The sequence below is a fragment of the Carassius carassius genome, chromosome 40, assembly GCF_963082965.1.
Source record: "Carassius carassius chromosome 40, fCarCar2.1, whole genome shotgun sequence".
Classification (NCBI taxonomy): domain Eukaryota; kingdom Metazoa; phylum Chordata; class Actinopteri; order Cypriniformes; family Cyprinidae; genus Carassius; species Carassius carassius.
The window spans coordinates 515,871-640,000 of record NC_081794.1 but is presented as its reverse complement, the minus strand read 5'-3'; the positions used below and the strand labels follow the sequence as shown (position 1 = coordinate 640,000).

Genomic DNA, 124,130 nt, shown 5'->3' with positions numbered 1-124,130 from the left:
TACCGTAGTATTTTGTAATATATCTGTGTTATTGTATTATTGAGATTTAATCGGTTATTAATTACATATAATTTAGATGGTTAGCATATAAGAAAATGTGACACTTCAGTGTGTGCTGTTATTTCATTTTTATCTTTTCAACACTAGATGAACTAAAAACATTTCCACTTATCTCTCTGTGGCAGTGAGTGAAAAAACAAAATGTGTTTTACCTGCATTTTGAATTTTGTACTTCATTGCATCATGTTTTAGAGTTAACAGTAAAATTACATAGACTTTAATGTATTTATTCATTTATGTTTACAGTGTTATAATATTGTTGTTATTGTTTATTATTATTCCTAGGTCAACTTTTCAGTGCGTTTTTTAATGCATTTAAAATCTGTTGTTTCACAGTGTCAATATTAGATTTTTTATTAGAAGTTAAAGTAGCACATAAACTAAATTGTCATATGATGTAACTTTTAAAAGCAATCATTATTTCGGGTCGTCAAACTGAAATAACTTGAATCAATCAGTTGATCTGTTCAGTAAAACACTTCTCGGTAGGCTCTCTGCTCCAGCATGCGCCCTCTGGAGGAGAAACTCTTTATGACTTACTGTCAGTGTTTGCCAACAAGGCTCCTGAAAGACGAATCATTTCCGCGATCCGGTTCTTTTGAACAGTTCGTTTTAATGAACCGGTTCAAATAGTTGATTCACAATTCTTACTTCATGACGTCTTTACGTCCTTGCTGCAGCTCGTTTTCCAAATGTTATATATCATTGAAACGATATTGTACTTATTCAGTTATATTTAGGCGTAAAATACAGAAATGTATAAATACAAATATTCAGTATTCAAGACCTCTTTAATTTTACAGCAAAATGTACTTTTATGAGCTTTACTTAAAATGATCTAAAGTGTATGTAAAACGCTTTTATTTTACGTATTTATATTTATGACCAGATTTCACAACCATACATGGTTTTGTTGACTGAACTATATGCAGTCTTTAAGAATCTTTGTATGGAATGATATTGCGGACATTATTCAAAAGGCATTGCAAATTGTATTTGCAATTGCGTTTTCAATTTGTGGACGCATAAAATGTGACATAATCCAAACGCAAATGCAAATCGCGCATTACCATTTTCATTTTCGATTAAGTGAACACAGACGTTCTTTATTTTTTGTTTATCCTACTAACTTCAGCCGCTGATTTCGGACTTGCATCCTCAGTAGTTCAGACTTTGTGCATTCGACTCGGGAGTGTGATGTCTGCGAGGACGCAGGTCCGGTAATTCTGCAAACAGCAGCGTACTTGATAACATGTCAGCTCGCCTTGACTACTGCAATTTTCCTCACTGTATGATCGCCCGTTTGGCGGCTGAAGTTAGTAGGATAAACAAAAAAATAAAGAACGTCTGTGTTGGCCCGGGTTTCGAACACGCGCTAAAAGATGGTATGCCATTAGAGATGACAGTCACTAACCACTGAGCTACCAAGCTACACTAAATCAGCCACAGATCTGTGACCATCTTAACGTGTGGTCTGTGTTTACCTATTATGAAAATAAACAGCAGAACACTGACTACATTTTATGGTTCATGATATTAAAGAATTTCATAACGTCTCAGACAACTGTACATTTGTGGCTACTGTGGCTTAATTATAAACACTATCGTTAACTTATATTTACCCTAGTAAAAACATGTTACATTTTAGTACGATCGTCACTTCCCAATGCAAACACGCCCAATAAAATGGCCCCACCCCTGTCACTTGATTGACAGGTTTCCGTGTAGACGTTGGAAATTCAAATGCAAAAGGTATTGCGATTCCATTTGAGTTTTGGCAGTTTACATGCACAGTGCAGAGAGAGTGAAAAGGCAAATGTGGTAATTAATATTGATATTTAAATATGACAGGCTCATAGCTCGTAAGATATGGGAAACACAATTGCAAACGGATTTTGCATTTCCATTTTAAATTTGGCAGACACTGTGCGTTAAAACGGTAATGCGCGATTTGCATTTGCGTTTGGATTATGTCACATTTTATGCGTCCACAAATTGAAAACGCAATTGCAAATACAATTTGCAATGCCTTTTGAATAATGTCCGCAATATCATTCCATACCATAGTCTTTAAGAATCTTTGAGTAAGAAACCTACAAAAATATATTTCAAATTGCATTAAATTGTACAATGTTCAACATCTCCATCTGAAAGAAAAAAATGAAGTTTAGAACAAAAGTGTAATTTGTAAAATGTTTGCATCTTTTACGCTCTGGAGTTCGAAGACGAATCGCTCTTCTGATCCATTCAAAGGAATCGACTCAAAAGAACGATTCGTTCACGAACCCTAGGAAGAAGGTGATCCGGAGCCATGGCTGATGTAACCAGCAAAACAGCACTGAGGTTTTTCTCTCAGCTCGGAGCTTTTATTCTGACTCGGTTCAGCTTCTGAACTGCTACAGTATGTTGATGCTGTTCACGGTTCGAACAAATAAACACGTGACATGCAACAATGTAACAAATCCCATTCATACTCGAGCGCTTGTGTTTAAACTGCATTCGTGCATCAGCATGCTCAAAGTGATTATAACGAAGTCTCATTTAAAGAAGTGGTAAAGAAGCTGGCCAAATCTAGAATGCAGCTGATTAGGGTTGCCAACCGTTCCGTATAATACGGAATCGTCCCGTATTTAAGACATCAAAGCAGTGTTCCGTATTAAACCAATACGGAACGCAGTTTGTCCCGTATTGGCTACATGTAGATTTGGGAGGCTTTTAAAATGTGCAATTTGTAATTTCTGTGCAACTCAAGGTATATACAGTTACTGAATTAAATTATAATGAACACACAACAAGTAAATTAGATGTGTATGTGTGCTGAGCGCGCAGTCTGTGCACGGCATGCTCACGTGAGAGTGAGAGCTCTCTGTCATTGGTTGTTGCTACGTTACCTGAATCATCAAGGCTGGCTGCGAAGTGACAGTGGCGGGATATTTAACTTCAAAGTGAGTAACGATGGCAACTCTTACTAGTCCACCTTGTAAAAGGAAAAAACGTTTGCAGAAATATAAAACAAAAATGGGAGAATGAGAACGCATGGCTTAGTCCGGGGAAATATCTATCAAGCAAACTGTAAACTATGCAGGAGAGATTTTTCCATAAGCCATGGCGGTGTTTGCGACGTCAAACAACACGCGTCCACAGATACCCATAAACGGAACGATCGACAGCAAAGGGCCCAGGGAGCAATTTCAAGTTTCTTCATGTCACCTGCATCTTCACCAGAGGCTGATATGGTAAGCTACTGTTTTAAATGTCAAAAAGTATCCCAAATCTCTCAGATAATTATGTATAGACATCATACATCTCTTGTGCTCAACCAGGCTTAATTTATTTGATCCAAAATACAGCAAAAACCGTAATTTTGTAAAATATTTTTTCAATTTGAAAATTTTGAAAGTTTTTTATTTGAATAAATGTTTATTCTGTTTGAAGATCTTTTCACATAATCCTTCAGAAATCATTCTAATATTCTGATTTGCTGCACAAGACACATTCATTAGCCTATTATTATTATCATCAAATGTTGAAAACAGTTGTGTACAATTTGTTTAAGGATTATTTGATTAATATTAAGTTCAAAAGAACAGCATTTATTTGAAATAGAAAGCTTTTTTAAAAGTAAAATAATAAATTGAATGAATGTATGCCATGTACATTAAGTACTTTCAATATTATTGGTAAGGTGATGGGCTTACACATACTGTTGCTGTATGACTGAAATCATGACAGTTGTTCACTTTTACGATATTAACTGTGATCTTGATCCTCATCTTTGCATTTTTTATGTTTAGGTTACTGCAGCTGAGTTGGCCCATGTTTACCACACTGTAAAGCACAATATGAGCTACGTCAGTGCTGACTGCGCTAACAAATTACTGCATTGGACAGTCAGTGATTCAAACATAGTGAAGAAGATGTCCTGTGGACGTACAAAAGCTGAGACCATTGTCAAAAACATTCTTGCCCCTAAGTCAGTTTCTGAAGTGGTTAATATTTTGAAGGGCTCAAAACCTATCCCATTTTCCATACAAACAGATGCATCTAACAAGGGCAATCAAAAAATGTTTCCTCTGTCTATTCAGTATTTCACTCCTGAGAGTGGAGTAACACAAAAAATGATTGATTTTGTGGAGAATCCTAATGAGTCTGCTGCTGGTATTGTCGCATGTATAGAGAACAGTCTTGAACAACTGTCCCTTACTCTGGATCAAGTGTCTGCATTTAGTGCAGACAATACAAATGTGAATTATGGTGTTCACAACTCAGTTTACACAAAGTTGAAGAAGAAAAACAGCTACCTCCTAACAGGCAACTGTCATGCCCACATTGTCCACAATACAGTAAAACATGCACTGGATGAGTTTTCAGTGGATGTAGAGAACATTGTTCTCAAAATCTATGCATTCTTCTCAAGCTCTGCAAAAAGAAGAGAAAAACTTAAAGAATTTTGTGAGTTTTGTGATGTTGAGTTCCGTGAGTTTTTGCGTCATGTTGTGACCAGATGGCTATCCCTGAACCCTGCGATCACTCGCCTAATGCAAAACTGGACTGCTCTTAAGTCGTACTTAATTAGCCTTGGAGATGACTGTCCAAGACACCTGAGGATTTTGCTGAACCTCAACATGGATGCAGAAGAGCTGCAAGAGGAAGGAGATGTTGTTGAGGTTTATCTTCTCTTTTGCAATAATATTCTGCCAACTCCATTTTGGTGAAGCTGAGAGAACAAGACCAGTGGCAGCATTCAGACACAGCTAAAAAGTGGATGACAGTGCTTCAAGCAGCAGATCTTCCAAACATACTGGCTTTAGTCTCATTTGTCCTTAGCATTCCATCATCCACAGGCTATGTGGAGAGGATATCCTCCATAATGAAAAACAAGTGGTGTGACTCAAGAAACAGATGCTCTGTTGAACTCATGAAATGCGAGCTGCTTATCACCATGAACTTCAACAAACCATGTTATGAATTTTACAAAACTGTACTTCATGACAAATAAATCCTTGCTGCTGTGAGAAGTGAGAAAAAGTACTCATGGAAAAAAAATGAGTAGGTTTTGAGAACAAAAAAAGAAGAAAAATACCAAAATCATACCTTTTTTGCACTTTAATCAGTTGAATTCTTGCACATTTGTTTGTACCATTCATAACAATATAAACCATGAAATTATGGTTCTATACATTTACTGTAACTTTTCTACATACATGTCTAAATTTAATCAGTTGCTGTGTTTATAAAAAAGTTGAGCTTATCAAAGCCAATTACATGCACATTAACTTTATAAAAATCTATTGTCATGTTAAAAATGACAATTAAAAATAAACATGCACTTAAAAGAATAATCTGCTCCTCAATTTTTTTTTGTACTAGTGGTATTGCTCAGGCATTTTAATATTACGTTTTAAGTCTGATTAGATTTAAATTGTACATAAATTGCTTAAGATAATATTTTAACTCAATTAAAAAAAATACTTTTTATACACAGTTAAGTAGCATATGTGTATAAAAAGTCTCTTTTTTTTAATGGTTAAAATATGAGCTTAAGAAATTTATCTGCAATTTAAATACTGAAATTTAAATTCTGATACTGAAATTACACAAACTATGTGATAAATTACTCATATTTTGAGTGTCCCTTATAATGTTCCTTATTTTCCTACAAAGAACCAAGATCGTCCCTTATTTTCCTTTGCTGAAGTTGGCAACCCTACAGCTGATACCCATAGTCAGATTTTCCAGGAGTGTTTTCCAGTTGGCTTTTGGATGTACACTTAAAAAAAAGTTCTGTGACCAGCATACGTTTGTGATCCACACAAACAAAACTTTTATGAATTGTTAAGCCTAAATACAGTCGCTAGAAAGCTAATTCTAGAAATAAATAAACTACACAATGGTCACATGATTTCAACGTCCCACCATTCAGCTTCACACAGCTTTCCTCCGAAAAATTTTAACACGAGCAAACAGTGTTGGGTAAAGTAACTTTTAAAGGTAATGCACTAATGCAATATTGTGCTACTCCCTTAAAACAGTAACGAATTAAGTTAGCTACTTTATATGGAAAGTACTTTAGATTTGAGTGTCTGAATAATTTCTGGTCCCGTATTCTACTGTATGAAGAATGTTTGGGTATAATTAGTCACAGTTTACTTTATTTTGCTCTCCTCACTTACATAAATGTGTTTTAGTGTCCTGCGCCAAACAGATATCTGGTGTCTGAATGATTTCTGGTTTGACTGTAGATAAGTACTAAATAATCTGCACAAATGAAGACCTGTTGTGTAAAATAAGACTCTGTTGCCTATAGCTGTTGACTTTTGTTGACTCCTTTCTTCATTTGCCAGACTCCCAAGGCATAGGATAATTTCCTTATTTTTCCAGGTTGATCTTTTGATTTTGCTTGCGTTCTGCCATGACCAGAGCCGCCACCACAGTGACCATCACGGTTCCTGTAATGACCAGGACAGTGTCCGTTTCTGCCACACACAGCTGACTGTGCATCAAACCCAGGGACGCTCCGGACAGCAAGAGCGGAGAATGGCACGTGATGTTCATGTAATCATCCACATGGAGATGCCTGACGTGGAGAATCTTACTAAAGACACGATGTAACTCGCAGTCGCATGTCCAGGGGTTCTCCGACATCTGCAGATGTGTGCTGGCCGTCTGAGGGTTTAAGAACGTCTTAAACTTCAGGCTTCTCAACTGGTTGGCTTCTAAGTTCAGAATGGTGAGGGTTTGTAAGGGGGCCAGAGCTTCGGTTTCAATCTTGGAGATATTGTTGTGGTTCAAGAGAAGAACTCCCAGACCCTGTTGCATGCTGAGCAGGCCTCTTTGCACGACTGTGAGCTGATTCCAGGCGAGGTTAAGGAGCTTTAGCATGGAGAGGCCGCCAAATGCACCAGCTTCGATAACCTGAACGTGGTTGTGACTGAGATCCAACCTCTCCAGACTTTCTAGGTCCTCCAAGGAGTGGGACTCGAGGCGTTGCAGAGCATTGTGGGAAAGCTTGAGATCTTTAAGAGCGGCCAAGCCTTGAGAGAAATCTGGAGGAAGGACACGGAGCTCGTTGCAAGCCAGGTCCAACTTTCCCAGGAAGGTCAGAGAGGAAAGAGCCTGGAACACAAACAGGACACAAAGATAGAAGTAGAGGAATATGTATATTTTCAGAATCAGAATCAGAAAGAGCTTTATTGCCAAGTATGCTTGCGCATACAAGGAATTTGTTTTAGTGACATAAGCTTCCAGTACACAGAGACAACAACACACAGACAAAAAAAAAAATAATTTGTTCACATTTGAAGAGATAGTTCCCTTAGTTCAGCAATCGTTCATTCAACCTGATGTTGTTCCAACCTCGCGTGACTTACTTCTGAGGAACACAAACCATGATGTTTCAAAGATGTTTCAAATGTTTTTATCCGTACAATGAAAGTCATCAGGATGCAAACCAACATTAGACACTTTCATTGAGTGGACAAAATCTCAAATGTGATCCTGGAGCACAAAAACGTAAGTCGAACAGGTATATTTGTAGCAATAACCAAAATTACACATTTCTCTTTTATGCCAAAAATCATTAGGATATTAAGTAAAGATCATGTTCCATGAAAATATTTTGTAAATTTTCTACCATAAATATATCAAAACTTAATGTTTGATTAGTAATATGCATTGCTAAGAACTTCATCTGAACAACTTTAAAGATGATTTTCTCAATATTTAGGTTTTTTTGCTCCCTCAGATTCCAGATTTACAAATAGTTGTATCTCAGACAAATATTGTCCTCCGAACAAACCACACATCAATGGAGAGATGATTTAGAACCAAGTTGAACCTTATGACTGGTCTTGTGCTCCAAGCTCACAATTTTTTTTTTTTTAATATCTTGTTTTGGTGGTCCATAAAAGAACCAGACAAGAACTATGTTGGGTTCCATTTTTCTTAACGTGAAGAACATTTTTCCAATAAAATAAACTTTTTGCACAATGTAAAGACTACACTCTTAAAAATAAAAGGTTCTTAAAATGTTTCCTTCATGGCATTACTGAGAAATCCCCCTTTTGAGACATTTATTTTTAAGAGTGTATAGAAAAAGGCTCTTTAGAATAAAAAAAACAATACTAAGAAAAAACAATGGTTCTTTTAGCAACTGTTCAGGAAAAGGTTGTTTAAAGGTTCAGTAGACTTGTTGCTTTAAATGAATGGTTGTAGTCATGGTGTAAAGAACAGAAACTGCTATTTGTTAATAACTGGAATCTTTTCTGGGAGCGTCCTAGGCTGTTTCGCGCTGATGGATTACACCCCAGCAGAGTCGGAGCGGAGCTGCTCTCTGACAACATCTCCAGGACACTTCGCTCCCTGTGACTAGTAAGACAATTCTCTAATAACTATTATGATGACTTTTGTTCCACCCGCTTAAATGATAAAAGTACTTGTGCTGTCAAATCTATTAAGACTGTGTCTGTTCCCCGAATAGTGAGGTCAAAATATAATGTAGGATCTAGAAAAAATCTTAGAAAAATGTAAAGTAAATGAACAAAAACAATTTTTAAAGTTTGGGCTCATAAATATTAGATCACTCACACCCAAAGCAGTTATTGTAAATGAAATGATCACAGAAAATAGTTTTGATGTACTCTGCTTGACTGAAACCTGGCTAAAACCAAATGATTATTTTGGTCTAAATGAGTCTACTCCACCGAACTACTGTTATAAGCATGAGCCCCGTCAGACTGGTCAATAATATATAGTGATATTCTCAATGTTACCCAGAAAACAGGATACAGGTTTAACTCTTTTGAAATACTTCTGCTAAATGTTACACTGTCAGACATGCAAAAGAAGTCTAATGTATCTCTTGCTCTGGCTACTGTGTATAGACCACCAGGGCCGTATACAGAATTCCTAAAAGAATTTGCAGATTTCCTCTCAGACCTTCTAGTTACAGTTGATAAGGCGCTAATCATGGGAGATTTTAATATTCACGTTGATAATGCAAATGATACATTAGGACTTGCGTTTACTGACCTAATAAACTCCTTTGGAGTCAAGCAAAATGTCACCGTGCCCACTCATCGTTTTAATCATACACTAGATCTAATTATATCGCATGGAATCGATCTTACTGCTATAGATATTGTACCCCAATGTGATGATATTACAGACCATTTCCTTGTATCGTGCATGCTGCGTATAACTGATATTAACTATATGTCTCAGCGTTACCGTCTGGGCAGAACTATTGTTCCAGCCACCAAAGAAAGATTCGCAAATAACCTGCCTGATCTATCTCAACTGCTATTTTTACCCAAAAATACACATGAATTAGACGAAATTACTGACAACATGGGCACTATTTTCTCTAATACATTAGAAGCTGTTGCCCCCATCAAATTGAAAAAGGTTAGAGAAAAACGTACTGTGCCATGGTATAACAGTAATACTCACTCTCTCAAGAAAGTAACTCGTAGTCTTGAACGCAAATGGAGAGAAACTAACTTGGAAGTTTTTAAAATTGCATGGAAAAACAGTATGTCCAGCTATAGACAGGCTCTAAAAACTGCTAGGGCAGAGCATATACACAAACTCATAGAAAATAACCAAAACAATCCAAGGTTTTTATTTAGCACAGTGGCTAAATTAACAAATTACCAGACGCCACCTGATTCAAATATTCCACCAACGTTAAATAGTAGTGACTTTATGAATTTCTTCACTGATAAAATAGATAACATTAGAAATACAATAGCAAATGTAGATTCTACAGCGTCTAACACTTCAGTTTAATCCATCGCACCCAAAGATAAACTGCAGTGCTTTACAAATATAGGACAGGAAGAGCTAAATAAACTTATCACTGTATCTAAACCAACAACATGTTTATTAGATCCTGTACCCACTAAATTACTAAAAGAGCTGTTACCTGTAGCCGAAGAACCGCTTCTCAATATCATTAACTCGTCGTTATCTTTAGGTCACGTCCCAAAACCATTCAAGCTGGCGGTTATCAAGCCTCTTATTAAGAAACCAAAACTAGATCCTAGTGAACTGGCAAATTATAGGCCTATTTCAAATCTTCCATTTATGTCTAAAATTTTAGAAAAAGTTGTGTCTGCTCAATTGAGCACCTTCCTGCACAAAAATGATCTGTATGAAGAATTTCAGTCAGGTTTTAGGCCCCAGCATAGCACAGAAACTGCACTTGTTAAAATTACAAATGACCTGCTCCTTGCGTCAGATCAAGGCTGCATCTCATTTCTAGTCTTACTTGATCTTAGTGCTGCGTTCGACACCATAGATCATGACATACTCATAGATCAATTACAAAACTATACAGGTATTCAAGGGCAGGCTCTAAGATGGTTTAGATCCTACCTGTCCGATCGCTACCATTTTGTTTATTTAAATGGGGTGTCATCTCATTTATCATCAGTAAAATATGGAGTGCCACAAGGATCCGTCCTAGGTCCCCTTCTATTTTCAATATACATGTTGCCCCTTGGTAATATTATTAGAAAATACGGAATTAGCTTCCACTGTTATGCTGATGATACTCAGCTATATATCTCAACGAGACCAGATGAAACTTCCCAATTATCTAAGCTAACAGAGTGTGTTAAAAATGTAAAAGATTGGATGACAAACAATTTTCTCCAATTAAATTCGGATAAGACAGAGATATTAATTATTGGACCAAAAAACACCACACAGAATCTTGTAGATTACAATCTGCAACTAGACGGATGTACTGTTACTTCCTCTACAGTCAGAAATCTGGGTGTTATATTGGACAGCAATTTTGTCTTTTGAAAATCATATTTCCAATGTTACAAAAACCGCATTCTTCCATCTTAGAAACATTGCCAAGCTACGAAACATGTTATCTGTTTCTGATGCAGAAAAGCTAGTTCATGCATTCATGACCTCTAGACTGGACTATTGTAATGCACTTCTAGGTGGTTGTCCTGCTTCGTCAATAAACAAGCTACAGGTAGTCCAAAATGCAGCAGCTAGAGTCCTTACCAGGTCAAGAAAATATGATCATATTACCCCAATTTTACAGTCTCTGCACTGGCTACCTATTAAGTTCCGTATCAGTTACAAATTATCATTACTTACCTATAAGGCCCTAAATGGTTTAGCTCCTGCGTACCTAACTAGCCTTCTACCACGTTACAACCCATCACGCTCCCTAAGGTCACAAAACGCTGGACTTTTGGTAGTTCCTAGGATAGCAAAGTCCACTAAAGGAGGTAGAGCTTTTTCACATTTGGCTCCCAAACTCTGGAATAGCCTTCCTGATAATGTTCGGGGTTCAGACACACTCTCTCTGTTTAAATCTAGATTAAAAACGCATCTCTTTCGCCAAGCATTCGAATAATGTATCTCTTAAATTGTGAGTGTAGTTGCATCTGCATTTTTATTCTTTAGCTTGGGTTAAACTAATTTTACTCTGTTGGATCAGCAGCTATGCTAATGATGTCTCTATTAGTTTCTCTGTTTCTGCTGGGATCTTCATCCCGTGGTAACTAGGATTTACACAAGCTCCAGTCTGGATCCAGAACACCTGAGAAGAGATGATGCTGACCCTCAGAGGACCCCAGATGATGCTAACCTTGAATCAACAAACACAACTAACAATTATTGCTACATGTGTGACTGCATCATATAATTACTATTAATTAATAATATTGATAGTTCATCATCTAGCTGACTACGTCTTGTATTATTATTTTTTTTATTTTTCTAAAATCCTGTCAAACGTGCATAAACTACTAGCTACTACTAAATATTGTAGAAACATAATTTTCTGTAAAGTTGCTTTGTAACGATTTGTATTGTAAAAAGCGCTATACAAATAAACTTGAATTGAAAAAAAATTGAATTGTTTGGGAAACTGAAATGGTGGTTCCATGTCATTGCTATACAGAATAATCATAATTTGGAACCTTTATTTCTTTTAAGAGAAGAACAATTTGTCCACTACAAAATAACCATTTGTATAGAATGATAAGGGTTGCTCTTGAAGCCATTGATATATTTGTTTTTAAGAGTGTAGATAGAAACATGAATTTGCAAAAACAAGTAAATCTGAGTGTACCCTGGAGCGCAGCAGCTGTATGTGGCTCTGTGAGAGCAGGAGCACCCGGAGAGCCCATGTCCCAGTGAAGGAGCCGCTCCTCAGATCCGACAGATCATTCCCACTGAGGTCCAGGAGCCACGTGCCGTGTGGAATACTGTGGGGAACGTGTGTGAACCCTCGGGATCCACAGTCCACCAGTTCAGACGCATTGTAACACAAACACTGATGAGGGCAGAGCTTTGAGCTCCCCACCACGACGCAGAGCATCAACAGATCAGAATCTCCATCCAGAAAGAGACAGAAATGGCTGGAGATGTTTCAGATTAACCAGCACACTCGCCTTGCTCATCCTCAGCGCAGAATCATCACGTCCAGCTGAAAGAAGTAGATTCTGCTGGTATATTTGGTGCATTTTCAAACAGCTTGCGGTCTGAGATCTACAAGGATTTGTGGCTTGGCATGAGAAGTCAAATTATATAAAAAGCTCAAATCCTTTAATCCATTTATCATTTTACACAGAATAAGAGTTAATCGCTTTAGTTAGTTTCTTCCTGGACAGATGTGCATAGCTCTGTAATACAAATAATTTATTGTAGTTACCACGGTCTTCATGGTTGAGCAGAAACATGATTCATATGTCCTCTGAAAACTGAACTAGCTTGGTTCTTGCTTCAGTAAAGAGAAACAGCGCTAACGCTCGAGATTCTTCACCTGGATGGTGCAACCCTGTATTCAAGTCTCTGAGACACAGACTTGATTTATCCTCGAAGCACACGCATCCCTCACGAAACAAGAGCACTTGGAACATGATGAATATTTGAGTGAACGCTCCATCAGTTTAGAAGCAGGACGTGTAGTCTTACAGCTCTCAATAGAAACCTTAAGGAGCACCTTGCACGGTTAAATCTTTAACGTGTACTATGGTTTGTCTAGAGATGGAAACGGGTGCCAGCGGTGTGTGTTAGTTACAGTAATAATCTGACCTGAAGCTTTAATTATTCATGAACAATCAAGACCTTTTGATGCTGCCAGAACACAGTCAAGGGAAGCCAAACCCTTCATAGTTCCTGGCAGTGAAAACACATGTGTGTAATTAACCCAAGTCTGCAGCTAGACAGGTTTTAGATTTGTGAACCAGGCACTTACAATCACTCTTCTCTTATGATTTCTAAAAAACATGACACTAGAGAATAAATGCTTGCTTTTGGCACTGAATCTAATCTACACTGCCTAGTATATAAAGATATTAAGGGCGATTTCTAAGAGCACACAATCAGTATTCGCAATGCTTCAAAGTTGGAAAACACAAACCAGAAACTGAGATGCAAAGATATGTTCTCTCAAGTACATAGATCTCTATTTAAGGAGGTTTACTGAGGAAGCTATTTTTTATTTTATTTTTTCACTGCACGTAATGCCATGACTTTAACAGAGTCTGGTCTGATTTAACATTTTGAAAGTATTTAGTTTGTGGAAGAGCCGATGAGCTCAGCAAACACGGTTCAGTTATTCTGAAAATAAAACGGCAGATGACTTCACTTCTGGTTCATATTTCACTTTAGATCTGAACAGCCAAGATACGCTGTTAAACTGTGAACGCAGAACAGATGCACGGCGTGTTCAATAGAAAACTGCATAAGAGATTTTCTGGAAACAGCCGATGCTGTATTAATTCCCATTAGAAGTTCACCCAGTGTGTTTCGTGCTATTTGATTATATTTGTTAAAGCAATTAAACCCAACATTTTCCAACCCCTTTTTGCAAGCAGTGTTCAAAGATTGTGAAAAAGCAACTGAAAGTACAATATTACAGTCAGAATTTTTGTTACTTTTATTTTAGAAAATGTCCTTTGTAACGCGTGGCATCATAAGTCACATTTCTTTTAAAATACAGAAAAGACAGACAATCGTAGAACATAAACAGCCAAAAGAAGAAGAAAAAATCATAAAAAGTAAAAGCTAACAAGCTTTTCTGACTGATTTGTTTTCTTTTTTTTTTGACAAAAATGGAATAGAAGGCGAAGGAGGGATGTAAGAGGAGATGAAACGCAGGAGGAAGAAGGGGATAAGACACTGTACGTTAGTCAAAGAAACTATGGAGGATGGGGGTTTAAATTATCTTCATAAAGTCTAATTTAGAATGAACTCTTTTCACTCTTGTGTTTTTCTCTTAAAACATTTTTCCTTTTTTTTTTTTGCTTTTTTGTTTGAATGTGTTTGAGTTGGTGTTCCCTGCGCGAGGCCCTGGTGCCTCCACCCTCGGAGCGCCGCAGAGGTGGAGAAGAGCGCTGGCCCCCAGCAGCTCTCGGGCCCTCGGTGCCCTCCCCAGAGCAGACACACACCCCACTCACGAGGATAGAGACGAGTCCTTCTGTGTGTGCTGGCCTTGTGTGCGCTGAACACACTTCTGGCTCTCCACATCTTTCAGATGTTTCTCCACCTGGAGCAGAGAGACAAGACACTCAGAGTTAGTCATCCATTGATACAGCAGCACAGCACTATTCAGAAACAATCCATATGGATTCATCAAAATGAACTAAAGCAAGCATGGTCAACCTAGCTTCAAACTTTGAGACTGAATGTAAAAATAACTGCTGCCTTTTCTTTTAATATTGTCGATGTTGTAAAGCCTACAGATGGCGCTGGAAGAGATGAATTAAAGTAAGCCATTACTGAAATGAAAGGTTGCATGATACTCACAATTTTGCGTACATGACTGAGAGCACTTCCCTCTTTTCCTCTGCAGTTCTCCACCTGATACGGTGGAGAGATTACCACATCATCCATAACAATGATGTTCTTCTCCTGCCACTTACAGTCTTTGATGCTGGAAAACAACATCTCAATGATCAAATCAAGACACAAACACACGTTATATGCTTGAACGTTCAGGCTTAACTTATCCCGGTTACGAAGAATGTAGAAGAAAACAAGATCCAGGCCACAGATCTCACATGCTGTTGATCGTAACCCTGATGTATTCAATGCATTCTTACGTTTTGTGTATGGTCTGGAATAACTGCTGGCCCTCGGCTGACACCCCAGCACTGATTGCATAGGCTTGGGACAGCTTGTCTTCCTTTTCTGTCCTCGCACGACTGGCCAGCTGCGGAAACCAGACGTGTCAGAGCGATCATGATGTGTTATTAACCATCACATGTTCATCTGAAGAAGATATCATGCACTGAATCTTCACCCACAGAAAACATCACAGTGCTTTAACTCAAGCACAACTGATGAGTTTAACAGTAAATGCTGAAACTAACAAAAGCTGAAGTAGTATTGTTTATTCCTTCATGTTATCCAAAGTAGTTAACTAATGAACTTTATTGTAGTGTGCTACTAATATTTGATACACTAAAAATTCTACAACACTTTTCAATTTAAAAAAAATCATCATTTTGACTTAACACCATTGTGTTAGGGGAACACTGCATTGCATTTCATCTCAACTCAATATTTTCAACGAAGTAGACCAAAAATTACTTTTGATGCTTGATCTCTTTTCTTTGGTAAGTGAAGTTAATAATTCTTTACAACCAATTGACTTGATTCATTAGAGTACATAAATGATTTTACTTGTGTAACTAGGCACAGCGCTGGATAGAGGGAGTAAGTGTTATTGTATGCAGTGTTTTAGGATTCGTTCATGTTTAATGCTCTCTTATGTTTGTATTTGAGTGTTTCTGGTATGTTAGCGTTTGGGGCTTGGGTTGAGGACCTGCTATCACGAGTTAAACATTATTAATAATAATTTTGACATATTTGCTCATGCCACGGATAGAACTAAACCATCTTATGGCTAACGCCTCAAGTTAACTAAATCAAATGTATCCTTTTTTGTGAGTGCGTTTAGAAGGACTTCTGCCTTAAATGTTACTTTCCATTTACAGGATGTTGTCTGAGTTCAGCAGGCATAAAAAAGTTAAAACTTGTCATAAATGTATCAAATTGAGTTTATTATATATTGGGATTCCAAAAATGTATTGAATGGAAGTCCTGCCCTCAATTAAATTGAGTTCATCCAATTATTTTTTTGAGTGTATAAATTCAGTCCAATTTTATTGTTTTACTTTCAGTAAAAAGAAATCATTCAAATGGAGTTAAATTGAAGTCTTTTAATAGTTTACTTAATATAACAAATAATCATTACAAAATCCATTTTTGGTTTCGGTTTTCAGCCCAGAATTTTGATTTCGTTGCATCCCTTATATTATGTGAAAACAACACAGTATTAATATGATAAACAGAACGACATACAATAATCCTCACATGTGGACGGCTCTACTGATGAACAAACTGTGAGGCAATGCTGGTGTCTGGACCGTACAAGCTTATAAACCAATGCAAAATTTACAATTACATGTTTTCCATGATAGAGAACAAGACGTGGCTAATGACGACATTAGTCAGGAAAAAAAAACCATACTTTGCAGCAAGCAACTGAAACTAAACTCCTTGCGTGGTACAGTTACACTGATAAAGGGATGCACGATATATATTAGTCACCAGTATCTGCCCATAAACGCTCTTTATACTGTTCTTGTCAAACCAATAAGAAAATTTGGCTGATTAAAGCCGATAAATAATGCATCAAATTTCCCTCAGAGACACTTCAGATTCACACTGATGGTTTTTAATTTCCTGAAATATGATTGGAATCACTTCGAAAAGGAAAATAATACAGTTAAGTGTGATGAAGATGGGCAAGTCTGTCACAAAGGCTACATCAAATTGTGTTGAGAACATAGGGCTGGGTGATATATCGAATATTAGCGATACTATCGGAATAATTTTGACGACGATGTACAATTTGAATATATCGGGAATATCGAATATTTCAAATTCAAGCATACTTTCCCAAAAGAACGCGCCGAATGTCCAAAAAAGGAACCTGTAACTGCTGACTGCTCTACGCATCTCTACTACGAGAGCTGTAATGATAGCGGTTGCCAGATAACAAGAGTTTAAATCTCCCAATCAGAGCTTCACTGTTACAAGGATACATTTTCTGCCTGATGTTTGCTTATTTTAAGCAATCTGGCAACCATGCGCACATGCTCACTCCTCATTGCGGAAGAGCCGCTGACGATAATCTGAAACAAAACACTAACAAGCTGGAATTGTGCGATCTAATGAAAGCGTCGTTCAGCCGGTCTGTGTTCTGTCGTGTGATCGCAAAATAAATGCACTTACTCGACCGCTGATGTTTGAATAGAGAAACATAGGCTATGGCCATTTGGAATTACTATTGGGGAATTTCACTGATATGTTTACCAGTTTCCATATTATAGACAGAGAGAATGCAAAAGTCTTTGGTATTCATTTATATATATTTATATATAAGAACTAGCTATGTGCTTCAGCAACTAGCTCCCCATCTAAGAGGGTTTTTAGTGTCAGTAGGAACATAGTTTCATGCCACAGAGCTTCTCTTAAAACCACAGACAGTTGACAGACTTGTGCTCTTAGCTTAAAAACTTGTTAAAAAATTAAAATAAAATACTTATCCCAGTTGCACAGTTTAAATTGTGAATTGCATGCACTAAAAAGAAGAATGCACTTTCTGTAACTGTTACTTAATTTGCACTGCTTCAGTTACATATAGGCCTACATGTATTCATTAATAAAAAGCAGTAAGTGATCTCTTGGTCTAGATTTTTTAACTGCTTAAATTAGCTGTTTAATCTAAATGTTTTTTTTTTAATGGGCAAAAGAAAATCATGTTTTATTTTTTATTATTTAAATGAAAACATATCGAGATATATATCGAATATCGTAAAAAATGACAATATCGAGATATTTTTTTTTGTATATCGCCCAGCCCTATGAGAACATTACTGTAAAATAGCTTATTGGGGTTTCACAGCAACACTGAACGTGGCTCATTTATCCAGCATTTACAGGAACAAACAAGAACACCATCACTGTGTGCACCACACCAAAACAGATCCGCTTGGTTTGATATGATACACGATTCACCAAGTGTGAGAGTTTGGAGCCCACCATGCATTTTACTTTCACGTTACCGTTCTTCTTTTGTTGTTGTTGGAAATAAATATTCCTGTAAATTCTCATTGCTGTATGGAAGCATATGGGTAGCGATATTCAATTTGGAATGTAATATGCAAAATGACAATGCAATATGTAAAATGGCAATGCATTTCTGTATTTACATTTACATTTTCCAATACATTTGTGCAACGTTTGGTGCAAAATGAAAATGAAAATTAAATTACATAATTTTCATTTGGCATTTCATACACCAGTTTTAATATGTAAAATGAATACTAATTTTAACGCTTTATAAGTTGCAAAATTAAAATGAAAATGTATTACAGAAATTATTAGATATGTATAACATGTTCAAGCAAAAACTGTGGCAAAATTATAATTTAAATGCTATTTTTCTTAAATGCGTTAACACTCACAGTCAAGACACTTAATGATTGCATTTTCATTCAGTGTCCTGCAATGAATGTAGCAAAATTCAATGTGCACATTGAAAATGCATTCCGAGCCGATCACGTGTCCGTCCCCTCCCAACATGTCAATCACTGCCTGAACAAGGATGAGGCTTGCAGAAGGTCAGAGACTCAAATCTCAAGAAGAGGATTCAAGTTAGAGAACATGGACAAGACAGTTGGTCCGTGTACGTTTTGATCATTTTGGTTTATGGCTTTAATATTTCATTCGCACTTGTGGGCGGAGCTGAAACGCTGCTTTCATCTGATTGGTCGACCTTCAGCTCGGTCTTTTCATTCTTTCAGGCAGAATAAGAGTCAGTGCGAGTGAAGCACTGTAATGTCTGAAACCACCGCTCACTGTTAATTAGCATAATATCTGAATCAGATGTAGCTGGGCACATAATTCGTGCTGCTGAGACCTGCAAATTATTTCTAGGTTATAGTATTGTATGAATATTGTCCCACTGATAAATACAGTGCAAATAGTTCTGTCTCTTTGGAAAAAAGTGAAGTGGAAATAAAAATCAATAATCGACTGAACAGTTCCATGTCTGTAACATTTACCACTCTCATCTTTTAAGTCATAAGGCACTAGGTATATGTGTGTGACATTAATACATAATTGTAAAAATGTATATTGTTACATTTCTAAATAAAAATAGTAAAATTAGCTCTGTGCTGCTCAGTGCTCCTGTAGCCTACCCCAGAGCGCCCTCTCGCGGCTGGAGCCGGTAATGTTTTCTCTTGGTTCTGAATAAATGCGACTTATATATGTTTTTTTCCTCGTCATGACGTGTTTTTGAACTGATACAGCTTATACCGAAAAATACGGGTAACATCATTATTATTATTTATTATGAGAGTAATTGACAAAGACTAGAACTTTAATGTTTCACCAAATTCAGCTCAGATCTTCAGACTCGTCTGACTCGTGTTGCTGTATAACTGGCCAGACTTACCTTCCCAAGAAATCCTATTTAATTTTATTTCATAAATTTAACTATATTTATTTCACTTCACTGTTATCCAAGGAGACAACTATTTGCACTGTTTTTATCAGTGGGACAATATTCATACAATACTACAACCTAGAAATAATTTGCAGGTCGCAGCAGCACGAATTATGTGCCCAGCTACATCCGATTCAGATATTATGCTAATTAACAGTGAGCGGTGGTTTCAGACATTACAGTGCTTCACTCGCACTGACTCTTATTCTGCCTGAAAGAATGAAAAGACCGAGCTGAAGGTGGAGCGATTCGACCAATCAGATGAAAGCAGTGTTTCAGCTCCGCCCACAAGTGCGAATGAAATATTGAAGCCATAAACCAAAATGATCAAAACGTACACGGACCAACGGTCTTGTCCATGTTCTCTAACTTGAATCCTCTTCTTGAGATTTGAGTCTCTGACCTTCTGCAAGCCTCATCCTTGTTCAGGCAGTGATTGACATGTTGGGAGGGGACGGACACGTGATCGGCTCGGAATGCATTTTCAATGTGCACATTGAATTTTGCTACATTCATTGCGGGACACTGAATGAAAATGCAATCGTTAAGTGTCTTGACTGTGAGTGTTAACGCATTTAAGAAAAATAGCATTTAAATTATAATTTTGCCACAGTTTTTGCTTGAACATGTTAGACATATCTAATCATTTCTATAATACATTTTCATTTTAATTTTGCAACTTATAAAGCGTTAAAATTAGTATTCATTTTACATATTAAAAATGGTGTATGAAATGGCAAATGAAAATTATGTAATTTAATTTTCATTTTCATTTTGTACCAAACGTTGCACAAATGTATTGGAAAATGTAAATGTAAATACAGAAATGCATTGCCATTTTACATATTGCATTGTCATTTTGCATATTACATTCCAAATTGAATATCGCTACCCATGTGCTTCCATATTGCTGGTCAAATACATACGTTTCATAATATCAGTCTCTCTTTTTCTGAGTCTTTGTTTCAAAAATGTAATGTTTTTGCACTAATGCCAGACTTATTGTCAAGAATGAGCTCGTCTTTTGGTTTGCATCCAAATAAAAGGAAGAGGAAGTCAAGTTAAGGCCCATTCACAACACTATCTTGAAGTCTAACTACATTAGCATCCGTTCACACCAACAGATGAGTGTATCTGAAGCTCAGACGGCTTCTGATTGGCCGACAGCGACTGATTGTGAAGATCTTACCTTGCTAATATTCAAGGATGCTAGAGGAGGCGGAGTCTCGGAGCGGTCATTAATAACATCCACATCTGAAACATAGGCTAGGTTAACCAGGATGACATCACTGAGGTGGGGCTTAGCGCTGGAGGAAGGGCATTCTGGGAAGACAAGGGTTAAGGAGAAACCAAACCAAGACTTCCAGAGAAGATTATTAAAAATAAAATCAAGCTGAATCCTGGTTTGGGAGTGAGTTTTACTAATCATGGCCAGCAGGTGCTAGCACACCTGTGTCACACAGCAAACACATACGGGTTTTAAGACCCAGATATATAAATGAGCAAAGAGGCAATCGAGAAACTGAAACTAACAAAACCGACAGGAGTAATTAGCTGAGTGGGTGTACAAAACAGAAGATGAGGGAAAAAGTGACAGGCTGAACACGTCAAAGCAGCAAAGGTCACACTGATATACACACACGTGTGATTTATAGAGAGATGAAATCTGATGAAGATCAACTGCAGACGAGTTCATTCATCACCACAAACACTCCAGAACTCACTCACACACACACACACACACACACACACACACACACACACTTCACTAAACAGAGTGTCTTTTTTTATGCACATTGATCATCTTCATCACATCTTCATGATCAAAACATACTGAAACCCCTTCACACACAATCTACCACAGGCCTCAATTATATACTTCTATAAAAGTAGAACACCTTTTACTGCAATTGTAAAAAAGTCCACTTTGCTGTGAAATCATTTTTTTTTTTTTTTTTTTTTTTAAATAAACCCAAGAGTAAATTAACATTTAATATAATGGTTTATACTTTTCAGAAATCATGTTACAATGTATCAAATATGATCATCAGGCTTCTAAGGAATGTTTATTATATATATATATATATATATATATATATATATATATATATATATATATATAACATGCATGGCATTTTAAAACGCCTGTCGATTAATGTCAGCTATAAACAGAGAGTACAGCAGCAACAGACCTGTCTGGTGATATGTTATACATTAAATAAACGCGAATAGTCTCAGAAGTCCACACTACTGTATTTGTTCATCAGGAGAAGAACAGAGGAATATTAGCACTACTGATCTCAGAACAACCGCCTGAGACCTCGTGTATTGAGGTAAGCCTGGTGTATCCTTCACACAAAGTGATACTTGAGGAAATAAACCCAGAATATATTCTGTGAGAGCTGCCATTATCGCATTAGCTTAGCGCGCTAACGACATTAGCTTACGCGGACTAGTGCTACATGCTAATCACACGCTGACCACAAACAACACGCTTTCGACGATCAACCCACATTAGACCAGCTCAGCTCAGACCCCTCCCCGAGACACACACCGCGGACCGTGACCAGACCCCGCACCGAGAGACACGGGAGCGGGAACAGGCCGCTAGCTCGCGCAGCTCGTTCACGCGCACATGTCCGAGGGCGAAAGGATACTCAAAGTCAACATCTTGGACGGATAATCGAAGGCCAGCACCTCTCCCTGCAGACGCTGGCCTAAACAGGTGAGGCACGAGACACGGCTCCCGACGCTGAAGTACTCCCCCGGTCCCGGAGCCGCCATCTTCTCCGCCAGGGACACCGGAGCGCGGCTTTACGTAGACGCACGCGACGCAGACGCACGTGACGCCGTGAACGTACGCGACGCAGACGCACGTCAGCTGACAGGAAACAGGCTCAACCGTCAGACTGAGTAGAATGTGAGATAAATAACAAAACATATAATCAGATATATAAACCCTAACATTCAAATAACTTATAAATAATGTAATATATTAAACAGTATGAATACAGAATAAACATATAGACCTATATAGCAAAACAACAACAAGTTCATATTTGGCCAGTTAGATGAGTTTGAAAAGCTATTGGATTTGATTTATCGTTTTCATAAGTTTCTTCTTTTGTATTTTCAATATGTAAAAGCAGATCTTAATAATATTACAGTTATTTATTAATGTATTATAAGTAATTAAAATGTACGTATTCAAAAATAATTAAAATATTAAATAATGATTCTAAATCGTAGGATTCTAAATTAATGTTTATCTATTTTCAAATGAATAAATAAACACTGTACACTGTAGTCGTAATATTATCTAGAATTCTCCGTGGAATACTTGATTCTGATTGGTCAGTGGCTCAAGTTGGTTTTCAAATGATACGAAGCGAATTGCTTTGCATCTTATGAAGCAAAGTGAAACTGAAAATGTCAGAGCAAATAATAGCTGTCGACATGTCTATAATCAAGCTGTTATGTGTATTATGTATATATTAAAAGATTTATATGATTATTATTTTTATATTGTTAGAGGTGTTGTTGTTACTTAAAAGTATAAATTTTTATGAAATATAATTAACACTACCAGTCAAAAGTTTTTGAACAATATTTTAATGATTTTTTTAAAGAATCCTCTTCTGTTCACCAAGCCTCTATTTATTTGATCTGAAATACAGCAAAAGCAGTAAAATTTTTAAATATTATTACTATTTAAAACATGTGAATCTCTGTTAAAGTGTAATGTATTTCTGTGATGCTCCGCTGTATTTTCAGCATCATTCCTCCAGTCTTCAGTGTCACATGATCTTCAGAAATCATGAAAATATGATGATTTGCTGCTCAAGAAACATTTCTGATTAGCAATGTTGAACACAGCTGAGTATAATTTTTTTCAGGTTTCTTTGATGAACAGAAATATCAGATCATTTAATTTTACTTTAGTTCTAGACTAAATATGAACTTTTACTCTGTTTAAACACATTCAGTGTTCCTCAGAATCAATAAAAACATAAAAATATTATAAAAACCTGCAATAATTAAATGTGCTAAATAAGACAAATATCAATTATGTTTTTAATCCCATTTTATTATCCAGTGTCTTTGCTACTGACCTCCCATGAACCAAGTCAAACATACTAATATGCAAAAATGACACAAATAATTTAGTTATTGCTGAATGGTGTTGATCTTTCTTCTTCTGCGTCATATTCCTCATGTGATTAGTTTGAGCAGCGCCCTCTACAGTACAGACGTGGATTTACATTTCCTTATTTTCACTTTTGGTGTGAAAGGGCTTTACTTTCCATAAAAAGTATTGAAGTAACGTAATTAGTAACTTTTTTAGGTAGCAACGAAATATAGTAATGCATTACTTTTAAAAGTAACTTTCCCCAACACTGCTTTAATGTATGTAAGACTATATATCATCTCTCTCTTACAGTAAGATGTAGCTGCAGTACTGTATCTGTTGTATGCCGTGTTTTTGGGATGTTTAGGCCTTTCTCAAAAATCTTCCTCTTGGCTTACTTACCACATCAAGTCATTGCACGTCTTCTGACAGGTCAGAAATGAGTATTATTTAATATTTTAATTAATTAATTAATTTTAAATGTTTGATCTTCTTGCACGTTCTCCACAGGGTTGTTGGAGAGGTTTCTCTTCTGCTCTTCTGTCACTTTAGCTCGTCTCTGCTGTTTGGAGCTCTTCTGATGTTCTTCTACATTTATTTAATTTTCTCAATTGTTATTAAATGGTATAAGCTATATCACGTGCATCAGGTAAAAAAATCAGCTGACCACTAATTATATCATATTAGGAAATATCATCTTAAAATATCACTTATACATTGCATAATTACTTTACCAGTGCCATATCAGCATCCACTGGTGAAAGAGCGAACATGTCTGATGTAACAAACTCATCTACATCTGGATGAACTGAGGGTGAGAAAACTTTGAGCAAATTGTTATTTTTGTGAAATGATTCGATTATTAGCACTTCTGCAACATCGGTCTATAAAGTACAGTTAACAAATAAAGCTCGATCAGTTATACATTTCTTAAAGCATATAAAAATGACAAGTGACATGATAAAAACACATTCTGGTTTATTGAAGTCAGGAAATGTCACAGCGCTCTGAAAGCTCACATTTACAGACGAGAAACTCTGCTTAGCAAGCAAGTACATGGAAATCAACTCCAACTGAAAGGTAAAAAGAATGGCCAAACCCTTCAGAGGTAAACGTCACATCTCTCCTGTTGAGTTTGGTGGAGATTTATTTTTTCGTCAGGTGTGAAGTTTATTTCTGTTTAGTTCCTAGACATACGGCAGATTTACGAATGTCTGTGTATGTCGATTTCAGAGGATAAACCATGCATCAGGTTATGTACAGCAATAATAGCTTGCATGAAAAACCACACATCAGAGTCCGGTGTTCAAGTGTTATTTATTTAACTTTTCTCCAAAGTTGACCATGAGGCATTTCTCGATTCAAGCAAGTTTACACCGACAGCGATAGAAAGGTGAGTATGTTGTATGCTGTCTAGATATCTGTCCATATACTGTATTGTAGAGCCACATTGAAGCTCCGAATGTTAATAACATCGTATTCTGAAGCAGAGGACTTTGAAAGGAACTAGCTGAATATTGTATGTTTACACGACAAATGCACTATTTCAAAATGGCAGGTTTGCTTTTCTGTGTGTGTGTGAAGTCACTGAACTGTGTTTGAGGTGTGAGGTTCATCAGGCTGCATTTGGTGACGAGTTTGCAGATTTTGTATGCATGAACACATCTGGCCACTATATACAGCACACTGCGCTCTATAAAGGCTGTACACTTTTTAAAAACATAATTTTGCTCTTTTATAGTTCATTCATTTGCTTGAAAAATTAGAATTGCACCAAGGACAATAACTGCTATATGATTTCTAGAAGTACAACTAATCACAGGTTATATTCCAGCATCCACTGAGCGTTCGTTAGTAAGGATTCCCCATCCCAGATCCCCCCACTGTCATCTCCAACCCCCTCATATTCACAGTCCATATAATCCTTACAAATGAATAAAGTGCTCTCTTTCGTCATAATGTCACAGACAGACCAAAGTTACGAATAAAAGTTAAAACAAACATACTTCACTTGATATACTAATGCTTCTCTGTGACAATGCAAGATTCCATTTCTTAGAACACTAAAGAAACTGAAAATAGAGAATAAATTCTATTACTACCTTGCAAACTCCCCTGAAACTTTGTTGCGTAGTGCACATACTGTAGAGTTCATAAGACGTCTGTGGTGTGATACATTCCTCCACTTGAAATGCGTCTGGATTGGCACTCCACTACTTTATACATAATTATTTCATTTTGTAAATAAAAGCTTAGTGTTATCCACAAAATGCCAGGGTTACTTCAAAAATCATATTACGCTTCCCACAAAAGTGCTTTGAACTAATATTATTGCCACTCTGCAACTGTGAACTTTGACACAAACAATATTTCTGCTCGGGAGCCAGAATTGTAAGGTAATAAGTGTAAAGATAATAATCTCCAGACATAAACTCTGAATCATTATTTTGAAAATAGCTGATACCATTTCCAAAAGTCCAAATCAATAGATACAAAATTAAAGACAAAATAAACCTGACACAAAACCGCTTTAATATTTCTACACATCATATAACTTAATTATAAATATTCCTCTTTTTATTCTATAACTACAACTTAATTTTTCTGAAACGGATTTGCACTTTTTACAGTCTTGAACAATTCAACAATATGAAGGCAAGAAAGCAAATTAGTTTAGTTTGAATGAGAAAAGGGAGATCAGGATTAAGTGAGAGAGGGAATGAGTTCAACACACAGTTTGTTGTGTTTCCGCTTCAGTGCTGGGAATGAAGGCAAGACACGATTCCTCTGTTGTGGAAAGTCAATAAATGTGCTTTAAAATAATGTGCCGATCTTTAGAGAACATTTTTTTTCACTCCAATGCTCCAAAAGGGGGCTGCCAGGGTATTTGTAGTCGGTCTGGCACCCGACTTCTAAGTGCTTACCAACAGAATGAGTTGACTTAAAGTAGGCACAGGTAATTGTACACAACTTTTGTAACACAGTTTTTTAGTTTATTAAAAGTGTTTCTACTAGTCCGTTTGCTCTATTCAAAATACTGGCTTTAATAACCTCCACCTACACATTCACTGTCACTCACACCTTATGCCCACCCTTTTGGGCGCCTATTAAACATTTGACTCCACGTAGGGTCTCTTTGGTTTGATGGGCGAGGTGGGACATTGTCTGGCATCGCGGGAAAGCTGGCGGTACATCTTCTCCTGGTACGCCTGTGCCACTGGCATTGTCCGTGCCACCTTAACATCCTGGTACGTCGGCGCCTGGCTCACTCGCTCCAGGAAGTCTTGATCACGTGCCCCTCCATTAGCAAGCTTGCCCAGGGAGGAGGGCTGGGGCTGGACGTAGTACTCCTCCTCTAGCATGTGTCCATTCTGGGCATTATTGGTCTTATTGTAGTAGGCAATATTGCCTAGAGATGTAGGCGGGCTGTAGGAGGAGGCTGTGGATGCCTGGTGGATCAGATTGCCAGGTGACGTGGGGCTAGTCAGAACTGATTCCAGAGATGACACAGGCCAGGCCCGGGAAGGCTGATGGAGGTACTGCTGCTGAGTCCTTGCAGTCTTGTCGATGATGCCCATGAACGGAGTGTTCCGGGATCGGGCGGGTTCACCCGAGTACAGTCCGCTCTGAGAGGGCGACAGGGCAGATGGCTCATCGAAGCTCCGTTCATATGCAGACTGGAGCGGGATTTCCATTTGAGCCATGGAGGAGGACGGCCTGAAGCCAGGGGCTAGATTGCAGCTGGAGCCTAAGGATATATTAACGATAGATGGGGAGAAGCGAAGATTTACGCTCTGGGAGTGGATGAGTGGTCTGGGGGTTGGTACATGCTGTTTTAGGTCACTTGGTATGGCACTGATAGGTCTGCGCACTAGGTGCGGGATCTCCGGAGAGCCCAGCTGGCACGGTGGCAGAGCAGAAGCTGCCACTGCTCTCTCGAGTTCGTGCTTGGAGACTGGATAGTATGCCGCTGACTGACTGCGGCTTATCTGGGGGGTTTGGCTGAAGCGCACGCCTCCAGGTCCCCCTGTAGCTGAGCGGTACGCCGATGCGGGTCGCTGATGGATCTGATCTTTCCCCAAGTTTGACTCCAGGACATCAGCAGGCCCACCTCGCCCCCCATGCTGACAGAGAGCTCCCGCACTGAAGCTAGATTGCACTTGAGACATTGAACGGCCATCCAGCGAGGGTTGGTACACCAGCCTCGGCTCTCGATCTCTGTCCCTGTCCACATCCATGGAGCTACCTTGGTACCTACTGCTAAGTGGATGCGCCAACTGGCTGTACATGCTGTTACTGGGCTGGTTAGTGCGGACGATTTGCGCCATTGAGGGCTGCAGGCGCAAAGCCTGAACCTGGTGGTGCTGGCTGGTCTGAGAGCTCTGGGAAGGTTGCAACTGGAGCTGGAAGGACCGCTGGCTGCTCATCTTCAACAGTGGAGATTTAGGGCGGCTAGGTAAAGGATCCTGCTGGTAGCGGACTGGTGAGCCCGACTGGGAACGATACAGACACATGTTCTCGATCGGAGGGCTACCTCTGAATGGAACCCCACGCCTAAGAGGAGATGGCGGAGGACTCTGATAGTCCATCCCCTGGTTCCCTCCACTGCCAATGGGTGGAGGGCTGAAGCGGTAGGAGGACTGATTGGTCGAAGAGGTGTGTGGTGGACTCTGGCGGTAGTGGGAGTTCTGATGTGTTGGAGAGATGCATGGTGAGGTGGACTGGTAACTATGATGTGTAGGAGATGACATAGAGGAGGAGCTTGGGTGGAACTCGAAGGTATGCCCTCCAGATAGGTAGCCAGTGTCATGATGGGGTGGAGAAAGGGGTGGACTGCATATAATGGCAAGGCTTGAAGCGTTCGAGCGAATGTCTGAAGCAAGCCCATAGGACACGGCCTCTAGCTCTTGTTCTAGGAAGTCATCATCCTCAAACAAGTCTTGGACTGGCTCCATGTCATCCAGTCTTGGCTCAGGAGGAGGGGTATGATGAGGGGGCTCCTCATCTTCCTCCACCGGTAAGGGAGATGGTGGTGGGGATGGAGGAGGCTCAAGCTCTGGCTCCTCTGATTGGGTAACTTGCCTGTACTCCTCGTCCACACGCTGAAGGAGGCGCTGGATTTCACGACTGTTGGGACACAGCATTATGGCTTCCCTCAGGTCCTCTAGTGCTTCCACGAATTGCCTATAAAGCGACAATAGAAATATTAAGCCACCAATAAATAACTTGAAGTGTGAAGCCCTGTTCACACTGCCAGCGACTTTTTCACAAGGCTCTGTCCTGTAAAGACGCATGTGGGGCGTTCCTAGTGCTGTTGTTCTAATATCATTGGTAGACTAATCGTCCGGACATATCTTTAGAAAATGCTTTCACAACTTTATATATTGCTAATAAAACTAAGACATCATTCTAATTTAGGGCTGAATGATTATTTTTAAATCCATGTCTGTGGTTACAGTCAAATCATGTAAAAAGGTTAAATCGCTCTGAAACCTGCACTCGGGACATTGACGTGTGTTCACTGCCAGACTCTTCACTCCTATTGATTGTCTCTAACAAAATGTTCATTTGCATGAAGTTAAACTATTATTAACTTTTGTCGTTTGACACGCCTACATTCTGTCACCAAAGATTGCCCGTGTCGCTGGAAGTCTCCAGATCTCCACTGAAAATGAATGGGATCATATCGCTTTGTCTCTGTGTGTCTCTGGAGGTGTGAACAGGGCTCAAGGAAATAAACAATGGAAGAACCCTACCTGCTGCTACGCATGGCTCGGGCTCTAGCATAGAATGCCTCGTAAGACTTCGGCTTCAGTTCCAGAGCCTTGGTAGCAAACTCTTCCGCCATACCAAAGTCCTGCAACCAAAAAGAGTGTATTTCATTTTTGTAATCTAGGGGCTGACATTTAATTATTTTGCACAGTTGTACTAGAAGTACACCAGCAAGGTTCTCACAACATGCCTCATACTGCAGTTCCAATATTACAGCATCACACAAGCTTTATATGCAGAATCTTACTGTGCACTAGAATGAGAGTATTTTTGCTGTTCTCACATTCATTTTCCTCCGACAGCGTGACAAGTTCAGGAACAAAGACACTTTGAGCTCCTTAAAGGTCTTCAGGTCCTCACTTAATCCTTCTCTGGGAAATTTCTTCAGAGCATTCTGGTAGCACTGAGCTGCCTCCTTCACTTCACCCTTCTGCTGGTGGAAACATGAATGACTGTGTAAATACACAGAGCCAGGGACTTTGTACTTGACAAATCTGCACAAACATCGAGTAAATCTGACCTTGTAGAAGCCATCTCCTTCCTCTAAAAGTTTACTCAGTAGGATAATCATGATGTCAGGTTTCGATGTCGCCATTGCCCAGGTTGCAGGACCTATGGGTAACAGGATGTTTGATGGGTCAAAATGAACAACTGGTTTGAGGGTAAAACATGTGGAGAGACGGAGGAGTGCAGAGAGCACTCAGGAGCAGTGTTGGGGGTAACACATTACAAGTAACGCAAGTTACGTAATCAGATTACTTTTTAAGTAACTAGTAAAGTAAGGTATTACTTTTTTAATTTAGAAGGAAACATTGGAGATACTTTTTCAAATAACTAACAGCAGTTACTTTGTTTCCATGTGTTGAGTGACAGCTCTGGTGTTGCCAGAGTGTTTGTGTGTGAACATGATCTTACTGTAGTTCTAGACTTTTAGTTATTGCTGTACAGTGTTGAACTTTGTTCTTCTGCGTCATATTCTTCATGTCATTAGTTTGAGCAGCGCCTTCTACAGTACATACGTGGATTTACATTTCCTTCATTCCACTTTTGGTGTGAAAGGGCTTTAACATTCGTCAAAGAATAACTTTTTATATTAAAAACAAACAAGCAAGCCCTGCCCAGATTTAAAAAGTAACTCAAAAAAAAAATCACTAGATTACTTTCCATAAGTAACTAAGTAACATGATTAGTTACGTTTTGTTTTAGGGAAAACACAACATTGTAATGCATTACCTTTAAAAGTAACTTTCCCCAACGCTGCTCAGGAGTCATAACACACACAGATGGAATGAGAATGGCTTCAGTTCTCATTCCCTGTAACCTTTCATTTTTAACACTTCAGTTTAAAGTGTCAGTTAAACCTGCGGCACCCAAACACAGAGCTGTCCGGACACCCGAAGGAAAGCAGGATGCACAAGCATTACCTCCTTCACACCAACTCGGCAGTGTCTGACATCCTGAGGTCAGAGGTCAGGGTTTGTGAGAGCGAGGGAATGAGGATTGGGGTTGTGTGAGAGTGAGATGGAGCGAGTGGCACAAGCACAGGTGGAGATGAGAGCGGTGTGTGTTTAGGTGAGTGAAAGCGTGAGCGGCAGGAAGACGAAGTGAAGAGTGATGCAGTGGCCGTGGAAGAACACAAAAAAATCAGAAGTGAGTGGAGAGAAATAAGAGCTTCGGCTGAAGAATGAGAAAGTGAAAGTAAAGTCAGCTTTATCTGCCTATAAAAATGGGGGATAATTTGGCCTTAAAGCCTCTCTTTGCATGTTTTAATGATATTTAGGAGTGGATGGCAGCACATTTTCTTCACCTGAATGAATCAACGACTGAAGTGAGTTCTCCTGAACTTATAATCAATCAGTTAGGCCCCTTTGAATCTAAGGTACATAATCATGCAAGGAGTCTCGGAGTCATTTTTGATGCAAAGTTAAAGTTTGTTAAGCATATCGATTCTGTGGTAAGAGGTGTTTTTTTTCCAATTAAGGAATATAGTGAAATTGTGTTTTAATGATTTGGAAGATGATATGCATGTTTTTTTCACACGTCCAGAATGGACTATTGTAATTCATTGTAATATAGCATTTCTCATGCATCAATTTCACGCTTGCATCTGGGACTAAACTGGGACTAGGAGATCTGTAAGCACCCCTTCACTGGCTTCCAGTCAAATTTAGAATTCAGTACAAGTTACGATTATTTGTTTTAAGGGTTTAAATGGACTGGCACCAAGTTATATTAGTGAACTTCTCCAGCAGCATACATCATCTAGGCCCTTACGATCTGTACAGAGAGAAAGAGAAACAGGTAGCGAGTGAAATCCAAGGCAAACACCACAAACATAAAGAGCACGGATCTAGAGACACGTAACCAAGAGTCAGTGAAGTGTGTGGAGCAGCCAAGCACAAGCTGAGCTACATGAAGACACACACACATACAGTACACAGGGATTTACAGTCATTTATATTCTTATAGACCAAGCTAATTAAGTTTTTCTTTCGGGGATCGTCAGTGATTTCTGCTTTTACTATGCCTTTAAAGTTTAAGTTTACCCCTTTCAACAGATGGAAATTAAATTCTGATCAAGCTCAATAGGATCGAATGAGGGCTTGATGTGGCTTTTCAGTCAGTCGCATTAATTGGTTACATGTCATACCGATTGTGGCTCCTTTCTTCAGCAGGGCGAGCACCACAGACGTGTTTCTGCAGCCGACGGCTCGGTCCAGAGGACGCATCCCGCTGTAGTCCACATGCTCGATCACAGCCCCATGATCCGCCAGGAACTGAACCTGAGACCCAGAGACAGCAGAGGACATCACATTCAACACATGAGCATCAGCACAGAACACATCCAGACTCGCCTCTCGCTTTGAACAAACAAACACAGTTTGTGAAGTGAACTTACCAACAGATCTTCTTCCATTAACAATAATAGAAAGCGGACTGGACTTAGTCATGTTTAACTTCAGCACAAAACCATCATTTATTTATAGTTCATGAAAACTTTTTTTTTTCTGAAATGTTTTAGTTGGTCCTTTGATTAATGTTTTTAGATTATAAAATGTAATGTTTCCTTAATTCTCTCATAACCAAAAAATAAATAATAGTTTTTAGTTATGTTTGGAGAACATAATGTTTTTATAACTTAATGGGAATGTTGGGATTTAGAATATATTTTGTTGGCTGGCATTTTAAAACTTCAATAACATACTCATACTATGTTATATACGGTCCGTGTACCTTTTGGTCATTTGATTTTCTATTTAAAAATAAATAAAGATAAATGAGAAACGGTGTGATTTTCGTTTTTTCGTTTTGTTTAAGAAACGCAAAACGAAAAAGTAGCTGGATTTTTCGTATTTTTGTTTGTGGGTAAAAAATGAGATGATGCTTTAATATTAGTTTGAATGTGTGGGCGGCGCTGAAACGCCCCTTTCATCCTTCTGTACTGCACCGACAAGCAGCAACGAGAGCTCAGTTCATCTTCAGCAGCAGACAGCAGCTTATTAATCCTGACGATTCTTTGCTAGTGGTGCTTGCAAGATAAAATAATAATAATAATAATAATAATAATAATAATAATAATAATAATAATAATTAATTAATTAAATTAATAATAAAATAAAAAATAATATTTTATTTTCAGGCTGCTGCATGTTATTGACAAAGCAGACTTGACAACTTTATTCATAAAACGCCATTTGAATTTTACTTTAGCCTGTGATCTACAATGACATGGAATAAAATATAGGCCTACTACTAATTTTTTGCCTACTTATTTTATTCTAGGCCATTCATAAAAAAAATAAAATGGGAAAAACCCAACCCCGCATTTATAATAAAATTTATATTAAAATAAGTTAAGTTTTCCCCATAATTAGTCTACTTTAAATGTTTTAATTATAGGCTATAGCTTACTTATAATTATGAACTGAATTCACGAATTCTGTAGATGACCGTATGAATATAGTGATGGTGTGACATCATTACAGATAATGAGTTCAGAAGGAAACACTGCACCTCTCGTTGGTTTCATTTCAATTACATAGGGCTAATTATTATTATTATTATTATTATTATTATTATTATTATTTTTCTATTTAAATTGATTATTTTAAAAGTAGACATGTCCAGCTAGACATGGTTCGTCTGATGCATGAGCCTGGTTCATTTCTGACGTTTCAGAAAGAAGTTCATGTAGACTGAGATGGCAGAAAGCACATCGTGTTGAGTTTTGTAAGGTTTTCGTGTTATTTAGGGTGTTTTATGACCCAAACTGACGGAGCTGAAGCTCTTTCCTCTGTTATCGGGATGGAGAGTGTGCAGAAGAGCAGACTACACTCTAAAGACAAAAAAAAAGCTTCAGTTGCTGTGTGTTACAGTGAATGAAAACATGTTAGGCTACCTGGGAGGTTTTTCTTAAATTGGCTTAGAATAAAATTAGTAGGCTAAAAATCTGTTTGGTCAAACATAAATAAATAAATAAATAAATAAATAAATAAATATATATATATTTACCACTAGCAAAGAATCCGCAGGATTAATAAGCAGAAAAGGTCAAAACAGCAGAAAAGGATAACAGCAGGTTTGGAGGAGTTTAATTACAGCTGCAGCTTCTCAAAGTAAATCTAAGTCCACTGAGGGAAACCCAAAAGTCCAGATGTGGTCAAAATCGTCTGAAGCTGTGTTTTGAGTTTGGTGGATGTAGTTTGAAAGCTCTTGGGGGAATATTTAGAAAAGTTGAAGTATTTTTTAACCTAGTTTTGTCGAGCGAACTGAGACCTGGCTCACCACGTCAGAGTCTCCGTAGAAGGCGGCCAGATCGAGAGGCGTTCGTCCGTTTTTATCGGCGTGGTCCGTGGCAGCTCCTCTGTCCACCAAGCAGCGAACCACAGACAGATGTCCTTTCAGACAGCCCCAGCTGAGCGCCGTCAGACCCTCCTTATCCTTCAGATCCACACACGCACCTGCACACACCTCACACACCTCCATATCACCGCTTACTCACTGTCCTTTACCTGAGAACAACTCAGAGCTAAACTGTCAGAACAAATTCATCTTAATAATGTCAGATAACTGATGATGAATTCAATTGATTAGCCATCAGCTGGTAAATTTAAGAACACAATTAGATAATAAATATGCTTCAAATGTAGAAAAGTAATCAGTTACATGACTTTAACAAAGTAAGTGAAACGGTTACACTACTGTCACATGTGTTGTTGCAGCTCGTACAGGTGTGTGTGATGTACCCTGAGCCACGAGGAGCTCCGCTGTGTCCAGGTGTCCCTCCGAAGCCGCCATCATGAGCGCAGTCCGGCCGTGTTTATCCGGCAGGTTCACGTCTGCTCCGTGTGACACCAGCAGATCCACCGTCTGGAAGAGTGTGTACAGCTGAAGCATGCAGAAACACTCTCTGCAGATGACACAGACGAGTGTGTGTCTCAGTTACCTGCCAGTGGCCCTGACGCACGGAGCTGAAGAGCGGACACACTCCTCTGCGGTTGGGCTGAGCCACGGACGAGCCCTGCTCCAGCAGCATCTGACAGACCTCCAGCTTCCCTCGGCCGGCAGCAGCGGTCAGCGCTGAGGACACGAGCCGGACAGAGCGCTCAGTCACCACAGGGACAGTCTCACAACATTGTCTTTAGGGTAACAACACGTGTAGCTCACCACTAACAGAGCTCCTAGATAGCAGTGAAAGATTTAAGCTCACAAAGCTGCTGAGACAAACTTGTAGTAAGGACTAGGGGGCGGGGCTGTGGATGATGTCATCAAGCTTATTAACTATGCACACAGTGATTGGCTGATCGTCTCTGTCTCAGCGATTCATTCATAGAAATATTGTAGAGCGTGATGTTATGTTGCCATATTCAAATAAAGATTTTAAAATGTCACTAATTAAACATTTTAATTAACCGAGAAGAATAAACGCGGCTGATATTAAGAGAAAGTTTGTAATGTTGTGATTCTCCTTGTAGTTGGTTGGTTTGGTTTATGACTGATAACTCTTAAACCAAGGCTTTAATAAAATGCCTGTGGGAATAATTGATGGGAAAAATACTTCCAGAACCAAAGAGTCTATGTAGGAAGCTCACTAGACCTTGAACACAGTTATTGACCCTCTACCTGTCTCACCCCACAGGGTGTCATAGCTGTTGATCTGGGCACGAGGAGTGTCCTCTTCATCCCCGTCAGGCAAGTCCAAGAGATAAGACACAACCTGAGAGACACAGACACAGTTAGCAGGACCACAAAACCCCTTCAGGGTCAGTTTTGTGAAATTGAGAATTATACATCATCTGAAAGCTGAGATACAACTATTTGTAAATCTGGAATCTGAGGGACCAAAAAATAAATAAATATTGAGAAAATCATCTTTAAAAATGTTCAAATGAATTCTTAGCAATGCATATTACTAATCAAACATGAAGTTTTGATATATTTACAGTAGGAAATTTACAAAATATCTTCATGGAACATGATCTTTACTTAATATCCTAATGATTTTTGGTATAAAAGAGAAATGTGTAATTGTGACTCATACAGTATATTGTATTTATTTCTCCAGATATAGCTGTGCTACTGATGACTGCTTCTGTGCTGCAGGACACATGTGTGTGGGCTATGCCTAGTGGGCAGCATTTTAATAAATTGTAGACATGAATCCCATGAATCCCATAATGCGTTGACAAGTTCTTTGAAAAAGTCCAGCCAAAAAGACAAATTATGCTGAAATCAATAAAACCATTCCAATTAAAATGGACTTTTGGACCCAGTGTGTGTACTATAGGGTACAACAGGGCTACAGGCACAAAGAAAGGTAATTATTATATATATTTTTTACTATTCCCTTAGACTAAATATACACTAAACAAAATTATAAACACAAAACTTTTGTCTTTGCCCCCATGCTGAACTCAAATACTTATTTTACGTACACAAAAGGCCTATTTTTCTCAAATAATGTTCACAAATCTGTCTAAATCTGTGTTAGTGAGCACTTCTCCTTTGTCGAGATAATCCATCCCCCTCACAGATGTGGCATATCAAGATGCTGATTAGACAGCATGATTATTGCACAGGTGTGCCTTAGGCTGGCCACAATAAACGGCTTCTCTAAAATGCACCATATCTTTTTAACTGAACATTGATGGAGCAATGCAATTAGTGGCAAAATAATATTTTTTTTTATCTAATCAATGCATGATGTGTAAATAGTTCACAGGTATTGTTACAAATGCTTCAGCAAAAGTAATAGGTTTCTGGTAATTTGTGGATCATCTGAGGTCGTTACCTCTGTGTAACCCATGCTGGCTGCTGCTGTAAAGGCCTGCTGCACTGCCACACTCTTGCTGAAGCTCGCAGGCTCCTGAGCATCCGCTTGTGTCTGCTGTTTAGACTCCTGCTGCTCCTCCTGGTGCTCGGGGCTGGAGGCCTGTGACTCTGGGGGCGTGGCTCGTGTGGGGGAGGGCGTGGCCTGTGACTCTGTGGGGGAGGGGCCCCAGTCGCCCTGAATGAGGAACTTCATCACGTCCAGATGTCCTCTGAGAGCAGCATGCACTAGAGCACACTGACCAAGCTTGTCCAGGTGGTCGAGCTGTGGAGAGGACAGACGCACGAATTAATATCATTCATCAAATATGCCCAAATCAAAGCTCCAATCTGATTGACTGGATGATGCTAATTCTGTGAATAATGCATGGATTTCATCAGTCATTTAGTAATACTGATATACTATCTTGACACTGATTGCTCTCAGTCTCAGAAACCCAAGTGCATGTATTGTGCAGCGTGATTCCTCGTACCTTTGTTCTCCTCTTGCACAGGGCAGTGACGATGGCCAGGTGTCCGGCGGCGGAGGCGTAGCCCAGCGGAGTGAGGCCGCTCTCAGATGCAGAGTCCACACTGACGCCGTTCTCCAGCAGCAGGTGCACCATGTCGGAGTAGCCCAGGTGAGCATGCACACACAGCAGCGGAGCGTTGTTTAACACCTCCGTACGGTAATTCACATTAGCGCCGCCCAGAATCAGCAGCCGGGACACCTACAGAGCATGCACGTGAGAAATAAACCTAATGCTGGGGAGCCAGAAAATAATGCACGGTCCATGCACTGTAAAAAAAAAAAAAAAAGCAACTGCACATTTTCCAGTTTACAAAACCTTTTGAGTCTCAAATACTAAAAAAATGCTATTTTCTTGAAACTGCATAGAAACAAACAAAAGCTTATTTGAATTTTTCCAGTGTAGAGTGGAGAAGCACCTTTATGTTGGGTGTGTAAAGGTTTCTGAGCGACGCCAGAGCTGTGGATAAACTCTCTGTGCTGTATGACACCCACAGCCCTTGCAGGACGGATGAAGAAACTCCAACCTTCTTACTCAGTCCCTACAGCACCACACACAAGAAGCCTTAATGCATGAAAGCTCAGTGTTATTAAACGATGGCGATCTGTGCATGACAATCTTACCTTGAATATGTGTGCTTTCAGGATATGGTGACCCAGCTCAATTGTCTGCTGTCTGTTGAGTTTGTTTTCTTGTCTGGACAACCAGAAAGCCAGAAGCGTGTGGCCATTCCTTTAAAAAACAAAACCAACGTGTAAGAAATGAGAAAATCTTCAAGCGACAGTTTTGTGTTAAACTAGACCTGTCATGAAAATACATGAGGACATCATATTTCCCTCTCAGAAAACCTTGAATATCTGTAGCATTCATGTACAGTATTAGGAATTGTGACACATTGCTTCATTGCTCGGTTGTCAGCTGCTCTGGATAACTGAAACTGCTAAATGCATAAATGTAACTAAAATCTTAATTATAATTTTAAGAGGTTGTCAGGTTTTTTTTTTTTGTAATACTGATATACTATTATATTTTTAGAAACGCATTTTATTTTTATGTTTTCTTTTTTCACTAAATTTAGTCACAGTTTTATAAATTTTGTTGTTTTTGTCTTTTTTTTTTAAATAGGCCTTTTAGTGAAGTTTTAGTTATTTTAGTACCTTAATTAGTAACTTAATACATGGTATAATGCATTTAAATTTTTCATAATGTGCAGACATTTCTAGAAAAACATTATATGTTGTAAATAATTATAAACAAATTTAAAATGCATAGTGTAAAAGTGTTATTATAGATTAACTGGTTAAAATTATGCATAATTAGTCTTCAAGGCTTTATGTAGAGTGTTACCAAAATATGTGTAACATCTTTTCTGTTTTTTTTTTCCAAAAAATGATTTTTATATATATATGCTTTTAATTGTAGTTAACAATCAAAACCCTGACATTTCTTCAGTGTATAGATCTCACTAGTTCAGCACAATACATTTTTACAGTCTCTCTCTAAGCACTGTATTATTGCATGAGCAAAATTCGATATTGATTGAACTCATATCTATTGACATGTTAGTGCATAAACCAATGTTTACACCTATGAATGTACATATTAAATAAAACATGTCTTGAGTATTTAAACTTTCAGTTTTCCTATTTTCAATAAAAATTCTATAAAAATTAATTTTGAGATGTGGGTCATACAGTGATTTATTAGTGCAGGTCCTAAATGTGACCCTGGACCACAAAACCAGTCATAAGAGTTTCTTTTCCATTGATGTGTGGTTTGTTCGGAGAAGACAATATCTGTCTGAGATACAACTATTTGTAAATCTGGAATCTGAGGGAGCAAAAAAACCTAAATATTGAGAAAATCATCTTTAAAGTTGTTCAGATGAAGTCCTTAACAATGCATATTACTAATCAAACATGAAGTTTTGATATATTTACGGAAGGAAATATACAAAATATCTTCATGGAACATGATCTTTACTTAATATCCTAATGATTTTTGGCATAAAAGAGAAATCTATAATTGTGACTCATACAGTGTATTGTTGTGTATTTCTACAAATACACCCCAGAGACTCAAAACTGCTTGTGTGCTGCAGGGACACATATTTGACTTTAAAAATGCTGGTTTGCTGGTTTTAAGATGGTCGAGTTAATCTAAGTGCTCCAAAATGAGCATCAAAGCATTGTAGTCTGTGGTAAACAGAAGAGTTTGTTGGTTCGTTCTGTTTCACGACACAGAGCCAGAGCTTTCTGTCAGACCTGAGATCGCAGAGGAACTTGGTCTTCTCTCCCTCCTCTCTCCATATGAGCCACTCTCTGAAGGATGGGTGCACAAACATGCGTGTCCCATCCCGTCTCTTGACCAGGAACACCGACAGGTTCTCCATCCTCTGCTGGAAGTCGTCCCAGTCCAGCGCTCCCTTCACCGAGCCGCTGTTGATGGCCTGGTAGATCTGCTCATCGCTGAGAGGATGCAGTGAAGCCAGGGCCACGTTGAGCAGCGGCAGGGCCCTGTCGAAGGACGACTGCGTGGGGAAGCGCATGTTACACTGCAGGAGGTAGACCTCGGCTAGACTGACCGGCACCACCTTGTAGTTGGAGCTCTTGAGCACCAGATAGCCGCGCTCGATCAGGTCAAAGGTGAGCTTCAGGTAGAGCAAGCAGCCCTGGCTGAGGGCCTTGAGGTGTGAGCTCAGCTTGCTGAAGCTGGTGTTGTCCATCTTGCCGTTGAGGGAGATGTTGTTCTGGATCTCTGCGCTGCTGTGGATGCGGTGGAGGATGTAGCTCTGCAGGTCGTGGTCGATGGCATCGTGTTCCTCCAGAGCGTCCAGAGAGATCCGGTGGAAGGCCAGAGGTTTGGTGATCTCCTGCAAAGAAGGAAAGAGAGCTCTTTGACGTGTTTAGGTGCAAGGAAATAATCTTTGGTAACACTTTATTGTGATGATCCCTTTTGAGCAACATTGCACCTACATACCAACAAACTCTCAATATCGGAGAACTCTTTATAGTGATGGTGACTAGAAGTTATTTTTTCAACATACATACATAAACTTATTTTAACCCTTACCCTACCAGTCTACTAATATTCTAATGAGAAGTCCACAGAATGTGTTAAAGGTACCATCAAAATAAAGTCAATGAAATCATGTTATCTAAATAGTGCAACCAAGTTACTAAAAGAAACATGTATTATAACTATTTAAAATTCATCATTTCATGTCAGCAAAAAAGATTTCTAACTGTAAACTCTTTAAATGATCAAGGTTCCTGTGTGTACACACCAGGGTCAGATCAAAAGTGTCTAGTCTGGGTCAGAATTGTCACTGAAACACATTTCTACTTATTTTATTTCTAAGATCTGTTAAAAATTTGGGATCAGTAAGAAACTGATCATTTTATTCATTAAGGATGCATTAAACTGATCAAAAGTGACAGTACAGACATTTATAATGTTACAAAAGATTTCTATTTCAAATAAGTGCTGCTCTTTTGAACTTTTTATTGATCTGTGAATCCTGAAAATAAAATGTATCACAGGTTTCATCAGCACAGCTGTGTTCAACATTGATAATAATCAGAAATGTTTCTTGAGCAGTAAATCATCATATTATTCTGATTTCTGAAGATCATGTGACACTGAAGACTGGAGGAATGATGCTGAAAATACAGCGGAGCATCACAGAAATACATTACACTTTAACACAGATTCACACAGAAAACAGATGTTTTACATTAGAATAATATTTCACATTTCAAATTTTTACTGTATTTGTGAACAAAGTGAGTACCTGCATGGAGGTCCTGACAGTCACCAGCAGCTTGAGCCAGACTGGGAACTTCCTGATGGCTTTACAGAGGAAAGACACAATGGTGTCACCGTAGTCTGGTTTGTGGAACTCAGCCTCATTCAGACCATCAATGAGAATGATGAGGTCTTCATCTGGACTGATCTTCCTCTCTGAGGATAAACAACAATGAACAAACTATATCGTGCATTCAATCTTTTGAATTATTTTACATCTTTTGCATCTTCCTTACAACAGAATTACAGTTTTTGCTGAAAATATCCTCACTCTCAGATAATCTGAGATCAGGATGAGTTTGTTTCTCTGCAGTGAATGGGTGCCGTCAGAATGAGAGTAAATAATAACACTTCCTCCAGTGAAAAAGTGCATCAGCTGTTGTCTCTCACAGATTAGTTTAGAGTTGTTTAAACGCTGCTTGATCTGTGCAGATTTCTCTCCTGATTCAGACCAGAACACTTTTTCACTGGAGGAAGTGTTATTACGATTATAGACTCTATGTGTTTGAGTTAAAATCATCTTAATGCTGGATGTGTTTCATCTTTTGTCTTCTCCAGATGTTCACTGATGGACTGGAGTGCTGTGGATTATTGTGATGTTTTTATCAGACTCTCATTCTGACGGCACCCATTCACTGCAGAGCATCCATTGATGAGACACTGATGCAGTGCTACATTTCTACAAACCTGATGAAGAAACAAACTCATCCTGATCTTGGATGACCTGAGGGTGAGGATATTTTCAGCAGTTTACATTTTTGTCTGAACCTTTCAAAACAACAAACTCTTGATTGTTTGTTTCTAACTGTGGCTCTCTCGTGCCTTTATAAAGTGTGTCCAGTGGTTCTAGCACGCCTCGTCTGAAGGCAGCGAGTGGATCCTGGACGCAGGATCGCAGGCTGAGCATGCTCTGAATGTGTGGCTCCTTCAGCAGAAGCTCTCTGTATGCGGCCAGCTGTGGCGAGCGACACAGAAGCGCTGCCACGTTGTGCACAAACTCCGGCACCAGACAGGTGTATGCATTATCTGCCTGACAGTAGTGATACGCCACGACCTGCAGGGGGCGGACAAGAGAAGCACAGCTCAGAGAACCACCGGAGGGCAGATTATATGCTGATCTAGGGCCAGTTTGCTGTAATTATAAACTATACTAATAATACTGATGTGTGCATTATGATGTGGAACAACAATCCCTAAATGAGGAGAGGAAAAACAATATGCTGTGGCTGTAGTGTGTCTTTATTTGTCCCCTGAGAGGTTTGAGTGGCACAGTGCTGAATTGCAAACTTATTCTCCCTTCAGTTGGAATTTGGCGAGCCTTGTGTCATTAGTTTCTGTCGGACACCCATCTCTGAGACAAGTACACATAACTGGTTCCATTAAAGCAGTAATTAGCTTAATTAGCTGCTTTAATACATGATTCGAAGGGCAAAAAAACTGAGGATTTTTGAGGATTATGCAGCAGAGGTAGTGCCTACTCAATAAATAAATAAATAAAACAAACAAATAACTGAGCAAAAGAAATCTGCATATTATTAACTTTTTTTTTTTTTGCAAGACAACATATTCATGTTACAAACAAATACAAACATTAATGTAATTAAACACAAAAAGTGAATTAAAACTATTTTTCACTCATATTATTCACACCATTCAGACAATTAACAAACAACTTGGTGATCAAGTTTGGCTAAAACATAACTCACAACCTTTTGACCTACTATGGTGTAAAATAAAATAAAATAATCTGACTTATTTCCAAATGCTGTTCCTGTGTCTCTGCATGATCATTCAGATTGATGGGAAACGACTTGCAAAAGCAAGAACAACACACACCAGAAACCTCCCCTCGAGCTCCACACACTCCGAAAGCTCTGTTAATGAGTGTGATGGTTTAACGGGGAAACACAGAGTGTGAACGCACACATCACAACTCAGACGCAGTCTGTGACCATCAACTATATTAGAATACCAATTCACTCACACCAATGTTTTCAAAGGACTTTAACCATCCAGAAGGGTAGAAAGTGAGAGTTGATTATTAATGCAGTGACTTAACTTGATCTAATAGCATTGCAAGGAAATCGCTTTCTGCCTGAATAAATATTTTATGAGACTCACTGGCAAACTTACTTCTCTTTTTTAAACATATCTGCATAATGCAATAGCTGAGACAGCAAGCCTGCACAGGTTTAGACAGCCTTTTGTGTGCGAGCAGAAGCAATTCTACCAGTCAACAGCATCTATTGTGAGGAGACTGATGTGTGTGTGTGTGTGTGTGTGTGTGTGTACCTGTGATGCAAGCCTCCTCATGGCCTCCTCCTGCCTCCTCCTCATTTCCGGAGTTCCAGGGCAACTTCCTCCTCCCAGTGTACCATGGGAAGTCTGCGGCTGTGTGAGAGGGATGTCATCTCCATCTGACCACACACATGCAAACAATCAAATACACTCAGTCCAGGCTCATTGGAAAAACATGGCTGCCGGGTGGAAACATTGTTTTGTGACACTTTTCAAAGTGAAATGACTAGTGAGTGGCACTAAAAGCGTGTTCAGTTTTGTCTGAAACAGATGAATCTGACGATGATTTCTTACACTGGTTGTTGTATGTATTGCAGCAGTTCATAACTGAAATGTCCAGTGAGTGGAACTAAAAGTTTAATGCTCTGTCACTTTTGAAAATAGCGTACCTTCTACACTAAACCTAACTGAGAGAGTTTACAAAAGCAAACATAAGATAAAAGATGCATTTGCCGAAGCAGTTGTGTCATTTTATCTTGCTTTCACAAGTCTTCGAGCTCTTTTGACTCTTTTGACAGGTTTCATACTCTTTTCATCACAAGTGCAATGCTGTACCGGGTGTGATACAGAGCAAGTTTACCATGTAAGAAAAGCCAAATATACGGAGCGTTTATGTGATGCAAACATCCAATTGTATTATTTTACAAATAATGCACTGTGGTAAAAATGTTTTGAGGCCATATACTACTACTGTACACTTAAAATTGTGCAAAATAAGCCTTTATTAATTAATAATCTGCACCGGTTATTATCATTTGTGTAAAAAGTAATAAATATTGTTGGTGTATTACTGCCACTAGTGTTCCTTCCAGCTGGAAACTGCAGTGAACTGTAGGAACAAGTTTTTTCCAGAAATGTAGACAGAGGTATTTGTTTCAAAGCACCCATGTTGATTATATTCTATTTATTATTTGTGCGACAGAGAAAGACACACACTAAACGAGCTCTAGAAGAGTTGACTGCAGCACATGTGAAGTTTGGTCAGGATGTACTCTAATAACAGGCTTACGTTTCGGCGACGCCTGTGGGCTCTCGGAGGCGATCTGTCGCATGCGGTTTCCATGGCAACTGAGAGCCACGAGGCGCGAGATGATGGCAGTTTTGCCGAAGCCGATGCTGCCCACCAGGACCACGCCGTGATTGGTGGAGGAGTGGGCGGGGTGCAGGTAGGCGTCGACCTCCTGGAAGAGCCAATCACGGCCAGTGAACACAGAGTCCATGGTGATGCTGGGCACCTCGAAGAGCAGCGGCTTCAGAGCGATGTCCTGCAGTCTGTACGGAGCGAAGGGCACTGAGAACACACAACCACCGATGAGAAGGAGAAACACACATCCTCTAAAACACACCAAACAGACACAGAAACACACATACCAAGGGCCCTATGATTTTAGGGTGAATTGAAGAATTATCAATGAGAACAATCAATACAATGTATAAAACACATCGTTTAATTACTAAAAGTTACTTAATTGTTAATATTTTATACATTTATTTGATTAGACAGACTTTTTGATGATAAAATATAATTATGGTAGAAGTTCTATAATTGTTCAAGATAGTAATTGTTATATTATGCTTATATATATTAAAATTTAAATTTAAAATTGAATTAAAAATGTATTCATTTAGCAGACGCTTTTATCCAAAGCGACTTACAGTGCATTCAGGCTAACAATTTATACCTATCATGTGTTCCCGGGGAATCGAACCCCCAACCTTGTGCTTGGTAGCGCAATGCTATCAACTTAAACGTAACAGAAATTACATTAATTACAAAAATATTTCATAGGGCCCCACATATCCACAGCTACCACACACCTCATCCACATCAAACATACAGTAGGATACAGACAGACGGGACACAGATCAGCCTCATCAGGAACACACACTTATGTGACTGACACACACACACACACACACACACACACACACACGACAGAAGAGAGAGAGAGACATGCAGCAGGTGAAGAGGAACACAGCACTGCCCTCGGCTCTGATTGCTGTCTGAGCACATTTATATCACATCTGTGCATTAAAAGCACCACTCTCATGATCCAAAGATCTCAAATCCAAAAGGTACATGTTTCTTCAGAAATCATTCTGATATGATGATTTACTGCTCAAGACACATTTCTGATTATTATCAAATGAGTATAGAGTGGTAAGAGAAGCAGAGGTGGAAAGTAACGAATTACATTTACTCGCGTTACTGTAATTGAGTAGCTTTTTTGTGTACTAATACTTTTTAAAGTAAATTTTTAAATCTGTAATTTTACTTTTACTTAAGTATATTTTGTTTAAAGTATTGTACTTCGCTACATTTTAAAACACATTAATTACTGAGTAAAAAAAAAATCGCTCCCTGGAAACTACGTCAGTAAATAATGGGCAGGAGGGCAAACTGGCGCTAAAATCACAAGAAAGATGCAGACGGTAGTGGTGGAAATTATGATTCTTTCTAGAGATTCGTTCATTTTCAGTTCAGTTCAATTCGTTCAGAATCGTTCACTGATTCGTTCAGTGATCATTTCTTGGTATTACACAAAATATGCCAGCAGGTGGCGAAAAAAGAGTGTATTATGTGTTATGTCTTTAGTCAACGAACGTATTCACTTGTTACAAAAACTGATCTGGCTTTATTAAAATGTGTGTATAATCGCATTCAGTATATAAAGTCTAATTAAGTTGTTCAGATGAACAAAGCACAAGGTTTTCTTGCCTAATTAGCATTTTAATTGTTTGGTCAGACAATTTGTATATTATATATTCACATTTTAAATCGGGGATTAAACGTGGAGTTGCTAAATATCAAAACAAGCGTATGTGCACAGTAACTGTAACTGCGCTTTGCATTTTGCGAGATTGACATGCTAAATGGCAGACTAACCCAGTTTACTCTCATTCATTTTGTTCACAAACGAGATAAGCGATGTACCAGTTAATTTCATTCACGAACGACATGTATCCGTTCATTCAGGTTCACGAATGACATGTGTGCCAGTTCAGTCATTTCATTCACGAACGAGATGTACTAAATCATTCAACTCGTTCACGAACTCGTTAATTGAAGGGCGTATTCGCTCACTACATTCAACAAATCACATGCTCTGTCACATCTCATACTCAAAGGCTATTGGCTCGAGGTTGTAACTCTTTGACAGGATGAAATGGTTGTTACTCGGTTCACTGAGCTGCGCATGCGCTGCTTATAGCGCCGCACTGCTGTGGAGGGAGTAACTTCAGTGAACGAGAAATATGAGTCAGTGGATTGCGTGAACGAGAACGATTCGTTCAACTAAAAGATTCGTTCAAAAAGAACGATTCGTTCACGAACGACACATCACTAGCAGACGGTCAAAACAGGCGTTAGTGGTGCAGACACCGCTGAAAACGAAACCCCGTCATATTCTGAAGTTGAACTCGAAGGAAATGAAGTGAACCCCTGGCCATATGTATGCTCTATTATGCAGTGTAAGCTGTACTTGCCTAGGAAGACCAAACTAGCAGCTTATAAAATCTCGACAAGACATCAACCCTTCGCAAGAATGTAGAGCTAAGCTAAATGATTGCATCGTTGCATTGGTGGTTAAAATGAAGCTTTGACATTTTAGCAAGAGGTTTTGCACAAATTAGCCAAAAAGACAGTGGTGAGGAGTGTGCTATATATATATATTCTGCAATAATATCATATTTTTTGTTTTAATGATGCGCGCGTGCATTTATAGTGCGTTCTTTCACTGTGTAATTCAGTCTCCTAAAATGCATTTAGAATGATCACAAAATTGAAGATATAGGGGCAGAAAATTCACATATTTATATAATTTCATATATTAAATCAAAATCACACAAAGAATTCCGTCTTTTCCTCCAAAAATCATCATGAATATATACATACATATATATATATAACAGTTCAGTAAACAAGTTAATTAAGAGACTTGCGTTTTAGACACCATATTGCCTTTTTTTAGCTCTATTTCTACAACAGAAAATAATTCCAAACACAGCCACCAAAGCACAGTTTTGCGTATCTGAGCAACGTGACAGTGATTCGTTCCTGAATGAATCAACCGTTTAAATGATTCGGTTCAATCGCAATGACTCACTTATTAACAGTGACTTGCTGACACATACTGGCCATTTTAATTTCACATTTAAAGTATCATTTTTTAAATAATGAATTTCTTATCATTTCAAATGAGTATTCAACATTTTATGTCTTGTATATCATGTAACATTATTCATGCATTTGTAACTGCAGGTTAAATGCATTCTTGTCCTGCACTAAACAGTGTAATACATCTAAATGCCACTTCCAATGAATCTTCTGCATTTCCTCTGCATTAAAAGATGAGTTTGTTGATACTTATTTGCCTGGTAACAGCCCAAATGTTTTATTATTCTAAATAACTGATTCCTTTAATTAAAAACAACTAGTTTGAGATTAATAGGCCTATCCCAGGGGTGTCAAACTCAGTTCCTGGAGGGCCGTAGCCCTAACCCTGCTCCAGCACACATATCATGTAGTTTTCAAATAAACCTTAATGATTAGATTAGCTGGATCAGGTGTGTTTAATTAGGGTTAAATCTAAACTGTGCAGGACTGTGGCCCTCCAGGAACTGAGTTTGACACCCTTGGCCTGTCCCATTTTTGACTCCCTCCCACTGTTAAAATGTAACTAAGTAATTTTTACTCTGAGTAAATTTTAAATGAGCTACTTTTTACTTTTACTTGAGTTGATTTTTAGACTGGTACTTTTACTTGTACTTAAGTAAAATTTCATTAATGTAATGGTACTTTTACTTGAGTAGAATATTTTTGTACTCTTCCCACCTCTGAAGAGAAGCATGCCGGTGATTTTAGCGTTTGATATCATACAGTGTTAGGAAGGACTGTATTTGACACACACCTAAAGACCCTGTGGATGATCGGATCTGCTCAAGTGATCAGTGATGGAGAGCTGCTAGCTAACAGATGGCTAATCATGATGACTAGTACTGCGTGTGTTGAACAGAGCGTGACGCACAGGAAGCTGCTGCACTCATGTTACTGTACACGAATGTGTTGAGTTAAGCTCTGTAGACTTGCCTTAAATGTTTGCTGTTAAAATAGGCCACTCTTTGTTTTTAATGTGTTTGTGTACACAATAACTAGATTTTATATTTTTAACATCAATAAAATCCAGTTGTTTCTATCTGATACATTTTAAAAGAATATAGTTTTCCCAAATATAGCAATATTTTAGCCATGTTCATAGTTCATAACTGAGTAAACAGATTTATGTTGATTCTAAATGCATTTTGAAAGCATGATTATTTAAATAATGAAATAATGAATAATGAATGTAAATATTTCATGTAAATAATTAATGATAAACTATGCCAAATGGATGGAAATGTTGTACGCAGTTCAAGTATGTAAATCTTATATTGAGGTGTAAATGTGTTTGTGTGTGACACAGAGAGCAGATGAGGATCAGGTTCACCTCGCAGCTCTGTGTTCTGACGCATCATTCGCAGCGGAGCGTGTCTCTGGTCCTCCAGGTGAGTCCAGCTGGTGGCTGATGGGACACAAACACAGCTGCATGAAGACGAAGCAGTCCATCTCATCAACACACAACACTCATTTATTTATTTAACACACATACTTGTTGGTCTTTTTCAAAGATGATACATAACAGATTATTGCTGACGAGAAAGCCTTTAAAAATAAAATAAAGTAAAAAATAAAGTTTACAGTAAAGATAATGTTATGATCTACTAATAATATTACTAGTAATTAATACTGTTTTTATTTATATATAATATATATTATTAAAAGTATGTGGAACTCTAAAATCAAATCCATTTGTCTAACCAAGTTATGTTTCAAATTTGAAGTTGATGTCACAAAAAAAAAAAAATGGTTCCTGTAAGATTTTGTTTGGTCGCTATACCAAACATCACCACTGGGTGACACCCAAACTCGATTGAATTCTTTGATGCAGTTTTCTATCACAAATTTAACCTTTTTCTGTCACAATATCACCTCTTAATTTTAAAAAGGAATTAAAAAACAAAAACTTTGAGCAAATTCCTAAAGGAGGTAACACTTTATTTTGATCGTCCACTTTAGACATTCGTTAACTTTATACCTTAAATACTTTATACCAGAAATACTTTTTACTTTTTTATTCCAAGGAAGAAATTGGTTTTAAAGTAGCTCTAGAGATAACACTTGTACAACAATATAAAAACACTAAAATAAAATGAGACCATTAAAGTATCAAATATGAAGTTTTGACATGAAAACCAATGGTGTTTGACATTATTAATACCCAACCTGTGCATCACAGAGCATCCGAGAGCACATTTTTGGAGAGGCAGGTTGTGTTATTTTCAGCTCGATGGTTATTTCTGACAAGGATGACATATTCCACAGAGCTCGAGGAGTCTTCTCAGAATGTGTGAGTGGACGTCTCATTGTGAGTGTATCAGATGAAATAAAAAGGTTTCTCACAAAAAAAATAATCATGTTGAAATTGATTTTGGGTGTGCTTGTGTGCGTTATCATCATGTGTGCTTGTGTGTATATGACAAGACAGCCTTGTTCTGAGATAATACGCTTAAAATTGAGTTTGAGTGTGTGAAGACGTGTGTGTGTGTGTGTGTGTGTGTGTGTGCGGAGCCACAGCTGCATCTTATTCCACAAAGCCGCAGGTGAACGAATCCGAGGTTCTTCTCGCAGAAAGATGGGAAAACAAGCAATTACAGCAGCTTTCCAGTAGAGTTAAAGACACTCTGTTCTCACGAGGAGCTTCTAGTGCATTAAAATGGAGCTGAGTCAGGCTGAGCTGCCCTTACTGGACCAATCTCAGTCTTGTTACGCAACATAGGAAATACAAATGATTCCAGTCAAACAACACCGCCTGACTTTGCTCAGTGTGAGATAAAGGGCTAGTTCACACAAAAATTAAGGTTTTGTCATCTTTTAATCACCTTCATGCTATTCCCAAACCATAGGACTTTATTTTTTTGCAAGGAACACAAAAGATAATAATCTTTTTAAAGTAAAGATAAAATAAATACAAGAGAATAAAGAAAAGATAATAAACTAATAAATGAATTAATAAACAGACATGTCTTGGTAACTTACTGAAATAAGTTAAATTTGAAGCAGTAAAATTACTCTAAAAAAACTGAACAAAAATTAAAACTGAAATAAAAAACAAATAGCAATATTTAAGAACAAAAACGATTGTCATAAAAATGACAAATACGTAATACAAAATTACTATTTTTTTACTAAAATCAAAATGAAAACTGAAAATATTAATTATATATTATTTAAATAAAATTCTATATTATTTAAAAAGCATATATTTCAAATTAAAATCGAATTAATAATTTGCATAAAAATCTAAAATAGTGTATAGATAAATTATATTAAATATTAATGTTGATTTGCTGCTCTAGAAGCTTTTCTGAATGTTATCAATGTTGAAAACAGTCACGCTGCCCAATATTTCTTTATATTTTTTTTCCAGGAGTCTTGAACAGCATTTATTTTAAACAGATTTTTTTTGTAACAATTAAAAAGTATTTACTGTCATACAATGAGTTTACTGCATCCTTGCTGGATAATTTCTTTTAAAATGAATCTGCTAGCTCACATTTGGTTTTGGAATAAGTTGGTAATAAATGCAAATAAATTAATTTGTATGTCATTTGTAGAACCCAGCAGCCTCATTCACTTTCACTCTATGGAAAAGAGCAGCCTAGACATTCTGCTAAACATCTCCTTTTGTGTTCCACGAGCGACAGGGTTTGTAGGGATGTGAATGAATGTAAACAATGCTTGTATTTTATTTATTTTCATGTGACCTATCCCTTCTTGCGTTACATCACACCTTCATGGCCATTCTCTTCTAATGAGGATGTTGACGCAACACAATACCTGCACAACATTACATCACCTACAGTCTGCACTCCTCCATTCACACGTCTCTCCTCCAGCGCTGGAGCTCAGCCAATCAGCAGCCAGCATTCTCTCCGCCTTCATCTCATCTCCAACTCTCTCTTTTACCTGCCATTATTCTCACACTGTTTTCTTTCATCCCCTCTCCTTCCTTTTTTCGCTCCTCGTTACATCATTTGGGTTGACAGTGAGTATTTCTCGCTCTATTTTCACTGAGAACATCACTTACCTCAGTACGTTATTTATATCACTGCCCTTTCTTTTTTAGACTTTCTTTCATTTTTTCCCTCCTGCACATCTCTCGTTCCGCTGATATTTGTTTTCTAAGTGATGTTTGAGTTGCAATGATTAAGTGACATATACATCTACTGATACAAATGCATAATAGCATAACACTTCCTCCAGTGAAAAAGTGCATCAGCTGTTGTCTCTCACATATTTGTTTAGAGCTGTTTAAATGCTGCTTGATCTGTGCAGATTTCTCTCCTGATTCAGACCAGAACACTTCTTCACTGGAGGAAGTGTTATTATGGATTATAGACTCTATGTGTTTGAGTTAAAATCATCTTAATGCTGGATGTGTTTCAGCTGTTGTCTTCTCCAGATGTTCACTGATGGACTGGAGTGCTGTGGATTATTGTGATGTTTTTATCAGACTCTCATTCTGACGGCACCCATTCACTGCAGAGGTTAATAGATTTTGAAAAATGTCTCACAGTTAACTAAGTTTATGCTTGAAACAAGACAAAATCCCTGCCAGTGGAGTAAGAAAAATGTACATGTTTCCTTTTTGAATAAAGTTCATGTTTGTTTTCCCATTGATTGACATATTAATTGTTCGCACAATACATTTTTCAGTAAGCAAGATTTAATTTCTGCAAATCAAGATAAAAAGACTGAGGAAATAGTTTTAGCAGTTTTTATATCTAATGGATTTTGGTAAAGTCATACCATCACAAAAGCATTTGAGAAGTCTGTGAACACGCTCTTGTTAATGACTCTGTTCTTGTTGCTCTTGATGGGATCCCAGCAGCCAGCTAAAAAAAGCTCTAAATGCAAAGTGAACATGAGCTGATAAATGTAGTTTTGGATATTCAGCCAAGGTGAAAATAAATTAATAGATAAAAAAAACTATGTATATATTGCTGTTTTTTTGTGTGGAAACCTAAATTCTGTTGCTATTCATCCCAGAAGAATTCCTCTTTAGATGACAGTATATTTTCCAGACCGACCCGCACAGCTTGCTGCGCTCAGATTTATATGGTTTCCAGATCAACTGCATCACTCCTGATCACAAGTGTGAATACCAGCCGTTTCCTCCATTAAGAAATCATCTTTTATATCACTTGCCCTTTCCAGAGCCACTTTCTTTTGAGATAACCATAACTCACTGTTCTCTCTTTCTCTCTCTCTCCTAAAAACACTTCTTCTCATAAATACAACAATGCTGATTACTTGGACAATAACACAATCAGCCAGCAATGAGGAGGCGCTGCGTTATATAAGACACATACAGTATCAACATCATCAGACAGATTTAGCTTTTACTTCAGGGAGCGAGTGCTGTTCATCATTACCTCCGCTATTAGACGCCTCTTATCTCCTGCTAACACAGAGCTGAAACACGAGGTCTGTGACCCGGCTGAATCAGATTGTTCTGACCCCACGGAACACAGGAGAGGACATTAACCTGGACATCAGGGTCAGCGTCACTCAGAACCAATCAAGAACTATTTCAAACTCCTCCTGAACTGAATCTGAATGTGAGGAAGCTGACTTAAAATAGATGACATTTAAAGAAACTTTTTCCAGGATAAATTACTCATGAAAGTGAGCATATAACACATTAGAACACATATATATTCATACTGACAAATTAAATGTTTCTTTAAATGTTTCTATCAGCTTATTTTATTATTTATTAATTTATTTATTTATTGATGTATCACTATTATTACTACTTACTATTATTAATATGATCACTAGATAGATAGATAGATAGATAGATAGATAGATAGATAGATAGATAGATAGATAGATAGATAGATAGATAGGAAATCACATGACTGCTTGTCAGCGTTTTCTCTGCTTCCTGTTGGCCTTGCTGCTGCTAATCGTAGCTCCGTGTAGCTGTTTTTTCTCTAGAATCTTTATCTTTACTATCACTCTCTGTTTTTTTAAAGTGGTAAAATATAACTTAATTCACACCATATTTCTGATATTATCGATCAATCTTATCAAATTAACTTTGATCGTTCACTTTTATTTTATATCCGTGAGTGCAGTACACCTGCAAAGCGTTAGCACTCGTTAGCTTGTCATTAGCGTCTTCATTCGAAACTATCGCTGTATTCTTTTCTCCTCTCCCTCGCTCCAGTTTTTCACAAGTTCATCAAACAACCGCAGTAAGAAGTTTCATCAAGCACGGTGAGTAATGTCTTCTCCTATCATTGTTTCTTGCACCTCTTGCCATATGTACAGTTTATCTATCTCTGACGCAGATGAGGGATTCACATGTGATAAATGCAGGGAAATAGTTAGGCTGACAGAGAAGATTTCAGAATTAGAGACACGCATCCAAACTTTAATTGAGGACAGTAAGAATGTTAGGGCTCTAGATACGGCTTTGGATGCGTCTAGCTCAGGGATTCCTGTACATTGTTCGGTTCCGGAAACAGAGCCCCTGCAGCAGGGCAACTGGGTGACGGTGAGGCAGCGTAGTCGTGGGTCAAAACATTAAACAGGTTCTCCCCACTCAGTGATGCACCCACTGAGAAACCTGATGAAAGTGCTCTAGTTATTGGTGATTCTATTGTACGGAACGTGAATATAGAGACACCAGCCACCATAGTCAAATGTTTACCGGGAGCCAGAGCGCCTGACATCTTGGCAAATTTAAAAGTGCTGGCTAATGCTAAACGTAAATACAGTAAGATTGTTATTCATGCTGGCGCTAATGATGTTCGACTTCGCCAGTCGGAGATCACTAAAAATAACATTAAAGAGGTGTGTGAACTTGCAAGCACGATGTCAGACACTGTAATATGCTCTGGTCCCCTCCCTGCTTACCGTGGTGATGAGATGCATAGCAGATTGTCATCACTCAATGGCTGGATGTCTAAGTGGTGCCCACAGAATAACATAGGTTTCATAGACAATTGGACGAGCTTTTGGGGCAGACCTGACCTGTTTAAAAGAGATGGCCTTCATCCCTATTATTATTAATTCCTCATTGTCATTAGGATATGTCCCCAAAACCTTCAAACTGGCTGTTATTAAGCCTCTCATCAAAAAAAAAAATAAAAACACAACTTGACCCCAAAGAACTAGTTAGTTATAGACCAATCTCGAATCTGCCTTTTCTGTCCAAGATACTAGAAAAGGTGGTATCCTCACAATTATGTTCCTTCTTAGAGAAAAATGAAATCTGTGAGGATTTCCAGTCAGGATTTAGACCGTATCATAGTACTGAGACTGCTCTCCTTAGAGTTACAAATGATCTGCTCTTATCATCTGATTGTGGGTGTATCTCTCTATTAGTTTTATTGGATCTTAGTGCTGCGTTCGACTCTATTGACCACAACATTCTTTTGCATAGACTTGAATACTTTGTTGGCATCAGTGGAAGTGCATTAGCATGGTTTAAATCATACTTATATGACCGCCTTCAGTTCGTAGTAGTGATTTAAGATCTTATCAAAAAGATCATATCATATCGATTGCAGTAGGGAGTACCTCAAGGCTCAATACTAGGGCCGCTACTATTCACGCTTTACATTTTACCCTTAGGAGATATAATCAGGAAACATGGTGTTAGCTTTCACTCTTATGCTGATGATACTCAATCAATAGATATCATCAATAGCAATCTTTCCTTAGAAAGCCACGTTTCTAGCATTTGTAAAAAAAAAATAGTTCTCAAAAATATATGTAAATTACGGCCTATGCTCTCAATGTCAAATGCAGAAATGTTAATTCATGCATTTATGACCTCAAGGTTAGATTATTGTAATGCTTTATTGGGTGGTTGTTTTGCATGCTTAGTAAACAAACTACAGCTAGTCCAAAATGCAGCAGCAAGAGTTCTTACTATTTTGTTTAAAGCGCTATATAAATAAAGGTGACTTGACTTGACTGCTGATCAAAGAAACCTGACTTGTAGAAGGCGGGGCTTCACTCACCTGCCACTGAGTTGGGGCGGGGCATGAGGTAGATTGGGGTGGGGTGAGAGGAGCAGTGGGTGGAGCCGAGCTCTGGGATCTTGTTGAGGCTGTAGGTGGAGGCGGTCATGTTCTCATCCACGCGGTACAGACTGGAGTCCAGAGTGGATCTGTATGAGTGCCAGAGCTTCAGGCTGGTGCTTTGAGAGCCGTCCCCATGCTTCCTGCTCCTGTCCATCGGCTCTGAGTAACTGGTCAGGGTGGCTGGGAAAAGAGGAGGCAAGCTGTCAAGATGAAGTCACGCCAAGGCAAGAAAGTTCTGCTGAACAGATCAGCTCCCCAGATGCTACCGTATGAAAAGTGATTGCACCAATTAAGTTCCAGAAGCACATAATTTGGCTTGAGATTATATTTAGATATGCTTTAGAGCCTTAAAAATAACTTTACAGATGAAGAGTGGAATTCCTGCACCACTATTTGCATTATTGGAATCGCAACCTGCAACATATGCTCTAACTCCATAATTAAGTTTGCGGATGACACCACGGTGCATCCTCTGTTTAAACTTTCTTTGCACACTGTGTTATATGTAAAGTCATTTGCATTGAGCTGGGCCCGGTTCCCCAAAATGTTCTTATCGCTAAGTAGTTCTTAACCTATTCCTTAACCTCTCTCTTAACCTTATTGCACGATTCCCGACACGTTCATACGCTAAGTAAATCTTTTGTAAATCACACTTTCGTAAGGTTGGTCTGGACCATTCGTAAGCTCTCTCTTAGCATTGTTTGAGCTCAAGACACTAGTCTTTAGTAATCAGCGCAGCGCAGTACAAGTCAAACTATGGTATTTTGACAATGATTTTATGTTATGGACATTTTAAGACTCATAATAAAATATGTTCGCAATGGATACAGGCCTATTTATGAAGTTGACTTCATGTGGTATCAGAACTAATACGGTGGTATTTAGCCTAGGCTATTTCGTAATGTAATTAAAGCGAATTGGCAATCACTTTTGATAATTAAAATCTGGCAAACAATTTGGCTCTAAATGGCTAAGATCTATAAATGGGTAAGCTTGGCGGTGTCCAATAAGCGACCAACTATGGCAGCGATCCAACGTGTCCTTGTATTGAGGGTTTGATCTCTGACCTGGTGGCAAGGTCCAGCAATACTTCAAGTTCCTCTGACGAGAAGCTTGATGTCCTTTTTTTATGTTGCTTCCCCATCATATTCTTCATCTAACTCTCTCTCTCTGTTCATTGTAGATAGGTTTCTTTTTATTGAAAACATTAACCAATGGCAATCAACATTAAACAGAAGTAACTGCAGCTGCTTGACAATCAATTCTGATTGTAAAGTACCTTACCTTTAATATAAAAGTGTATTATATAATTTTTAGAAGTCGTTAAACCCATGTCAAGAAGCGGCACAAGTAGCACAACAGGATAAGGAGGGTAGATGATTAGTGAGGGATACCCGGTTCATCTAACCGTCACAACATATCATGTGAACATATTACTGACCATTTGATAATTTAATTTATAGTCTATATTTTACTGATAACTTAAACTATGTTAAAAAAAATGTTACTGGAATAATTTGAGGAATGTTTCATTTGCATAGAACGTGTTGTTTTTCTTAACGCTTTAATGCACCTTCGCGTGAAGTGGAAAATCAATTCCTGAGCAATCGATGCCAACTAATTCAGCACCTTCACTCGGGACAGCGCTCTTATAACATCAGACGTTAGAGGCAGCGTGCTAAGAAGCTTCCTAAGGGACACTTCGGGGAACACACTTAGGAACATAAACAACTTTGGTAAGATATATCTTTCGAGGTCTTCTTAGCGCGCTAAGAGTGAGCGTTATTGGGGAACCGGGCCATGGTCTCTGTCCTCCTACCTCAGAACTTGCACTGTATGTCATAAAGCTTAATGTATATACACACACATTCTATATTTATTTTATATACTCTGTTCTTGGCACTTCTGCTAGATGCTATCTGCATTTCATCGGCTCTGTACTTGTACTTGCACAGTGAAAATAAAGTTGAATCCAATCTAATCTAATATGAAGCGTCTGTATTCAGTGTAAATTTGTTTAAAATTACAAATTTTTACAAATCTTTCTGATTGTTTTTAAAGGTATTGAACTCAGGCGAGAGTGTTTTGAATGTACTTGACGTCATAATCATGACTTGTAAATATGAACTTCGCAGGAGTCCCACCTTTTGGTCAAAAGGGCCAATCAACTTTTAGAAATGATTTTCATTTGATTGTGATTTGAACTTAAGAAACAACAATTATAATTTCACTTTTGACAAAACATACATTAATAGTCAAAAGTTTTTTAACAATAAGATTTTTTTGTATGTTTGTTTTTTAAGAATACTCTTCTGCTCACCAAGCCTGCATTTATTTGATCCAAAATACAGCAAAAGCAGTAATATTGTGAAATATTTTTACTATTTAAATGAGCTGTTTTCTGTGTGAATCTCTGTTAAAGTGTAATTTATTTCTGTGATGCACAGCTGTATTTTCAGCATCATTCCTCCAGTCTTCAGTGACACATGATCTTCAGAAATCAGAATAATATGATGATTTACTGCTCAAGAAACATTTCTGATTATCATCAATGTTGAACACAGCTGAATATAATTTTTTATATTGTGTGTGTTTCTTTGATGTATAGAAAGTTCAAAAGAACAGCAATTATCTGAAATAAAAATCTTTTGTTGCATTATAAATGTCTTTATCATCACGATGGATTAATTTAAAGCATTAAAGTATTAATTTCTATGGATAAAGGATTTAAAAAGGATCACGTGACACTGAAGACTGGAGGAATGATGCTGAAAATACAGCTGTGCATCACAGAAATAAATTAGAGTTTAACAGACAGCCTTGAAGAGACATGTTTTAGAAAGGCCAGCTCACAGGGCAGGACTCACCGATGATGCCGCTGTCTCTGCTCTCCAGCGTGGATGTGGGGCTGCTGAAGGCCTGTCCCGAAGCAGCAGGGGGAAGGGTGGAGCAGGGGCTGCAGGCGGGGGGCGAGGAGGTGCTGCTGGTCAGAGTGGAGCACGGACTCATCCTCCCGCTCACTCCTAAACTCTGCACACACACCTGTACTCTCAGTTCACCTCTGTCCTGCCTATCATTACCATCCAACATCACGACAGACACAGCTCTAAAACACTCACAAGCACTTCAGAGTGTCAGAGTGAGAGTCCACACACACACACATACACACACACTCAAACTTTTATACTGTACAAACTGTATTTTCTATTGCTCTAAACCAACCCTACACCTAACCCTACCCCTTACAGAAAACTCTCTGCATTTTTACAATTAAAAAAAAACAACAACTTTCATTACTTTATCTTTAGACCAGTTTAACAGATGAGGACGTTCCCAAAGGGAGCTTTTTCACACCGGTGAGATTTAACCTTTCTGAGTGTTTTTACATCTTAAGAAGGTGTGTATTTATTGCAGGAGGTGAGGATGAATAACTCACCTGAGCGTCATCAGGCTCATCCATGCTGTACTGCGGCCCTTGAGACCCCTCGCTCACTTTGTCTCCGAGTAGGAAGCCAAGACGAGTCATTAACGTGTTCGCTGCCTCATCCACTGAGGGGGGGGGGGGGGACAAAATCCGGACCTAACCCCCCTAATAAGAGAGAGACAGAGAGAGAGAGAGAGAGAGAGAGAGAGAGAGAGAGAGAGAGAGAGACAGATTACCTCTACTAATGCACACTGAGAAATGAGCCATCAAATTTTGAAAACACCTAAAAATCCGTGACCCCAACTCTAACAATTTTAAAGCCCTTAAAAACCATGAAGTGAACCCTGAAAAAAGTCCTCTGATTCAGATTATCCTAAAGCTGCAGAAGCAAACTAACACGACTAAAATCATCCAGCATCAGGACACTGAAATATCCATCCACACAATTCAGCCCAACCATATTATAAAAGCACAAAAAGAAAATGATCTAACTTATTGGACTGAAACAACAGAAAAACAAAGTAAACTTGAATGTTATGGCCCTAAACAGAGACTACACAACTGCAGGATATCTGTGTACACTGAAAGAGTGTAAATGAAGAAGACAGATGACGAGGTACAGACTGAGCAGTCATACCCTGACTGTAGAGACAGGCAGATATCCACAGAACTGACCACATCTGACCTTACTGCAATCACAGAGACACACTTTTTCACCAGCTGAGAAGAATTCAAAATGTAAAACAAGAAAACACAACTTCAATATTAATTAGGTGAAAAACAAGATTGTATCTTACTAGCAGCAAGATTGATGCCTGTCACAAAAGAGGGAGGAGTCAACAAATAAGAGATGCGCCTACACACACACACACACACACCACAAACACACACACACACACACACACACTAACCACACACACACACAATATGTAAATTATAAATTGTAGAATTTCAAAATATGTGTTCTACTTTTTAAATGTATATACATGCACGTTTTTGTTGCATATATTATATATATCTGTTCTAAATTTGATGTAAACACTATGCTTTGACAATACATTGTAACAATTGTCATGCCAATAAAGCACACATTGAATTGAATTGAATTGAGAGAGAGAGAGAGAAAGAGACACAATTGAACTAAGCCAATTATAAAGTGAAACCAGATAACTAGCTCACCACAACAGAAAAAGTTAATCATGAGCCTCACATCTTCCGCTGCTCGTGTCAGCTTTATCATGAATATGGATTCCACATGAAAATTCAATAATTCAGTAAGTGATTTCCCACAGATTTTAAATGACAGCTCACCCTTGGAGCCCATCAATCTCTCTCTGTGTTCTCCCAGCCTGCGCTCTTCTGCATGACAACATACATAGATGAGAGCCACAGCTCACAGACACAGACACAGCTCACAGACAGAGCTCAAAGACACAGCTCACAGACAACGTCTCCGACACTGACACAGCTCACAGGCACAGCTCACAGACACAGACACTGACACAGCTCAAAGACACAGCTCACAACTCACAGCCACAGACCACAGACACGGCTCACAGCTCACAGACACAGCTCAAAGACACAGACACAGACACAGCTCACAGACGTCATAGACACAGACACAGCTCACAGACGCCGACACAGCTCAAAGACACAGCTCACAGACACAGCTCACAGACACAGCTAACAGCCACAGACCACAGACACAACTCACAGACACAGCTCACAGACACAGCTCAAAGACACAGCTCACAGACAACATCACAGACACAGACAAAGCTCACAGACACCAATGACACAGCTCAAAGACACAGCTCACAGACACAGCTCACAGACACAGCTCACAACTCACAGCCACAGACCACAGACACGGCTCACAGACACAGCTCACAGACACAGCTCACAGACACAGCTCACAGACACAGCTCAAAGACACAGCTCACATACACAATTTCACAGACACAGCTCAAAGACACAGCTCACAGACACAGCTCACAGACAACGTCACAGACACAGCTCACAGACACAGACACAACTCAGACACAGACACAACTTACAGACACGGCTCACAGACACAGCTCACAGCTCACAGACACAGCTCACAGACACTGACACAGCTCACAGACACAGACACAGACACAGACACAATTCACAGACACAGCTCACAGACACAGACACAGCTCACAGCTCACAGACACAGCTCACAACTCACAGACACAGCTCACAGACACAGCTCACAGACACAGTCCACAGACACAGCTCACAGACACAGACACTGACACAGCTCACAGCTCACAGATACAGACACAGCTCACAGACACTGACACAATTCACAGACACAGCTCACAGACACAGACACAATTCACAGACACAGCTCACAGACACAGACACAATTCACAGACACAGCTCACAGACACAGACACAATTCACAGACACAGCTCACAGACACAGACACAGACACAGACACAATTCACAGACACAGCTCACAGACACAGACACAGCTCACAGACACAGCTCACAACTCACAGACACAGCTCACAGACACAGCTCACAGACACAGTCCACAGACACAGCTCACAGACACAGACACTGACACAGCTCACAGCTCACAGACACAGACACAGCTCACAGACACAGCTCACAGACACAGACACAGCTCACAGACACAGACACAATTCACAGACACAGACGGAGAGACGGCGAGAGAGAAAAGCTACAAGACAAAACTACTGAAAGAGTGAAGAATTTCATTCTGAGGTGATTTCAGCATTACTGTTAGAGAAACACTGATGGATAGAACAAATGATAAACACTAGGGGTGTCCCCGACTAAGGATTTTCATAGTCGAATCAGAATTTTCTAATCTTGCTGATATTCGACTTATAGTCAAATCATATGTTTGGGGGCGGGGCTTAATACATTTACCCAAGTCAGACATTTGACAGCCATAATTAATAATGTTAACACACAGGGAAAATGTGTAACAAATGCCTCGCAGATACAAATGGGGTAAATAATGTTTTTTTATGTTTTGATTAAAGGATAGTTAACACTAAATGTCATCTAAGCCCTTAAATTAAATTTTTTACAATATTGCTCTCATTATAAAGTTTGCCTATATGACAGTAGTTATTAATGTTCTTCATTTCTGTTTTGAGCGGCACGTGCTGAAGATGACCAGTAGAGTGAGCATTTGATAGCACTTTTTTAATCAATGGGATTCAACTTATAATTTCATGTAGAATACGCTTCGCTATTTATAAAACATAACGTTTATATTAAGACTTATAGGCTATCTGCAAAAAGAGCCTGAATGCAAATGAACGTGTCTGTGCGGCTCTGAATGAACTCATTTTGTGGACGCGTTCTTCACGAAACAATGTGCAGAAACACATTAGCCAAACTCTAAAAATTCACAGCGTTTTAGCATAATGGCGTTCTCATTATAATGGTATGGGTGTGACAGTCCAGTCATAGTTATTAATATTCTGCTTTGTATGTCCTGCTCGTGCTGTACGCTGAAGAGATATCACCGTAGTACTACAATGAAGCACTTAACACAAAACCAAATGCATCTTATATCAGGTAAATAATATATCCATGATATATATACACCGGCTGAAATGTTTTGAAATCACTTGTACCCTACCTGTTCGAAAAAATCCAGTCTCTGCCTGTGTCAGTTTGAGTCTTGGTAAAGTTTTAAATCCCTGCCACCAAGATGCTCCTCTGTCGGTCACGGACTATGAAAAGTGAAACATAAATCTTTAGGAGTGGTTCGATTTATTCACGCACTTTAAAATATTAATTTGAAGCTTCTTTCTTTTCGGATTCTTATTCACGGCTTTAACATAAAAGGCTGCATATTAACTTATTGGGAGAAAACTGCAAGTTCTACACTACAGACCAAAAGTTTGGACACACCTTCTCATTCAAAGAGTTTTCTTTATTTTCATGACTATGAAAATTGTAGAGTCACACTGAAGGCATCAAGGGCTATTTGACCAAGAAGGAGAGTGATGGGGTGCTGCGCCAGATGACCTGGCCTCCACAGTCACCGGACCTGAACCCAATCGAGATGGTTTAGGGGTGAGCTGGACCGCAGACAGAAGGCAAAAGGGCCAACAAGTGCTAAGCATCTCTCGGGGAACTCCTTCAAGACTGTTGGAAGACCATTTCAGGTGACTACCTCTTGAAGCTCATCAAGAGAATGCCAAGAGTGTGCAAAGCAGTAATCAAAGCAAAAGGTGACTACTTTGAAGAACCGAGAATATGACATATTTTCAGCTGTTTCACACTTCTTTGTTATGTATATAATTCCATATATAATCCCACATGTGTTCATTCATAGTTTTGATGCCTTCAGTGTGACTCTACAATTTTCATAGTCATGAAAATAAAGAAACTCTTTGAATGAGAAGGTGTGTCCAAACTTTTGGTCTGTACTGTAGGTGAAATCAGACATTTGAGCCTTCACATATAGTCAAAATATTCCGCGAATATTCGACTGTGAGATTGGTAGTCGAATCAGGCTCCTCGAATCGATGCATCGAATCATCGACTATTTGGGGTCACCCCTAATAAACACTGAAGCATATACTGAACTCTACTTCCTATAATCAGATATTTCATTGCAATAGTACCATATTTTTTTATATTACTGGATATCAGCATGTTGAGAGCACCACAACCTACAGAAGAATATAGAATGATATAGAATGATATAGATAGATGGATGGATGGATGGACACAACACAATACAGCAGTGAATAAATATCAGAACAACACACGTCTCATGTTTGTGGATATCTGTATGTTGCTTGTATTGTCTATGCACATCAGGAATAATAATACAAATAATAATAATAAAAAGTTCCTTCTGAAATTCCTTGTAAGAAATTAAAGTGGATACAAATTAGACAACTAGTTTAACATACAATATTCAGTACACTTCTCCATATTGTGTATAAAAAGGCTTAAAATGGTGATTTATTTTATTGAAAGGACCCTTCATTTAAACCAAACATCCTTTTTCCAAATGTTAGATTCAAGAAATTAAATGCAGTACTTACACTGTAATTAAAATAAGGCATGTTTTCCTTACTATTACTATTTATTTTACCATTAATATTCAAATTGTTTTTTTTTTTTCAATTTGTGGGTAGCTATATTATTATTGTTTGGCAAAAAAACTGTAGAAATTATTATATTTATTATACATGTATTACTATATCTGTTTAGACAGACCACTATAACAATCTATAACAATTATTTGAACAAATATTAAATAACATACAGTAAAACTGCAGTTAAAAATAAAAACCAATGCATGTTTTTCTTAGTATTATTGTTAATTTTATTACCACTCATTTACCATTCATATTTAATAAATATGTATTATTTGGCGTTTTGCAGTGTGTTGGTAGTATTTAAATTATTAAGAAATTAAGAAAAAGAACAAAGCATGTTATTCAATAATCTGTTTAGATGGGCCACTTTAACAATCTGTAGTAATAAAAACAACGTTTATTTACATATGTAAGTTTTTAACAAATATTATAAAACATGCAGTTATTATAGAGCTATAAAAATAATGTGATCTAGACCAGATAATTGTGTTTTATAACACGTCTCAACTTCCACGAGCCTGCAGTACTAACACTGCACAACACACTGCTCTCAGTCCAGTGCTGTGTGTTCATGCATGGAGAGATCTGTTAGAGCACTTACTCTCAGAAAACACTGTATAACCAGCCCGAGTCTCTGGATCTGCTGCTTAAAGAAAGCCGAGCGTTTGTGTGTGTGTGCGTGTGTGTGTCTAGGTTTAGTGCATGTTTGTGTTTGCACGCAGGTTTCAGGGGGAATGTCAGAGCTGGAAATGCTTCTATCCATAGACAGCACCCACGCGCCGAGCTGCTATATCTACAGGAGAGTGACGGAAACTTCTCCTCAAGTGAGATCTTTAGCTATGAATGCATCGTGATATTTGATTATGCTCAATAAACATCTCTGTATTTATGCATCAGATGGCCTCAAAGATGATGTGTTTCAGTAATCAAACAGCCTCTGTTGCCAAGGAGATTCAAAACACATCATCCAAGACATAAAACACAGTAACACTGCAGTCAAGAAACACAGGAAAGGATCATAGTCAATCATTTGTTTAGATGCATCAATAATAATCAATCATCTTGATTTACATAAATGTCATTTTAGTAAAGTTTTAGTTTTTAACAATGTAATGTATTATTCATATATTGTAAACATATTCTGCATATTTGAAACCTTTCCAACAGTGACTGTATGATTTGAGCTCCATATTTTGAGACTGAGGAAACTGAGGGACTCACAGACAACATGCACTGATGCTGAAGAAGGCCACACAATGCCCAGATGATGAAGTCAAAGGAAGGATCGGGTTTCACTCAAAGGCACAGACACATTCACCTGATTTAGTTTCTGATCCATTATTTAATTATGTGATCTGATTATGGGCCAACAATCCACACTTATGCGATCAGATGAAAATATTGTGAGGTATGCTGCACAAACTAATCTCATTTAAACATATTGTTTTATTAAATTAACTCAAAAATCTAAGTATTAAAAATCTAGATTTCTCAGCAGCACTTAATAAAAATTTCACAAAAAAATAATGACGAACAAGTCATTTGAGATAAATACAAGTAGTTCGAAATAAAACATTTTAAAGAAATGTTTATAGATTTTTTTTTCCACTGACCTTTTCTGAATCGCTGTATCGACCAATCAGCATCCAGGAGCAGAACTATCCATTTTAAAGTAATTTGACTATATTATTATCAAACAAATATGATTTTAAACAAAGAACATCTCTTGAGATTCTTTTGTTCTATACATTGTAAATTTAACCTGAATTTTAACAAATAATTATCGTCTCAATGTCTGACACAACTGTGTAAATATATATTTTTAAAGAATATGCTTAAGTGTGTACTGAATGTAACTAAAAATAAGAATGTAAGTTCAACTGAAAATTACAAAGAAATGAAAAACAATTTGAGCTAAAACTCAATATTAAATGCAGTTGTAAGCAGGACTGAAGTACATCTTTATATGTCATTTCATAATTACTTTTATTGACTTTAAAATAGGGTTTAAGTGTATGTATGTCATTTATGGTTTATGAACTAAAACATAGATCAGTGTTATTTCTACTGAAACTTGAATGTCATATATTTAAACACATTTGCATTTACACACCAATGCAATGAAGTTACAATATAGTACATTTAAATATATTAACTTTCAAACATAATATCAAAAGATACACAACAGTTAAAATTATACTCAAGTATTTAACGTGTGCTCTAGTATGTTAGTCAACTCATTAACATAAGTGTGATGCAATAAAGCATGACAAAAGATAATAAAACAATAATTTAAAATGGATCCTACTTCAAAGTAAAACTTTAATTTGACATTTTTATAAGTGCATTTTTGTGTGTGGCTTATTGTGATGTTTTTATCAACTGTTTGGGCATCTATTCAAAATTCTTAATTATTCATGTTTATTTTTAGATTTATATTACCTTTTCCATCACACACCATTCATCTTTAAATAATCTTTAAAAAAAACTTTAGTTTAATGACACTGTTAAATGTAAAATTCATTTCTGTTTCTCCCACTAAACATCAATTTCATTTATTACTTTTAGCATTTAAATCATATTCTGATTTATTATTTTCTTATTAGCATGCATATCACTAGTAATAATCTGTTTATTATTAGTATTTATAAAGCACATATTAATGCCTTAATCTGCATGAGCGTATCAGATCCCTTCATAAGTAGCAATATAAGAGTTTATCGATGCAAGAGTCGTAGCTAATAGTTAGTTAATAATGAGAACTGGACCCCAAACTAAAGTGTGACCAAAATGTTAATATCAGACTTTCCTGTCTGCAGTTGTATTCCAAGTAATTATCAGCTTATTGATATTGTAAAATTATTAGATTCCTCTCAGTATGGAACTGGACGATTAACACAGTAAAACCATGTCCAACTAACAAAACAGCACTGTACGATGGCGTTTGTTCTCGTTACACTAAACACATTTTACTTTACAAGCTTTGTGAGTTAATAAATGTCATGCTGCATTACTTTGATTCCTAAAATAAGCTCCACTTCCTTGTGCAAGATAAATCGTCTTATTCTCTGAGCCCTGTGAACTCTGACAAGCACAGGAGCATAGATCCATCAATCTAACACTCTTCAAGTGCAGATCACTGTCAAGAGACACAATTATGTGTGTTTTGTGCCTTTCAGGTAAATGTAAGACAAAAACACACACTAACAATGCTTCAGTAGAAGCTTCCTTCAGATACAACATCTGCTGCAGGATCTGAAAGAGCTCCAGCACACCAGCAGTGTGTGTGTGTGTGTGTAAGTGTGTGTGTGTGTGTGTGTGTGTGTATGTATGTGTGTGTGTGTGTGTGTGTGTGTGTATGTATGTGTGTGTGTGTGTGTGTGTGTGTGTGTAAGTGTGTGTGTGTGTGTGTGTGTATGTATGTGTGTGTGTGTGTGTGTGTGTGTGTGTGTAAGTGTGTGCATTAAGTGCATCTGCTGGAGAAATAGATGTTTGTGATGATTCAATGAGAGAGTCTGTCCTCAACACAAAAACTCACAGAAAAAGTAATTTGAAGCATGTTATATAAAAATACATTATACACATATGATGAAAGTGTCAACACACACACACAACCCCCCCCCCCACACACACACACACGCACACATACACACACACCTAACCCTAACCTGCCAAGACAATATTTCAAATTTTCAGTCAGTTTACCCTGATGTACTAAAATAAATAAGAAAAATAATAAAATAACCATACAAACTTTTAAAAAAACAACAACTGAAAAACACAAATGACAACATAAAAATCAAAATATAAGAAATAATAAAACAAAAATTACTTGATAATATTAATAAAAATTCTCATGTAAACTGAAAACTTCTCCGTCGAGTGTTTATAAGGTTTCATGTGTCACGGCTCCTTCAGTCAGACATCTATCTTCACTCCTATTAAATATGGTTTAATATTTCAGGGATCTTGAAGCCTGTTCACTTAACGCTGATTGATTAATTTAATAAACTTTACACGCTTCTGTCAGAACCAGCACGATAACTGGGGCCAAACACTTCGAGTTTCATTCAAAACCCACTAAAACACACTGCTCAATTATATTAATCAATTCATTAATAAATAAACACATTTTTTCCACAAAAAGTCAAATGAAATTCAGCTTATATCAACTGCTATTCACTTGCATAACTTGAGGAGTATTTTTAAGTTCTATTAAAAGCCACTAAAAACTCATGTAGCACTCAAATAATGATAATAATAAAAAACAAACAAACAAATAAATAAAAAGTATCTTAGTAACTGAAATCCCTTGTCTTTCAGATGTCTGTATTTCAAGACAAAAACTGTTTTCAAATTATAGTAGTAAAAAGAATAACAATTATAAATAAACACTACTATTTTACATTTTATTAAAAGCACACTAAAAACTCCTGTTTAAGGCCTAAATCAATCAATCAAATACATGAATAAACAAAAAATTAATGAATGAATGAATGGTTTCACTTGTCTTTGAGGTTTCTTTTCTTCAAATCAAACAAACAAATAAATAATGCCAACTTATATTACCTTTTTAAAGATGATTTTCTATGTTTTATTCAAACCACTAAAAATTCCTGTTTAAAAAATGTAATAATAATAATTAATAAATAAAACAACGGACGGATGCGGACACTGAAGCACTCGATGAGAAAGAAAGAACTTCCTAACAGTATTTCTGATATTCTTGCTGCACTCCATTACACACCGCTCTCAGTGTCAGAACATCGGAAAGTTTAGAAATTACAGTTTATTTTAATATTTTCACTCACCAGACGTTTCATTTCCAGACTGCCGCAGTATGCACAGCAAGCAGTGTAATAGAACTGTGACAGGTTCACATTCATCTGGTCATTTCTATTTGAAAGTGTTGTGAAATACGCAAGAAGCATTGTAATATTTTGCACAAATGTCACCATATGCAGGTTTTCTTGCAATTCTAAAAAATAAAGTCAGAATTGCAAGAAATAAACCATTTTTTTCTCAATTGCAAAATTATAGTTTGTATCTCGCAGGGTATTCAGCTTTTGAATTGAAACATTTATACTTTCATTCATGTAATGCATTTCATAACTGAATGCAGTGAGACAAGAAACTAATATGCCCTCTTTAGCATATATGATTAAGAGTGGTTGCATGCATATTTTAAAATAAAATATGTAATTTGCAAATAATTGCAATGTTTAAATGCATAAATTTTTACTCCGTATCATTGGAAAATTATGTGCACAGTGAAATTTGTGCAAAAAGATATTACAATGCTTCTTGTGTATTTCATGACATGTTCAAATTGAAATGTGAACCTGTTTTATTAAGATGTTTGCTGTGGCAATTTGGTAATTAAACGTGTCTTTCACATTTGAAAAGAACAAAGGCAACTATGCTGAACCCTAGTGATAGTGTTAACGACAGATAACAACACATATTTGCTGAAGCAACCATACAATGTTAGTTTGAGTCTTTAAGCTCTTCTATTGTGACTCATGTTTTACAGGACTTGTACTCCAGCTCTTTGTATCTCAGGTTCAACGCTGCACATGGTGCGCTACTGAGCAAGTTTACTACTTCAGAAAAGACAACCATATGGAGCGGTTTATGAGATGCCAACATCATAAAACATGCACTGTGTGTTTTGAGGTCATAATATACAGTAGCAGTGTGCCAGGAGCTGCGTGAAAAGTTGCTGGTGTTTTACTGACTGTAGCTTCGCAAGCACTTTGGTTATTTTACAATAAATTATGGTTATTGTACCGCTTTTCCCATTACAACATAAAAACGGGCGTTAGTTCACTTCCAAATTTTACTGAGAGCTGTGTAAATTGACAGTGCACATTTTCTAATATTTTTTGAGTATGTGTTAGATATGTGCTTATTTAAATTAAATTATGTGTACGTTGCATATGCTATCATTAAATTTCATCAGCCAGCATGCTCTCTAGATATCCGTTCTGGCATCGGCATCAGTCAAATCCATCTACAGTATAAAGAAGTACATTTATTCTGAAGAGAGTATGAAGAGAATGGATGTGAATGCACACATATGCTGGCCAGTGGAAGCTGAGCTGCGTGGCATGAGTGTTAGCTGTGAGGAACGATCCAACACACTTAATCCCACGGCTCTGTTTTGTAAGCAAATCATTATGGAGACTATTAATGGCACACTGCAGAATTCTCTCTCTGTCCTTCTCTTGCTCCCACTCAGTCTCTCTTTTCAGTCCATTTCTCCCACCTTCTCCATCTCCATTTCTCTACATCTGTTTTCGGGGAACCTTTTTAATACTCGTCTTAATTTTCCCTCCCTCTTTCTGTTCCCATCCCTCCTGAGCTGCCTACGGAGGCATTTTAAGACATCGCTGATGCACTCCTGACGTGAAAGCTGATCTTAATGATGCTGACTTGCAAGAGATCTTGTTTTAGCCAAATTTTAAGGGAGCAATGAATGTATTCTTCACAGGGAAGCCAATCTCATAATGCACTGCAATGAGCTCTGTGAAAATTGCTATAAAATTATTGTAAACCTACAATTAATTTAATATTAAAGTGAATAAACTCTATTGAAATCAAGTGAGCCTCTCATGCAGAGCACTACTTGTGCTGTGTGTGGATTTGCTGTCTATGTAGAGTGATCCAAATTAGCCATCCTTCTTCAGAACATTTCATGTGATTTGGAAACCTCTGCATGTTGTACAACATTCTTTTGCATAGACTTGAACACTTTGTTGGCATTAATGGAAGTGCATTAGCATGGTTTAAATCGTACTTATATGACCGCCATCAGTTCGTAGCAGTGAATGAAGATGTATCCTATCGATCACAAGTGCAGTATGGAGTACCTCAAGGCTCAGTACTAGGGCCGCTACGCTTCACGCTTTATATGTTACCCTTGGGAGATATCATCAGGAAACATGGTGTTAGCTTTCACTGTTATGCTGATGATACTCAACTCTATATTTCTTCACGGCCCGGTGAAACACACCTATTTGAAAAACTAATTGATTGCATAGTCGATATAAAAAACTGGATGATGAGTAATTTCTTACTACTAAATTCTGAAAAAACAGAGGCGTTAATTATAGGACCTAAAAACTCTGCTTGTAATAACCTAGAACACTGTCTAAGACTTGATGGTTGCTGTGTCAATTCTTCGTCATCAGTTAGGAACCTAGGTGTGCTATTTGATCGCAATCTTTCCTTAGAAAGCCACGTTTCTAGCATTTGTAAAACTGCATTTTTCCATCTCAAAAATATATCTAAATTACGGCCTATGCTCTCAATGTCAAATGCAGAAATGTTAATCCATGCATTTATGACCTCAAGGTTAGATTATTGTAATGCTTTATTGGGTGGTTGTTCTGCACGCTTAGTAAACAAACTACAGCTAGTCCAAAATGCAGCAGCAAGAGTTCTTACTAGAACCAGGAAGTATGACCATATTAGCCCGGTCCTGTCAACACTGCACTGGCTCCCTATCAAGCATCGCATAGATTTTAAAATATTGCTTATTACTTATAAAGCCCTGAATTGTTTAGCACCTCAGTATTTGAATGAGCTCCTTTTACATTATAATCCTCTATGTCCGCTACGTTCTCAAAACTCAGGCAATTTGATAATACCTAGAATATCAAAATCAACACACTGTTTTCCTAATGAATGCTGTTCAGTTGCTTTGACGCAATGTATTTTGTTTAAAGCGCTATATAAATAAAGGTGGCCTGACTTGACTTAACTCTATACTATCTACATAATGTTCAAATCAAGCAATTATAATTTAGAACACTTAACGTGATTTGAAACATTGTACATGCACTATGCTGTCTGCGTAGTGTGTTCTAAATCAGGAACTTAAATCAGAACACTCTATATGACTTGGAATCAGTTACATACACCACATTGTCTATGTAGAGCATTCAAAACCTTCTAAATCCACTATGCAGTCTATGTAGAGCATTCCAAATCAGTAACACGTTGTTTTGAACACTGTATTTGATTTGAAACACTACACTTTCTATTTGTTGTTTGTGAAGACTGTTCCAAATCAGGCACTAATGATTTAGAACATTCTACATTATTTGAAACATTGTACATGCCCTACACTGTCTATATAGTGTTTTCCAAATAGAGCAATTTAGAACACTCTGCTTGATTTGGAACACTGTACTTTCTATTCACTAAATGTGAAGAGTGTTCCACATTAATATCCACTTATAATTTAGAGTACTATACCTAGACACTGTGTAGGGCATGTATAGTGTTCCAAATCAGGAATGTATCATTTAAAACACTCTGCATAATTTAGAACATTCTATGTGCACAATACGTTTTCTATGTAGAGCATTCCAAATGATTGGCCTGATTGATCGGATGCTGCCTTAGAAGGAAGCTGTCTGTGTAGGCAGCAGGCAGCGAGACAGCTCAGTAGGTTTTGGAAAAGAGCTTCTGTGTTTCTTTTCGAAAAAAGCTATTTGAGCTAAACGTGACTGAAAACATTGAATGCCAGCCTCCTACTGATTGTGTTAACACATTGCCTGGGCAACTTCAGCTAAACCACAGCAATGCTGAACATTTCAGACCCAGAGATTTTTTATAATGGTAAAAGAGGGGGCAGAGAAAGAGAGGAGACAGGAGGAGCTGGGAACATGAGAAATAGGAACATTTAGTGCTACACGAGATATGCCACACAGAACAAAAAGTAATGCTGCGAAACAATCAACATCAAAACTAAAATTGATCTCTAGAATTGAAAACTAAATATTGAGTCTCAATATAGCTAAAAAAAAACATTCTATTCAATCATTAGCTCTTAAATTCTACGTTAAACGTAAGAAATGCTTAAAATAATAGCAAAGAGTCATAGAGAAATATGCATTACATGAAACTACATAAAATCCCATGCTAGACCAACAGATTCTCCAAAATATTGTCCCAACCAGTCAAACACAACTGTCTTAAAAAACAAACTGAACAAATTTGCTGAAAGGTTAACAGTTTGTGAAGTGTTGAGGTATATAACCATCTAAAACTACTCTTTATGTCAGATATCTTTACTTTCTTTAACTTTACTACAGCTCACTTCATACATCAAGTGGCAAAATATATATGATTAGTTTATGTTGATAACTGTAAAATTGAAAAGGAAATCTGCAGTTGCCTTGATTTATTGATTGGCAGAAAGTTGTTAGGTGTAGGTACTGGGTCAGATTAGGGATGTAGAGTACTGTCCTGCAGAGGAAGTACTAATCTAATAAACAACCAAAATGTTAATAATAGGCATGCTTATAAGCAACTCATTAATAGTGTGCATTGGTCCCTTTACTAAAGTGTTACCAAACATCTGTTGCATATGGAGAAAGGTTTGAGGGTAAATTTAACAGTATAATCAACATTCAAAGAGGAAAAGAGCAGCTTGAACCTTCTGCAAAACATCTCCTTTTGTGTTCCACAGCTGGCAGAAAGTTAGATTTTCACTTCAAGTGTTTAAAATTACACAAGGGGGAAAAGATGATGACACAATTTACATTTTAGCTCACTATCACTTTAAAAATAGAGGTCACACCCTGCTTGATCTTGATAAAACTACAAGAATTAAACTTAAACTCTGCCATTACCTTGAAAACTGATTGCAATAAACATCCTAATTTAGCACAGGTGACTCAGTAACATGCAACAATTGCATTTGAAGCTTCAACATGCACCAGATTGAACCGAATGTTCATTATTCATCAGCAACAGAGCAGCCTCTTGAGACTCTACAAACCCAAGCAGCCAGGGTGAAATTTAGCTAACAAATCACACAGAGGTCCTTGAAACGGTGGACAACGGGGGGTCAAAGACTCCTGAGAACATCTCCTGAAAAAGCTGAGAACACTGCAGCACACTCCACCTCCCACAGGTCCTCAAGCAGCAGCATCAGTTTCAGCATAAACACTCACTCAAACCAGCCTCGTCTGGACAACACTGCATCCTCCAGACTAAAACAATCCCACACGCAGATACATCAACATACCATGCTCCCGCGGCACCCATCCATTTCTTCAGAGAGCAGCGTCTCAGGTAGAGAGCGTGTAGAAGGAGAGAGAGTGAGGTTAGCTAAAGAGATGTGTGGAGGGTGGGGTCCGGCGCTCACCATGCTCAACCCAAACCCCGCATTGGGCTGGCAGACGGGTGTAGATCTTTCCACAGACACACACAGCCCCTGCGATCCTCTCACCGATGGCAAGCTCATCCACACGCGTCCACAGCGGTTCTCTCCGACGGAAGAGCGAGGGTGGGATCAGGGAGGAAGCTCAGTGGAAGCGCATCAGGGAAGAAGCATTCCTTGGGTTTGGGTGGATGGGTAAACCTTAAAGCGGAGTCAGAGGAAGCCTGGCAGCTCGTCTTCCTTCCACGAGGAGAATCCAGAGAGTGAGAGACTGAGAGAGAGACAGAGAGAGAGAGAGAGAGAGAGAGAGAGAGTCTACAGCTACAGTCCATGAATGGTGCAGTGCTGCTGTTGTCATGGTAACCACTGGGGAGGAGGCTGGTGAAGTGGTGAGGGGGATTGAGAGAGAGAGAGAGAGAGAGAGAGAGAGAGAGAGAGAGAGATGCTCTGCAGACGGACACTGGAATGACAGACTGGAGAAACTGGAGGCTCTTGGTCTGCTGTGACCTCATGTTACTCTTGAAAAAGCCATCGATCTGCCTCTTCATCTGCCGGTCCCTTCATCACACTCATGTTCATCTCACACTTGCCCCTGCCTCTTATTTTAGAATCCATTCATTCTTATGAATATGAGGTGACAAATCATTAATATGCTGTTTGTGCTCATTTTAAACTGTTAATGAGATATCATCAAAGTGTGTGTGTGTGTATTTTTTAATTTTTCAATACAATGAAAGTCAGTGGCTTTAAGTGCATGGACAAAGTTGAAACACAAAGTTGAAAGGTATACATACTATTTTAATTAATTAATTTATTTATTTATTTATTTGTGGTTTTATTAGCTTTTTTAATATTTTTACATCGTTTTGGCATTTTTATTTCAGTTTTAGTTATTTTAGTACATCCGATTAAACTTGAAATATTTCTTTAATAATAATAATAATACGTCAAGCCCAGTCAAGTCACCTTTATTTATATAGCACGTTAAACAAAATACATTGCGTCAAAGCAACTGAACAACATTCATTAGGAAAACAGTGTCAATAATGCAAAATGATAGTTAAAGGCAGTTCATCATTGGATTCAGTTATGTCATCTCTGTTCAGTTAAATAGTGTCTGTGCATTTATTTGCAATCAAGTCAACGATATCGCTGTAGATGAAGTGTCCCCAACTAAGCAAGCCAGAGGCGACAGCGGCAAGGAACCGAATCTCCATCGGTGACAGAATGGAGAAAAAAACCTTGGGAGAAACCAGGCTCAGTTGGGGGGCCAGTTCTCCTCTGACCAGACGAAACCAGTAGTTCAATTCCAGGCTGCAGCAAAGTCAGATTGTGCAGAAGAATCATCTGTTTCCTGTGGTTTTGTCCTGGTGCTCCTCTGAGACAAGGTCTTTACAGGGGATCTGTATCTGGGGCTCTAGTTGTCCTGGTCTCCACTGTCTTTCAGGGATGTAGAGGTCCTTTCTAGGTGCTGATCCACCATCTGTTCTGGATACGTACTGGATCCGGGTGACTGCAGTGACCCTCTGATCTGGATACAGACTGGATCTGGTGGCCACGGTGACCTCGGAACAAGAGAGAAACAGACAAATATTAGCGTAGATGCCATTCTTCTAATGATGTAGCAAGTACATCGGGTGTTATGGGAAGTGTTTCCGGTTCCGGTTTACCTAATTAATGCAGCCTAAAAATCCTTTAACGGATCTGGATATTAGAAGCATATTAGTATGTTATGTGTAAGCCAGGTTAAAGAGATGGGTCTTTAATCTAGATTTAAACTGCAAGAGTGTGTCTGCCTCCCGAACAATGTTAGGTAGGTTATTCCAGAGTTTGGGCACCAAATAGGAAAAGGATCTGCCGCCCGCAGTTGATTTTGATATTCTAGGTATTATCAAATTGCCTGAGTTTTGAGAACGTAGCGGACGTAGAGGATTATAATGTAAAAGGAGCTCATTCAAATACTGAGGTGCTAAACCATTCAGGGCTTTATAAGTAATAAGCAATATTTTAAAATCTATACGATGCTTGATAGGGAGCCAGTGCAGTGTTGACAGGACCGGGCTAATATGGTCATACTTCCTGGTTCTAGTAAGAACTCTTGCTGCTGCATTTTGGACTAGCTGTAGTTTGTTTACTAAGCGTGCAGAACAACCACCCAATAAAGCATTACAATAATCTAACCTTGAGGTCATAAATGCATGGATTAACATTTCTGCATTTGACATTGAGAGCATAGGCCGTCATTTAGATATATTTTTGAGATGGAAATATATTTTTGAGATGCAGTTATGGAATTATTATTACAATACTATTAAATCAACATTTATTTTAATTATTTCAAGTAACATTTTAACTATAATAACCCTGATATACTAATTGTTAAAGCTGATCACTTACAATTATCCAGTAGGGCCACTGAAAATGTTGAAAGCAGAAAATTGAATTGAATTGAATTTAACTGAATTTAATTTAATTGAATTAATCTTTTGGGAGTGAACACTTCCTTTAACAGGCAGCTCCTTCTTCTGTTTTGTTGGGTTTATTTGGTTTAGCTCCGCTCCTCTTCACTTCTCTGGATGAGTGTCTTAATGACGTGTAGAGCTCATTAGTGACTCCTGCTGCTCTCACTAATGTGCTGTTTGAAATGATCTTGTTCTTACTCTCTTGTTCTTAATCCAAACCTGACATTCAGAGCATTTGAAGAATGAGCTGCTTTAAAAAGTGACGTTGGGTGTTGGGTGCTTGAGCACCTGCCCCTTTGTGCCCAAAGTGCCCTTTTGTCAAAGCAAATTTTTTTTTTGTCATAACGTACCCTTTTGTGAATGCCTGCCCATGCCCAATCTAAATATTAGTAAAATTTCAGAATAATAATTTAGCCGTCAATAAGATGACCCACATGATGACCTTTCACCTGACGACGACGACCTCATCCGACCAGGAAGATTCGTCACGCCGCACGCACAGTTTTTTAATTGCCAGAGGATATTTTCAACACCGCGGCAGCTGGTAAGAGGTGTTTCATTCTCAGCGAAGTGATTTTGATGTTTATTTACTTATTATTATTTTACAAGAAAGACGTGATGTGAGAACATGCAGATATGTTGTTTATATTGCGGTGTGTAGCCTGTAGTGTAAAGTAACATCAGCGTGCTGTTTGAGGGAGAATCGTTTCACAGGCATCGAGGGCAGAGGCGTCATGCCCATTCAAAGATTTCTGAGCCAAGTGGATTTTAAATGCAGCTTCCAAATTCAATGCTAAATTCAAATCTGTGTTCGCTGACTGGCGCTGAGCCAGAGACAGACGCGTTCGTATATCGCTTCATGATAACCAATCAGAAATTATCCTGTTGCGCTTATGAATGCAATGGCCAATCAGAGACGTGCAGAAGAGTCGTCACTGAAACGCGGTGTTTTGTTCACTTGCTCGCTGGCTGAATTATTTAGCGAATTCTCTCATCAGAAACAACAAAAGTGCAGATGTGCATAATGTAATGTAAAGTGCTTCAGTGATTTTAATGGCAGTTTTTGAGAGTGCCTGAACTCTGGCTAGACTGAATGAAAATGTTCTTATAATGTAAATTTTCTTTACTCTCTGTAAAATGAAAGTGTTAAAATAAGTAACTTACAATATTGTTATTAAAATTTACATTAAATGCAAATTCAGTCATATTGAAAATATTTTATGGCATGATATGGCACTTAAGTAAAAAGTCGGGGTATTATGTGTAGTTAATAGATTACACTACTTTTCCATATATTGATCAAATAACAATCTATAAAGGTGCAAAATGCGTTTACTTACACGTTTGAGAATCGAGATATTTCCTGATATATTAAGCATGTTTGGAATTGCTTTGAATAAAAAGGGAAAATAAATAAAACATAAGCCTATATCAGTTATACAGTGCTTTCGTAGCATGACTTATACAATACTTATTACAAATTTCATTGGTCAATATAAAATGAATAATATACCTGGCCTGCCATCAAAGTGCAGTGTCAAGGAGATGAATAACACTTGTAGCCTGTCATTTGTTAACATTGCAAAGGTGTTCAATTTTAGACAACAAGAACTACAACAGTAATAATAATATTAATCACTATATTCCAGTGTATCAGTTGTTTAATGTTTTGTATCAATATTTAAGGTGGACTTATTGATTAGGTGCAAGAGTAGTAGTGATGGTTAAAATAATAGATTAATGCTGAAATAGTAAATTGAGCCTTGTTCCTAGATGGACAGAGAGGAAGAAAAAGAGGGAAATATAGAGGCACACGTGACAGAAAAAGAGCAGGGAACAGCAAGCCAGGAGACAGATGCTGGTGAGAAAGAGGAAAATGTAGAGGCGCGAGCATTTTCTATAGTTTTTACTATAACAGCAGTTCTTAATTATTCTGTAGAACAGAGAAGAAAACGCCATCAGGTTGGGACAATTTAAGACATTTCAGTTTCTAATCCCAGAGTTATTATTAGGTGGAAAGAATGTTTTTTTTTTTTTTTTTACTTTTATACTTAAAATTGTCTCTTCTAATCTGTTTCTTTTTCAAAACTGCATCACAGCATTTGCTGCCGTATCAATACATAATCATCCATATCGATACGTGAATCGACAAGGAATGCATCACAATATATTGCTGTATTGCTATTTTGAACCGTGCTATTTAAAGCCTTGTTCCATGTGCCCCTTTTATACTTTGAGCACCTGCCCCTACAAAGGTCTCTGCACGGCCCTGAGGTAGAGTTAAATGTTTCATTGTCCATCCCACTTTAAAATGTATTGCGTAAAAAATGGTTGGGGTCTGTAAGACTGACATACTCTCACCAAGCCTGCATTTATTTAATTAAAATGACAGTAAAAGCAGTAATATTGTGAAATATTATTATAATTTAAAATAACTTTTTTATATGAATCTGTGTTAAACTGTAATTTATTTCTGTGATGCTCCGCTGTATTTTCAGCATCATTCCTCCAGTCTTCAGTGTCACATGATCGTCAGAAATCAGAATAATATGATGATTTACTGCTCAATAAACATTTCTGATCATTATCAATGTTGAAAACATTTTTTTACTATAATTTTTGGTAGCACTTAATTTTAAGGTTTCCTTGTTACACGTTACATGTACTTCTTATTATAATAACAATGAATTATGTACAATTGCATGCAAGTAACCCTAAGACAAATCCTAATCCTAACCCTAATCATATAGTAAGTACATGAAGCTAAAATGATTCAGTACTTAAATGTATATTTACACTGTAACAAGGACATCTTAAAATAAAGTCTAAGCAATATTCCTTCTAGACTCAGGTTTATAGAGCATACAAAACTCCATCCATGATCCCCAGGAATCAAACTCACGGTCTTGTTGTTACCAGTCCTGGATGCTCTTAAATAAAGACATAAAATATTAAAGATCAAGAAGCCTAAATGCATCAGTGATTCAAACAAACTGTTCAGCCCTAGTCAAAATGTGACTTGAATGCTAGTTCGTGATCAGGACAGAATTGATCTAACTTTAGCCTTGATTTCACTCTCTGCACTGTATTTGTTCTGGTAAAACGGACAGAGATTTATGGGTTTAATACCACTCGATGTCTCTCTGTCCTCTGAATGTCAAGCATCGGCCCTGCATGATAAACACTTGACTGTACATGCACTGTATGAAAAGCACACCCGTGCTGCACTGCATCTCAACTCTCACACAGAGAAGAGACAGAGGCTGCACTGTTTTCCCCCAAATTTACAAACAAATCAATCGTGGTTGAGCAAAGTTGAACTGCAATTCAAATAATGCTGATGAAATTGCCCCCATTTGACAATAATTCACTGCATCCGCAAGATGTCTGGTGATTTGATGCCATATCAATATGAGAGTCATGATATAATAACATACAACACTATATTGGCATCCATGGTTCCATGAAGAACCTTTAAAAACCATGGAAATCTTCCACTGCATAAAATACTCCTTATAGTGAAAAAAAGATCTTTAGATAATTAAAATGTTCTTACACTAATTATTCTGTCCTCAGTGTGTGTGACTGTACACAAATCGACAGATAGCTAACAGGCTTCAAGAGAAAGTCAGAGGCTGGAGTAAAGTTCAAGGCTCTTTACTGTTGTCTTAATTCTCATGAAGGAATCTTTGTAAAACTGAAATGATACAGAAAGATAGCACCAATCACTGAATGCTATCCAAACATGTCATACATTAACAGACATGAAATAATATACTTTTAAGCTTCAAAGTTGTAACACATATTTATTACTTTCCGCTAATATGCTTATAACTTATAGTAAATATAGGATGTGCAGCTCAACAGCTAAACTAACAAACTTTTGATGACCTCTTCACTGAAAGGCTATACAATAGCAGTTTTCATGTGTAAACAAATAAATATTCAAGAACATTCCAGAAAGTTTTACATGACATATGTATCAACGTAATTAACTATAAACTCAAATACAACTTACAAGCGATGCTTTCTCAAGGCACAAACACAAAATGAAGACAGGATTAGATGACTAGAGCTGCCAGTGGACTGCATGGAATATAACTACTGATGTATTTCCTGATCTGACTGCATCATGTGATAAAATCAACCAATGAAAGCAATGTAAGAATTACATATGAACACAATGAATTACTCCTAGATGACCACTAGGGGGAGAAAGAAACAAACTAAATGCAAAGTATTCTTACATAACATGACACTCCCCGTCTGGTATTAATAAAATACCACTCTCTGAATAACCTTATTAAGTCTGAATAAAAAGGGAAAACTAAATCAGTTTAATTCCTCAGCACTCTTGAGAAGGATCGTCTCAGAAACAGGTCTCAAGAAGGTCCTCGCTGACCCAGATCTTGTGACCTTGAGTTCAATCTTCCTGACCTTCCCATCTTCATCAGGGAATGTCCTTGTAACCAGAGCCATGGGCCATTCATTCCTTTTCTCCTGGTTATCCTTAAGCAGAACCAGGTCACCTTGCTCAATATTAGGTCGTACATCCTGCCACTTGCTTCGGCTTTGCAGCGTAGGAAGGTACTCACGTCTCCATCTGCTCCAAAATGTGTTGGCCAGATGCTGCACCCGTCTCCACTGATGGCGATGAAGATCTGTGCTGTCAAAGGTTCCCGGAGGAGGAGGGTAAGTAGACATCTTCTGAGTCAGAAGTGTAGCAGGAGTAAGAAGAAAGGGTGCCTCCGGGTCTGAAGAAATAGGTGTGATTGGCCTAGCATTAATAATTGCTGTGATCTCTGCCATTAAAGTAGACAACACCTCATGAGTGAGGCATGAAGGGTTGGTTTGCATAAGCATGGAGTTGAGTATCCGTCTGGCGAAACCAATCATTCGCTCCCAAGCTCCTCCCATATGGGAGGAATGCGGAGAGTTAAAAACCCAAGAGCAACCCTCTTCACCCAAGTACCTCCTCACATTGGGCTCTTTGGGATCGGTAAGGAGTATGTGCAGCTCCTTGCAGGCACCTGTAAAGTTGGTTCCACAGTCTGAACGGATTTGCTTAGCAGGTCCCTGCAAAGCAAAGAATCGGCGCAATGCATTGATGAAGCTTGATGTGTCCATCGCCTCTATCAGCTCTATGTGCACGGCCCGTGTGCTCATGCAGGTGAAAAGTACAGCCCACCTTTTGCTGTTAGCCTGTCCACCGCGGGTTCGTCTTGTGGTGACAGCCCATGGGCCGAAAACGTCAAGACCCACGTAGGTGAAGGGGGGCTCAGTACTCAGACGATCTGAAGGTAGGTCTGCCATCTTTTGTTCAGCGCTTTTCCCCCGAAGTTTGTTACATGTCACACATTTGTGAAGGATACTGTGAAGGATACTGCTGATACATTTCTTAGCGCCAATGATCCCGAATCCAGCTTCACGGACAGAGCCTTCTGTAAAAACACGACCTTGGTGCTTACTCTTGTCATGGTAATGGCGCACGAGCAATGTTGCAATGTGGCTGCGGCCTGGAATGATGAGAGGGAACTTTTCTTTAGTGTCGAGTAACGCATGGTTGAGCCTGCCTCCTATTCTCAGAAGACCCTCTTCGTCCACATAGGGGTTAAGCTTTCTCAGTGAACTATCTTTTGAGATATCTCTCCCAGCAACCAAGCAGGCGAACTCTTTGCTGTAAGTTTCCCTTTGCACACACTTGACAATAAGAGTTCCTGCCTTAGACAGTTCTTCTGCCGTGTGAGGTTTTCCGCACAGATGCCAACCACTACAGCTGTCATTCTTGGTTTTTACTTCATTTCTTTGAGACTGAATGATGTGTGTCAGGAATGCTGTGGCTCGTACCAGAGACTTCCAAGATGAGAACCGTTCAAAACGATGAGATCCCAGACTACATGATGGAGTAGAGAGAGTGGTGGCATGAGAACGCACATCAACGTCTGCATCTGGATCAATGAGCTCATATGACTCCTCTCCTGAAGTGGCTTCTCCTTCAGGAAGGGACAAAAACGAAGGCCCCGTGAGCCAGGTTGTGCTTGCTAATTCAGCCGCAGGTACAGAACGTGTAGCATGATCTGCTGGATTCTGTGTGGTGCAGACGTAGTGCCACTGCTCAGGTTTGGTGGACTTCCTGATTCGCTGGATTCTGTTGGAAACGTACACATAAAACCGCCTGGTCTGATTGTATATGTACCCCAAGACGACCTTGCTGTCTGTATAAAACCGCAATGTGTCTACACTGATGTCCAACTCACTCTCTATCAACTCTGCCATTTCTACTGCCAACACAGCTGCTCCCAGTTCCAACCTTGGGATAGTGTGAGCAGATAAGGGCACCAGTTTTGCCTTTCCCAAAACAAATCCCATGTAACACTTTCCATCATCGCTGATCACCTTGAGGTAAGCTACAGCAGCAATGGCCTTCACCGAGGCATCTGAGAAGATGTGGAGCTCTTTCTTTTGGGTGGTGGTAAGGGTAGTAGGTGTGTAGGCTCTTGGAATCTTGAACTCACTCAAGTCTTGCAAGGAGTCTTTCCACATTCTCCATTCAGTTTCCTTCTCATGTGGGAGAGGCGTATCCCAGTCGAGGGCTTCAATGCTAGTAAACTCTCGTAACAGGAACTTCCCTTGTATAATGATTGGCGCCACAAATCCGAGAGGATCAAACAGACTGTTCACGGTGGCTAGAACACCTCTACGGGTAAAAGGCTTCTCGGTAGATGCTACTCTGAAGGTGAAAACGTCATGTTTAAGATCCCAACTGAGCCCTAAGCTGCGTTGAATAAGGGCTGAATTGTCATTGAAGTCCAGGTTCTGCAAACCCTTTGCGTGGTCTTCTAGTGGGAAGGCATCCAAAACATCAGAGTGGTTCGACGCTATCTTATGGAGGCGTAAGTTTGAGTCGGCAAGCATCTCTTGCGCCTTTTTCAGCAGATCTATGGCTTTAGCAGCTGATTGTAGAGACTTGAGGCCGTCGTCGACGTAGAAGTCGTGCTCCACAAAGTGTTGTGCCTCTGAGCCATGCTCACTTGCTCCATATTGTGCCGCGCGATGAAGACCATAGATAGCTACTGCTGGCGACGGGCTATTGCCGAATACATGGACTTTCATCCTGTACTCAACAATCTCCTTTCCAGGTTTGTTGTCCTTGAACCTAAGGAAGTCTCGATGGTCTTCTCTGACAGTGAAACTGTAAAACATCTGCTCAATGTCTGCTACCACTGCTATCGACTCTCTGCGGAAGCGTAGTAAGACTCCAAGTAAGCTGTTATTCAGATCTGGGCCTTTAAGTAACACATCATTGAGAGAAATCCCATGATGCTGAGCACTGGAATCAAACACGACTCTAATCTGGTTCGGCTTCTGAGGGTGATACACACCGAAGATTGGTAAGTACCATCGTTCCTTTCCCTCTTGCAGCGGTGGAGCTAACTCTGCCTGGTCGTGATCGAAGATCTTTTGCATGAAGTTCACAAAGTGAGTTTTCATCTCAGGCTTTCTTTTAAATGTGTGGCACAAAGAGGCAAGGCGACTAAGAGCTTGTTCTCGATTGTTTGGCAGCTGTCGCCGTGGTGATCGAAATGGAAGAGGCGCCACCCAGCTATTAGACTCATCTATAAACATTTCTTTATCCATAAGCTCCAGGAAAAGATCATCTTCGATGGAGAGACCCACTTTGTCATCATCCTTGGTTCTCTCAAAAATCGTGCTGCCGAGGCTGCAGTCATGGAGGACTGGGGTGTGGTTTGTAAGGCCGTGAAGAGATGTGCAGTGTAGTCCTTCATTCCCAAACCTCTCCTTGACTTGAATATGATTGGGACATGGAGTAAGGAGAGATGGACGTCCATTTTCAAGCACGTTAGTCCGAAAAGAATTTACAGTCTCTGTCTTTTGGGCTGAGCCCAAGCAGACGTTACCTATAACAACCCAGCCAAGGTCTAGTCTTTGAGCGTAGGGTGCTCTAGGTGGCCCATTGCGTTGTTCTCTGACTTTGTGAACCTGGAGGATGTCGCGTCCCAGAAGAAGGAGTATCTGGGCCTCTTGATCTAGGTGTGGTATCTTGTGAGCTATGGACTTCAGGTGTGTGTGGTGCTGTGCAGCTGCTGGAGTTGGAATCTGTGCGGTCATTCGGCACGTGATTGCATTCAATGAGTGTAGGAAGCATCACGCTTGTTGTTTCATCCAGTGACTCCACCATGAACCCTATGGCTCTTCTCCCAAACGCTTCAGTGACCCCTGAACATGTGCGCAGAATGTATGGTGAGTTTGACCCTTCAATTTGAAAGAGGTCAAATAATTCAGACCTGGCCAAGGACCTGTTGCTCTGGTCGTCCAAAATGACATACATTCACAACTTTGTCAGGGCGTGCTTTAGGATAAACTTTCACTAGGCAAATCTTCGAACAGGATCTAGGTTCCTTACTGTTATCACAGACCTAGGTGCACCTAGAGGTGACTGCCATCTGAAGTGTGTCTCTTTCACCCTCCCCGCCATGCTCTGAGGAGGGACTTTTCCTGTCCCATGGTGGGGGTCCAGGATGCAATGCTGCAATATGGTTGTCGCTCTCACATTCTGTGCACTTCAAAGCTACTTCACAGTTCTTAGCCTGGTGAATGGTAGAAGAGCAACATCTGAAACAGATCCCATTTTCTTTAAGAAAAGCTTTGCGTTCCTCTAGTGACTTACTTCGAAAACCTCTACACTTTTTCAGAGGATGTGGCTTCTTGTGGATCGGGCATTGTTTGTCTATTTCTCCTCGCCTGCTGCTTGAACTGTCCGCCTGGGAAGCTGTTTGTAGCGACGCAATTCCTGTCTTGTGAGCAGAAACATAGCTTTTGCCATATGCTGATTTCTTTTCCACTCGATCAAACTTTGATGGTCCTGTAGTATACCTGTGGGAATTATTCAACGGGGTTACAGGGGCTGTCAAGAGAGTGAAACTTGGGTCGTTTCTTCGGCGTGCTTCACTGCATATGAACTCTGTAAAGTAAGTAAATGGAGGAAAAAATACATTGTGCTGCTCCTTGTATTTACATTTACATTTATTCATTTAGCAGACGCTTTTATCCAAAGCGACTTACAATTGCTATGTATGTCAGAGGTCGCACGCCTCTGGAGCAACTAGGGGTTAAGTGTCTTGCTCAGGGACACACTGGCGGTTCACAGTGGATTCGAACCCGGGTCTCTCACGCCAAAGACGTGTGTCTTATCCACTGCGCCAACACCACCCCTGTATTGTGAGCCTTGAGCTAACCACCTCTCTTGCAGAGCAATTGGCAACTTCTCAACGATAGGGTTGACACCCCTTGTGGTGTCCAAGTATGAGAGCCCTGGCAGGTAACCCTCAGATTTCACAGACACTAACTCCCTTAGCAGGTCTCCCAGCTCCCTGAGCTTTACGGGGTCCTTATGACTGATTTTAGGAAAGTTCTCTATCCTCTCAAAGAGAGCTCTTTCAATTACTTCGGGGGAGCCATAGCACTCCTCTAGGCGCTCCCAAGCCATTCTTAAACCTATATCAGGCCTGACAACATGTACAGAACGAATCCGTATGACGTTTTCTGAAGACTGATTTCCTAACCATTTTGTTAAGAGGTCAAGCTCTTCGCTAGCACTTAAGTTCAGTCCTCCAATAGCGTTGCAGAATGAAGATTTCCACGCCCAGTAGTTTTCTGGACGATCATTAAATTTGAACAGGCCAGAATTCACCATCTCTCGACGTACCAAGTACCTCGCAATATCACTCATACCTAATCAGTCGTCTGCATAGCCTAAATGTGACTGTAATGAGGCTCTACTGACAGAGGAAGGGTCTGGACAAATCGACAGATAGCTAACAGGCTTCAAGAGAAAGTCAGAGGCTGGAGTAAAGTTCAAGGCTCTTTACTGTTGTCTTAATTCTCATGAAGGAATCTTTGTAAAACTGAAATGATACAGAAAGATTGCACCAATCACTGAATGCTATCCAAACATGTCATACATTAACAGACATGAAATAATATACTTTTAAGCTTCAAAGTTGTAACACATATATTACATTCCGCTAATATGCTTATAACTTATAGTAAATATAGGATGTGCAGCTCAACAGCTAAACTAACAAACTTTTGATGACCTCTTCACTGAAAGGCTATACAATAGCAGTTTTCATGTGTAAACAAATAAATATTCAAGAACATTCCAGAAAGTTTTACATGACATATGTATCAACGTAATTAACTATAAACTCAAATACAACTTACAAGCGATGCTTTCTCAAGGCACAAACACAAAATGAAGACAGGATTAGATGACTAGAGCTGCCAGTGGACCGCATGGAATATAACTACTGATGTATTTCCTGATCTGACTGCATCATGTGATAAAATCAACCAATGAAAGCAATGTAAGAATTACATATGAACACAATGAATTACTCCTAGATGACCACTAGGGGGAGAAAGAAACAAACTAAATGCAAAGTATTCTTACATAACATGACACTAATTAATTTTATTTTAAAAACAAATCACTGAAAGGGTCTAAAATTATTATTCTACAGCATTGCTGCAAACATAATAATAATAATACATAAAATAAAAAAGAATATTTATTTTTAAAGTGCATGGAACCAGTACATTGATTTTTTTTCTGATTATTTAAATATTCCTCAAACCAAGTAATTATTTTAAGAACTGTTTACTAAAATGGTTCCTCTCTAGCATTGCTGTAAAACCCCCTTCTGAACCTTTGTTATTCAGAGAGTATAATGGCACACTACCTGAAAGCACTGACATCAGTGCTTCCTTCTAAGAGAGGAATCTACGTCATCAGTGCCTGCCTTTCTACTTTTATGATCTCTTGCTCAATTGCTGGCCATCTTTTTATCATCTGGACTCATTCTCACTCCAGTTGCTCTTGACCTGAGCAGAATTAAAGCCGTAAATGTCACATTTTCATTTAGCTGAACAAACGACAGTCTGAGGATGAGGGGGAGCTGCAGAAGGGCTGGAAACTGGGAAGTGATTTGAAGAAACTTAAAGAGTGAGAAAAGACAAGAAAATTTAGCCATTTCTGAGCTGAACCCAAAAATGGAAATTCTCTCAGTGTTTATTCACCCTCATGCCATCCCAGATATGTTTGACTTTCTTTCTGGTATGGAAAGACAAATAATCCATCTCTGTATAGGACCTTTAAAGTTGACGTTTCAAAAACCACACAGAACAAACACAACAATAATGAACGTACTCTGTTACGAACGTAACCTCGGTTCCCTGAGATGCGGAACGAGTACTGCGTATGGGGAAAAGCTCTTTTTATCCTCAATACTGAAGCATTCTTTCAATAACGCAGTGCAACTGCACTACCATTGGTTTAATCTGTTAAACGTTTTTAAACCAATGACAGCGCTGCTAAGATGCACGAGCCTGCGGCGATGCAGCGCACTAAAGCCCGCCAAAATGGGCGGGGCGAATGGCTATATAAGCAGGCAAATCGCCAGAGGAAATCAGGTCATACGACTGAAGCAATGACACTAAAGCCGCAGCCTCGTGGCACGGCATATAACGCAGTAATCATTCAGTATCACAGGGAACCAAGGTTAATGTTCATTACAGAGTACGTTCCCTTTTGATACTTCACTCATATGAACGAATTCAACTGTGCCGTGCCACGGAAGGGAACGACAAGACTTATCTTGGACGCCTTGGGGTCCAGGGGATAAGTCAAAGGGCCGGAGCCATCAAACCCTTTAAGCTACACACCCTGGATGTGGAATGATGATGGAATCTGATAGAGGCCATCGTTATCATACCGAAAGGACCCGAGCATGCAAGGTCAGGATGTCCAAGTTATAGAATCTGACATAAGTGGAGGGCGAGAACCAGCCGGCTGTCTCACAGATGTCCTTGATAGAGAGACTACTAGACCAGGCCCATGACGAGACCATCCCTCTAGTGGAGTGGGCTCTTACTCCTATGGGGCACTGAAGACCCCTTGGTGCGGTCACCAAAGCAGACAAAAAGCTGGTCAGATTGCCGGAACGGCTGTGACAGCTTAATGTATATCCTCAAAGCCCTCACTGGGCAGAGTAATTCCAGCTCTCGCTCACCTGACAAAGGAGGAAGTGCCGAGAGGGAAATGACCTGTGCTCTGAACGGGATAGAGAGCACTTTAGGGACATAGCCATGCCTGGGTTTTAAAATAACTGTAGAGTCATTGGGCCCAAACTCAAGGCATGCAGGGCTCACCGAGAGGGCCTTCAGATCGCCAACATGCTTGACCAATTCTAGAGCAAGTAGCAGAGTGGTTATGAGCCTTAGGGGCCGAAGGTCAGCTGACCACAGCGGCTCAAAGGGAGGTCCTTTGAGTGCTCAGAGGACCGTTTGAAGTTCTCAAGTGGGAACAGTGTGAGGACGCAGGGGGTTCAACCACCTAGAACCTCTCAGGAAACGCACAATGAGGCGGTTTCGACCCACTGATTGGCCAGCGATAGGAGCATGAAATGCTACGATGGCTGCTATGTACACCTTGAGCGTAAATGGGGTGAGACCCTTGTCTAGAAGCTCTTGGAGAAATAACAGTACCCCATCTGTCTCAGAGGGGAAAGCGCCTCATTCATGCACTTAGTCAAAGTGCGGGGAGCTAGCGACAGCCTGAAAGGAAGGACTTTATATTGGTAAGCCACGCCCTCAAATGTGAATCTCAAGAATCATCTGAGATGGGGGGCTATCTGGATGTGAAAGTGAGCATATTTCAGGTCTAGTGAGAAGAACCAATCCTCGGTGCAAATCTGTGAGGATCTGTTTCTATGTCAACATCCTGAACTTTCGTCTCATGAGGAAGAGGGTCAGGAGTCTGAGGTCTAAGATGGGTCTGAGACCGCAATCTTTCTTGGGGACAAAGAAATAACGGCTATTTCTATGGCTCCCTTTATGAAAAGCTTGGCATCTATCCCAGCTCTTGTGTCGATGGGCTTGTGACGGGGTCAGAATCACTGGCCCAATCCTCCGTTTTGGAAGCCGCGACTGACATTGAGTCATCAAGTGGCTCGTCCTGTGACCGCCAAAAGAGGCGAGGTCGCTCGCTTCAGCCAAGGGACGCTGCTCTGGGCGTGAGAAGAAGACAGGGGACGGCTCTCTCATAGGAGAGGGTAAGGCATGTTGTTGTTGGGCCGGCTTGAGCTCACACAAATCCGGGTGCTGAGCCCTTCTACCCCACTGTCTTTTCCTGGCTGGCTCACGGGAGGAAGAAGATGGGGGGGCGTGAGGGGCGGGACCGCTTTCATTAAAAAAAGGCAAAAGACGCACTCACCGTGGCAGTCATCTTCATGCAGAGTGGGAGATCCGCTGAGAAGTGGCCGGAAGGGGGAAGAGGGCAATTCTGGAATGGCACTAGGGAGCGGCTGTCCCCGAGAGCGCCGGCACTGCAGTGCCTCTTCGAAGGCGAGAGCTCGTTCCAGGCGAAGGCGTACAGTAGGGATCCAGCAAAGTGAAGTCGTCGCTGAAGGAGTGAGATCTGATTTCCTCTGGCGATTTGCCTGCTTATATAGCCATTCACCCCACCCATTTTGGCAGGCTTTGGTGCACTGCATCGCCACAGGTTCACGCAGCTACGCAGCACTGTCATTGGTTTAAAAAAAGTTGATTACAGATTAAACCAATGGCAGTGCAGTTGCACTGCGTTATTGAAAAAAGGCTTCCGTATCGACGAAAAAAGGAGCTTTTCCCCATACGCAGCATGAGTGAAGCATCGAAAGGGAATAAAGAGTGTGTGTGTAAGAAAAAATACGAGCATTTTAATTTTTCATACCATTAATCTTCACTATGAAAATGATTATTGTCTGTTTATACTCACATGAGTTAGAAAACACAAACAGAGCAGTTTGATTCTTGATGACTGACTATTTTCAGTGATTAAAAACCTACAGTTTGATTTTTGATGACTCTTAAGAGCGGTTTCTTTTAGTGAATCAACAAGTGTGATTACAGTTCAAATCTTGCAGATTTTTATGTGCTGAATCTTTTCAGATACAATCAGATCAAAATCATGCTGTATGCTCTGCATCTATGTTTTAGCTAAAACTTTTTTTTTTATATAGATTTTTTCTTCACACATACCTTTCACTTCATTTCAGAAGACTGATTTATCAGCTGGGATCACAGTCATGTTTGAAATACACTCCTAAACGACATAAGGATTGACTCACTGTTAATCATGTAAAGCTGAAGTTCACAATAAAGCAGATATTAGACTAAAATTATCACCAGATGCATCATTTTCGTTCTTGTGGTTTGCTCTTGGTCACAAAAGACTCAAGTTATTACAAAGTGTAAAGTGCACTGTGTCTCACCCAACCAATGGGACGGATCTCAGGGAATCAGTTTTTTGGTAAAATCCTTCTTCATGAATGCAGGGAGGAACCGGTTGTTCTCGAAAGGAGTCAGTGAACAGAAAAAAAGGGGTAATCATTGCATTGTAATTGTGGTATGGATTGAGGAGGAAAAGTGGAAGCAGATCGATCACAGAAGAGGACGTGTAATTTCATCAAGCCAATTAATCGGCATTCAGGGAAAATTAAATTTTTCCTCTTTCCATAGAGATCTATGGGGATAGCATTAAGAGTATAGATTGTAGAATTGAATGTGTGTGAGGCTTATAGTTCAGAGGAGCCAATCCTTGGATTCAATCAGGAGGAAAATCAACAACACTGGGGGTCAAACTAAAACAGAAGAGAGGGTCCAAGGGCAGTTCTGACGGAGTCACAAAAGGCAGGAAAAAAACAATCCTTAATGACAATAATATAATGCAACTCAACATACAATCATGTGTAGATAAAAAAACGTAAACGATGCAAGTTCGAGCTGATACTTTTCAGTGAATTGCATACAGTGCGATCTATGCAGACTAATTCTTGATGACACTTATGAGCTGATTTTTTTTTTTCAATGAATCACACGACCATTGTAGCCCTACTCCCAAAACAAGTTAATCTTATAAGCTCAAAAAAGGAGTAACACATCTGAAACATCTGATATATATATATAATATAATATCCATCCATCCATCTTCTACCGCTTATCCGGGGCCGGGTCGCGGGGGCAGCAGTCTAAGCAGAGAACCCCAGACTTCCCTCTCCCTAGACACTTCCTCCAGCTCTTCTGGGGGGACACCGAGGCGTTCCCAGGCCAGCCGGGAGACATAGTCTCTCCAGCGTGTCCTAGGTCTCCCCCGGGGTCTCCTCCCAGTGGGATGTGCCCGGAACACCTTCCCGGGAAGGCGTCCAGGAGGCATCCGGAACAGATGCCCGAGCCACCTCAGCTGACCCCTCTCGATGTGGAGGAGCAGCGGCTCTACTCTGAGCTCCTCCCGGGTGACTGAGTTTCTCACCCTATCTCTAAGGGATCGCCCAGCCACCCTGCGGAGAAAGCACATTTCGGCCGCCTGTATCCGGGATCTTGTCCTTTCGGTCATGACCCAAAGCTCATGACCATAGGTGAGAGTAGGAACGTAGATTGACCGGTAAATCGAGAGCTTCGCCTTGCGGCTCAGCTCTTTCTTCACCACGACAGACCGGTACATCGACCGCATTACTGCAGAAGCTGCACCGATCCGTCTGTCAATCTCCCGTTCCATCCTTCCCTCACTCGTGAACAAGACCCCAAGATACTTAAACTCCTCCACTTGAGGCAGGAACTCTCCACCAACCTGAAGTGGGCAGGCCACCCTTTTCCGACTGAGGACCATGGCCTCGGATTTGGAGGTGCTGATTCTCATCCCAGCCGCTTCACACTCGGCTGCAAACCGTCCCAGTGCATGCTGAAGGTCCTGGCCTGATGAGGCCAACACGACAACATCATCCGCAAAGAGCAGAGACGAAATCGTGTTGTCACCAAACCTGACCCCCTCCGGCCCCTGGCTGCGCCTAGAAATTCTGTCCATAAAAATCATGAACAGAACCGGCGACAAAGGGCAGCCCTGCCGGAGTCCAACACGCACCGGGAACAAGTCTGACTTACAGCTGGCAATACGAACCAAGCTCCTGCTCCGTTCGTACAGGGACCGGATAGCCCTTATCAAAGGGCCCCGGACCCCATACTCCCGGAGAACCCTCCACAGGCCGCCGCGAGGGACACAGTCGAATGCCTTCTCCAAATCCACAAAGCACATGTGGACTGGTTGGGCATACTCCCATGAACCCTCCAGCACCCTGTAGAGGGTATAGAGCTGGTCCAGTGTTCCACGGCCTGGACGAAAACCACACTGTTCCTCCTGAATCCGAGGTTCTACTATCGGCCGGATTCTCCTCTCCAGTACCCTGGCATAGACTTTCCCAGGGAGGCTGAGAAGTGTGATCCCCCTGTAGTTGGAACACACCCTCCGGTCCCCCTTCTTAAAAAGAGGGACCACCACCCCGGTCTGCCATCCCAGAGGCACCGTCCCCGACTGCCACGCGATGCTGCAGAGGCGTGTCAGCCAAGACAGCCCCACAACATCCAGAGACTTGAGGTACTCAGGGCGGATCTCATCCACCCCCGGTGCCTTGCCACCGAGGAGTTTCTTGACTACCTCGGTGACTTCAGCTTGGGTTATGGACGAGTCCACATCTGAGCCCTCAGCCTCTGCTTCCTCAATGGAAGACGTGACAGCGGGATTGAGGAGATCCTCGAAGTATTCCTTCCACCGTCCAACGACATCCCCAGTTGAGGTCAACAGCTCCCCACCTCTACTGTAAACAGCGTTGGTAGGGCACTGCTTCCCTCTCCTGAGGCGCCGGACGGTTTGCCAGAATCTCTTCGAGGCTGACCGATAGTCCTTCTCCATGGCCTCACCGAACTCCTCCCAGGCCCGAGTTTTTGCCTCCACAACCACCCGGGCTGTAGTCCGCTTGGCCTGCCGGTACCTGTCAGCTGCCTCTGGAGTCCCACAAGCCAACCAGGCCCGATAGGACTCCTTCTTCAGCTTGACGGCATCCCTTACTTCCGGTGTCCACCACCGGGTTCGGGGATTGCCGCCTCGACAGGCACCGGAAACCTTACGGCCACAGCTCCGAGCGGCCGCTTCGACAATGGAGGTGGAGAACATGGTCCACTCGGACTCAATATCTCCAGCCTCCCTCGGGATCCGGTCGAAGCTCTGCCGGAGGTGGGAGTTGAAGATCTCTCTGACAGGAGACTCGGCCAAACGTTCCCAGCAGACCCTCACAGTACGTTTGGGTCTGCCGAGTCTGTCCAGCTTCCTCCCTCGCCATCGGATCCAACTCACCACCAGGTGGTGATCGGTTGACAGCTCCGCCCCTCTCTTCACCCGAGTGTCCAAGACATACGGCCGGAGGTCGGATGAAACGACCACAAAGTCAATCATCGACCTACGGCCTAGGGTGTCCTGGTGCCACGTGTACTGATGGACACCCTTATGCTTGAACATGGTGTTCGTTATGGACAAGCTGTAACTAGCACAGAAGTCCAATAACTGAACACCGCTCGGGTTCAGATCAGGGGGGCCGTTCCTCCCAATCACGCCCCTCCAGGTGTCACTGTCGTTGCCCACGTGGGCGTTGAAGTCCCCCAGTAAAACGACGGAGTCCCCAGTCGAAGCACTTTCCAGCACCCCTCCCAGAGACTCCAAGAAGGCTGGGTACTCTGCATTGCCGTTCGGCCCGTAGGCACAAACGACAGTGAGAGACCTATCCCCGACCCGAAGGCGCAGGGAAGCGACCCTCTCGTTCACCGGGGTAAACTCCAACACATGGCAGCTGAGCTGGGGGGCTATAAGCAAACCCACACCAGCCCGCCGCCTCTCACCTTGGGCAACTCCAGAGTGGTGAAGAGTCCATCCTCTCTCGAGGAGTGTGGTACCAGAGCCCAAGCTGTGCGTAGAGGTGAGTCCGACTATCGCTAGTCGGAACCTCTCTACCTCACGCACAATCTCGGGCTCCTTCCCCGCCAGTGAGGTGACGTTCCACGTCCCTAGAGCTAGTTTCCGTGTCCAGGGATCGGGCTGTCGAGGCCCCCGCCTTCGACTGCCACCCGATTGTCTAAGCACCGGCCCCTTACGGTCCCTCCTGTTGGTGGTGAGCCCACGGGAAGGCGGCCCCACGTCGCTCCTTCGGGCTGAGCCCGGCCGGACCCCGTGGGGGGAGGCCCGGCCACCAGGCGCTCGCATACGAGCCCCAACCCCGGGCCTGGCTCCAGGGTGGGGCCCCGGCTGCGCCATACCGGGCGATGTCACGGTTCTTTGATTGTTCCTTCTCATAAGGGGTTTTGAACCGCTCTTAGTCTGACCCGTCGCCTAGGACCTGTTTGCCTTGGGAGACCCTACCAGGGGCATATAGCCCCGGACAACATAGCTCCTAGGGTCATTCGGGTACTCAAACCCCTCCACCACGTTAAGGTGGCAGTTCAAGGAGGGGATATAATATAATATTATATAATAATATAATATAATATATATATAATTCTATTCTTAAAAAAATCTAACTACTTTTCTAATCTTTTTATATTCTATTTTCTTTTCATTCATTATGCAATTGTATATGTATGTGTGTGTGTATGTGCAAAGACCTCTAACTAGCTTGCTCTATTCTTTTTAATTTTTATTTTTTATTCTATCTGTTTTCTTTTTATTTATTATATTATTATTTACCATCCCATGCTACGTGTACTGTGTTAACCTAACTGAGACTTGTTATAGCACTTATATATCATTGCTCTTTTTGTTGTTTTTGATTGCTTCCACCGTCTTCATCTGTAAGTCGCTTTGGATAAAAGCGTCTGCTAAATGAATAAATATATATATATATATATATATATATATATATATATACACACACAGTACAGACCAAAAGTTTGGAAACATTACTATTTTTAATGTTTTTGAAAGAAGTTTCTTCAGCTCATCAAGCCTGCATTTATTTGATCAAAAATACCGAAAAAAAATTAATATTGTGTTATATTATTACAATTTAAAATAGTTGTTTTTAAATTTATTATACTTTAAATTATCATTTATTTCAGTAATGCAAAGCTGAATTTTTAGGATCATTATCACATGATCCTTTAGAAATCATTCTAATATGATGCTTCATTATCAAAGTTGGAAACAGTTCTGCTGCTTAATATTTTTTCAGAACATGTGATACTTTTTAAGGATACTTTGATGAATAAAAAGTAAAAAAAAAAAAAAAAGAAGCTATGTTTTTAAAATATAAATATTTTGTAATAACAATATACACTACTGGTCAGTAATTTGGGGTCAGTGATTTTTTTCTTTTCTTTTTTTTTTAAATAAAATCAATACTTTTAATCAGCAAGGATGTATTAAATTGATAAAAAAGTGATAGTAAAGAAAATATATTATAAGAATACATATTAGAATTGTTTATTTATTTTGAATAAATGCAGTTCTTTTTAACCTTTTATTCATCAAATATATTAGACAGCAGAACAGTTTCCAACACTCATAATAAATCAGAATATTAGAATGATTTCTAAATGATCATGTGATAGACTGGATGTTACATGTGACACTGAAGACTGGAGTAATGATGCTGAAAATCCAGCTTTGCATCACAGGAATAAATTATTTTTTTTAAGTATGTTCAAATAGAAAACGTCTCAGGTTACGAATGTAACCATGGTTCCCTGAGAGGGAACAAGACACTGCGTCCTCTGAGGGGACACTATGGGGAACACCTCGTCGTGACCCGTGTCTAAAGCATACTTTGTAAAACGCCAACGTGTTGGCCGGCGACAGCCTCTGACGTCACTACCAGCGCGACTATAAATACGCGCCCGTAGGACCCGTCACTTATCTTCTTCATGAAGCTTGCGTCCGAAGCATGGCAGGGAGCTAGATGATGCAGTGTCTCGTTCCCTCTCAAGGAACCATGGTTACATTCGTAACCTGAGATGTTCCCTTCGAACTGCGTCCTCTGAGGGGACACTATGGGGAACAGTATACCCACGCCGCCATGCTGAGGGGAGTGCAGACCAGAATCATGGCAAACACTAAGTACCAACTCTACCATTTCACCGGGAGTCGCCCCTGGGACGGTTCGATGGCTGTCTATGACATTATCCCTTATGGCCAAAGGCCTAAGCTACATACCCAACTTACCTGTAGGGCCCTGGCCCGGGGTAGAGTTGAAGGCTTGGAATCACAAAAGATTCCATGCGTGGATTTCAGAAAGTGCGCAGAGTCTTGCGTGCACACTTACCACTTACCTGGATTTCAGACAGTGCGCAAAGTGTTCACGTGCACACTGACCACTATGTGGTGAGAAAGTACACAGGCTTAGCGTGTGTACAGAAAGGTTCTTAAGTATCGCAGAGGCACTGGATCGCACGGGAGAGGTGAGCTCCAACCCTCAAGCAAGGGGAGCATCACCTGAGGCAATACATACAGAAGAATTCCGTAACTACCACCTCCCCGGATGCGCCAAGTGGCCAGGCGGCCCCTCAGGGTGACCTGGCCGGACATCCATGAAATTCCCCGCAGTGCTGTGCCAGTTCTGACGATCAGCCAGGCTTCTCGGGAGGGGGTGTGGGATGGACAACCGCAGAGCGCTTGCCTCCCACACGCAGGTCCCACTCCGCTGTGGGTTTTGCGCCCCGGGGGGGGCGGAACCCACGCGGCTCGGCCGCCAGCCGAAAGCCTGTGATCTGGCCACCTAATACCAGAGCACTGTAAAGGAAACTCACAGAGTTTGTTAGTAGACATATAACCACCAGCAACATAACACCCATAAGCAGATAAAGAAAGGGTTACGTACTCACCAACCCTCCTGTACTGGAGTCCCGCTTACGGGGCGCCCCCTTCTGGTCCGGACCGTCAGTAAGGTGGTTACTATGAACATAGATTCAACCAAAACATCAAAGGTCCAGGATAGGAGACTGTTATGTGAGAAACTTTCCACCTAACCTCGATCAGGTGGAGAGCTGGTGGCTACAGGGGAATAAGGCAGGGGAGGATAAAAACAGAAGTTAAAAACATCCAGAGCTACTAGGTATCGCTTCGATCCGGATGAGGACGCTGCCTCATCTGAATCACATCCCTCAGACCCTGCTTACCTCTCCGTGACCCGCGATTCCTCTTGCCCCTACACTTAGGCGGGGGAGGAGCACGAGCCAAGACACTAGCCTTCTGCGCCCGTCTCTGATCCTCAGATCGAGATGGGCCAGGACCCCTTTGTTGTTCGGGCTCGGACCTGGACCTTCGTGGAATGAAGGATTTAAAGGCAGCTGAGTGCGCCCTTGCCTCCCTGAACTTTTCGACCACCATCTCGACGGAGGTACCGAAAAGCTCAGAAGGCGAGACCGGAGCATCGAGAAGAAACCCCCTTTCTTCCCTCCCGATGTCTGCCAGGTTCACCTACAGATGTCTTTCCGTTACCACCATGGCCGCCATAGACCTACCCATGGTGGAGGCGGCCTGCTTGGTAGCCCGGAGAGGTCAGGTGAAAGGCCCTCACCTGTATCCAGGTCCTTCAGCAGGTCAGCCTGGTAAGCCTGAAGCACTGCCATTGTGTGCAACGAAGCCACAGCCTGACCTGCTGCCGCGTATGCTCTGCCATTTAAGCCGGATGTATCCTGGAGGGGCTTAGATGGCAAAGAGGGAGATTTAAGAGAGGATGTTCCCCCCACAGAGAGATAGCTAGCCAGCGTCTCTTCTACATGGGGCATCCTCTCATAGCCGTTTTCGTGCATGCCTTCGATATCAGCATAACTCGTATGCTGAAACCGATGGATGCGAGAGGAAAACGGCCTCTTCCATTCCTTTTCGACTTCTGCATGTAAGTCAGGCAAGAATGGAAGGCTCACCTGGGCTGGAGGGCTATGGTCAGACAAATAACGCTCATCGAGGCGACCTCGCAATGTTACTTTTCTGGCACGCTTCCACGGCAAGTCTAATTTTGCCGTGGCGCGATCCATAACCTCTAACAACTGCCCATACGCAGGGCAGGAGGATTGAGAAGGCTCAGCCTCAGCCTCAGCTTCTTCGCCACTCTCAGACATCTCCTGCTCTTCCTGGGTAGAACCCAGCAGAGCACTAACTTCAGTGTCAGAAAGGGTTAATGACAACGCATCTTCCTCCTGAAGTTCACTCTCGTTTGCTGCCGAAGAGTGTGAAAGGAAAAGTCCCTCTCTACACTCATCAGCGAGATCCACCTGTGATCCCCACGAGCTCATTCTCCTCCGTGCCTCGGCAACGGCAAGTCCAGAGCTGCGGGATGGATCCAGATGGCTGTCCCTCTTTCCTCGAAAAGAGAGACAAACAAGAGCAGAGCTTTTTCACAGAAAAACGCTCGCAGTGCACGCAGATTGCCCCCTCGAGGACATCGCACGCGTGCTCTCTGCCCAAACAAGAGACGCAAAGAGTGTGTGTGTCATCAGTGTCAAATAACGCTGACACGGATGCACACACTGTCTAAACGCCTTGCTAGTGGATGCCATGATAACAATAATAGATCGCTCTTACCGTTTTGGTCGTTTCTCAGATGCACGCTTCAAACAAAACAGTCAATGAAGACGAAGAAGATAAGTGACGGGTCCTACGGGCGCGTATTTATAGTCGCGCTGATAGTGACGTCAGAGGCTGTCGCCGGCCAACACGTTGACGTTTTTCAAAGTATGCTTCAGACACGGGTCACGACGAGGTGTTCCCCATAGTGTCCCCTCAGAGGACGCAGTGTCTCGTTCCCTTGACAGGGAACTATTATTTTAAGTTGTAATAATATTTCACAATATTTCACAAGGCAGGCTTGATAAACAGAAGAAACTTCTTTCAAAAACATTAAAAATAGTAATGTTTCCAAACTTTTGGTCTGTACGAATATATATATACACACTATTTATTATTTATTTAAAAAGAACCTCAAGAGTGTGACATCATACCCCATAACCCAACTTTAATGGGGTATGTACTTTTATTACAATAAATGCATTCAGAGGGAACAACAAGTTGCCTCTCAAATGCACACCGGCCCTTATCACACTTTTTTACCCCAGAACGAAATGATAAAGCAGTCTCAACAGACCTCACATACAGCTTTATGAAATCTCAATTAATCAGCTAAGTCATGTTGGGCTGCTGTATATCTGACTTTGTTGCACTCAGGTGAATTAATTGCCTCCCCGCAAGCAGCAACAGAAGTTAATTGACGTCGCAGCTATACACCTGAGAGAAACAGAATTCAATGCACAAAACAAAGGCCTTGTGGCATTTCTAAACAAGAACCGCTGCGAGGAGTAGGCGCATCGGACCCCCCGACTCGCTCCGGGAGGCTTAAATCAGGATGTGATTGATCTGTTAAAAAGGTCACTGCTCTCTTGCTGGGCTTTGTTCAAACGTGAAGGTGAAGAGATGGATACAATCTGCCATTTTCCTCTTTTCTTCATCCGTAGGTAAACACAGACAAATGGTAAGAGGGAGATACAGAAGAACAAACAAAAGAAAGAGAACAGCAACTGATGTGATAGTGGATGCCAGATATGAAATTATGAGGGGGGACCAGATTAGAGAAAGTTGCAAGCTGGGCTCAAAATCATATTTTCCACATGAGCACCACAACTTAATGTTTCAGAGCATGAGCGCTTGAGTAATAAAAATCGGCCCAAAATACAGTGCAAGCAATGCTTCTTATGCAAACTTGATTTCATATGTTATTGCATTGAGAAATCAATAGAAAAACATGACACCTCTGCAAATAACGTTGTTTCTTGTACATTTCACCACATTTTCAAAGTCAAATGTCCAGTGAGTGGTGTTAAAAGGTGAATCTGGAAGCGTTTTAAAATGTTGATTGTTGTATGTATCATTACATTTCAGAAATGTCTTTAAAGTGATAATAAAAGATTAATGTTGTTTGCCTATTAAACCTAAACCTCAGCAATAGGGTTAACAAAAACAAACAGAAGATAAAAACACATTTACTGAAGCAATCATGTCATTTTATCTGGCTTCTACAAGTCTCTGAGCTCTTTTATAGTAACTGTTAGACAGACTCTTATCCATGCGCTTCACAACACAATACTGCACTGAGCTACTGAGCAAGTTTACTTTGTCAGAAAAGCCAAGTATATAGAACTGGTGCATCATCAAAATGCATTAGTTTTCAAATCATGGACTGTTGTAAAAGTGTTTTGAGCTCATAACATTTTATTTTGCAAGGAATTGTGTGAACATGAGTCTTTATTGATCAATAATCAGCTCCTCTAATCGTAATCTGCATGAAAAAGGACTAACATCTGTTAGTGTTTTACAGCCATTAGGGTTAATTTCAACTGGAAAATGCAGTGAATTGCATGTATAGGTATAATATCCAATCCACAGTATATTGCAAATATTTCATTCTCTCACATGAAGTGCTATAGCTGACATAGCTGTAAACTTTGTTCTTTCTTCTCTTTTAGGGACTTGCTAGATAAGTAAAGCTAGTTAAAATTACATTTTTATAGCCAGTTACCTGAATAATATTACAGTGGGATTAATGGTAAAAACATTTGCAGCTAAATCTTTCTCATCCTGTGCACTGAGGTTGTTACCTCTACAGAACAACAGGAACTCAAACAAGTGTCTGCGCATCTGTTTTTTTATGCATCTGATTTCAAATATACACATAGTTAGTGGCAGACCTAAACTATGACTAAAGTGAATGCAGCAAAAAATACTGCATGAAAACGTAACCCATATGCTATAATGGCTTATATGGAAAAGTGGAAAAAATGTGCATAGTGTATATGCATACCTTAATTATGTCTACAAAAATGCAAATATATTTAATATTTCCCATTGCAACTATTTCTCATGAAAAATAACTATTGGGAAAGCTGTCAAAAAGTGAACTGATGAAACTGAGGAAAATACATCAGTTTAAAAATATTCATTATTATCTTTGAATAATACAGCAGCAAACATAAATAAATAAATAAATAAATAAATAAATAAATAAATAAATAAATAAATAAATAAATAAGAGCAATCATCTATTAAAAAGTCTTGGAACCATTTGGGTACAATGAAAAAAACAATCCAAATCTTTTCTTGTATGTTCTGTAGAAGTTATCATAATTTTTGTCAGACTTGCTGAACATGTAACTACAGTACATTGTTCTATTCTCATTCCATGGGATGCTTCCCTCCATAATAACAGGACAGTTCTTTAATGCAAAAGCAACACCTGATTAGGTTCTCATAAATATGCAAAAAAAAAAAATGCATGAAAAGCAGGATGAAACGGTGCTCGTAAAGAGGCCTGACTTTCATTAGGAGAGATGAGAAGCTCCGCACTGCCGCTTACACTGGAGAATTACACAACAGTCGGCTTAAAAATACTGCATTTAATGCTGGGAGTAAATATAGAAGACCTCCAAATTGGTAAAAACACTTTTCTGCTGCTCCTAAACAGAGTTTAGATGATGCTCTAACCATTTGTCTTTAAGATGGCTTTCTGGAAGTAAACTCTTAAGAGTATTAGAATATTCTATGGTCTGCTGGCTGGAGCGTGAGAGCATTATTTTCTTCCTTTCCCCTTCTCTATACAATACTATAAAGTCCAAACTCTGAAAGGAATCATCTAATCTGAAGGAAAGTGAACTGTGAATCAGAGAACCACTGAGTGACTCATATCAACAACACCACTATCCTTTTCAGCAAAACTCCCACAATGCACTTGATTTCACAACAGATGAAAGTGCAAGGATATACTGTTCTTATTAAGATTGTAAGAGTCATGGTATAATGACAACTCTCTTTGCTAATCTAAACCAACATTCAGAGACTTTCACATCTGCTAAAGGATTGCAAATGAGCACACAACATTTATAAAAAGGGACATTCTGCTGCTGTAACATGTATCTGTTCAAGTCTCAGTAGGAATATGAGACTGGCACACCCTAGTGGACACATTCAACACCAACTACAGGGGCCCACAAGCACACATTTAAAAATGCATTATATTTAGAATTGTATAGCATATATATATATCAGTACCTGAGGTCAGGTCGAAGAGCTTCCTGGTGGAGCTGGAGGTCTGGTGGGTGAGCAGGGGCGATGAGGGCAGAGATCGGGACATTGCTTCCATCAGACGGATGTCAGGCAGGCCCTCAGTCATGGAAAGCAGAGGCACAGCATAGTCCCCCTCAAAGGCACAGGCACTGTCTATACTGCCACCTACAGGATCGGAGGACACACGAGGTAATGTAAGCATGCACTTAATGGGAACTGAACTATGAAATAACAGAGCATAAATATGCAATTTGGAACAGTGGTTGATATTATTACTGTATGGCCACAAGTTTAGATGTTTATGACAGAATAACAGACTACTTGAAATGCATATAAACACAAGTTGTAGGCCACGCACACACTACGCATTTCCAGGAGTGTCAACTGCATTTAAATACAGGAGTGAATCTTCTAAATTATAGTTTAGTGTGTGTACAGAACAGAACTCACTCTCAAAATTGCAATGACTGACATCACTGCAACATTTTGGCATCTTGTGCCTTTGGAATCCACTATTTTTAACCAAAGTAATATTACAGTGACCAAAGTCTTATGTTAGTCATTTTAAACTGAACCTCTGCTGACAGAGCCATCGTGTTTTGTTTATGTTGTGAAGGCTACTTCACAGAGCATGCTCTTGAAGGGTTGCCATGTCCATTCATTGTAAGCGATGCTTCCTAATCATCTTTAGGCTCGGTTCATAAACCTATCCAGATTCTGAAGTAGGCAGGTGCAGGACACTAAATTTTGGCTTATTTAAGATTACGAACTTGGATTTGAGTTTATTATGGGATTGTATTTACCTGTAGTTTTTGTATAGCAATATCTGGCAACACTAATTAGTTCAGAAGTACCTCAGTCCCTGTGATTTCTTGCACCACAACTCTGATATGCATTTAAATACGTCGTTAACATCTAGCTGTTCAGTTTGCTTAGACTTAATGTAAGTGGCTGTCACTAGCTGAATTTTTCGGGAGTTAATTCATTTAATGCAGTCGTCATTGCCATGCATTCCTGAATTGTGTCTGCAGAATAGTATTTAACACTGAAAAGTGATTTGAACACCCAATTTAAGAGCAGTGTGCACAAACCATAATTATCCCAAACCAGTGTTGGGGTAGCGCATTACAAGTAATGTTACATAATCAGATTACTTGTAACTAGTAAAGTAATGCATTACTTTTATTTTAAAAGGAAATATCTTAGTTACTTTTTTCAAACAAGTAACTCATTACTTTTTTTCATGTGTTGAGTGACAGCTCTGGTGTTGCCATGGTGACAGAAATCAGGAGTAAGATCAGAGTGTTGTGTGTGAACATGATCTCACTGTAGTTCTGGACTAAATATAAACGTGTTTACTCATCTCACTGCACAAAAACAGGTTCAGTGTTCTTCACAATAAATAAAAACAGTCATATGCAAACTCAGAATATCATACAAACCTGCAATAATTAAATATGTTAAATGGGACACATGCCTTTGGTGTGAGAGACCTGGTTTCGAATCCACTGTGAGACACCAATGTGTCCCTGAGCAAGAAGCTTAACCCCTAGTTCCTCCAGAGGCGTGCGACCTCTGACATATATAGCAATTGTACGCTGCGGTGGATAAAAGCGTCAGCTAAATGAATAAATGTAAAATGTAAATGTAAAAAGGACACATTTGTGATTTGTGTTATTGCTGAATAGTGCTGAATAGTCTTCTTCTGCGTCATATTCTTCATGTGATTCGTTTGAGCAGCGCCCTCTAATGTACAGATGTGGATTTACATTTCCTTCAGCCTGAGCCGCATTCATTCCACTTTTGTTATGAAAGCATATTTACATTTGTAAAAGGAAAACTTTTTATATAAAAACAATATGAATTTGTTCTCACACAGAAGAGTTCTTGTTTTATTCCCATTTTCTAAACTATAGCGAATAAACCGTGAAATAATGTGAGAAATGTTGAAAGTGTCTGAATACATTTTGGTTTTACTGTATATTGCATAAGTTTTAACTCCTGCACAGCTATTGCAATCAGAGCTTACCTTGTGCAGTGAAGTTGTGAAGGACATCCAAGCCGGCGCTCTGCAGGTCTGCGCTCTCCTCGTTCCGGTCGTCTGCAGAGGATTGAGTCCAGCAGATACACCAGCTGGGCATCCAGTAACCAGGTTCTAGTGTGTAGGACCCCTAAAAGAGTGCTGGTGCACAGACCCTCGATGCTCTTCCTCCGGGTCCATGACTGGTCCAGAACAGGGGCCAGTTTACTTCCTGTTTGTTGTTGGCGTCTGTACTGCGTTTGAGCTCCATCACTATGTTCTTTTTATCTACTATTTTTATCTTAAAAATCAATTTTATACACCATTGTTTCTGTTTCTATAACATGTGAATATATGCTCTATCGTATTCTACAACAAAAACAATCAGAGCGCCTCGTTACCACTGGTTTTATTTTGATCTCATGGGTCCGCTATTAGCTTAAAGCCCGTTAGCCTCAGCAAAGGTTCAGTAGACTTGTTGCTTTAAATGAATGGTTGTAGTCATGGTGTAAAGAACATAAACTGCTATTTGTTAATAACTGGGATCTTTTCTGGGAGCGTCCTAGGCTGTTTCGCGCTGATGGATTACACCCCAGCAGAATCGGAGCGGAGCTGCTCTCTGACAACATCTCCAGGACACTTCGCTCCATGTGACTAGTAAGACAATTCTCTAATAACTATTATGATGACTTTTGTTCCACCCGCTTAAATGATAAAAGTACTTGTGCTGTCAAATCTATTAAGACTGTGTCTGTTCCCCGAATAGTGAGGTCAAAATATAAATTTAATGTAGGATCTAGAAAAAATCTTATCGTGATTAAACCATAAACATGTAAAGTAAATGAACAAAAAAATAATAATAATAAGTTTGGGCTCATAAATATTAGATCACTCACACCCAAAGCAGTTATTGTAAATGAAATGATCACAGAAAATAGTTTTGATGTACTCTGCTTGACTGAAACCTGGCTAAAACCAAATGATTATTTTGGTCTAAATGAGTCTACTCCACCAAACTACTGTTATAAGCATGAGCCCCGTCAGACTGGTCAATAATATATAGTGATATTCTCAATGTTACCCAGAAAACAGGATACAGGTTTAACTCATTAGAAATACTTCTGCTAAATGTTACACTGTCAGACATGCAAAAGAAGTCTAATGTATCTCTTGCTCTGGCTACTGTGTATAGACCACCAGGGCCGTATACAGAATTCCTAAAAGAATTTGCAGATTTCCTCTCAGACCTTCTAGTTACAGTTGATAAGGCGCTAATCATGGGAGATTTTAATATTCACGTTGATAATACAAATGAAGCATTAGGACTTTTACTGACCTAATAAACTCTTTTGGAGTCAAGTAAAATGTCACCGGGCCCACTCATCGTTTTAATCATACACTAGATTTAATTATATCGCATGGAATCGATCTTACTGCTATAGATATCGTACCTCAAAGTGATGATATTACAGACCATTTCCTTGTATCGTGCATGCTGCGTATCACTGATATTAACTATATGTCTCAGCGATACCGTCTGGGCACAGTTCATTACAGTTTGCAACTAGACGGATGCACTGTTACTTCCTCTACAGTCAGAAATCTGGGTGTTATATTAGACAGCAACTTGTCTTTTGAAAATCATATTTCCCATGTTACAAAAACTGCATTCTTCCATCTTAGAAACATTGCCAAGCTACGAAACATGTTATCTGTTTCTGATGCAGAAAAGCTAGTTCATGCATTCATGACCTCTAGACTGGACTATTGTAATGCACTTCTAGGTGGTTGTCCTGCTTCTTCAATAAACAAGCTACAGGTCGTCCAAAATTCAGCGGCTAGAGTCCTTACCAGGTCAAGAAAATATGATCATATTACCCCAATTTTACAGTCTCTGCACTGGCTACCTATTAAGTTCTGTATCAGTTACAAATTATCATTACTTACCTATAAGGCCCTAAATGGTTTAGCTCCTGCGTACCTAACTAGCCTTCTACCACGCTACAACCCATCACGCACCCTAAGGTCACAAAACGCTGGACTTTTGGTAGTTCCTAGGATAGCAAAGTCCACTAAAGGAGGTAGAGCTTTTTCACATTTGGCTCCCAAACTCTGGAATAGCGTTCCTGATAATGTTCGGGGTTCAGACACACTCTCTCTGTTTAAATCTAGATTAAAAACACATCTCTTTCACCAAGCATTCGAATAATGCATCTCTTAAATAGTGAGTGTAGTTGCATCTGATCAAATGCGCATTTTATTCTTTAGCTTGGGTTAAACTAATTAATTTTACTCTGTTGGATCAGCAGCTATGCTAATGATGTCTCTATTAGTTTCTCTGTTTCTGCTGGGATCTTCATCCCGTGGTAACTAGGATTTACACAAGCTCCAGTCTGGATCCAGAACACCTGAGAAGAGATGATGCTGACCCTCAGAGGACCCCAGATGATGCTAACCCTGAATTAACAAACATAACTAACAAATATTGCTACAAGTGTGACTGCATCCTATAATAATTGCTGTTAATAATGTCCATCATATTAATAATGTTCATCATCTGACTACGTCTTGTATTAATTTTTCTGAAAAATCCTGTCATATGTGCACAAACTGACAGTCACTACTTATAAGCTACTACTAAATATTGTAGAAACATAATTTTCTGTAAAGTTGCTTTGTAACGATTTGTATTGTAAAAAGCGCTATACAAATAAACTTGAATTGAATGAATTGAATTGAAAGTGTGAAACTGAAGGAAGCTTACATTTTTTGATCTTCCCCATGATAACGGCTTGGTTAGAAATGGCCAGTGCTGCAGGAATGAGCAGCATTGTGCAGGAAAACAGACACTGCTCTGCTTTTGTGGGCATGAGAGGAGAGAGAATACAGTAAACGAGCTGCTCAGTCATGGAGCTAATGATATCAGGATCAATTACTATAGGCCTCGGGGGACGGGAGAGGATGGTCTGGTCTGTTAGGACAAGAGCACATCACGTCAATGAGCATTAAGTTAATCTCTGCAGAACCACTCTCTGTATAGATCTTGATCTGAACAAAGCAATAGCATCATAGAGAGGATCTCAGAAGAGTAATGCAATTACTAGCCAAGCAACGAAAACACAGAGGTGACCGGCATGAAATGACTCAGTTTTGAATCTTCTTTGAATTTTGAAGCAGAATAGGAAATACATGGAAGGTCTGACCTGTGGAAATTAAATTAAAATGATTATGATGCAAAAAGAAGAGAAATTCAACATGGCGCTAATCAGAGCGTTTGGAAAGCACTGCCTAATCGATATGTGAATATTAGCTGCCTGAGGGTCAAGCACTGTACCGCTGCACACATGTGTGATGTGTGACTATAACTACAACACCAACCCTGTGTCTCAGAGTCCAGACGGTTATCCCAGTCCAGTCGTTAGCGTAGGTTCAAACTCTAGGAGCAACTGACATCATGATCAAATTTAATTCAGTAAGGATGATAAGCATATGGATTAATCTAACAATCAGTCACACAGCAGCAGAAATAAATGTGACAAAAGCCAGTCAGTTCATGTATCTAATAAATCTGCGTGTCTCTGTGTAAATTAACATCTGATATGCAAACTTAAACCCACTGTCAGGGATTCGTCACAGTCAATTCAGTCCCCATCCAGAGCAATCACCAAAACACAGTCACCTGAGTTCTGATCACCTGCACCCGCTGTCACCAATCAAGCACTACAAGAACACACACACCAGTCTCTCACCGTCCCGTGTACTGTTCACGTCTACGGACTGTTCTGGACTCTCTTAGCTGAACTTACCTAGAAAGACTTGCCTACTGTTTCTCCTGTGATCCTCCAACAACTCCTTGGATACTGATCCGTGATCTCCAACGAACCTGCAAAACATACCAATCATCAGTGCTCCGATAAGAACCCCTGAAACCTTGACTGTGTTGATACTCACCTGCATTCACCTCACTGTGCAAACACTGCGTCTCTGTGGCTCTATTAAAACATTGCTCTGTTCACTTTTTAACAACCCGGGACCTTGATTTGTATATTGATTATGGATGTCTCTAGATTTAATCGCTGACAACTGGACACGAAACGGCTCTTTTTTTATTATTATATTATATCAGCAAGATTCCCATGAACTCAAACCTACTCTGGAGCAGGTTCATTTAACAGAAACATGAATAATGTTTTTGTGCAAAAAATTAAAGTCAGTGGGGTCCAAAACAACAATGGATGCCACTTTCTTTCACTGCACGGACAAAAAAACACATTCTATTTTCAGAATACGGCTAAAGCCAATGGACTGAAAGTATGGAAGTCTTCAGAAAACCATGCAGAAATGAAACATCATCTTTATCTAATCAACCGCAGAGGGACGTCTGAACGCTCCACAGAAATACAGCAACATATCTCTACTGAAGACTTATGATCAACCATTGCTAAATTAGCCTCAGCCATTATGTGTACGCTGGTGATTACTTGCCTCTCACTTTCTTAAGGAAATTGCTGTCGTTACAGCACCTCAAACATGAATTTACACCAATCAGTCACAACAATCAATTTTACATTAAGAAGAGTGCAGGGAAGGTGAGAGGGTGAAATGAAGACATAAATTTCCTTTAATTACGCTGAGGAAATAAGACAAAAATTATCCCAGCAGTATAAACAATCAGGACTGCCCCATTGAGCATAACAGCATCAACACAATCACTACTCAATGGGCCCAGAATATCTGGGAGATTTCTGCGTGTCAGGAGTGATTCACAGAGATTATCTGATCCACACAGACGTTTAGAGCTCAGGCTGATCTGGGTTTGAGTCTTGGCTCTTTCTGAGATGTCTGCGCACCTGTATTTTCATCAGAGCAGAGGCGATTATACGCGGGCCACATTTATCCTACAGCACTGGTCAAGATGAGTGTGATTCATTAGGGGTCAGTTTTGTGGTCCAGGGTCTCACATTTACGTGTGTGTGTGTTTGTGTGTGTGTGTGTGTGTGAAAACTATCAGAGTGCAGTTCACAAACTAAATATTCAAACTGTTTGTCCACACAGTGAAGTCAGTGTGGTCCACAATAATAAAACACTGAAACATTTCTCAAAATATTTCCTTTTGTGTTCCATAGAAAAAAGTAAGACATGCAGCTTTGGAACAACGAGCGAGAGAAACATTTATAGAACTTCTATTTCTGTGTGAACTGTCCCTTTAAGCCAAAGAGTCTAAACCGAACCGCCTTTGAAATTCTGTACATTGTCATACAATATTATTCTTCGTTCTATATTATCTTTATAAGTCGCTTAGTTATGTGACATCTGTAAGTTTAATATCCTACTTCTTTCTGTTCTGTTGGGACTGCTTGCAGCTATATTCATATATGATAATGCAAAGCTCTTATGCAAGGGTCCTTTTTTGTAAATTTCAACATCATCATCTCTGAACATCTCTAAACCAAAATCATCTTTAAACTAGTTTGAAGCCTCATCTGTCTCCAGTCAGGAAGGTAAAGTCAGCTGTACTGCTGATGCTGGCATCAGAATCAGAATCAGAATCAGAAAGAGCTTTATTGCCAAGTATGCTTGCGCATACAAGGAATTTGTTTTAGTGACATAAGCTTCCAGTAAACAGACACACAACAACACACAGAAAAAAAAAAAAAAAAAAAAAAAAAAAAAAAAAAAAGAATGGGGTGACTTGGATGTGAGGGATCCAGAGTGATTTTCTGAGTCCTTTTCCTCACTCTGGATGTGTACAGTTCTTGGAGGGTGGGCAGGGGAGCACCAATAATCCTTTCAGCAGTCCGAACAGTTCTCTGTAGTCTTCTGATATCTGATTTTGTAGCTGAACCAAACCAGACAGTAATTGAAGTACACAGGACTGACTCAATGACGGCTGAGTAGAACTGTTTCAGCAGCTCCTGTGGCAGGTTAAACTTCCTCAGCTGGCGAAGGAAGTACAACCTTTGTTGGGCTTTTTTCACAATGGAGCCAATGTGATTGTCCCACTTCAGGTCCTGAGAGATGGTGGTTCCCAGGAATCTGAATGACTCCACTGCAGCCACAGTGCTGTTCATGATGGTGAGTGGGGAAAGTGCAGGGGGGTTTCTCCTAAAGTCCACAGTCATCTCCACTGTTTTGAGCGTGTTCAGCTCCAGGTTGTTAAGACTGCACCAGACAGCCAGCTGCTCAACCTCCTGTCTGTAAGCAGACTCGTCACCGTCCTGGATGAGGCCGATGACTGTAGTGTCATCTGCAAACTTCAGGAGCTTGACAGAGGGGTCTTTAGAGGTGCAGTCGTTGGTGTACAGGGAGAAGAGCAGAGGGGAGAGAACACATCCCTGAGGGGCACCAGTGTTGGTGGAGCAGCTGTTTGACATGAATTTCCCCAGTCTCACTAACTGTTGCCTATCTGTCAGAAAGCTGGTGATCCACTGACAGATAGAGCTAGGAACAGAGAGCTGGGTCAGTTTGGTCTGGAGGGTTGTTGGGATGATGGTGTTGAAAGCCGAACTAAAGTCCACAAACAGGATCCTCACATAAGTCCCTGTTTTGTCCAGATGTTGCAGGATGAAGTGCAATGCCATGTTGATTGCATCATCCACGGACCTGTTTGCTCGGTACGCAAACTGCAGGGGGTCCAGTAAGGGTCCAGTGATGTCCTTCAGATAAGCCAGAACCAGTTTTTCAAACGACTTCATGACGACAGACGTTAGAGCCACAGGTCTGTAGTCGTTAAGTCCTGTTATCTTGGGTTTCTTTGGAATGGGGATTATGGTGGAGCGTTTGAAGCAGGAAGGCACTTCACACAACTCCAGAGATCTGTTGAAGATCTGTGAAAAGATGGGGGCCAGCTGGTCAGCACAGATTTTCAGACAGGCTGGTGTAACGCCATCTGGGCCTGGTGCTTTTCTTCTTTTGTTTTTCTTGAAGACCTGGCGCACATCATCTTCACAGATTTGAAGAGCAGGAGGTATGGAGAGGGGGATTGCAGGAGGTGTTAATGGTTGTGTAGGGAGATGGTCAGAGTGGGTGTTGGGGGTTTCAAATCTACAATAAAACTCATTCAGGTCGTTAGCAAGTCGTTGATTAGCCTCAGTGCAAGGGGATGGTGTCTTGTAGTTTGTGATGGCTCTCAGTCCTCTCCAAACTGAAGTAGAGTCGTTGGAAGTAAACTGGTCTTCCAACTTTTTAGCATAGGTCTTTTTAGCCGCTCTAATCTCTTTGTTCAGTGTGTTCCTGGCCTGATTGTACAAGACCCTGTCCCCATTTCTGTAGGCATCCTCTTTGGCCTGACGAAGGTGTCTGAGTTTTACTGTAAACCATGGCTTATCATTGTTGAATGTTAAATAAGTCCTGGTAGGAATGCATATATCCTCACAGAAACTAATATAGGATGTTACAGTCTCTGTGAGTTCGTCCAGATCGGTGGTAGCAGCTTCAAAAACGCTCCAGTCTGTGATGTCAAAACAAGATTGTAAATCCTGCTCTGTTTCGCTGGTCCATCTCTTCACAGTCTTTACTACAGGTTTAGCAGATTTAAGTTTCTGCTTGTAGGTCGGTATAAGATGAACCAGACAGTGATCAGAACGTCCCAAAGCTGCTCGTGGAACAGAGTGATATGCATCCTTTATTGTGGTGTAACAGTGATCCAGTATATTACTGTCTCTGGTGGGACAGGTAACATGCTGTCTGTATTTTGGCAGTTCACGGGAGAGATTGGCTTTATTAAAGTCCCCAAGAATGATTAAAACAGAGTCCAGGTGTTGTTGTTCTGTGTCTGTGATCTGATCAGCGAGTTTCTGTAAAGCTGAGCTCACATGTGCTTGAGGTGGAATGTAAACACTAACCAGAATGAGCGAGTGAAACTCCCGCGGCGAATAGAACGGCTTGCAGTTGATAAACTGCGTTTCTAGATCAGGACAGCACATCTTCTTTAACACAGTTACATCTGTACACCACCGTTCATTGATGTAAAAGCATGTCCCGCCGCCGCGCGATTTCCCCGTTGATTCTGCGTCGCGATCCGCTCTAAACAGCTGAAAGTCCGGCAGATGGAGTGCGCTGTCCGGTATGGCGTCATTCAGCCAGGTTTCCGTGAAACACAGAGCAGCAGAGTGAGAGAAATCCTTATTTGTCCGAGAGAGCAAAAGGAGTTCGTCCGTTTTGTTGGGTAGAGAGCGGAGATTTGCGAGATGGATGCTAGGCAACGGTGTTTGAAATCCGCGCTTCCTGAGTCTGACGAGCGCTCCCGCTCGCTTTCCCCGTCTGCGCGTCCTGAAGCGCTTGACCAGCGCCGCTGCTCCTCCGATAACAATGTTCAGTAAAACGTCTTTATAATAGAAATCCGGAAAAATATCATGTGGTGTGTTCTGCCGAATGTTCAGCAGTTCATCCCTGGTGAAACTGATCGTGTTTGTTAAACAAAAAACAGGAAAAACGAACAAAAACAGTACAAACACTGGAGAGCCAAGCACTGAAGCAGCCATGTGCGGCGCCATCTTGGATTGTGCATGACCAGACGAAAAGATGTCTGACTTAATGGTGAAAGCATTTTTTGATTAATTCAGTTTCATTTATAACAATTCAGACACATTTTCGGCAAGCCACTATTAAAATAGTGTTGGTTTTTTTTTTTTTTTTTTTCAGATTCTTTATATATTATATCAGCATGGTAACATCTTTTAGTGAAAGTTTAATTACAATTTTACAATTTTTCTTGATATACATTAGGGTTGTTAAGAGTTTTTTTTTTAAGTTTCTTCTGCTCACTAGGGCTGCATTTATTTATTATCTATAATAATAATAATAATATTAAAAAAGTAATATTTTGAAATATTATTACAATTTAAAATATTCAAATATATTATCAAATGTACTTTATTCCTAAATTTTCATCATCATTACTCCAGTCTTCAGTGTCACATGATCTTTAGAAATCCTTCTAATATGCTGATTTACTGCTCAAGAAACATTAATAAAATTATGTAAGGTTTTGCTGTTGTGTCAGGGCTGTATATGTACAGTACGTACATGCACAACAGCAGAAAGTGTTATTGAACACACTCACTTTAAAGCGAACAGATGCACTTGAATGAATTATCAGTGTTAGAGCAACATAGACATTGTTAAAATACTATAATTTAGCTCTTTATCATTCGATGCAGTCCGACTATTCTCAGTCCTTGCATGAGCCCATGGAAAGAATTCTGAACATGAAGCAAATTTGTCTGTTCACAAACTTCTTCAAAGTTTATTATTCGATCCGTACATTATATAGTTGCATTGCAAGGGGTGGTGTAGTGGTTTATCCGATAAGAATTGTAAACTACATCATATAGGAATGTCTAGCAAACAAAGGGTTTTCCTTCCTGCACAGGATGTAGATTACATATATAAAACTGAAGAACGGCAAGGATATTCTGGACACATTAGGATCACACTTGACCAAGGATACCTTTTCTCAACTGAACTATACAGTTTGGTCAGTCTAAACTCAATAACCTTCGGCCTATAGCCCCCGTCTTCCTCTGAACATCTAGAGCCCGTTTCACAAAGGAGGTTAAGTGAAAACTCTGAGTATGTTAAACCTGAAATAAGGAAACTCTAGGTTTTCTGTTTCAGAATGGGAGGTTTGTCAAACCTGAGAAAGCAGGGTAAGTCAAGCCCGTTTCTGAAAGAGTTAACTTATACTCAGAGTCAGTTACCATGGTAACTTACTCTATGAACCTAACCTGGTCAGGAGCAGGTTTTCTTCGTTAAACCCAGAGTTTCTTTCGCTCTACTCCCCCTTTTTAAACACTTCATTGGTCTAAATTAAGTGCATTTTACTTAAGTAAAATGATATGCCAGTGTGGTAATAAAAATTATCTTAATGCAATTGGAAAAGTGTCCATTACTAAGTGCAAATCTACTGTAGCTCCGCCCTCCATCGACACATCAGGTTAAATATGACACAGGTGAATAACAGCTTCAGTGGTGTAGGCACTAGGCAGTAATGTTTTGTGCATGGAAAACTAGCTTGTAACGTGATTGATTGGGTTAGAGTCCGGCTTTTGCCGAGCTCATTCTTCTCACTTTTCCCATCACATGTCACATTAGAATTTATTTTCAATAAAAATGAACAAAATGTTCTAAAAGTGGAAGTAAAGTGCCTAACGAGTGTTTAATAATGATACAACTATTTATAAATGTCATAAATATAATCATTTACAATCTGTTATTATTGCATCAAATGTATCTGCCAGTATAAAGTATAACTAGCATCTAATTATTATTTACACTTAGCCTGTTGCAAAGAACTGCTACTTTTAGATGGTAAACAGAATATATCGCAATTTTCACTGTACATTTTTTTCTGTAAATAGCATCTAGAGCTACTTGCACTTAGCCTACTGTAAATAGGATCTATCGCTAAGAAAATATTTTAATTCCACTTAGTGTAAATAGCCACTGCCGTATTCTTCTTACTCTATTGGCAGATCATTTGTAAAATAAGAAAAATGCACTTAAAATATTATTATTAATATTATTATTTTATATATATTTTTTGCCCATGAGATACCATCAAATGATTAGCTATTAGGTCATTAATCTAACGTTCTGCCAGTTTCACCTGTGATATTATAACACTGAGAAGAATTACATTTGTATTGAGTCTGAAGTATGCAGACGGCTTTTTGGCGGGAGCTGTTGCCATGGTGAATCGTAATATCGGCGCTCCATTGATAATGTTTTTTTTTATAGTTGTGGTGCACGCGCTTAACTCAGAGTCAGTCAATTTAGAGTTGATTAAACCAACTCCTTTCAGCTGTTCTGTAACCGAAAACTCAGAGTTTCCCATCTCAGGGTAAGTCAACTCAGAGTTCAAGTTTAAACTCAGAGTTAGTTGAACCTCCTTAGTGAAACGGGCCCCTGAACTCATGAAGACATATACATGTGTGCACATGAGTGTAGACCTTGAGATAGAGTGAGATAAGATTACTGAGAGTAGAGAGAGAGAACACAGAAGGGAGGAGGGACTGCAGAGAGGCAAACTTACAAAAACATAAAACAGAGCGCATGGTATAATCTAACAGACAGATAATCTGTTCAGACAAGAGCTCCTTTCTCTACAGTCATTCTAATTCTATTTTTGGGTGAATGGCATCACATGCTGCTGGGTGATTTGGACAACACATACTGTAAATGTATTATATCATGACCTTTTTCAAATACCAGATTCTGTAGCTTCTTCAGAGTGGAAACTGTCCTCTGTGTGTTGTTTTAAGTCTCCGTGTTTAGAATTAGATTTGAGGAACTTCTTCAGCAGTGCTTTGATATATAATATTTATCCTATACTCCCTTTATCTGATATATTTCCTTTCACAGCTGTCGTTCAGCTTCACAGACTGAATAGTCTCTGAACAGTGGGTGTTTTATCCGAGAAAGCGGCAGCTATTTTAATTATTCACAGGTAGAGGCCAATTAGAAGGCAATTGTGCCCTCGTTATAATTGTGTCCTGTGCTTGATCGGGGCAATCCTGGGGCTCTTTCAGCACAGGAGCTGAATACTTCTGCAAACATTTATTTTTCAGTTTTTCATTTGTGCTAGTTATATTTTCAGACATGAAACAATGCCACATTAGAATGATTTGTTTAGAGTTTCAGCAAAGTACAATTAAAGATCTGATGTGCATTTACAGCAATAATCACTCAACAATATTTAAACCTTTTATATTTGTGCATCTACTTTTCACAAATTTTGTGTTTAATATATAAATATATAAATATACTGTTTAATATGTTGTTATTTATTTATGTATTTATAAACAAAAGTTTGTAAAAATTTCAACCGCTGTCTGTCAATTCGAGACCCTGGTCACATATCGCTCTAGATTTTGTTACCGCCCTCCCGCCCTCTAATGGCATGACGGTCGTTTTGACCATAGTGGACCGGTTCTCAAAAGCGGCACATTTCATTCCCTTGCCCAAATTACCTACAGCCAAGGAGACAGCGGTCACTGTCCTTGATCACGTCTTTCGGTTACATGGCCTCCCGGTAGACGTGGTTTCGGACAGGGGATACCAATTCTTATCCAAATTTTGGAAGGAGTTTTGTAAATTGTTAGGAGCAACGGTTAGTCTGTCTTCGGGTTATCATCCCCAGAGTAACAGGCAGTCTGAGCGAGCCAACCAAGATTTAGAGAGAACGTTTCGATGTTTAGTCTCCAAGAATCCTTCTTCCTGTAGCCAACAACTTTCTATGGTGGAGTACGCTCACAATTCATTACCAGTGTCAGCCACGGGCCTCTCTCCGTTTCAGTGCAGCTTAGGTTACCAGCCAAAGGTTTTTCCTAGTCTGGAGTCTGAAGTCGCGGTCCCCTCCGATCACGCATTTGTCCAGAGGTGCCACCGCACCTGGACCAGAGCCCGCGAGACTCTGCTCCGGATGAGGGAGCGCACTAAGGCCAAGGCTGATCGCCACCGGTCAAAGCCTCCCGTATACGTTGTGGGTCAAAAAGTGTGACTTTCTACTAACAATATTCCTCTCCGCTCCGTTTCTAACAAATTAGTTCCCAAATTTATTGGCCCGTTTCCTGTCACCAAGATCATTAGTCCGGTGACAGTCCGCCTCAAACCACCTCCAGCGTACATGAGAATTCATCCCGCCTTCCATGTGTCCAAAAAAACCCCCGTGTTTTATTCACGTATTAATCCGCCTACCCCGGTTCCCCCACCGCCGTGTCTCATAGATGGGGAACCAACTTATTCGGTGAATCGTATTCTGGATTGAGACGGAGGGGACGAGGATTCCAGTACTTGGTGGACTGGGAAGGTTATGGTCCGGAGGAGAGGAGTTGGGTACCTGCTAGGGACATACTGAACACTCTCTTATTGCTGATTACAATCAGCAGGTAGGCCCTTCTGGGAACTCCAGGAGGCGTTCTTAGAGGGGGGGTACTGTCACGGTTGGTAAACTGTGATCTCAGGGTTTTGCACTTTGTGGGTGAAGTCTGTGTGTTACACATAAGCACTGATAAGTTTGTGGGCGTCTCCCCTAATTGTCATCAGTAACAGCTGTCACTCATTACTCATCCCTATATATTGGCTTGTCTAGCGTCTTGTGTTCGTGAGAGCGTTGTTTCATGTACGTGACTTATGTTTGCTTTCTTGTGTGTTTCTGCTTTGGATGTCCGTGTCTCCCCGGAACCTCATCCACTCTACGCACATCACCAACAAGCAACATCACTTACCTTCGGCTCGCCTCCCCGCAGTTCCTGTGTCACCCTCTCCTGCTGCCAACTCATCTCCACCATCCGGATACTTCACTTACCTGCACCATCCTGGACTGTGTATTCCTTTAGCGTCATCTTTGTGTCTTGTTGTTGTCTTGTATCATTGTCCTCATTAAACCATGTTAAAATCGCACTTGCTTCCTGCCACTCCTTCACCCAGTCGTTACAGGCCCTTAAGTAGCCCAGAACTGGATTAAAGACAAGGACCAGACATGGGCCATAACCGGCCTGAATCTCAGCCAGTTAATCACCCTTAACTGGCCCTGAACTGGGCCAAAACAGGTTTTATTATTGGTGCCAAATCCCAGCCTTAAAGGCCATGGTGCAGGTTTTTTTTTTTTTTTTTTTTTTACACTTTTCTAGTTGGTAATAAACATTTAAACAGTTATCCATTGTATTTGATGTTGTAAAGTATTACAAAAAAGAAATATAATAAGGAAAAGTAGGTGATATTTTAGCGGTTAGCGATGATTCTTATTTCTCCCGCATGCATTCCATGACGTCACATGAGGCACTAGCTAGCAGACGAAAGCCCGCCATTGAGAGAGAGTGAGACGAGTAGTGAGAGTAGCAGCTAGTGAAAGAGTGACAGTGTCAGATATATAAGTAAATAGACAGATATAGAGATAGATAGACAGACAGACAGACAGACAGACAGACAGACAGATAGATAGATAGATAGATAGATAGATAGATAGATAGATAGATAGATAGATAGAATAACATAACATAAAATAGATAGATAGTGAGAGATAGCATAGCATAGCATAACAGATAGCTTAGAGAAAGAGTAGATAATAAATAGATAAAATGGTGTATCGCTGTGTTTGTGCCGGGTGCAAGAACTCCAGCAAAACTGGACATAGGGTCCATTGTTTCCCTAAGGACAAAGGGATCTTCCGAAGCTGGGTTCAATTTGTCAAGATTAGGCGGGCAGATTTTTCAGCTAGCTCTGTCACCGCCTACTCGAGAATATGCAGCGCGCATTTCAACGAGGAGGATTACCACTCAGGGGACGCCAAGATGGTCGCACTTGGTTTAAAGAATGAGAAAATTCCTACCGCCGTGCCGTCTGTGAATCCAAACCTCTCTGCTTGCCCTGTCCCGAGGTCAAGAGACACCACCGTCTGCCGCAAGCGAGCTATTGCCACGGTAAGCATCATGCTAACGTTAATGTTTACAAGTTGCGTGTTAGCTAGCTCTGTGTGTATGTTCCCTTTGACACAGCCTCCAGTACAAACAAGATCACTCAGACGTTAGAAGAGCATATTTCGTGATTCACGAATATGAGCCAAAACCAAATTGCCCTGTAGTAAATGTCCATATCGTCATGAAAGCTTCATGGCTAGTGTTTGGATCAGTGGTGATGATCATCAAGCGGCTTTCACAATAGTGTGTTTGCGTTTTGTGTTAGTCTGCTACGGTTCTCTTTCACATATATTTGACCGTGACCGTGTCGCCAGGGCTGTAGTGGGGACTAAACGCAAGTAAACGCAGTTTACCCACCGCTGAAATGTCAGAAACAGTTTATCCACTTCTCACTTCAGAGTTTAGCTACCTCTCAGTAAATTCACTACCTCATAGAGTTTATGCACCACATGTACTCTAGACATCTATTACCACTAGTATTGGTGTAAACATTTAACAGTAACCTTCAACATCATCAAATATGTTCTGAATGTCTTTTATGTATTTTTTAAAACATTGAGTAGCGCATATCAGGGTCCACTGTACTGTAATCTAAGTTTTTTCTCTTGTGTACCCTCTTAGCCTTTTTCTCACCCACTCACAGTTTTGATTTTGGTACAGCTGTGCCATAGGTTATTGTTTCCACTGGGAAACTAGTTGTAGCACACACGTCCCAATTTATTGATGAACTTATGCAATGACTGGGAATATTTACTTATCGTCTTGGCATTTCAAAGATGATAAGTAAATAATTCTTAGTACTTCCAAGTTGAAAATAAATGATTAAATGTTTCCATGTACCCCTGCAATGTGCTTGTGTACCCTTGGTTGCTAATCACTGATCTAAGTATTCATAGTGTACCCACCTCTTATTTCACCACTACACCCTTGCATTTCGCTGACCCCTTTTTTATATTTGTTTTCGCAAGATGTTGACAGACGTCTCACAGCAGGAGACCGTGGACAGTGTAGACACTGTGGAGAGTGTCGATACTGGGGATCAGCCCTTGCCCTCCTCCACTTCTGACGCTGAGACACAGTGTTATCTGAAGCCCCCCCGATGGTCTCACGATAAATCTTGGGTATTTTAAGGGGTAGATATTCTGTCTAAAACATTGCCAGTATCTATGCAAGCAGGACATTTCCATACACATTGATTAAATTAATACATAGCCTACACCAAAACATAGCCGCTTAGATTTGCCATAATTGTCACATGTCTGGGTATGTTTACTGCCTCTCCACAGCTGTGCAGGTTAACCTGAAGCCCAAGATGGTCAGTGTGGGCACACAGACGTCATTTAGCCCACAAACCTCCACTCCCCTCGCTAGTCCAGAACAGACAGATGAAGATGATAATGCCTCTGTCATCAGTGAATTATCATGGGCGCCCGAAGAGCCGATGCATGAGGAGGATGAGGAGGACTTGTTTGATGAGGAGCCACCTTACACTTGTGACCCCCACCACAAGTGAGATAATTTAAAACCAATATATACCATTTTGAATGCTCTTTTTTTTTTTGTGTACTGTAGTTTGAATGACAGTGGCAATGATCTTTATACAGCATTATTATTATTATTATGTCTACAGGTTATGCAACATCATTGATGAAGGCCCTTCGGGAAAGCTACACCAAATCACCTGCAGCTCTTCGAGAGGTTAGTGCCAATTTGTCCTCCGATGCACCCGCCCCCATCGCCAAATCCTTCGAACAGGTTCCTAAGGAGGAGGCCGTCAGCCTCTACCTAGCCCGGCAGTCACGCTACAAAAAAAACTAATTTCACTTTTTTTTTTCTTTTCTTTTTTTCACAGACAAGTCCAATGATTTAGCTGTAAGTATTTATCTTTTTTTCCTTCTGTCCCTGTCCTCTCATTTGGTGGTGGTTTCCTGCATGCTGCATGTTTTGTTTTTTCTTTGTGTGCTGTTGCTTTGGTTTTACTTTGCACAAAATTACTTTTTTTCGTCTTTGTGGCAATAATTGTCGCTGTACCCCATTCAAGGGGTCCTGCATGCTGCATGTCTGCTCCTCTGTCTGTTATTTGCATGGAATTTGTTGTATGTAATTAAAAATAATTTACCAATCATTTTACCTGTGCCTTGTCAACCTCTGTGTGCGGTGTTGTCTGGGCTCACTGTGTGTCTGCTTGATGTGCTTTTGCATGCGTCACTGTGTGTGCGTGTGTGTGGGGTGGGGGGCTCACTGTGTGTCTGCTTGATTTGCTTTTGCATGCATCACTGTGTGTGTGTGTGTGTGTGTGTGTGTGTGAAAGAGAAAGATCAGTTGACCCTCAGGTAAGACCACAATATTGCAGGCAAAAGAAACAATGTGCAAACGTTTCAGTTCTAGCCCTTCATCAGTGTTCCTTGTAGGTTTTGTGCCTAACCATTTTTTTTATATAGATTTGTTTACTTCCAACCTGTGTCTTTGTTCAGTAAATGTTTAAATGTTCAGTAACCATTACAAGAAATGCCAAATAAACAGTTTTTTCTTATCAAAATCCGTGTGTTCTGTGTACTTTATAACATTTTAAGGGTAATTGGGTGATCACAACAGAATAAGCAATTATTTTTATTCATTTTCATCCAAACGAGGCCATTGAAAGCCCTGATAGGTCTGGTCACCACTTTGGAATTTTTGTCTGATGGTTGAAACCACACAAGAGGGTATAGGCTTCCTTATACTCCTGCCTAAAACTCCATAAGCCCATCGTATAGCCTGTCTGTACGCAGTGTACCGGTATTGCCTAGGAATAAGTAGGAAAGATTTTTAAGTTTAAAACTCTGTAAGTAAGTTGTAAACGTCATTTTAAGCCTGTCTCTTATGCATGTTTATTGTGTATGCAACACATCTCCTGACACCAATTAGCTGTTGTTCAAAGGACTCAGTGTAAAAAGATTGGTAAAGTAAACATAAACCATGAACATACTCGTGCGTGCTGGCTTGAAGGGGACCATGATCCTGCCTGAAGTGTGAGTATGCTATGTGTAGCACAAACGGATTCAGGCAGCATGCCTCAAATCCAGGATGCTGCGTAAGGCACGTTACATCTGCTTAGCACTATCAACAATAATCACACTGAAGACATGACCAGCCTACTCGGCGTCAGATACGTTTGCAAACAACATTTTCACCGGAGAAAGAGGTAAAAGCTTATAAATAAACACTAGGTGATTATTCAATGTAATTATTAAATGTAATATGCCTTCTATTTATAGATCGTCTGACTAAGTTTACTTATCTGAGCCAACGACATAATCACTCTCACTAGATATAAAGAGAACGTTGACTTTCACTCGATGCTATTCACTGAACGCAAAAAGAAGTTTGTTGTATGCACTGCTGTTCATAGACTACTATCTCCAGTCATTGCTGGGTTTCTAAATGGTAGCAACTCTCCAGTCATTCTCCTCTAACCATGCATTTATTTGTCTTTGACGGCCATCGGCTCTCGGTATTTCCTCATTCGCCCTCTCACGTCTAAACGGTTCGAAATTATATGGCTGTGGGCCATCATAAATGTTAACTGTGGGTCTTGCCACCTCTTCCTCATCCCAGTTAGACGCCATAGTCAGTGTTAGAACTAGTTCTAGTAGCTGAGCAAGGCTGAGGAGGCTACGTTCCACCACGGCTGCCTCATGTGACGTCATCGCCGAATTGCGTAAAAAATAACCGTTACTAACCAAAAACTACAAAAACTGAACTTTAACACCATTTTGGAGACATTTCTAACTTTATATACATATCTTGACTGCTTTATGTACCCATTAATCGACAGTGGTGTTTAACCTGCACCATGGCCTTTAAAGGGATAGTTCACCCATAAATTATGTCATTAATGACTCACCCTCATGTCGTTCCAAACCCGTCAGACCTCCGTTCATCTGACACTGCTTGCTATCTGGGAATTTACACACAAACTATGCCAATAAAGTACATTAAACTGAATAGAAAATCAGACTTAAAACCCACAAATCAAGTAACTGTGCAATAAAACATGTATTGCATTGATTTTTATTTTTATAAAGAACAAATCAACAAATAAAGAATGAGTGTATTAAGTATACAGTCTATAAGAGAAACGTAATAGATAGACACATGTAACTTAATCATAATAATTTATTATAGATGTGTCAAAGAGCAGTACCATAGTAGTCCAAATGACGATGCATTTCAGTTGCTGTCATCTCTGGCAGAATATAATAGTAGTGCAACAATACTACACTTCATTAAAATGTAAGTGATCATTTAAACATTAACATGCAATATTGTATTTATTTTGTTTATCATGGGTCACAAAGTATGCTGCCAAATCATAGCCTGATTTGAATCACATATCACTGGACTGATCTGGGCCACACTCCTCCCACCAACAATCGGCCTTGATATTGTTTGCCGGATCCACGCCGTGCCGTTATTGCCACAAATGGCCCAGCTCTAGCTGAAAGGGTACATGCCATTGCCGACAGGAGGCCAGCAGTGCCAGCTTGAGGCCATATTTGGGCCAAGTCCGTTTGCTATGTGGGAATTTAGCATTTCATTTGGAAATCAAAGTATGGAGTCTGGAGGAAGACTGGAGAGGCACAGAATCCAAGCTGCTTGAAGTCCAGTGTGAAGTTTCTGAAGTCAGAGATGATTTGGGTGTTGTGACGTCTGCTGGTGTTGGTCCATTGTGTTTTATCAAGTCCAAAGTCAGTGCAGCCATCTACCAGGATATTTTGGAGCACTTCCATGCTTCCATCTGCTGAAAAACTCTATAGAGATGCTGATTTCATTTTGCAGCAGGACCACAGTGCCAAAACCACT

At 39.9% G+C, this 124,130-nt stretch overlaps 3 protein-coding genes and 1 long non-coding RNA gene across 4 annotated transcripts; 1 reads left to right on the top strand and 3 right to left on the bottom strand.

The window, feature by feature from the left end:
• Positions 1 to 6,385: 6,385 nt before the first annotated feature.
• LOC132121846 (protein slit-like) lies at positions 6,386 to 12,412 on the bottom strand. Its single transcript, XM_059531596.1, has 2 exons — positions 12,164 to 12,412; positions 6,386 to 7,176 (listed from the first exon to the last, which is right to left on the bottom strand). The coding sequence occupies exons 1-2, from the start codon at positions 12,410 to 12,412 to the stop codon at positions 6,430 to 6,432; spliced, it is 996 nt and encodes a 331-aa protein (XP_059387579.1). The 3' UTR covers positions 6,386 to 6,429.
• A 1,539-nt stretch (positions 12,413 to 13,951) lies between these two features.
• Positions 13,952 to 22,458, bottom strand: LOC132121902 (protein LSM12 homolog A-like). Its single transcript, XM_059531635.1, has 5 exons — positions 22,279 to 22,458; positions 20,811 to 20,944; positions 15,141 to 15,250; positions 14,845 to 14,971; positions 13,952 to 14,584 (listed from the first exon to the last, which is right to left on the bottom strand). Exons 1-5 carry the CDS (start codon positions 22,403 to 22,405, stop codon positions 14,492 to 14,494), a joined length of 591 nt encoding a protein of 196 aa, XP_059387618.1. The 5' UTR covers positions 22,406 to 22,458; the 3' UTR covers positions 13,952 to 14,491.
• A 2,250-nt stretch (positions 22,459 to 24,708) lies between these two features.
• Positions 24,709 to 59,223, bottom strand: LOC132121901 (protein TANC2-like). The gene is made up of 23 exons (XM_059531634.1): positions 59,103 to 59,223; positions 58,534 to 58,696; positions 55,604 to 55,846; positions 48,952 to 49,026; positions 44,475 to 44,756; positions 43,460 to 43,584; positions 41,990 to 42,221; positions 41,154 to 41,323; positions 39,625 to 40,232; positions 37,984 to 38,092; positions 37,779 to 37,901; positions 37,325 to 37,561; positions 37,020 to 37,116; positions 36,814 to 36,899; positions 35,646 to 35,739; positions 34,969 to 35,102; positions 34,769 to 34,892; positions 34,308 to 34,483; positions 32,173 to 32,305; positions 30,043 to 30,134; positions 29,806 to 29,952; positions 29,507 to 29,607; positions 24,709 to 28,934 (listed from the first exon to the last, which is right to left on the bottom strand). The coding sequence occupies exons 1-23, from the start codon at positions 59,190 to 59,192 to the stop codon at positions 26,858 to 26,860; spliced, it is 5,718 nt and encodes a 1,905-aa protein (XP_059387617.1). The 5' UTR covers positions 59,193 to 59,223; the 3' UTR covers positions 24,709 to 26,857.
• Positions 59,224 to 120,932: 61,709 nt separating this feature from the next.
• On the top strand, positions 120,933 to 121,670 carry LOC132122564 (uncharacterized). Its single transcript, XR_009426396.1, has 3 exons — positions 120,933 to 120,983; positions 121,138 to 121,509; positions 121,646 to 121,670. It is a non-coding gene; the product is annotated as an uncharacterized LOC132122564 (long non-coding RNA).
• Positions 121,671 to 124,130: the final 2,460 nt, after the last annotated feature.

Excerpts from the sequence above, each read along its gene's own strand:
- LOC132121846 (XM_059531596.1), bottom strand. The coding sequence starts at position 12,412 with ATGCTCTGCGTCGTGGTGGGGAGCTCAAAGCTCTGCCCTCATCAGTGT. Across the intron at positions 7,177-12,163 it reads TACAGCTGCTGCGCTCCAGG|GCTCTTTCCTCTCTGACCTT; the intron begins GTACACTCAGAT and ends TTTGTGTTCCAG.
- LOC132121901 (XM_059531634.1), bottom strand. The coding sequence starts at position 59,192 with ATGACTCGTCTTGGCTTCCTACTCGGAGACAAAGTGAGCGAGGGGTCT. Across the intron at positions 58,697-59,102 it reads ATGAGCCTGATGACGCTCAG|AGTTTAGGAGTGAGCGGGAG; the intron begins GTGAGTTATTCA and ends GTGTGTGTGCAG. Across the intron at positions 40,233-41,153 it reads CTGTCAGGACCTCCATGCAG|GAGATCACCAAACCTCTGGC; the intron begins GTACTCACTTTG and ends CCTTCTTTGCAG.
- LOC132121902 (XM_059531635.1), bottom strand. The coding sequence starts at position 22,405 with ATGGCGGCTCCGGGACCGGGGGAGTACTTCAGCGTCGGGAGCCGTGTC. Across the intron at positions 14,972-15,140 it reads TTCCAGACCATACACAAAAC|CATCAAAGACTGTAAGTGGC; the intron begins GTAAGAATGCAT and ends GTTGTTTTCCAG. Across the intron at positions 14,585-14,844 it reads TCAGTCATGTACGCAAAATT|GTGGAGAAACATCTGAAAGA; the intron begins GTGAGTATCATG and ends TCTCTGCTCCAG.